At 40.8% G+C, this 144179-nt stretch overlaps 3 protein-coding genes across 14 annotated transcripts in view; all 3 read left to right on the top strand.

Annotated features, from left to right (window-relative positions):
* The first annotated feature begins 2312 nt into the window (after positions 1-2312).
* On the top strand, positions 2313-68835 carry hipk2 (homeodomain interacting protein kinase 2). Of its 6 annotated transcripts, none has more exons than XM_067500253.1 (15): positions 2313-2676; positions 18009-19185; positions 47695-47818; positions 48510-48629; positions 49960-50046; positions 53355-53539; positions 53663-53825; positions 55944-56073; positions 56673-56794; positions 59720-59847; positions 60660-60842; positions 61010-61333; positions 61931-62175; positions 62278-62438; positions 62662-68835. In XM_067500253.1, the coding sequence occupies exons 1-15, from the start codon at positions 2658-2660 to the stop codon at positions 63124-63126; spliced, it is 3633 nt and encodes a 1210-aa protein (XP_067356354.1). In that variant the 5' UTR covers positions 2313-2657; the 3' UTR covers positions 63127-68835. The 6 variants fall into 6 exon arrangements, with proteins under 6 accessions (XP_067356354.1, XP_067356350.1, XP_067356352.1 ...); XM_067500249.1 differs by having other exon boundaries at positions 2314-2676; positions 55848-56073; positions 60660-60860; XM_067500251.1 differs by having other exon boundaries at positions 2314-2676; positions 59717-59847; positions 60660-60860.
* Positions 68836-70223: 1388 nt separating this feature from the next.
* On the top strand, positions 70224-105581 carry si:ch211-1e14.1 (UPF0606 protein KIAA1549). Of its 7 annotated transcripts, none has more exons than XM_067503081.1 (23): positions 70224-70450; positions 71349-71641; positions 83401-85299; positions 85415-85503; positions 86406-86565; positions 86661-86791; positions 88388-88580; positions 88681-88740; positions 88839-88984; positions 91785-91962; positions 92556-92740; positions 93341-93484; positions 95968-96197; positions 97009-97145; positions 98066-98080; positions 98477-98682; positions 99183-99412; positions 99556-99700; positions 99800-100123; positions 101401-101453; positions 102244-102392; positions 102832-102977; positions 103287-105581. In XM_067503081.1, the coding sequence occupies exons 2-23, from the start codon at positions 71476-71478 to the stop codon at positions 103482-103484; spliced, it is 5184 nt and encodes a 1727-aa protein (XP_067359182.1). In that variant the 5' UTR covers positions 70224-70450; positions 71349-71475; the 3' UTR covers positions 103485-105581. The 7 variants fall into 7 exon arrangements, with proteins under 7 accessions (XP_067359182.1, XP_067359179.1, XP_067359180.1 ...); XM_067503078.1 differs by having other exon boundaries at positions 70225-70450; positions 103245-105581; XM_067503079.1 differs by having other exon boundaries at positions 70225-70450; positions 102244-102386; positions 103245-105581.
* Positions 105582-130257: 24676 nt separating this feature from the next.
* Positions 130258-144179, top strand: part of mical3a (microtubule associated monooxygenase, calponin and LIM domain containing 3a) — a 59120-nt gene continuing 45198 nt past the window's right edge. The window contains 1 exon segment of the mRNA XM_067503095.1: positions 130258-130416. The gene's annotated coding sequence lies outside the window, so the exon portion shown is untranslated.

A 144179-nucleotide genomic window follows, 5' to 3' on the forward strand; every position in this document is an offset into this window, starting at 1 on the left:
TTTTTCTGGAGGGTTTTTCAGCTAAAAGTACAGAGATATATAGCGAAGTCAAAGGTGAGTTTAAGTGCATTTAGGTACATGTACTACTCAAACAAGTACCAAAAGAAACAATAAATGAAGGCACCCTTTAATTTTTGGTATTTTTTTGGAGATACAGGTCGAGAAATCCCCATGAACAGCGAGAATAGTTTTACAGTCTACAGTTTAACATAAAACACTTGTCTGAAAATGCAAAATGAAAGTGAACTTTTAAGTTATTCCTAGAATATTGGGAAATTAATTTTTTGAAGGTTACACCCGGGTTCAACTTTTGCCCAGTGTGTACTTTCATATTGCTACTAAGTGACTCAAACCATGTGATCAAACTGTCTCAATCTGTGCGACCTGGTGAGTAAAGAAGAGAAAAAAAACAGAAAAGAAAAATACTTTGTTTTTTTAAATAACTGTATTTTTAGGAAACAAGGGAGAAGAGAGGAAGGATATGCCTGACTGCTCCATTTGTCTGTTTTATGATTGTTTTGAAAGGCCTGAGGGAGGTACAGTGGCTACACTATTTATTTGGTCATAAACAATAAATCCAATGCTTCTTATCAGATTTACATAAACAAGAGAATGACTTGTATAATTTTTATCTTCCAGAATTCTAACATTGTAGGTGCATGTATATAATAAGACAAGACTGGCACCTGGCCATTCCTTGCTGTAGTAAACATTTGCATTACTGTATTACTTATTGCCTAATACTAAACATGAAGTACAGACTTATAATCTCATTATTAAGTATCTCACCTGAGTATTACAGATTTGAAAGAAGTCCCCTTAGAACCATTAGCATGAATAAACAATGCACTGCTAATGAGAAAATTATATTACTTGGTGTTTTCATGCTAATCAAATGTAGGTCTGCACCCCCTTTGGGCCTGGAAGACCTAATTTTATGCCTATCCCTTAGTTACATCAGCACCTACAGTAGAGGTGCAGTGGCGAGCTGTATATGATCTGTTTGCAGGATGCATGGAATATGATATACTTGAGTTATGAGTAATTTTATAACACTGTAAAGCTGGATTGTTTAGGTCAGTGTCTGCTGAAGATGGACCATTGCAGATTTATTTTAAATTTTTTAATTTTAATGAAATAAAGTTACTCTACTTTTGTTTAGTTTTCTTTTTCTTTAACAGAACGAATACCGCTAGAGACCTGTGCTGTTCTAAAATTTATTGTCTGTTTAGTGGACTTTAGTGGCCTATAGTGTGAAATTGCTGTGAATGCTATATTAACAGCCACCCACGTCTAAATGGACATGTTTAATTTAGAGGTTGGTGCCCATGTTACTGCAAGTGCATTTATAGTCGCTGGTAAATGACAGATTACTAACATTTGTGTCTGCCCGAGTAATCCGATTCCGCTCCAGTTCATTCTGTGCAAATCTCATGTCGTCATACTGTAGCCTACAGTAGGAGCGCTTCAGTTGCACGCAGGCGTGACCAAACGCACGCAGAGTCATCCAACCTAGATGCACTTTGCGCAGCTGTGAACAATATTAGCAGCTGTTTGATGACAGTGTAGCAAAGCCTCGAGTCACATTGTGTCCAAATGATAGGTTAGCGTTAATTAGCACATTTCTTTAGATGACACTATTTGATTTTTTTGATTGTTTGCATTAAGCAGTCACAGAATGCCTGAACTTTCGTGAATTGTTGTATTCGTGTAATTACCATACAAGTCACACGCCATTTAAAATCCATATAAAATTAGACTAAATCCAACGGGTGATTGTTTTTATTTCTCTGTGTAACGTTTAAAAATGTAACTCTCACACTGAATTACGCAGTGAACGAGTAACCAAACTTTTCCAAATTAGTAGTAGTTATAATAATAATAATAATAATAATAATAATAATGGGAAATATTTTGTGTGCTTGTATTTGATTCATTTAAGGGTTAAATATTGATAAGTTTCCTTTCAATGAAAAAATTTAAGCCTTTTCGGTTTTAATCATTTATCCTCATATTTATTGGGTTTTAAATGCTGCTTTTATCACCTGAAGCCCACATGCCAAATGTTCCTTGCCTAAGAAAAGTTAAGTTAATGTTCCCTTTTTCTTCACTTTAGGTCCTACAAAGTGTTTGGCACTAATTCTATATCTGTATAAAACCTTTTTTTATTACGAGTATGAATAGAAAATGTTGATGATCTGTATTTGCAGGATGAGTAGGTACTAGAGCACTGAGAGCGATGCATCTCCCGGTTGCCCCAATCGACTCGATCGTCATTCGATTACCGGACTGTACACTAAACTCGCTGTGCTCTGACCACTGCAACTTTTGCAGAGACTCCTCACTCCACAGACATGTCGCACAATAGCTGAAGTAAACCTGTCACCGTGGCTCATCAGTGGAGCCTCCAGAAACACAACGCAGGTTGGATCTGAATTGCACAGCCTCTTCCTCTGTCGCCATCCTCGCATCGGACCCCGCGTTTGAAAACGACTGGATATGAATTATGATCATTTTCCTCACTAATGAACTGGGCCAGTAATGCAGGAGACCGCGGCTACTCTCTCATCAGTGTTTCAAGATGGCAGATTTTTATTGAGTTTTGAACAGAAATCTCGCTTTATTTTTTGCCATGAATAACAGAAATCCTTGCACCGATGGCCCCTGTATACGAAGGTAAGGTTGGCTTGGGAAACGTGCTGTTTTTTCTCGGAACCCACTGTGTCAATTGTGAATACAACTGCGGATGATACGTGGGGGAGAGATGCGTTGCACCCTCTCCTTTTTCTGTCAACATCGTACATAACATATTTATATGATGCTTTATAAACCTACCACAAGTAGTTTGCCAAACCCCCCGCAGCTTTGTGCGTCGGTGCTTTTGGTTCCCAGTAAAAGAAAATGAGTAAATTCTCAGTCAGATTGTGGTGCCAGTCTGAGCTGTGTCCTTTATATAGCGCTGATACGGCTGCAAACCCTCCGAAATAAGGTCAAAGACAAGCTTGTTTTTACACATGCAGTCGTATTCATGTTTACAGACACCAAGAAATGTTGTGATTTGTCCCTCACGTTTGTTCCTGCTAGAAATTATAGCTCTGCCTGAAGAAGGAGAGGGAATGAAAGAAGGTCGGAGACCGATCGGTCAGAGTATCGCCTCTATTCACTCTCCTATCTCCAGTTATTCAACATCAATCATAAAACGGACTGATTCCATACGTTTCTCTTCCTCGCTGCATTGATTCCCATGTTTTATTTTTCTTCTGGAAGCGAAAAGCACGCTTAAATACAACATTTTCGCTATCGCTGCAGCATTGTGCCTGTGACTAATCCAATTGAAAGAATCCTACCCCGCATGCTTCTGTAAATTATTTGCTGTCATAATGTTTTTTTTCCATTCAAAGACGCTAATGCACACATCAACAATGTGTTTGCTTTGCAGTGTGGTTGCGAGGTGGATTATAAATATAAAACAATGCAATCGGCCCATTATAATCCGTGCATGATCGAGGACTGTGATGGTTCAACTGCAACTACACAATTAATACTGATGAGTTAAATAGTATGACCTATAGTGGGGATATTAGTGTGATAGGGTTGCATGCAGTTTTGTGTTACACATTGTGTGTAATTCAGTTCTAAAAATCTATCGTTTAAGAAGTACTGTGCAGCCTCGTGTAGAGATGCTCTTTGGACGTGCAATAGGGCAGAGGACCTTTAACAATATAATTATAAAGGAAACAGAGGTTTACAGGAAACTGTAGCTAATGCAAACTGAATGGTAACACAAAGCAAATAATGACCCTTGATGTTTCCAATATGTGTTTTTTGAACAGCCTCATGTTTAATATCTCTTTCTGCTCTGGAGTCCCTCTGCTGGCATTAGAGGGAACCCCTTATTTTCTGTTCAACATGACCATTAGGAAAACTTTAACACATTTTAAAGTGACATTGGGGAAATATGACAAGCAAAAGTGCATCCATATGGAAATATTTTGGGTTATTTTACAGCCTACTATACGAGATACAGTATCATACAAGTACAATAACAACAAACTCTTCACTAAGTGTATTATGTCCCTGTGGCATTATTGCAGTGATTTTTCATTAGGGTTGTTAAAGCTTAGAGGCATAGCTTTAGACACTGGTATTTCAACATGAAAAGGAAAGTTGAAATGAGACTCCTATGCAAAAGGTAATTAGTGTAAATTACATTCCCTGGCTTTTCCCTTCACCACAGAGAGGAGGAGAAGGGAAAAGAAAGAGGCGGCAGGGGGAATTAATTACCTTGCCTGTCCTCCTCAGTGTTGGAGAGGGCTGTTATGTAGAGCAGTCATGGAAATGACCAAAGTCTCGGGTGGAAAATAGGTTTGGGGGGCCCTTCACATAGAGTGAGACCAGCTATTATGGTGATTACTCACCCTTGTCTAGAGAAACTAATAACTTACATCTATATGGTTAACTACTTCCTTTCATAGTGTAAACTTACGCTTGTTGAGGAAAAACTGTTGCCTGCTGACATAATTTTTGTTTACTAACATAATTTATTATGAACTATTTGTTTAAACAAGTTCCACATTATCAGGTAATCTGATTGTGCTCACTGTGCCTGTATCACCTGTGCCCTTTTCCAGTTGCTTCTTCTTTTTTTTTTTTTTTAATCTTCTTCCTTCATGTTTCTCTTTGGTCCGTCTTGGCCCAGACAGAAGGCCATCAGCAGCCCTGCTGGCAGGCAGGGTAGTGGGCTGATCACCCTGGGAGCCTGGTCTCATAACCTAAACTGACACCTTGATGGATGTCTGATGAACGGAACAGGTCCAGCAGCCCCCAGCTGTGGAAAAGCTAATATTCAGACAAGGCAAAACCCTACCCGCCTGCCCTCATGCCTGGCTAGAAATTGGTGTTGTGGAGTGCTCATGCATGCATGTGCATATGTCTCTATCTGTGTATGAGCCCAATCAAATGTGCCAAAATGCGTGTTGGGAAAGGCCCCACAAAAGGATTAGACAGCTGTCGAACTGAGCACCAGACAGGAAGGCAACTTCATCTGCAGATCTAACTCTCACAGGTTGACCATTACTTGTCCAGAGAAGATTCATTCATGGAAAGATGGACAGAGCATGAGTCAGAGTATGGCTGATGATGTGATGATGGTGACAGGTGCTGCAACATCACTAGCAGATTAATGTTTTATCCATCCACATGGCCATTATGTGTTAATGTAACTTAGAATTACATCATGGTTTCTGGGTATTGGGAATGCTCCATGCTCCTATTGAAGTTACTCCTTGAGGAAAAGAAAAAAGGACACAGAGAGCAAGACTTTCTCAGAAACACCCCTAACTCTTTTTGTCTCCAGCCCTCTTCCTCTCACGCTTGTTTGGAGCTTGATTGATATCTTCCTCGCAGGCCATGACCCAGACTTTGGAGTCTAAGGTTGCAGTTTTTTAAACTTTGATTAGAATTGCAGGAAGGACCCTCAGGGCCTTCGGGGGCCTAGGCTGGGCCACACCTCTTAGTGGAGTCAGGGGAACTAAGGAGGGTCTCTCTCTTCCTGACTGTTATGACAGGCAGGGTGATGTGTTTAGCTCTTTACTGTCCTAAGTGGGGAAGGATAAAGGGCCATAGAGGGAGGATACCTAAACAGCCGGTAAGAGATGGGGTGATGTTAAATAGCTCAGAGGCAGGAACAGTCATCACTCAGTCAGACTCCTTGTAGGTGCCTTTGTGAATGTTTACCTCTTGTTTTTCACTTTCACTCAGTGCCAGTTTTGATCTGTCTGTTGACCCGATGCATCACCTTATGACTTGTTTGGAAGGCTGTTTGCTCAGAAAGGGTTATGAAAATGGATAAGTTAACAAGTATCGCTTTTGCATTATTCAAAGCTTCCTATCTGAAAAGGAAGTGAAATCCAGTGTTTGGGGGATTCTGTGAGCTATTGATTTGTTGAAGCATTTAGTAGAAGAAGCTGAGGATTTGGAGGAAGATAGAATGTGGGTTTTACAACAGCTGAGGTGTGTGTGTGGCTCTCCATTAAAGACAGGGGAATATGTGAGCTCGCTGATGTGGTGAAATAGTTCACAGGTGTGATCTGACGGTTCGGGAAACAGAGGGAGGGAGAGAAGGGGAGCATCAGCCTGAACTGAAATGACAGATTAGTAGAGGCCAGTTGGACACAAGAGGCCCAGCCTTGAGTATGAGCAGAATACTTCTGGCTATTTCAACAGCCTCAACTTTTCATCTTCTCTTTTCAGCAAATTTCTCTGGAGTAAAACTGCCTCCAGTGCTCTAGCACATCATTCCTCTGGCTCTTTTTCTTTTTTGTGTGTGTGCAGCAAATTCAATTGAGATGCAAGGGGACTGTGCAATTCTTATTTTCTCCTCAGTCAGTAAGCCGCTCGTTTTAGTGCTTCTGCCATATGTTTCAGACATCTCTTGGAAACGATCCTGAAAGCTGGGCTCTGAGGTCCTCGAAGCAGGAGACCACATCAGTTGCTGACATTAGTTAGTTTTTATCAGGGGGGAAGAGGGGGGTCGACTGGGATGGAGCCTTAACCCTTGTCAACTGCTTACACAAGGCATTTCCGTGTTGCTTGTCATGCATGTGTGAAGGCCTCTTTCCCCCCTGGACTGTTGATGAAACTGTATATATGTGCTGTATCTACAGTGTCTCACACAATGCAAACACATCACAGAACTCTTGATTGTTGGAATGAATAATAAATGTGTAATATGTTTTCTAAATAGATATGTTGATGAGGAATGTAGATGAATGTCTGTCTTAGACTTAAATAACCTCCTCCTGCTAAAAGTGATGTAGTAACCCTTCTTCAGCACTGATGTTAAGAGTAGCATCTTTTAAAAAGTACAGTGTCTCTACACCTTATGACACATCCATTGCTTTGATCTGCTATGAGAGCCACAGTTCGAACAAAGGATGAGATTGAATAAAGCCTTTTGTTAACTTGTGCCTGTTTAGCAATAATTACACAAGAGTTCCTTGAGCATAAAGGGCATTTTATATGCGGAGAGTGTCAAGACCCTTTTTTTATTTGTGGATAATTTTGCAAAGCGCAGCATGTGCATGATCTGCATTTTGCCCACATGCCATATATTGCATGCTCACTTTGCAGTCTCTCATCATCTGCCAGTGACCCTCACCAACCCCCTCAACAACCACCCAGCATTTCTCGGCCCCACCCCCACCTCCATCTCTTATCTGTCCTTCCATCCCGCTCTGTTTGTTGATAAGCCGAGAGGCCACTGGCCAGCACACATGGTGCCCATGTGACACTTAAGCAACAGCCTGATGGCCAGATTGGAAGCCCCCATGTATTTGTGTGTGCGTGTGCGTGTGTGTGTTTGTAATTGGAGGTTGGTTTGAGAAGAGGGCTGGCTACTGTAGGTTTTTTGTTCCCTCTAATCATGACCCCCACCCAACAGTCCTCAGACTCTCCCCATTGTATCCCGCCTTACTCAGTCCCCCTCTGGCTCGTCTTATTGCCCCATCCCAGCACAAACCCCACAAAACAAACCACCGGCTTGTGTTTGCTCCACATTGTTCAGGTCTTAATCCTATTGTTTGTGATACCGTGCCCATCACACCAATCTCTTCTAGAGAGTGCTATGTTGGTGCTGGCTGTTTTTTTTTTAACCACCGGCTCATTTGGCCTTTCATCTCTCCATGGGAAACTACACATGCACATGTGAGACTCGTAAAAATAAGTTGTGCAAAACATTGAATATGGTGCGGAGACAACAGATAATGATGTAAGGTGCTACAGCTGGATGGCGAGGACAACTTCCAAACTCTCAGCTACTTAATTTTGACAGAAGATTCTAACCATCTCCTTATATTACATGAAACATAGAGTGAAAAATGGTTTGCAGTTTTTAATCAAGGCTTTCATAAAATTCACATTTTTCCTCCTCTTCTAAGGCAGGGTTGGAGTGTGAGCCTAGGGAAAAGGGGTGTTTACAGATAGATATTAAAATGGGCAAAGTAAGAGTAGGGCACTAAGTTGAGGGTTTTAGGGTCCATGCTCTTATATTCAGGGATACAGACACAGCTATGGGCTCTACCACGTATGGCCAGCCAAGGTGGACTAAGTGCCACTGCCAGGCCCTTCTCCACTCCTGGCTCCAGCCTCTCATGGTCATGGAAGGGAAGTGGAGCGATGGGTGGCTGCTGGCGCCCCCTTCACAGATGGCTGCAGGTACAGCTCCACGCTTGGCTGATAACCAAAGGACTTCAAAGCTTAGACAAGCACTCAAGCCCATTTCTGTCCAGAGCCAGGAGGCAAAATGCATATACAGAGAAAGGAGGCAGCAATAGTCAAGGACTGGGGTAGTCAAAAGAGTCAACAGGCATGGAAATGAGCAGCTTTAGCCTTTTCCTTTGCCTCTTCCAGCAACATACCTGCTCTCGTATTCTTTCTTACATACACTCATCCTCCACTGTTCATCTTCTCATTGAATCTTTTGTTGGGTTTTTTTTCATCATGCTGTGTGTTTGTCATTGTTCTATTACAGTGAAATAGTTGTGTTGACACATCTTTTCTCCAGTCAGAAATGGATATATAACGTGACGGTCACTGTTATAGATATTCGCCCCCTCTCTCTCCAGTGATTTCTTTTCTCTTAATTTGCTTCAGATCAGGGCCTCTCTGATGAATCCTGTATTCCCTCTGAAAAATTATTTTCACTAGGCAGTAAACCAAGCAGTTACACATCAAAAGAAGCAGGCGGTGGAAATGACGAAATGAACTCATAGAAATCTCTCAGAGGTTTTAGGAATCAGAGTCATGAAATTTAGTGACATGGCATCTGTATCTATTTAATATTCACATATGCAGAGAAAATGATTTCCTTGTTACTGCAGAAAGCTGAAAACCAAGATTTGATGAGCTTTTAAGGGATAATGTAACAGAGGAAAGATGTTAAAAAGTCATTGATTCAATTAGACAAGCCAGTGGCTCCTCGAATACTGCTTCAGTACGAACATGTGAAATTGCTGAATGTCCCAGATGTAGGAAATATTTCCTCACAGCTAGAGATACTGCTTCATGACAATCTCTGAGGACATTTAGTAACATTTAGTTGCAGCATAAGCGAATAATTGTGGTTGCTTAATGGCACTATGAGCCTTTTTATCTTTTATCTCCACAAAGGTTTTGAAAAAGTATATACTACCTTTCTGTTTCCATTATTTTTTTCTAAATTGTCTAACAAAGTGCTTCCTCACTCATCTTATAATGGGAGATTTATAGTAGAGGGCTGCACTGTTCCTTTAGCTTTGAGGAACTTTTAGGCTTAAAAACAGAAGTCATAGTGACATTTATTGCTAGAAAGATTTCTGATACGGTCCTCATTTAGGTATGGTTTAATATTCTAAAATTTAAGGATGCATTCACGGAACACTAACAGTATTCAGGAAGAGTAATGGCAGTACCTGTTTATGGTTTTGGGCCCAAGTGTGCTGCAGCATAAAAAAGACTGCACACCTTTTAGATCCACTTCTCACTTCAAAGCCTCAGGCACATCATGGCCAGCCTGCAGCTCTGTCTGGCAGCTTTTTGAACTGACCCCCTCCATTCAGCCTGAGAGACAGAGAAGAAGAGGGAAAACGGTGAGTGAGATAGGCAATGACAGAGATTGAAAAAAGTAAGGCAGAAATAGGAGGGAGGCAGGCAGTGAAGCCAGGCTAGAGAGATGAATACCTTCTTCTGGGGGCCCCTGGGCCTCAGGGATATTGGCAGAGGTCAGAGGGGTGCTTCAGGAGGTTTGGTGGTTAGTTCAAGAGGAGGGTCACTGCTCAAAAGGGATTTTAGAGGTGGGGATAGTGGTGGCGGTGGGTGTTGCTGGGGTTCCTAGCCGTGGGATCCTTGTCTCCTTTAACCTATGTCCATCCTACATCTGGGTTAAGTCTTGTCCAGTAAGGTACATGTCTCCCCCTTACAGAGCACAGCAGCTGCTAACACACACAACCCCCCCCCCCCCCCCCCCCCCACACACACACACACACACACACACACACACTTCCCCATCACTTTTAGAGAAGCTGGCCCAGAAAAGGGCCAGACGTTGACCTTTAGGTATGAGGACCAGTTCTCTCTTCCTTACTGCCACAGAGCAGTGCAGACTAGGCCAGTTGTTTTTACCTTTCCATAAGAGCTAGACTTAAAACATTTGGGCATTAACATGACAGCTTTAAGTGGCTTATATTTCATTTAGATCCTAACATATTAATAATCTGGATAAAAAAATACTTCGCTAGGCTAACAGATTAATAGCCTTTCTATCTTGATTCACAGTAAAGCATCTTACAGTATGATGAATCATTATTTATTGACTTTTCCATCTGGTAAAAGTGCTCTCAGCTACTACTGAACTGGATATTTTTGGAAATGTTACAGAGAAATAAACTGACCTACTGTAAAACTAAATGGATCTTGTTGGTCGTAATTTATGAAGTCTGTCATATTTCTGTAACTACAAAACCAACAACTCGTGTGCTACTTTTGAAGGTGTTTACCTTTAAATCAAGCTCATCCAAATGTGTACTTCCCACATGACCACTCAGGGTGTGGGTGTTAAACTGGTGGTCAGAATAGCCATTTCCTCCATGACTTTAGCTGCTATTTGTGACTGTGAAAACACTGTAAATATAATCGGCTAAAGCCATGATTTTCACGCTGAATCAGACGCAGAGGGCTGAGTCGGCTAGCCATATTTATTACCTCAGTTCTGTGGCCAGAAGGACTCAACAGCCATGTTTACGATACACTGCCAGTTGTATTTAGGACACATATGTCTTGTTAAATTGGTATGTGAGCACATGTTTGTCTGTGTGCTATAATCTTTTAAAAGCTGTTTGAATCTATAGCTGGCCTCGTCACATTGTCAAAGAAAAGACGGAATGATATTTGCTACAGAAGGAGCGATGGTTTAAAAAAAGATGAAGGGAGATTAAGAGATTAAAACAATTTATTAGGCATGCATATGGATGAGTCACCTGTACTATGAAAGCAAGAGTGCATGTTGAGGCACTTTAGAGAGAGAAACGGGTATCTGTAGTTTAAATTAGCCTGATCTGTGGCTTTAATAAGCCCCGAGCAGCAGCTTCACACACCCCACTGAAATATCACACACTCTTGTTGCCTGGGGAGGCATGTGCACCATCTCCAACTTGTATTTGATAGCGGAGGAGAAAAAGGCCACCTTCATGTGGGGGTTGTTGTGAAGGAGGGGTATTGGTTGTCTATAAGCCATTAAAAAGTGGATGTCTTGTACTGGCATCGGCACTTATCATTAAGAAAATGTTGACTGGCCTGCATGTCATAGCTTTAAGGACAAAAACACCCTGTGCCATCCTGATTTTTAGGCTGACAACTTGACTGGCAACTGAGAGGTTGCGTTATACCAAGTCTAACAGCTAGTCATTGTAATTGTACATTGTAAAGATTAAATTTAGCCGTCCCTCTCACCCTGACGTTTGAACACAGCTGTGCTTTAGAAATAGCAGGAAGTGATGGCCCTGCCTTTTTTGATTGGTCCCCAGGTGCAGGTTGAACTGGTTCTTCAGTTGTTGGGGTTCATTGCTGGGCTGGTGTGTGGGTTTTGTGCAAGTAAAGTTTGTAGTGTTTGTTTCAAATATGTTGTTATTACATAGCTAAGATGTTAGAGGTTTGAAAATATTGTTGAATAAGTCCTGCAAAGCCCCAACAAACAGAGGTTACATATAAACAAACACACAGTGTTGGAAAGACTAAAGACTACAGATGCATGTTTGTGGGTCTGCATCTTATACATACACAGCTTTTCACAATGGAAAAATGGAGTTGAGCATGTTGCTTGTGCTTGACAGGCGTTATTCCAGCTGTCTCTGTTGGGTATTAATGCAACAGCAGCAGACTTTGACCCCTAAGTCAAGAACACACCCAAAACCAATGTTTATTAGTCTGTTTCATGGGACAGGGCAGGGTGGAGCGATGATGCTGTCTTGTCAAAACACTGTCCAAGACTGTACTCCTTCTAACTGGCATCTTTTCCTTGTGACTGCCTCAGTCTTTGCCTTCAGTTATTAGCGACTCTTGCTGTTTGGCTCACATTCTTACTTTGCACAGGTAAAATAAATAGTTTACCAATGAAAACAGTGTTTATATTCAAAAATGAATTAAAGACTATAAACTAATTTATGTTGATGCAATTTTGAATTTCACAAAGCGTGAACCTGTATAAAATATTCTAGGCCATCCTTGCTCATATAGTAAAAGGCGATCAGACAATTGAAAATTGTGGTCAATTTATAACTTTTTGTTTGTCCAATTTTGAAAAGGTGTTTTACAAACTTTGTTCCGCTCTGGTTCTTTATTCAAATGAACATGCGATCATGGGGGAACATCTGCCTCATTGTATTGTATTTGATGTTTGCATATCACTAGCTTTTGCCTTCCACTTGCTGAAGTGCTATCCTTTCAAAACCTCAGGTTGCAGTTCGTTGCAAGAGCAGCAAAAAAGGGCATCATTTAAACTGACAATAAAATCTCATGCTTCAACCTGTACATAATATCACAACCAAAACAGCACGCAATAAAATCCATTCTGCTCTGGCCCCTCTCAAATCAATTTCCCACTGTAAAGTATTTTCTCCAGCATTATACCCTTGTGCCCCCCAGTTTTTGCGTTGAATTACTAATTCTTGCTTGTCATTCTCGTATGTTGATCTCATTATAGTACATTGAGTCCAGCTGTCATTGTTGATCCTAATGACATAAGGGGAAGTGGGATGTGGTGGGGCGTTTCTTACTGTGTGTAAATGATAAGCATTCTGCAGAGCGGCTGCTTATCAGGTGTGTGTCCCTGCGCTGTGTGCGAGTGATTTCAAAGCTGCACAACTTGATGCATACAGTAAATGTCAGTGGCAATGTCAGGAGTTAAAAGGTGCCATTGGTTTACAGTTGGGCACGTTTTCAGCTCCGCTTTCTCATTTTATGCTGCCAAACAGCAAAACTCCAGCACAGACATAAACATTTTCTTCTTTCTGTTCTACATCAGAATTTACTTTTCCTTTCTGTCTTTCTTTCTGTTTTTCTTTCTGTCTTTCCTTCTTTCTCTCTCTCTCTCTTAGTGGAGAGGAAGTTGGTTTCTGTGTTTTGTACACTCACTAAACTTGTGATTTGATTAATAAGAAATCCAGCTCAAGCAGAGCCTTACTGCCATCCGTTCCTCCTCCTCTTCCTCCCCCCTTAGTGCTCCTCCTCATCTCCTGCTCCTCTCCTACACCCCATGCTTGGTTCAGCGCTTGGCTAGGCTGACCTGGCAATATAAACATGGCAAATGTTTTCTCACACTTGCCTTTTTATGACCACACTTACAACATGAATAGCAGCCTCTTTATCTACTAACAGTTGCCCTGGGCTTAGCTTTATTTTGAATTACAAATTCTAGCACTGAAAGTGTAACTACATAAGTTATGATGGGTTAGGTAGACCCTCAAAGGTAATATTGTAATGAGGATTTCTTTTCAGTTGTTGCAGCTGTATAAACCTCTCTGTACTGGGGCTTCTGTGTGTACCCACATGTGGACATGTGTGCAATAGCTTGAGCGTGTATGTCCTTGCTTACGTAGCTATGCACGCGCATTTGAATGAGTGCTGCCCAAGTGCTTTATCTCACAGCTAACACATGTTATATCTTTGGCTGTTTGCTTTCAGCAATGGGAGAGTTGAGGGAGTGTCACATTTACAGCAGGCATGTTGCTGATTTACAAGCTGAGAAGTCCTGTGTATGTTTGTCAGCCAGTGTTCATTTGTCATTTTATGCTGTCCATATGCTAGCTAGATATTTGTCCATTTGTGTGTATTGGAGGGAAGCAGAGAGAAGTGGTGAGGTAATTCCCACTGTTCATCCATGTGGTCATATTAAGGGTAAAGGCTAATGGAGCAGCAGTCTGCTTGTCTCCCTGAGAGCTTGTCCGATGCATTTTTCTATAAATAAGGAGAGATGAGAGTGCTAAAAAAAGAAGACGGCATGGCCATGACTGGCCAAAGGTGAGAGAGAGACTATGCTTTGTTAAGCTCCAGCTGCCTAAATAAGTGCAGAGAGAAGGCAGGAGGCAGGAACACAAGGTATTGTGTACAGGTACTGCAGGGACAATATGTTCCTCATCGGTAATGCAGTCACCACTTGTGTTTAACCCCAAATTCCCCATTGCTTTTCTCACTAAGGTTTTGGTCATGATGTCTTTGTGAAGATGACATCACTACACAAATTAATAGCCTATACAGAATCACTTTAAAAGAAGTTTGTCTTCTACTGTTATGTGTCAGGGTGTTCAGAAACATGTGTTTAGGGTGCATCAAACAATGCCCCCCAAAAAATGCAAACAGCAGCAAAGGGTGAGATAATGCTTTGTCTAGACAGCCAGAAGTCATTTCATTAGCCATCAATTTGGCCCACTCACCCCCCATGCCCTGCAGCCCTGCAGACACTGCGATGTCTAGTGAATAGACAGGGTCATCATAGTATCTCTGTCTGTAGCCATTAGGCTTCAGGAAGTAGTCCAAATATATCCAGGCCAAGGGACGTCAACCAGACAGACCTGAGTGCTGTCTCTGTACAGTCTCCTAGGTGACGGCCCGGGTCTCTGCACTGTCTATCCACATAAGCTATTTGGTGTAAGCTCAGCATGGCACAGTTGCTCTCTGGATATTGATTATTATATATTGAAACTTAGCTGGATTGTGTGCATTGTTGCCACCATTCTGCAAAGATCTCTGTATCTCCACATTGAATTGTTTTGAAATAACAATTTATGTAAAGCACCACACACTGAACATAAGCATGGATGAGTTTAAAACATCATTTATATGAAAGCAATATCTACATGTATCACAAAGGACTACTTGGGCTAAAAGACTACAAAGGGCTACTAGTTTTGGTGGTGTCCAAAGGCTTCCTCATCAACACTCTGTGTCCAGATGTCAGTAGAGTAAAAATGACAAGTTTAATAAAAAAGAGCAAATAGAAGCAGGTCACAGGCTAGAATGTGAGGCCCACTCGTGGCTTTGCTCCCCACGCTCTATTCTTCTTCCCTTCACAGTCTGTCTCTCACCCTGACATGACACGCAGAAAGGCCCTGATCCTCCCAAAAAGAAGATTAACAAACCCCTGAGAGAGAAGTAATCTCTCTGAAAACATTGACTATTACCATTTCAACATGCTGCCTCTAAACAGTGGAAAATGCCTCTCTGGTATGCTTAATTGCAGTGTTTGGGACACACAGTGTTTCTTTAGGTATGCTAAATGGAAAGCCTTGGCTACTGAAGGCATTCCAACATTGTAAATGTACAACAATGGAGCTTTACAGTTTTGCGCTTGGCATAGAACTAAAAATTCAAATAAACTTCAAGAGGACATTTTCAAGAGAAGGTCTTTTCCACAGTGTTGTTTCTGAAAACATTATAGAGGGCTTCGTTGTTCAGATTCTAGATCATAAATATGTTTGAACGTCAGTTTGGGTAAAGAGTGATTTATGAGGACTAGAGCCGCTTTCCCAGTGAAGTATAATTGGCCACATTGTTGCCTGTGTATGTTGTCATGAGATAACATTCCAACCATTTGACCTCTTACTTTTGGTTCATTTAATTACTTATCTGTGTTCCACACTGGGCTGTAAACAGCGGAACTGTTTGTACAGCTTTTAATTTTGTGGCACAATCAACTTCTCAAGCTCTTCTCAATGAGTTAAAGCTAAATTTGCAGAGTTTCTCATCCATTTCGAAAGATTTTGTAAGATCTGCTTTTGAGCACTTCCACACTTTCTGGAGCATGTGGGTCCTTAAGTTCATAGTTGTGTTAATGGCCACAGTGTTAAAACTGACAGAGAGTCAATGAGGGCCTCAGATCAGGATTGTGGAAGTGGAATTCATGTGATGCATATGCAAAGTGCAACTAGCCTCAATCTGGCCTCAAAAACCCAAAACTATCCATAATCACGCTGGCAGATATATAATACTGGAATTTTCCATAAGAGGAACAGGCCAGCTCTGTGTCCGTTCATCCATCTTTGTCTCCATCAGTCAGCGCTGGTGATTATCCTTTCAGGCACTCAGTCAAACACTGTTGATGCTGCTCTGTGACGCAACCCATCATTCAAATTATTTTTAGCGTAAAGTCCAGGCACAGGCATCGGTAATCCAAGGAGTGACATCTGGCCTTCTGGGTTTATGTGATTAGAAGAGAGCCTTGCCCCTAATAGCCTGGCGGATGTTCTTCATTACCTCTTTGGACCAGCCATACCTGGTCCATAAGTGTGTGCGCAAAAATGATCATCTAGTGCACGTAGACATAATACTTGACCACTAAATAAGCACTACAGCAAATACAGAGATGTTAAGCTACATTAGATATTGTATAACACCCTCCAAACTTGCAGTCCCCATAATGGCCGCTGCAGGTTCAATCCTGCAGTATTAAGGCTAAAACCGGATGACCACAGTGATAACTAGGAAGTGCCAATAAGCAAGGGGGACTAAAAAAATCTAAAAGGTATAAGGAAGACAGGGCAGGGGTGTTAAAAAACAATTGAAGTAAAGTACTGTATTGTGGAAGGCTGCCAGCTTCCTACTGTATTAATCATCATCACCACTCAAAGGGCTAATAATGACAAAGTGATCAGGCATGTCCCCTCCTCACTGCCTTCTGTCCGCAGAATGGAGCTCACATTTTTGAGGGAAATGGTCCTCTAATTATCTTAGAGCAGATCAAAACTTCCCCAGCTTTCAAGATCTCTAATAAACACACAACAGCAGCAGTTTTTTTCCAGCAGCAAATAAAGTTTAAGGGCTTGGGTTTACTCAGTCTTTGTGTATGTGTGTGTGTGTGTGTGTGTGTGTGGCGACCATGACATTCTTTGAATCCTGCATCAGTCGATCAGTGGCTAGGCCTAATTTTGTGTGTGTGGGTGTTGGCACACACAGGTGGAAGCTCTTAGATTGTTAGTAGTAAACTCATTTTGGGTTAACGGGAAACTGTTTAAACGTAGAATTACTATAAGTCTCATATAATCTGCCCTGTGCTGTAATAATCATTTCGATGTTACAAACAAGCCTGTTTGCAAAAAAGTGAGATAAAGAAAGGGACTATTTTTGGGCAGTTGTTTGCTTGGAGAAGCTTTTGCCTATTCTGAAGCAGCTTGTTCCCAGGAGTTTAGAGCACAGCCTCGCTGCAGTTTTGCTTTTGTTTTGTTGTTTTCAGGATCTGTGGTTGAGGGGGAGTTCAGCACCCCTCTCCTGTTTTTATATCTAATTGAACAATATTTCTTCCACCACCTTCCCTGAAGTGAATAATTGTGTAGCAATAAATGCATGGGCTAGGGTGTGTAGGGGGAAAGGAAATTGCAATCATTCTTTAGGACTTTTTGTGGGCCTGTTTTTGTGTACAATATTGTGTTGCTCCTCTGTCTCCGTGGAGTGTCCCATGAAAGGGTATTCTTTTAGTGTACACTCAGCCTATTTACTTTTCTGCAGATGGAGACAGGGGAGAAATGGCATTTCCTCTGCATGAACCAATGGTTTGCATGAGCACAACTCAATCTAAACGTTTATCTTTTTGCTAAACATTTGGGCTTTTATTTATTTGATGTAACAATATTTAAAAAATTGTATTACACTTTATTAAAACATTCCCACCAATTGTAATGATTTGCTGATTTATTACAAAAATTCTAGTTGACAGTGCTACCTAAAACCATTCAATGCCAAAGCAACAAGGTTTAATGACAGTTTGAAGGTTATTTAATACATGCTACTTTACTGTGATGTTGAAGACATCAAAAAGTTAACATGCTGACGCCTCAGTATATATGCTTGGTGTTTTAATGACCTGCTCTGACCCATGCTGTCTTTATTTAAAGCTTGTGGCTACCACTCGTGTTTCAGACACTCTCAAATTCCTAACCTCTCACTTTCATTCCCCTCCTGTCCTCTCTTTCCCCCTCTTCTCACAGGTATGGCCTCGCAAGTGCAAGTGTTCTCCCCTCACACTCTACAGTCAAGTGCCTTCTTTAGCGTGAAGAAACTGAAGGTGGAGCAGAGTTGTAACTGGGATATGACAGGGTACGGCACACACAGCAAAGTCTACAGCCACAACAGCAGCAAGAACGTGTCGGTCACCACTGGCCCCCTAGGAATCAACAGCTCCCTGCAGGTTGCTAGCTCCGCCCTGCCCTACGAGCAGGCGCTCATCTTCCCAGCCAGTGCGAGCCACATTGTGGTCGCCTCAGCCAGCAGCACTTCGGGGGCCGTGGGGTCTCTGTTGGGCAGCGGGGGTGGAGGCAGCAGCAGCAATAGTAGTGGTGGTGGAGGTGGCGGCGGCAGTGGTGTGAATGTTGGGGTCGGTGTTCACAACCTGACACGCCGCAGCACGGTCAGTCTCCTAGATACTTACCAGAGATGTGGGCTTAAACGCAAGAGTGAAGAGCTTGACAACAACAGTAGTGTGCAGATAATTGAGGAGCACGGCCCACCAATGATCCAGAACGGAGCAGCCAGTGGAGCTACGGTGGCCACAGTGGCCACTGCAACCTCTACGGCAACATCCAAGCACAGCGGCTCCAACAATGAGGGCGACTACCAGCTGGTGCAGCATGAAGTGCTCTGCTCCATGACCAACACCTATGAAGTGCTGGAATTTCTGGGGCGGGGAACCTTTGGACAGGTGGTCAAGTGCTGGAAGAGGGGCACCAACGAGATTGTAGCGATCAAGATCTTAAAAAACCATCCGTCTTATGCACGGCAAGGTCAGATTGAAGTCAGCATCCTGGCGCGTCTCAGCACGGAGAGTGCAGATGACTACAACTTTGTGAGGGCCTATGAGTGCTTCCAGCACAAGAACCACACGTGCCTGGTATTTGAGATGCTGGAGCAGAATCTGTACGACTTCCTCAAGCAAAACAAGTTCAGCCCTCTGCCGCTTAAGTACATCAGACCCGTGTTACAGCAGGTGGCCACAGCGCTCATGAAACTGAAGAGCCTGGGGCTGATCCATGCTGACCTGAAGCCAGAGAACATCATGCTCGTGGACCCATCTCGACAGCCCTACAGGGTCAAAGTCATTGACTTTGGATCAGCTAGCCATGTGTCCAAAGCCGTATGCTCTACATATCTACAGTCCAGATACTACAGGTAAGAGCTTCAACTTTGAAATAATAATTTCTTTCTTATAAAATGCATGGGATGTGCTTATTTTAGGTGTTTTATATAACATTGCAGATGCAAAGAGGATATGGCACAAAGAAACAGACACGTCCTTTGTTTGTTCCTGTTTATTCCGTTGGGATGATCATTGTGCTCTCTGCATCTTGTTCAATTTATTGCTGCTTTAATAGGAATGTTTTCATAGTTGAACTGATTATTTGGCCAAACATCCAGATTTGCTGCCAACCATATGTACTGCTGGTAAAGTCCTGTCTATTCACTCCAATATTGCCTTTCCTGTTAGCTTGTTTACCCCCGTAGTTAACCCAACCTTCATTGTGGGATAGGGCAGTAAAACTCAAGAGGCTTGATAACAAGCCAGCTGCCTATTGTGTTTGACATTATTTTAGGACTTATATAGTGTTAGTTTGCCAAATAAAGAAAGTGTGTGTAATCTGCTGAAGCTCTGGTGAAGGTGTGACTGGCCACATGGGAATATTTGAAGCAAAGAAATGCTTTAGTATAATTGAAACGTTCAGAGAAAGAAGGTATTTTTTTCCTGTTTTGAATAGAGGGTTTTGAAAGGATCCCAGAGAAACTCCCACATTGAAGAAGGGCACCAATCATGTGTGGTGGCAGACTGCCCACAGGCTTCTATTCACCCTGCTGCCCCACCAGGCCCCCAGACCCTCAGCCCCCGATCACCATGGCTGGCTCCCATTTCCCCTGGGATAGAGATGAGGGGTCAGCCTGAGTTCTCCTGTAATATGTGCCTGTAATCCACACCAGCGGGCCCTGCATTAGAACCAGATGACTCTCTGGAAAGGCCTTTCTTTCTTCTCCCTGCACTTCTTAAACAGTCTGTTTCGCCCACAGCCAGCAGTGTGTTTAGTTTTCAGCCGATGCAGGGTTGGGGAATCAAGCACCATCCATATCCGTTCACAGAGATGCTTTGTTTGGGGCTCAGCCCTGGCGCTCGGGCTGATGGGAGAACAGGTGTGCATGAGCCACGGCACCACACATGTAAACACACTACCACACACACATACCACACACTTGTATGCCAGGTGGTGGCTCTGCAGCAGTGCATAGAGCAGATACTGTCAGGAGAAGTTTGTTGCCCCAGTTTAGTGGATTGTGTTGATAGAAAAGTTTGGTTTTGTTATCTTTACAGTCAGCGCTAGCTTTTTATATATGCTGCACTGAAATTTCTTGTTGAAAGGAAGTTGGTAAGGCGTACACTAAAAAAGAGCTTAGAGTAAAGAGTAATGAGATTTAAACTGCTCTATTAGGTAATTTTATAACAGCTAACAGGTCTATTATGAATTAGTTTGGGCTTTAGTCTTTATTAAAGTGTATTTTATAAACATTTTCCCTCACTAGTTCCCAAATCTATACAAGTCCCAGTTTGGGAAATGGGTTGTTCATATCAACGGGCCAATGATGTTATATCGGTTTAAGCAGCTCATCCTGAAGTAAACACCACTAGTAGCCTGTTGTTGTTGCTCCTGAGCTGTAGGTCAACAAGCAGGCATAAAAAAAAAATCTTGTTTGTTTTCTCCGGGAGTGACGAGTGGAGGAGAGCAGAGAGATCATCCCTTCATTTCCTCTTGGCAGCATAGGAGGGGAAAGAAAGGCTGACATTGACCAGAAAATTACACACCAGCCACCAAAACTTAGACCAGGGACTTGGTGACCGTGGTTTGAGGTATTTGGGAGAGTGTGTGTGTGTGTGTGTGTGTGTGTGTGTGTGTGTGTGTGTGTGTATGTGTGTGTGTGTGTTTGTGTGTGTGTGTGTGTGTCACAGGGCTTTTTGTATGTCATGCACATACTGAGTGTGTGCTTTACCAGGACTCGTGAGGAATGAGACAAGTCTTTCAATTCGATTCAAAGAATGAGCTCATGGGACATGAGCACTACGGGTGTCTTAACATCACATGCCGTTTTGGGCAACAAATAAACTTTGGCTGCGGGTTGAGTTCATAGTGAGTTCAAAAGCTTAGAGAACATCAAACCATCTTTGATGATTTCAGATGAGAAGATAGCAGGATAGTTTCTGTTGCAGATGGTACCTTTACAGCCTAGAGATTACATACAGGTGTGATTTGCCAGCTCCAAGTGACTGGCTCTGTGTTACTTTATATCCTATGTGCTATTTGGATAACAAGAACATCCCTCACTTGTCTTCTTTGGTTCTCGTTAAACAAAATATTTGTGTCTTCTCTAAGTGCACTTAAGTTTTCCACAGCAGTGTCTGTTTTTGACTGATGAGTTACATGAATGAGAATTGGATAATGATGGTAACGAGCAATTCTGAAACCATGTCTTTCATCTGTCTGACCATCTACATGAAACTAAAGAAAACATAATTTCAAATCCATTGCACCTGCTAAGTTATTGTCACCTGCTGCTGCTTACATCCACAGACCTTTCATGCTCTCCGCATACCATCCTGTTTGTATTTTAGATATGTCATAGATATGCTGTTGATGTTGCATGTGCTGTAATAGCCTTGTGAATGAGTTATGGGTTTTCCACAAGGTTGACTCATGCAAATAAAACACCAGTATTCAAGGTAAACAAGTGATGTGCTATTTGAAAGAACAGCTTTCAGGGTGCTTAGAGTTTCAACTTGGTTCGCTTCAGTGCTTTGTGAATACAGGCTCATGTAGCTGAGCTCATCTATCCTTGTCAAATATGCCTGTCTGTAGCACATGGTGCCACTGTACTTGAAAGCAGCCGGTCTCACTGCAAATATTTAAACATTTACCTTACGGTCACAGTAATCTTGGTTCAGTGTCTCTTTCAGTGCTGTTCTTAATTAAGCAGTAGTGTTTTTGTCCTCATTACATCAACTTGTGACCTAAACCTGGCCCTACTTTTTTTATCCTTATTTCCTCTCCTTTCCTTCTCCCCCTTTTCCCTCTTGCCTACAGCTAATGATGGTGACCGGCCTAGTCAAGCTTACCCCGTGCCAGATAAAGGGATTATGTCTTGTCCCAGCTGGGTATGTTTGTCCTATTTATCTCATTGGTTAAAGGCAATGAGATGAGAAGAATGCAGCAAGACATAGTTTAGGACTATATGATGTTTGTAAGGTATGTGAAAAGACAGGGTAGACAGGTAGCAGTGATGTCACTGAGTATGTTCTCTCAAAGATACTCTGATTTAAGAGTGAGATTTTGATGCTCACACACACAACTTTCCAGTGTTGAAATTCATTGGAATGGGTTTGACTGTTTCCATACGTTTCTGAAATCAACAATATGACATTTTTTGATTACTTTTTAAATGTAAAAGTGAATGGAACACTAACAGTAACAGAAGATATTGGAAATGTGTGCTATTATCCCCATATCTAACTAGTTCATTATTCCACTGCTTTGTTCCACTCCTTTCTTTTCAGCCCACCTTTGAAACAGCTGTTTGGAACCCTTCGATATTTCCATGGTTGTTCAAGTGTACCCCAACCTTTCTGTAGAAATACAGCAAGGCTTTTCTCACAGTGGATGTTTTGGAGTTTTGCTTAAATGCCACAAGACAGTAGGACAGAGAAAGAGACAGTAATTTCAAGAGTAATTTCCCCCAGTAATTAATCTTAATATTAACAACCCAGAAGCCTGAAGCTGTACTAAGCACATGTCGGCACCTGCCAGCCTGTGCCTGTTATTTAACATGTACACATTACACACTTCAGACTTAAACCTGCATTGGCAACATGTACAAGTGTGGTGCAGTACTGCAGTATTAGGGCCCAGAGAATTAGAATATTACACATTGTACTTTAACTGAAATTAAGTAAACTTGTTTATGTCACTAGTAATCTAGAAGTGGCCTGTTTACTCTGTGTAGTCTCAGTACTATCAGTTTGAAACGAAAGCCCCCTGGTAGCAGAGATCTTAATGCATTCAGATGGAAACTTCACAAAAAGCTCATAGTATGGATCTCTCCACGTATTCTTGTTCTACTTTTAGAGCCCATATCTTTATTCATGTTGGCAGTAAAGATGGGTGCAGCTGGCTGATGCTAGCGTAGGATCTCTGACACCCCCGGGCTTATGTCCTAGCCTTAATAACTGATGAAATATGTATCTGTCTCCATCAGGGGTGGTGTAGTCATGGGGCGGGCTGAGTGTAAGATGAGCCCCTGCCCCACCTGTATATCTGTCTCTCTATCTGTTGTTAGCGTCACACTGCCAGCCAGACAGGGCAGGCGTTCCACCACATTTACCCTGCCTCCGTGCGAAACATTAAGAGGTGTTTTAATGAATGAGGTTGCTATTAGTTACTGTTCTGTGAAGCGTGTGTTAATGTGTATGTACCAGAGAGGTAGAGAAAGGGAGCTGAACGCCAGGATCGGGTTGCCACAGAGGAAAGATGGATTTGGAAAAGATGGAAAGGCGCTGCTAAAAGTGCAGTTGTTGTTTATGGGAAGATTCTGAAAAAGTATTTTGTATGGGAAGGAGAAAGGGGGAAAAGAGGGTAGAAGGACAGAGGCAGGGGTGTTCGGAAGGTCGTTGTTTCACATTCCTCACCAGTACCGGAACAACGCTCCCTTTCCCCTAAGCAATGGCAGATTATTACTAATGCAGATGAGCTTTCATTAGGCTCAGCCTGACTGGGTGGCTGTTGTGGTCTGTTGTTACTTTTTTGCTGACTTTTTCATTGGCTTGTCTTATACTAAGCTTTATTTTTCCAGCTTGTGACCACTCAGGGGCATGGCTGTTCTGTTGTTGTTTACTGTAGATGCTGAACTCATTGGCTCTTATCAGGAAATTGCAAATAAAAGAAAGATCCCTAAAATGATAATTACTGCTCCCTGTATTCACTACTGTGCTTTTTATGACAGTCATAACACCTTAGTATGCATGACAGAATCCTAATAACCTGTTTCTCATTTATAATTTGCCTCTGGGCAGCTCTTCCATGTGTCTCCACAGAGCATCCTGCAAGCAGAAGACATGTAGCAGCTAAGCTAATTAACTACCAGTAGTCAAGCATACTCAACATATACACTAGTCAGCCGCACACATTTTGGCAAATAATGAATAAGAATTTCTCAACTGTTATAAAAAAAAGTGAACTTTTTTGCCGAGCTGAAGGATTCACCTGTCAATACACAATGACAGGCTGCCCGCATGTGTGTGGTGCATGTCTGTGTTTGAGCACCTCTGCATCCGGTGTGGGACAGTGTGTTCCTACGATAAGACAGAGCTTTCTGAGTTTCACCACATCGTTTCATCCCGGCTACTTGTCTTTGTTCTCCTTTGCAGTCCAATTTCCATACATTTCCCTCGATATTAAGCTGACGGAAATTAAGCTGCCTTGATAAAACGCAGCGAGCCGCCCACTCAAGCTCACTAAGGCTGCAATCTCTCTCCCTTATATTGATTGGTTTATTTGAAAAACAGGATTTTCCACACAGCAAATGTGGCAGAGGACACACAAGCGGGAACCTCTTCAACGTTACAGATGTTTTGTAGAGTTTACAAGTTACGAGCTCAGAAAAATGGAATTTCTTTTCTCTTAAGTCTTAAAGTCATTAACTGGACAGGTGAGATTTCTCTCCGCAGGATACGTATATTAATTCCCCTGCTTGCTTCATATTTGTCTTTCTTTTCTGGATTTAAGCACCAGTGGGTTGGCAGGGTGATGGCCATCATCGGCTGACTGGCACAGGTGCCCCGAGGTCTAAATAAATCATGAGCCTCCTGCTGATGCTCCCCTCCACCATTCCTGTATGCCCGCTATCCTTCCGCAGGGAGCTCCAGAAAGGGTGTAGCCCCCACCACTGCGAGCTGCCTTGGCTCCTTCGTGCCCTTCTTCTCTTTCTCTTCTCTCCCACCTCCCCTCACCTTCCTCTCGCCCCCCTCACCTCTTCCATTCACTGGCATGAATATTTAAAAGCTAACACCAGGATGGAAAATATGCAGCAAGGGCAGTGAAGACTTGCTAAAGAGAGCGGGAAAAAAGAAATGTTCATTATGGGACCTTGAATTTCCTTATTTAAGGCAGGTCATGGGACTACTGATGAATTCAGATTGGTCCAATTACAGAGGAAGAAAGTCATAAAGACAGTAAAAAACAGAAACTGTCAACAACACATACAGACAGAGGGCAGCCGAGACACTGAGAGAGACTGATCCAAGCTAGAGCTGCCCAGCTGGACAGAGGATTGGGGAGATTGGGGAGGCCCGGCAGGGACCTGCAATTGGCTCCATGCTGACTGGGTCTGTGTTCGGACCAACTGCCACTGTGACAGAGAATGCCTGGTGTGCAGAGGCCCATGCAGGCTCCCATGAAGTTTTCAACAGAACAAAACAGATGCATTTGTTTGTTTGTTTTTTTCAATTTGAGGAATTTGCTAATGTGCATATATGAGGGTAAATAGTTTGGCTAATTTGTGGCAGGCAAGTGGGCAGACCTCTTCACTGCTCAGCCACCCAGTGGGGCCCCTGTATAGACAGAAAAAGAGGCTTTGATAACCCCACACCCTGCTCTCCCTCCCTCTTTTTATTTAAGGCCATGCCTGGTTCCACACAATAAATTGATTTTCCTTTAACTACAATTTTAACAAATTCTTCTCCTTGCTTTTATGCCCCCCCTTTAAATGTGTTCATCATGTTTGATAGAAGATTTTTGACAGCCCAGTTAAACATAGCTCCTATTCATGGTGGCAGTTGTTGCTCTATAAAAATGTTGCTATTTTTCATTGCAGATGGCAGAATTAAATGAGACTCTGTCCTTACCGCACAAGCTATTTTCAGCACCACTCATCAAGTCATAAAGCCACATTGCTATGCGACTTTTTATTCCTATTAACATTACGTTCATTTATGATAGTAAAATTCCGATAGGATCAGAAATATTTTATATATGTCCCTTTAGTTAAAAGTGAAACATATGAAAAAAGTTATAATATGCAACTACAGCATGGCAACAATAAGATATCTTAAAATCAGCATCATCAGTTTAATATTGCTTGCATGTCAGTGAACTCTTCACATATGGACATCTCTCACTGCTTTTTCCAGAGGAGCTTTTTAAAAAAGTTTTTTTTTTTTTTTGTATTTATGGCTGCTCATGATCCTGTTGAAGCTGTCTGCTTGTCATAAAACAGGACTGGAGCAAATCCTAATTCACCCAAGCTTGATAAATAATTTAAAATGACTAATAGTGCCTTGTGACGGAGAATGTATCGCTATGGTGTATCAGATTGCAGTGGTTTTGGCCTGAGGCGTAATTTGTTTGGAAAAATAATTACTCTTGTATTGGATCCTGGTTAAATATTAAAAGGGTTAGGATTAGGAATGGGACAGCATCTAAGGGAGTTTTAGTCGACTTCTGGGCAAAGCTATTGCTTTAGAGATTACTACTGCAGACAGGCTGCATCAAAAGAGGAAAACAGCCATATTTTATTGTTTAAATCAAACTGCCTCACTGCTAAATTTCACAAAAGAAAAGCAAGGCAGACTAATGAACTTTCCCTGTGTGCTTGGTTACCAAGCTTTGAAAACTAATCCCAGTGTTTTATGAGTTACGAGCGTCAGATTGTCTGTTGAGTTCAGCTAGTTATTGAGTGCACAAAGCTGGAAAGCACCAAAAAGCATTAAAATGCTACACACCAGCCTGCAAAGAACACAACAAAAAAGCTATGTTCCAGAAAGATTTTAGATAACAAGAAGAATAAAGGACCCTAAAAAGCATTCAATCATAAAAAAAAAGAAAGCAATAAAACAGAAAGAAGAATATTAATTGTATAAAAGGAGTAGAATCCTACTAGGCAATTTGGCATGTGTATGTGCATAGAGGTTATATCCTGTGTTGCCACACACAGCGTCATCAGTGGTCACCTCCTCAAATCACCTAATGACCCTACAGGAAGATTTGCAGCAAAGGTAATTGCACACATACACAAACATGTGCAGTGAACGCATGTGATGTGGCACCAGGCGTGGCCTGACTGACTGTCACTGAGCTGAGACAACATGGCATCTCAGTGTGTGTTATCAGCATGGACTGGACATAACTCAGATCACTGCTTTAAACACAGCGGGGAAATCAAGGAGCCAGCAACACCACCACACAGTCTTTCATTACAGCCAGAATCTATATATCATCAAACAGATGGCTTGTCTTTAAACAAAGACAGTGTTGTTGTCCTTGTAAGTGAAAGCGAATTACATGCATTTTTCAACACTCTGTGGTCTCTTTTATGATGACATTTCAATATACACACTAACTTCAAGCTCTCTCAACTTTCTGACATTGACATACATACCATTCTTGAAACAAGCTCTGTAATTCATAGGTTATTCACCAACACTATAGTTGCACTTCTCACACTAATCAAAAGCAACTGAAGCTCAAGCAAAAGTGGGTACAGCAGGTTTTCTTTATGTATTCCACTGAAGACTCGTACACACTAAGAAGAAATCAAAGCTCGGTATACTTAGCATAGATTTATTAGGCAGACAGAAATTCATCAGCACACAACTGCGGAGCCAGCACAAGCTGCTTTAAACACACAAATAAAGTACAGAATAATTCTCTCATTAGAACAAGAAATACATTTAACATTGATGACTTAAATAAAACGTCCTTATGCCTTTGAACAGTGTATACAAATCAAGTTTTTGTCCTGTGTTTTCGTTATAATACATGAAGAACATTAACACGCATCATTTCACATTAGTTCTAAAAAGAGTCTTTCTGTTGCGGCCGTTGCCTTAGCAACCGAGGCTCTTGTTCCAAAATTGTCCGTTTGCCTCTGAAGGTGCAACACCTGAACTAAACTGGGGCTTTTTTGATCTGCCTGCCTGCCCCCAACCGACAGCTGTGTACTTGAGGGACAGGGAGGGCCCTTGAGCCACGCTCTCATCTCACAGCTATTGTTTGCCCAGGTGGGCCAGGATGCTGTGTGTTTCACCCTTCCCCCTCTCACTCTCTCACTGTCTGGCTTGCCTTTACCTCTCTCTCTTTCTGTCTCATTCCCTGTCTCACTCTCAATCTCTCCGTTTTTCTCTCGCTTCATTCTGTCTTTTGTTGCACAGGGACCTGTGGTCCAACCGAAGCTCTCGGTTACACAGAGAAATCCAAATTGTCTTTTATCAGTGGCCTGTTACCAGCTGCACACGTTGCGCATTTATGCTCCCTCTCAGCACACAAAATGTATAGATTCTACCCATGGCAGTGTTATCACTGTTGGCTTTGAATACAGGTTTTCATAGCAGTGACAGTTCATAGAAGTCTTGCTTCTCTTACATCTCCACAGTAGGTTTCTAATTTCTTATTAAAGACTTTGGCCTTTCGCTGTTAGCAGCGCTCCTAAATATGCTCACATCTTTCTGGGAGTTAAGCAGCTTCGTAAATGATGTTGCAAATCCCCCATCTTAGGCCAACATGTGTGCCAAGCTCTTGACACAAAGCACAGGTGCTGGAGGAGCTCAATACCCCCCAAAGGCCCAAACTCCCAAACCAAGTCTATTATTCACAGTGTCACCATGGTGACAATGAGGCTTCGAGTCAGACACAAAGATGGGATTTTTTTAGGTGTGTTCATTCACTACTAGTAAGTGTGTGCGATTAACAGCACAACGAAGGCGGGATGGGCTATTAAACATACCCAGAGTTTCTGGCCTTGTACGCAGCATTACTCAGAGCACCAAGAGGAACAGCTGAGAAAACAGCAGGAAACTTTCACCAGTGATCCCTGGCCCTTGTCCCCCTTTTTCCCTCTTTGCTTCTTTTTACATCTTCCCATCCGCCCCATCCTCCCTTAACCTCCCTCTTTCTCTCAGATGTCCTCCTGCTTCCATCCCTCCCTTCCTCTCTCCATTGCCTTTATCCTGACCTCTGACCCTCTCGCAAATCTGCCTAGCATTTCAATCATCACATCTAGAAGCCATATTTATCACAGAGCCTCATACCTTAGAGCGTTTCAGTGCACTCTATATGCGAGAGTACCGCTTTCCTGCATATACAGTAGTTTTTGGGTGTTTTCAGCAGGCGCTTTGCCTGAGCATGTTTGAAAACATTCAACAGGCAGTGGATCTGTGGGACGCAATGAATATCAGCAGTGGAAACGGAAATACACAAAACATGTGTAGGTTGCTTTATATGACGCATATGAGTTGATCTTTCTTTTTGCACGGCAAACAGGTGTTTAACATAAGGAGGTCAGGGGCCTACTGTATTGTTCCTTCCTTTATGCATGTTAGTGTGTGCTACCAGGTGTCATACAGTCAAATGTCCCTACCCACAAGCGTCACAAGCACCCATGCTCCTGACTGTTGCGCTCGAATCAGTCAAACGCAAGCGTTACAGCAGCAGGAGAGAGTTAAACAAACTCATTTGCACGTCTTTGTGCTCCTCTTTTCTCTTTGAATCCTCCCTGCACTCTGCAGCTCAAATTAATCATAAGTACAGCACCTGTTCTACCGATATACCAGCATCATTTAAAAAGGTCCTCTGTTTGTTCGTGTGTTTGTCAATCCCTGTGACTGTCTGTATTCATTGGAAAACTAAGTGCACTGAATCATAAATGACTTGAGGAGTGTGTTGGTACATAGGAGAGGCTCAGTGTGATAGCACCAGCTACCTGACATATTTTCGTCTCCTCTTTGTTTTCAGCCAACAAAAGCTTCTATTCTCTCCTCTCTTCACAAGCCCTCCCAAGTCTAGATTTATGAAAAGAAGCCATTTTGTGGGACTAATTGCATAAAGCCAGCTGCTGAAGGATCTGAGGACAGGCCATAACAGCCCTTTTAGATATACTACAGACGGTTAAAGCAGGGATAACTGTGGACCAGAGCAAATTGTGGGCCATGAATGTTGATCCTGCTTGCAACAGATGATAACCCTCAGTTTGCTCTCACCACATGTGCCCAGTTTTAAAAGGTTTTCTTTACAACAAGCTGCCAGTGTAGTGAAAAACATATAAGAAGTTATAAATTGCTTCTAGGCTAAACACAGAAAAAATACTGTGTTTTTGAAGCAACCACCAAGTAAGGACAGCAACAAACTAAAACACACCTCCTGTCTCCTTTCCTGTTGTTAAGTTGAGGGCGAGGAGGGCTATTTGCATTACAAGGTTCCTGTGGAGCAGAATAAAATGCAGAAAGAGCTGTGAGCAAAACGAACACTCTCAGGGTGGCCCTGCTCTAATTGCAACCGGGGTGCATTTACTGATTATAGTTAAGTGGTCCAAAATGGTCCCCTGCTCTCTGTTACATTGACCCACTCCCTCCCCTGGTGGATGTGGTCAATAGCGGGCCTGTTGAGATGCCTTTCCACTGAGAGAAGAAAACAAGGTCCAATCGTGCCCGTCTCCTCGCTTCATCTGCTGACGCACACGGGAGGGGAGAGTCAGAGGGAGGAAGCGGTGATTCAAAATCAGAGTTTAAAATGAGATGAACAATGAAGTAGGGACAGCAGGAAGCAGACAACTAAATAGCTTGGTGAAATAAATATTGAATTAAAATGCAAATGCCAAATTTGATCCACAGCAATGACTGAAACATACAAGAGAATCAAAAAGATTGTGTGTCTTTTTTGTTAGTGCATATGCAGCTTATGACTATTCATGTCAGCTGCAAAAACATGCAAGTGTGGTCAAATGGAAATAAATGGTAGGCATGTGGAATGTAAATGTAGTTGTAGAAGTGGGAAATTAAATCTTGCCAAACATCCTGGAAGGTTGCACGCACAAACATGACTGGGTCATTGTTTTGTATTTTCTCTCCTCCCTATTGCTTGCACCTTAACAGGAGGCCCATAATGGGAGAGCAGGTTGGGGGTGATATAACAGCCACTGGATCACACAGGCTTTGATCTCCCCTCTGGGTTACTGTGTATCCATGGGATAGTCTTGAGGCCTACTGATGAAGAGGTGGAGATCTCACACCCCCTCTAGTGCCAGTTCTCTAGCAGGTCTCTCTTTTTTAGCACACAGCATATCTTTAGCCTGAGTGTCAAATGTTTATTTTTTTTTTTAGAAGTACTAGTGGGCATGATTGCGGTTTTCTGCAAAAGTTTATATCTGCTTGTCTGTTTTTCTTGATGTCTGTTTGTGACCTGAACACAAAGTGAAGCTGGCCCTCACTTTTTGGCCATCTCTTAAGGAGTGCTTTCCCTCAAATATTTTTCTCAGAGGGGGTTTGACTGTTTCAGCAGGTCTCGTGTTTTACATAAGCTCAATGGAGTGATGTAATTCTTTCTCCCACTGAATGCTGCTGTCAGAAAAAGTGGGCTGTGCCCGTTTAGCCTTCAAATTTGCCCTTGTGACATAATCTTTCTCTCGCCTGGCCTAAACCCGCTCCAATTTATGTAATGAACTGATGTCAGTGCTCTGGATTGCTTGCAGATGGAGCTTGTATCACAAACTATATTCCCCTTAAAGTAACATTTCCTTGAGGACATTAAGGCCATTAAGGCTATTTCTCACATACTGTAGCTTACAGTTAGAAAAGGGGAATATTAAAAGTCAGAAAATAATAAGCCCCATTACATAAACATATTACTAATTTAGGTAGACAAAGTTTTTTATTATAAGAGCTAGCAAAATTACTACATCTAATATGAGTCTAATATGAGTTTGTCTAATGCAGAGGGATTTAAGTTTGTGCATATGTGTACAAATGGGTATAAAGTGAGAATGGGGTTAGCCTTGTGTGATTAATACAGTACACAACCTATGTTTTTTTAGCACAAACACCAACAAGAGCACACAACAGACAGCTTTATGTTCTTTAAAGAAAATCCTCCTGTCATAGCTGGGTGGGACACCTTTTGTTTGTTTACATGTTTGGCTATTTACACTCCTGTATGCACATCTGTGTGTACAAATACGAACAAACATCCAACAGTGCTGCATGATTAGATTTCTAGGGCATGGTCAGTGGCTCGCATGGCTTCCTGAATCCATACAGTGTGAGCAAAGGCAGAGATTTGAGCAAGCCAGCAGGCCTGACCTACAAACAGACAGACGTATAGACAGATTTTAAAACCAGATAGACCAACAGGAAGTCAGACAGACAGGCAGAGTGCAGCAGAGTGGTAAGAACTAGATAGATAGGCCTATAGACAGAGAGATAGCACTGTCTGGCTAAAGGGGGAGACATGCGCTTTAAATGAACATTTAGGTTAGACAGGCTCGGTGAATGTTCCAGACTTTGAAGCTGCCTTCAGACATACATCAAACATAGAACCAGCCATTCAGGACACATTGCATTGCTCAAGGACCAACGTTGGCCCTCCTGACTCGGTCAGGGACTCTGCCTCCCTCCCACGGAGGGGAGGAGATCCAAGGATGTCTCCTGAAGTTTCCATGGTTGCATATCTCAGCTAGATCCAGGCTTGTTTGTTTCACTTGCAACATGCTCCGCTGCACCGACCCACATTAATGAAGTGCTCGCAGACTTAACCCGTAGGTGGCCAGCTAGACAGCCACACTAGCACAAATTTGCACAGAACAGACACATCGTTTGTTCTGTGCTCTCATTTCATCGCTGGCATGACATTTAGGTTAACGTGTGATGGGAAATGAGCTTGGTTTTTGTTTCCCGTGTCCCATGTACCATGCTTGATGATAATGAGGGAGAAAAGGCCAGAGGAGAGGGGTGGGGTCAGTATGCTAATAGTGGGTGTACATTTTAATGCCTCGCTACCAGCATGGAGTGGTTTGAAGAGATGGGCTATCATTCTCCACCTCCTTTCCTCTCATTATACTCCTGCATCTCTCTCCATCTCTGTCTTTCCTCATAGCTTGTATTCCACTATCATCCCTCTCCTTGCTGTTCACTATCTTCTTTCCTCCATCTCTCTCTCTCCCCCCACTCCATCTCCTACCAGGTACCCCCCCCCCCCCCCCCCCCTCCCCCCAACCCCAACTCTTCCAAACACCTCTCTCCCAGAATATGAGATACATTTGTTTTCCTGCACCAGGCTGCGAGAGTGGGACGTGTGGCATGCAAAGTGCTGATGTGTTGGTTTCTGGTTAATTATAATGTCCCTTGGTCTCCAAGAAAACTCTAAACTAATGTTTAATTTGCCTCTCTGCTCAGAGGAAGCCCTCCTTTGTTATTGCCATGGCAATTAGCTGGAGCCAAGGCCCAGGCATTTCCTGTGATTGTTGTGATTTACATAGAAAGCGAATCAGACAGAGTATCGAGACCCTATACCCTTCTTCTCTCCCTGTTATTCCAGCCACCCACTCCTCCCATTCTACCTCCTTTTCTTCATCCCCTGCCTGCATCCCCCTTACTACGCTGAATTAGCAACTAATACTTCAGCCGTGGTGTCTGAAACAGTACTTCTGCAAGTTATGGCAGATTGACAGGCGATTACTTACTAACTGGAGGGCACAACACTGATTTCATGAGCCCATCAGCATGTCATGTGTCCCTATCCACCACAATCTCTAGTTTTAGCCACTAGGTTCGTATTAACTGCTTGTTTCTGACTTAGCAGGTGGCAATTCAGGATGGTGCTAATGAAGTTGTTAACTGAAGGTATAAACATATTGTCTGTACATGAAAAAAATCACAACAGCTATGTGCAAACTGGCCACAGACATACATTCACTAATTTGAATGTGGTACAGCAGCATGTGTAGTTAAAGAGATTATGAGTTACAAAGTAAACTGATAGATGATGGTGAAGGTGCTGGTTCTGGGCCTGAGGGGAAACCATGAACTGGCATTTCTGCATCATGGCCGTTATTGTGTTTTCTGCTCTGGCCAGATAAGAAATTGATCCCCTGTGACTGTTAAATCACAGGCTGAATAAAGCTGCCACATTTTGAAAGCATTGTTGCTATGCACCCAAGTAATTCACAGGCATTTCTCAGGCATTTGTCTTTGTGACAAATTTGCTTTTACTAACTACTTTTGTATCTATGGATTTTAATGCGTTAGACCAATCTCTAATGAACTCTGTATATACTATACAATATCTAATTTTCATAAAAGCCTCTTTTTGCAGCTTTGCAAAGCTTTAGTTTCATTAGAATACCTGAATGAATTTGCATTGCCTTATCAGTTCCTGCCTCTGTGTCTGTGCTTACTATAATAGTACCACTGTGCGATATGATATCCACATTACCTCCACTGCTTCTCTCTCATGCTCTCATCAGATTATTAGAACTGGTATTTTCCCATTTGTGGGTTTTAGTGCTGAGTGCTGTGGCTTCAGGGAGCCTGTTTAGTGGAGAATGGGAGAGAGATAGAAAGTGGGAGAAGGGAGAAAGTAAATGAGAGAAAGAGGACTAGGCAGAGAGCTAATGGTGAAATAGAGGGTAAGCTGCAGGCGCTGTTAAACCTGAGGAGTGGCTAATCCATGAGACAGCACTCTGTGCTCATCTACTTCAGACTGGTATGGCATGGTCAGCGAGTGGCACATCCAGGGCCCCAGCAGTCACACTTAGCCTCCTGATCTATATTTCAAAGCTGAGAGTAGGGAGGAATTCAGTAATGAGCTCCCATCTTCCTTTCGGTAGCGGTAGACTCTCTTTGTGGAACTAATTGAAAGTGGCATGTGGAGCGCCAGGGAGCTCTTTGGGGGTTGTGCCGCGTTTCAAGGGATGTGGCGAGATAAGGCTGCATGCCAGCTTGGCTTTTGTGTCACAGGCCTGAAATAAACAGGTTTCATAGATGAGACTGATGAACTTTACAACTGTGATTGTGCGAGGTGTTAAATTTATTATGTGTGTGTGTCTGTGTATCTGTGTGTGTGTTTGTGTTCCATCTACTACAACCTGTGTCCATTGATGAAATTACACCCCCCACACACATATTCCTCATATTCATCTCTTCTTTTTTACCCTTCCCTTAATAAATCTAGTTTTCTGTGTCAGCTCATCGGAGATGCCGTGAGTATGTGTGCGCACATTTGTGCAGACACACATGTCTTATTTAGGCTCTCTGAGCAATGAGCAATGTGCAGGAGCGGCTCTGATGGGAGATGGGCTTTATTACAGTTATGGAAAAGGTCCAAGGCATATGCTGTTATACTGATATATTGTGTGGCATTTACGGAAATGATGAAACAGAGCCTGGCCTTAACTATTTACACTCACCTGCATTTATGAACACTATTATACCCACATGTATGCACACAAACACGCACACACACACACACACACAAACACACACAGACACCCACAGACACACACATACACTCGGAGACATGTAAATTATCAGTTGGGGGGTTTCACAATGCATGGCAAGAGTGCAGAATCAACCTTTCTGATCAGTTGGCCTGCTGTATATAGCTTTTGAGTCTCTGGAATCAGTGAGAACTGTGTAGACAGGAAGGACACATGCCACTGAGGTTTTTTGATGAATGCAGCTACATACATTCTTTTATGGTTACAGCTGTGGGAAATATTTTTTCCTACAACACATCTGGATGTTAGAGTTGCTTTGGGAACCTTTGGGGCATTCTGATCTATTTACTTTGTGACTCAGCTAGCTGCCAGCTCATTCTCACCTGTGATTGATAGTTTGGTAATTGATATCGTCCACCTTCCTAATGTCATTGCTCAGCTAAAAAGCATATGAACTGATGCAGAGAAGTGTTGGATGCCCAAACGGAAATTTTGATCTAACCAGGTTCCTTTCTCTGTTGGACTTAACAACTTGTCTCATACATTTATTTATTAAATTATGAGGTTGGTTTCATATATCGACTGCTGCTGTTGTTCACTGGCAACGAGATGTATTTTAACACCTATCAACATGACAGACCTTCAAAGAAACTACAAGAGAATAAAACCATATTCACAGCAGAGTTTGAAAAGAACTCATTAACTTTCCGTCAGCTCTCTGTCATCTCGATCCACTGTTGTTTTGGCCTAAGCCACTTCTGTCTAACCTCCTCATGTAAACTGTGAAAGAGCAAGAGCATAGTGATTTGTTCTCTGGAACAATCTGAAACACTGATACTGGGTTGAAAGAAGGATATGTTCTGTTTTGGAATGTGTACGATGGTGAGCGTGGGGGTGAGGGCGGGGGTGATAGCCCAGCACCATGCCCAGCTGTGAAGCTGCCCCTGGGGCTTAGGGAGGCTGTGGAATGTGGTTGATGTGAGTCTAGATTGCAAAGACTCAGGGCATGCAGCTGTGATGTCTGGGAGAAGGGTGTGTGCATGGGCACGTCTATACGTACTTGTTAAATGAAACAAGCGATCATATGAGGATGCATTAATGTGCTGTTGCCTCTGCGAATATTTCTGTTCGTGGGCATGTTTGTATTTGTACATGCAGGGTTTTTTGCGACCCTCGATTGGCCACAGCTGAGACCCTATCCCAGGGAAAGGAACGACATTCAGACTTATTTCCCTTATGAGGGTTCAGGGCACGCTTTTTCACCCTGCTCACCAGAGACATCTGGAATGTAGGGAAAGGACCAGATTACAGCAAGCTACCTCCCTAAAGGATGGTTTAGTTTGCCAGTCAGCTGAGACCAGCTTTGTTCAGCGCAAGCCTGTCAGGAGGAGATGACAGCTAGCTTTTGTTCTGGAGATTTCCTGTCCTGTCCTGGGCAAAGGGTCGATTAAAGTGCATAGAAAGCCTGAGCACCACTCCCTATCCCTTCCCCCTTTTCCCCACTCCCTCCCTGTTTCCCGCCACTCTGAATCCCCACTGGTCATATTTCCCACCCACCAACCAATTATAGTGCTTGTGTGTCGGGGGGAAGTGATCTGATTGGCTGTGTTGGGGGTGTCTGGGAGGTCAGCACTGTGTTCATTTCTCACTGTGTCCTTTTGGACTCCCTCCAGCAGCAGCTTCAGAAAAGCGCTCACACTGACAGAAGAAGGTGAAAAGGCGAGAGAGGGGAAAAGAAAGAGAAAAGGAGACAAATAGATGGAAAAAAGACAATTCGTCTGTACACAGGCTTCAGTGCGATATGATTTCTTGCCTGATAAATCGTAAATATGTCATGTTTAGCACTGGTTTAAAATTTACATTGACTCCAGCAGCCACCTTCTGTGCTGCTGCTCCACAGTTTGTGCTTGTACTGTAAAACTGTCTGTTGCCTTCAACTCCACAACAAAAGAAAATGTTCACAGCCAGTCTGTGTGTGTGTGTGTGTGTGTGTGTGTGTGTGTGTGTGTGTGTGTGTGTGTGTGTGTGTGTGTGTGTGTGTGTGTGTGTTTAGTGAGAAGGGACGATCTTCCCTCTGGGCATAGTAAGGTAAGACAGGAAAACACCTGGTTAAGGAAGACTGTCACAGGACATGCATTTCTGTGTGGAATGTTTTTTTTTTTATCACATACACATGATGAAAGCATATTTGCTTTCCGTTACTTACGTCTCATCATTGACAAAAAATCCATTGGCATCTATGAAAGAACTGAACAATGTTGTCTGTCATTAGACTCCCAAAAGCACCAGTCTCTAATATCAGGTGATGCGATCAGGTTTTTTTTTTTACACTTTATCATTTGGTTCATAAACATGACCTTTCCTTCTGTCTCTATCTGTATTTATACATTTTTATTTACCTATTTTGTTTATTGAAAGACGGAAATAGAAACCCCAGACTATCACGTTTAAGGGCCGCTCGCTATTCATTATGTTTAGGTTTTTGGGTTGAACAGACAACAGAAGTGATTTTAAGATGCCACATTGGGTTCAGAGAAATTGTGACAAGCTCATTGTACCATGTTCTGACATTCTCTAGACCAAACAATTGATGGCTCCATGAATGAATGGTAGTTGTTAGTTTCAGCCCTAGATCTTTACCAGCTTGACCCAGAACCCAGCCTTTTTGATCAGAGGTAATAAATGCATGTACATCTTCTGCCATATTACCCACAAGTCCACAGTATAGTCTATCCCACGTTGAATACCCCCTCTTGGTGACAGTGATACTGACAAAGCAAAACCCAAGTAAGATAATAGATTTATCAGAAACTCAAATATCCCTAAGCTTCCCCTTTTACAATTACATGGTGGGCATAGCAATGTGATAGCCAGAATAGATTTCATTTTGTCCAGATTACTATGTTGATGAAATGTGTGCCGGCTCATTGAGTGAGGCCACAGCAGAAGAAATGTCATTTTGTCCTTATCAATTTTATTCTCAACTAAAGCCACATAAAAAATGTTAATGTCATATTGACTGTTGCTGTACAATAATGGTTTTCTCTAAGTAGACAATGTATGGCATGTTAAATGCTGAGCATGCCTTCATTCTTTGTCACATTAGACCTTATAGGAGGTGGGAAAGAATGATCTCTCTCTATGACAGAGGAAGGAAAAACAATACAGGGGCATTGTCATTGAGAGGTGATTAGCTGTGACCATACTCCAAATGACTGCAGGCCACTGTTGCTTGGCCAATTAATTACCTGTCATTGTGAGTGATGTTTTTTAAGACATTTCTTATCGTTATAAGGGGTTTCACTCCGTATTCCACCAACTAAATACAAATGAGCAGTGATTAAAGGGTAAATTACAAATTTTGTTTCTGTTTCAGATTCATATGTGGTTCACATAGAAAATGACTTTCAGTTTCAGGAAAAACCATAAATGTATTTGCTGTTTTTTTAATGGAAATGTATGTGTGCTATATCCCTGTACTTATGAATGTGTATGAAAAATATGTAATTACCAGTAGTATTGCACAAAAGCATGTATTAAGTGGTTTAAGCTTTCTGAAACAAAAAGGCAAAAACCTGTCCACTTCATGACAAGGCTTTGTCACTTGCAAGACTGATCTTTACATGAGAATCCTAAGCTCTTATTTACAAGTTGAACAACACACAAAACTCTGCTCCCTCACTTTGTCTTAGCAAGTTGGCCAGCTAGTGAGGCTATGAAGGAATTGCGTATTTGTCCAAATTCCCCATAAAGCCTTAATAATCCTGCTGTTGTTTCTCTACGTGATGACATTTCTAATTCTTGTCAGGGAAAAATTGCAGCGTAGCTAACAGTGTTAAGAGTATTTTTTGGCACAGCAGGCAGGTGGCATGCAGGGGCAGATAGAGGGACACGGGTCTGAGGAGGGAAGACTCAGGGGCTTTGCCTTTCCCAAAGGACATGTGTATGTCTATTTTCTGCATCCTTATGTGATAGCTGTCATGGAACATGCAAGGGGGGGGGGGGGGGGGGGGGGCAGTCATTGTGTTAGATTAAGATCACACCACATCTGGTTGACAATGTGGATCAGCCATGTTTAGTCTGTCTTATCCACTCTCTAATTAACCATGAGGTTGCTGCACTCCAGAGACTCACTGAAACACACACACATACTGTACACCACAAAGCAGAGAGCAGCACTGTACACAGACAGTCAGACAAACACGGAGGCAAACAGAGAAGCAGGCGAGATAAAAAGAAGCCATATCCAGGAGGTCTCTCTGTGTTGCGTTTTAGAGCGAGATGGGGAGCTGCTCTATAGGACCTGTGTGAGGTTTAGTTACAGCTCTCTGCAGTCCTGTAGCTCTTGGTGAGGCAGCACAGCCTTGGGCACCAAGAATTCATGTCACACACAGCAGAATTTGATTAGGCAGGAGATGGTATTACTGCCCGACCGGGTGGGAGGAAGGAAGAGGGTAGTCAAACAAGGGATAGTGATAGAAGGAGGGAGGGAGGGTTTGAGGTAGAGAACTGTAGCTCATGTACTGTATGTCAGCGCATGTTGATGTTCGGGTAAGTTTGAGGGGGGATTTTTCAGTCTGCCTTGCAAATGTCTCCCCCATGTGCTCTTTCACTTGCCCCAGAAATAAGGAACTAGTCAACCAGAGCGGCATTCGTGATTGAAACTGTGTATGTGCATGTGTGTTTTGTATGTGTGTTTGTGTGTATTGAATGGCATGGAGACGTTTGGAAGCGAGACTATATCATTACGACGTTTGGATGGTGCCCCTGTGGCTCCTAGCTATATGTTCTCAGGCGCCACATTTCAAATGGATTTGCAGCATCTGTTGTTTTACCACATATCAGGTACATATGGCTCCACTAGCCAGCAATGTTGACTCCCCTTCTCTCCCCCAATCAATCGATCTTCGTCTGCGTCACCCTAAATCAACAGAATGGGACATATCGATGCAGAGCCTTGCAGTTTCTTTCTGTGGACTGTAAAGCAGCTGCTGGAGGAAACTAGACAATAAAACAGCAATAATGCCGATCAACGAGACATAAGAAAAGACAGACAAGCCATAAGAGAAGGAAGGAGACAGCCAGTCACTCAGTCAGTGAAGCAAGTATATGAGATTGTGATTGGTTTGGCCAGCAGTTTACATAACTGTCATGCTGTGCTTTTCGACTGAAAGACTGAGAAAAAATACTGTGGTATGATTTACAGTACATTGGAGTTTTGGTCTGGCTGTGGGTTGCCCTTTTCAGGCGTGCACTACTCTGGATGGATTGGCAGTTTTTTGTTTTTTTTTTTCTTTTGGTTTTGTGTCAACTTCAGACGAAGTTGAGTGAAATCTTTAAATCTAGCTCGCTCAATCCCTCGTAAGTTGCCAAAGTAATCTCAGCTGCGAGAAGACGCAATCTCGTCTGCCTGACTGACCGCTTGCGCCCGTCTGCACAGTGTGTCTTGCTGCCCGTGTGTCTGTCCTTTCTTGTCTGTCTGTTTTGGTTAAGCGGGTTAAGCTGGTTGACTGATTGACTGCATGTTTGAATGTGTTATTGTCTGTCTCCATTTCTGTCTCTAGCTTGGCTTTACCCATTCCAAGCGTGTGACCCACATATTGCCTCTGGGCTTGTTGACAGTGGAGAGTAGTGACTAACAGAATATGAGTGTGCAATAACATCATTCGAGGGTTCGGCAGCAGTGAATAAAATACTTTCCAGGAAACTTGTTTTATTTGTTCCTTTGAGATCTGTGTGTAATGCCATATTGTGATATATATTATCTATTATTATGATTAAGAGACTCTGCTGAAGTCAGCTTTTCAAGGAGACTGAAGTCTCAAAGAGCAGGGCAGCACATGCCACAGGATTGGGTCGTTGTCTGGCCAGGGGCTTGTAGACTGGCCTCATACTGTCTGACTATGAGACGATCACCATATTTGGGTTGGAGAGACTTTAGGCTCCTTCTCAATGTCCCCTATATCGTCTCTCAAGGCTGTCTGTGCAGAGACCATCACTGTATGACAGATATCCATCATTTACCAATTGCAATTCCTTCCCGACACAATTCCCTTTTGACAAGAGAGGCAGAAGGGACAGTTAATGTGTGTGTGTGTGTGTGTGTGTGTGTGTGTGCATGTGTGTGGGTGTGTGTGCATGTGTGTGTTTCCCTCTCCTCTCTGTCATTTCTTCCTCCACCTCCACTCAGTTGAAGGAGGGCTGTCCCTTTGACCCCTCCACCAGGCACTGGGGGTTGGTGGTATAGAGGGTCCATCAGGCAGCCTGTGGATAGGAGATGTATTACTGATAGAATCAGCCACACACAGGAGAATAATAAGAACCACAGGAAAGAGGTATTCACCAACAAGGAATGAACAACAACAAGTGCTGCATACGTATCTAAAGGAACAACTGAAGCTGTAGCTGTAGAGGAGAAAAGGTCTCAATAGCAGCAAATGTGAGGCCACCACAGTAAAATATGTGTTTGATGTCCTTTGTTGCCTAACAGCTAATCTGATATGTTATCTAATGCTGCTGTGAACACAGTCATTTAAAAAACAGACTGTGTAATGACATATGGAGGATGACATGTGAGAGAATGTGGCTTATCCTGTGTGTTAATATTGACCATGTCACGATGCAGCGACAGGGCTCCATGCGCCATGTGTGAGACGGTGACGGGGCGTCTCTCGGCCCACTGAATATTTTATTATATAAAATGCCTCAAAGGGGAGGTGGGAGTTAGATCTGAGATGGAGAGACTAGCAGAGGGAATAGGGAGGACCTTTAAATGTACAGATACTATCTATGTTAGCGTTCAGTTACACTTTAGTCCCTTCGAGGCTGCTGAGCTGAGCTGTACTTCAGGTTGTGTTGAATCAGCATGAACATGCAGTACACACAGCTGTCGGCCATATTTTAAATTAGCTGACAATGGTGCATTTGAGTTACTGTAATCAAAACTTTTGTTTTGTGACTAATATGTAGTTGCAACTTTCTCATTGATTTTGTATTATTATGTATGTTGACCCTATGTATGAAACATCCTCTCTTGTTTCATTTGCCGTATTGCAATGAATTGCTAAAAGCATGGGGGGATGCTAATAAGTAAAGCTGTGACAGCCTCATCAGCGCTTTTACTGTCTTTTTCTGAGTGGGAGCAAAAGAAAAAATAGAGGGTAAGGCCTGTTTTCAGGTGCTTGAACACCAGGAATGTCGCCCCTGCATAGGGAGTGGGACAAGTTTCTCAAGGACTCTGTGAAAAAGTTTGCCTTGTCCAGATCTCCCTCCTCCCCTCCCCTTTCCACCCCTCAACCACCTGGAACACCCAGGACCCGACATTTAAATGCCATCTACAGTCTCTGCGTACATAAATGTGCATTTACATGAGTATTGCATCCTGTGCCTGCTTATGCACTATGGAGTCATTTCAAAACTGATGAGAGCAGGCAGAGAGCAGGATGTATGTGACTGGGTGTGTGTGCATTTTGGGTTGGGACAGATTCCTGCGAGCCACAGGTGCACAGCAGGGGATGCAACCAAGCACATTGATTTCACAGTCAGTGATCACCATGCAAAATATCTAGAAATGTGTTTCTCCATGGTGCATCTTGAAGCGATGGAGGAAAGTTTGAGGGTATGAATATGTAGATGGAGATGCCAGCACAGGAGGAGAGCCATTCACAGCGCCATCCCGAGCCTTTTACAATAGGCGATGGCAAAGTCTGGGATAGACAGAGAGGAAGAGGCAGGGAGCAGGGAGAAAAGGGGAAAGAATAGAAGGAAGTAGAGGGGAGAGAAATTATTATCAGGCTAATTTCTCATAAAATGATTGCTCCTGTTAGCATCTGACAGCTCTCACTGACCCTAACCAGCACTAACAGTGCTTTCAACATGGCCATTTTAAAAACTTTACCTCGAGTATACATGTTGCTTTTTACCTATGAATGTCTGCCTAGTGAACACAACATAGTTGCAAGAGTGCTGATCATGAAGCCTTTGAAATGGAAAGGAAAGAGATCAAATCCATTAGCATAGAGCGGCTGACCTGTGTGTGTGGTGCATTCATGTGTGCTTAAATGCTGCAGGGTTCCAGGGATCCATCAGCCTCCCGTCTGGGGCAAACCTAAGGGAAGGTCAATCTGATGGATACATCTTGACATCCACACAGCCAATGATGTCTGCTGTTTTTGTGTGTGTTTGTGTGTGTGTGTGTGTGTGTGTGTGTGTGTGTGTGTGTGTGTGTGTGTGTGTGTGTGTGTGTGTGTGTGTGTGGGTGTGTTTGTGTGGGTGTGGGTGTGTGTGTGGGCTGGCAGGGTACCCAAGCAAAGGCATGGCTCAACAGAGCAGAGTGTGGACAGGGGAGTGCTAGCCCTGCCCTTGGTGCCCTACTTTATGAGTTTAAAAGGGGTTTTGCTGGCACAGGGGTCATAAGGAGGGGGTGGGTGGGGTGAAGAAGAAGGATGAGGTGTAGGGGTTGGCTGTGCTGGCAGAGGGTGTGGGTGAACAGGCTGAGGTGTAGGGGTGGGCTAAAAGAGGCAGAAGAAAAGCTCCATTCATGAGCCGTGCCATCTCTGGCTCCCAAGGGGGCTGAGGCTCATCAATGACCAGGCCAGCTGGGAGGATGTCACTATGCACACACACACACACAGACACACACACTCTCTTTTTTCCCTCCCTCTCTCTCCATCTCACTCCCCCCCTCTTTCTTTTGTCAAGGGCCAATGCTGTCAGAGTCACTGGCCTGAACACTGAGGTTTCTCATGCAGTTCGGTCCCCATTGAAATCCAGAGAAAGCCTCTGGCTATCCTGTGTTTTGCACACCGTCTCTACTGGATGTGACACCTTAGGTCTGCAGCGAGAAGCTCCTAACCAGTCTTTAAGAGGCACTGTCTGTGGTATCCATGCCAACTGGAGATAAGCTAGGTGGGGTGCAGCTTAAAGGGTATAAATTGGCAATGTCAGTTTTATCTAGCAAGCTTAAATGGTGTATTCATGCACCCCAAATCTGGAGTGTATAGACTAACATGAGGGTATAAGTGTTTAAGTGAGTCCTTTCTGCTCTAAATGTTATGTGTAACTGTTTTGAATTTAAATGCTTCACATTCGGTTTCAAAACCAACTGAACTTTGCCTGATATTGTGCTGCTCTTTCCTACATAGATGCAGCAGTAATGGTATATGTGTATGCATTGTCACTCTACTAGTTTAGGAAGGAAAAGGGGACAGGAAAGGAGCGAGGTTTGTGAGCTGCACAAATGTGTGTGCTATTTATTGCTGCCAGTGTAGGGCCTGCATCAGCTGCAGCTGTGGGGCGCTTCACATGCATTGGCAATGATGCACTGGTAGGGGCAGATTTGCATTTGTGGTTTCATCATATGAGCAACAATGTTACTCCCTCACTCTTCCTTCCTCCCGTCATTTGCTCTCTCTCTCGCTCTCTTTCACTGTCTTTCACTGAACCAAAGGAACCTTGTGTGAGAGGCAGAGGAGCCATGTGAACAGCTTAAGTAGAGCATTGAAGCATAACCCAGGAAGGTTCAGACTGAAATGGATCCAAGCATAACATCAACACTGGCAAATCTCTCCATCAGATTCAAGGTCAAAGTCCATGTGGCCGTGACACACAGCCACACACACATGCATGGATAAAGCTAAACACCTAGCACTAATTCCACTCTAATGAAAGTGGGCTTTGTTGAAGTTGGCTGTTATAAAAGTCACTTTCAACTGACATCGACTTGTGTCGGCTGCTCTTACAGCTCAGCTTTTCTTGTTTCTCAGCTTGTATAAATTAGTTACTAGGATCGAGTGATTGGTGCTGGAAGTTGTCTTAGTGAATAAAAGGGGGGAAAGTTGAAGGTCCTGGGGTCTGCATGTGTTCTAGAGGAGTGATCTGATGAAATGGCTTCCTGAGGCGTTTATCTCCTCAATGTCTTCTGATGGGGAGGATTTCCTTGTATCATAAACAAACAACAGCCCCCTCATTTTTGTAGCTTTTTTATAATTCATACATCATTTTTGTTTCTTCAGTCGTTTTTGAACTACTCCTGCAAATAAGAGGCTATATGTTTTGTGTTTTTTTTTTTTTTGTAAATCCTAATCAGATGACATATGCATTACAGGGCTGCTACACTATCTTTGTTTCGTTACAGTGTAAAAACATTGCTTAGGCAAGAAACAAGGCAGCCTATCGTGAAAGTTTTTAATAGTGTACTTAATGCTGAATATTGGAATAGTTAAGTGTGCGATCTTATGGATTTCTCATCAATGTGCTTGTCTCTCTGTGGTGGTGCAGCTGCTATTATTCCCTTTCTCTGATGTTCACAGTGAACCTCCAGCCCATCTAATAGGCCTTTAGAAGCGGTCATACTGACCCTGGACCTGGTGTCCATCTCTTCTCCCTCATATCTACATAAAATGTTGCCATTTCCTCTGAATTTGCCCCATAGACAGGTCCTTTAGGCTTCTTTGGCAGCCCCTTGATAGGTGTCTCGGCTCATAGTGTGTGAAGGTGTCTTTGTCTCAGTGTGTAATGGTGCCCCAACATACTGTTGCTAAAGTCTCGTCTTGGATTTTCTGTTCCATTGGTGCCCTTGAGACCCCACTAACCATTCTTTATGATAGAAGTTTTTCACTGAGCACTTCTCCCTGTCATTTGCTTCATCTGTTTCAAGTCTTTCTCCCCCTCCTATCAGAGTTTTGTTTTTCCTCAGTATCAACTTTCCTTGGGATTTCTTCTGGCTTTGTATATTAGCCATATGTCCGTGTGCAATAGAATAAAATCACCTGTGCCTTATTATTGATTCATTGAACATGAGTGAGCAGAGAAAAGAAGGCAGAGGCCTACAGTTTGCTCTTAAATGTATGAGGTGTATTCATTTATTGTCCTCCAAAACCTCCAGCTGTTCTCAGATCGCTCACCCATCAGCCCCCTGCAGGTCTATAAATCCTACAGTGTCCCCCCATGTTATTTTTCACTTTCTCTGTTTACCCGGGACCTACTGTTCCAGCAGGCCCATGGCCAGACCCCTTCAGCTCTTTGCTCTGCGACCGAAACACTAAGCCTAAGCTTGGGGGGAGAGCTAGCCTAGTTACCATGGTCACAGCAATCAGCATTGTGAACTGGGTTTCAAAACGTTTCAAGATTGCCCAAAACCTTCTGTGATCAGTGTGTCATGTGTCATAGAGAGGGATTTCAGTTTCATTAGTTTGGTGTAGATTAAAGTTAAATTTAAAATAAGAGCCCTGCTGGATTCTCTTAGTGAAGAGGATTTTGGGAGCTACAGTAAGTAACTTATTTTCACCAATAGGTAACATGTTAGACGATCCTCCCTATAGTGATGACAGCCTGAGAACCTCTTGAACGTTCTTTGGATTGTTAGCGAGCAGAATAACTGTGTTCATGGTTATTTTAAGCCCCATCAGAGACATGAGCTCACAGGACGTGTATTAGTCTTTCTGACAGGACATAAAACGTGTTGAATGAAATTTGGGAATTGTTTTGGACTGTAGTGATGCTCAAATAACTGAAACAATATTTTGTCTTTTTCATCAAATCATAGATATTTATGTTTTCTACCACGGAAATGGTCTCCTGTGTAACACTATGTGTTTGCGCTACTGGGAAAAGCCAGTGTCTGGGAATTAAGCACTGTCATTATTAACTCAAATGTATCCTACTAAAAGCCTGGATGAAGCTCATTGTATGCTCTAGAGAATATTTGTGTTGGTTTTATTTTTCATGTAATTGCTTCCACATTGCTTTGTGGCCGTGGACCATGAAACTCCATAAACATACCCTACTACCCCTAACCATTTTTCTTGTCTGACTGCCAGGGACAGTGCACAGTGATTGGTGCTTCTGCATGGTTATCACACAGTTGTCTGCAAGGTACCATCTTGGAAACCTGCCTAAACAAGTGATACCAAAAAACACACACACAAAAAAAAAACACCCAGCTGACTTCAACTTAACAAAATAAATTAGAAGCATTTTCAAAAGGCTACATTCAGTGATCCACCAAAATAAAAGCTTTAAGACAAAGCGGATTAATTAAATTGTTTGTCTTTGTGTGGAACTGTGTGAAAAAAGTTTTCTCAATTTGTGCGCTGCCTGTCAGCTTTGAGAGTGTTGCTAAAATCTGTGGACCATCTCCAGTTTACTCCTACTTATTCAGAATAGATTATTTCCTTTCCTGAGTTGTGTGTACTACACTGGGCTGCTCTCCATGATCTCAAAGGCAGTGAAAACAAGCTGCTCACAAGACATTTGTAGATATATAATGTGCAGTCATGTCGCATGTACAATATGTCTCAGTGTCTCTGTTGTTCACGATAGAATTCCAATATAGCACCAACTGTCCTTCTGACATACACATTTAACAAAACGCCTGATTTTCTCTGTCTACAGGGCTCCAGAGATCATCCTGGGCTTGCCGTTCTGTGAGGCCATAGACATGTGGTCCCTGGGCTGTGTGATAGCTGAGCTCTTCCTGGGATGGCCCCTCTACCCTGGAGCCTCAGAGTACGATCAGGTAACAACTGATGGTCACCTGCACCTTCCAATTGTCTCCTGAACTCTATGGTATTCATGATTGTGTGTGTGTGTGTGTGTGTGTGTGTGTGTGTGTGTGTGTGTGTGTGTGTGTGCGTGTGTGTTCAAGTGCCTGGATACCCATCATTCTCTGTTCATATGCAGTTATGTTTAAGTGTGTGTGTGTTCTCTTTTACTGTGAGTGAGTGCTTCTGAGTGTGTTTGGGAGGGTGGGATGCTTCTACATTCCCCCTGACAGCCCACGATGATTCTTGCGCAGCCTCCCTGTTTATCTGAACAGATGCCACAGAGCCACTTGTCCAATTAGCGCAGCCCCTGTGCTCCAGAGCAAGACATTGCCGTGTTCCCCTCTCTCTATCAGAGATGAGACGAGGCTCAGTGGGAAAACCTTGAGCAAGTTGTGCTCCATCACAGAACAAGCTCGCCTGATTTTTCAAAGGCCTCCAAAACGTAGAAGTCTCTCTTTAAAAAAATCTCTAATCAGTCTTGAGCTAAGGTCATGTTTATGGTGCTATGTATATTTTAGAAATTTAATCTGCAAAAGTTTTTGCATTTTTTTCATAGCAGGACATACTCACAGTTCTTTCTAATTAAGAGAAACTAATGGTTCATCAATGCATGTGAAATTCTCAATTACCCCCCCTCTTTTTTTTTAAATCTTCTGTTTTCAGATCCGGTACATCTCACAGACACAGGGTCTACCTGCAGAGTACCTGTTAAGTGCAGGGACAAAGACCACTAGGTTCTTCAACAGAGACCCTGACTCCACCTATCCTCTCTGGAGACTTAAGGTACAGCAGAAATTATAAAGATGCATCCACACACACACACAAATTCCAAGCTGATAACGTAAAGAACATTCTTCTAGAAGCAGGTGAACTTTAACTAGCAAAAGGAAAAGCTGTTTTTAATATTCCAGCAACTTTAGCACTATGTGAGGCACTGACACCCTGTTGATGGCTACAGATGTTAATGTGTAAAATCTGTGTGAGTGGATTTGGCAAATGGAAACCCAGCCAGGTAAATCCATCTCTGAGGGTGTGCTGCTCTAACCCCCTTCTGCTGACCATCTATAAGCCACTCACTAAAGGGTGTCTATCATTTTTATTATCATTAATTCGCTTGTGCTGTGGCACACCACACACAGAGTGCTTGACTGGATCCAATACTTAGGATATGGACATTTTTTACCAGGTCACATACTATACTGAAAACAACTATTGATGATGGTTGGCTATTAAATGCAGTCATGTAGTAACAGAGTGTATGATGGTGCAGCTTTTAGCAGTTGTCAGGCAAGATTTGCACAACTTTCTTGTTTTGTTTTGTGTTTTCAAATGCAAATTTTTTTACTGTATGAAAGATGTATGCTCTTAAGAGGCCTTTTTATAAGACATTGTTGTCAATTCAAAAAAGGGGCTTCCATCATTCCTGAAGATAACAGTTGATAGCAGCATTGTAGGAAAGACAAAATGATAGATCATTAGTTTGTATTTGGCACCAGTAATTGTGATTTTCTTGTGTCTTTGGTATGTAGAATATCAAGCATCACAACACCCTGACCTTTCTATTCCCACTCTTATAAACACAGAGATGCAAAATGAATGTCAGTCTGTTAGAGTGATTGCTCAGCTTTATTTTGACCTTGCCTTGTTTCTGTGCAAAAGCAGCTGTGTTCCTTTCACAAGTGTACTTAAAAATATCACAAGTTCGGTCAGGAGGTTTTAATAGTCAACACAGATTAGTTTAGTGTAAATGTTTTAGCTTTGTGGGAGGATCATTACTTGTATGCAGTTTTAGTTGTCTTCGCATTCTCATATAGTTTACAAAAATTTGTGTGTTTGTGTGTGTTTGCGTGGTGCAGTATGCACTCTTTACAGTATGTTATCAAACTGTTTGTGTGATATGCTGTGGTGTGTGCGCCACCACATGCAGTCTCCCCCACCTTCCCTGGCTGTTATAGATGAGTGTTTGTGTGCTATCCCAGGGTTGCTCAGAGGGCAAGCTGAGTCCTGCTGCACATCAACAACAAGAGGCTGTAATGAGTCAAATGTAAATAATCCGCTTCCAGAGGGGAAGTGTGATGAGATTTGAGACGAACATCTGCTTCTTGTCTTGCAGACTCCAGAGGACCACGAGGGTGAAACGGGGATCAAGTCCAAGGAGGCTCGCAAGTATATCTTCAACTGCTTGGATGATATGGCACAGGTATGGTGATAGAGTATCGTAAAGCATGTCTCTACTCTTGCTATGAACCACACATCAGAAGCATCACTGTCTTTTGCCTCAATCTCAGTCACCTGTGTCACATTTGAAACTTCCCCTGATGGAGCTACTCGAGTCCCAGGCCAGTTTGATACATCACATCCCAAGAATTATCTATCAAATACTTGAAATCCCTTAAAATATTTATCCTGCCATTGCCTGATATCCAGATGTGGTTTAGCTCTGCCCTATATAGAATTTTACATTGCGAAATGAAAGCAGATGTTCACTGAAACCCTCAACTCTGCCTCTGCTCCTCATTTTGCTTAACCGCCAGCTAATAAGTTACAGACATTTAAGCTGAACATGTGGTGAAGCTGGTTAATGTGTTTGATATCTACAGTTTACTTTCTTATTAAAACTGGACTAAGTGTTGTGGCTATATCTTCACTTTGTACATCTGCAGGACTTCTACACATATATCCTTCTTCTTCTCTTACTGAGATGCACACACACACATGCACACATTTTCAGACCATCTCAGTGGGATCAGCACCATGTTATCTCTGCATGACACAGCTGGTTAGCCCCTCTCTCTCTCTCTCTCTCTCTCAGCTCTTTATGTCACCTCTGAGAATCTATTTGTTTAGGAGATTGTACGCAACGACAGGAAGTCACTTATATAACGGACATAAAAAGAAAAGTTTGTCCATTGAACTCAGCTACATGTAATGTCACTTTCCCGTGTAACTCGGAGTGAATTTATCTCTCCACAGTGGGAAAGTTCACATGTAGCCATGACATTTTGATAGTATGTGCCTGATAGTGAGTGTTTTGTCCATTCTCGCTTGGCCAAAAACTGGTTCTGCTGGCAGATATGGCAGTGCTGATGGAAAATTACAATGTTTTTCCCAGGGCCCATCGAATCTCTGACACTACTCCCTTTTCATCGTGCTCCTCTTCATTGCCTCTGATAATGATTAGCCAAGAGATAAGACATAAGCAGGTAAATTATTCTTTTGGAATATGGTCATGTCAGTACACAACCAGCAGCAGCCTCGGGTTACAATTCATGTGGATACGCAACACATGTAGCTACTTAAGTGATGGAGACAATTATGGTTGTCCAGCAGCGCCCAGGGCCGCTGTCAGGCCTGTCTGGAATAACATGGTGTCGGCTGGGACAAGCTAGTATCGCTGCCTGGGCTTGTAGAATTTAACTGTTACCACACACACGCATGCACACATGCACGCACACATACATGCAGCTCACAGTGTAATGAAACCTATCTGCACTGGTATGATATCCCCTGGGTCATCTCTTACGCTTCAAGCTCTGTGTCCCATCTTCCCCTCAATGTTGCAACCAGACTCAGCTTACTACAAAAACACAGAGGGGATACAGCAGAGCTCCACAAGCTTAATGTGGGAGAAAACTGCCTATTTTGCCCCATCTCACGATCCCAACCATATAAACAAGTCAACATTGTGGACATCTGTGTCCGCGTGTATAATGGATGATATAGCTGAAGGCCCTGCAAGAAAGAGGGGCTGGGTGCCAGGAAGAGATAATGAACCTTATTTCAGCCATGGGAAAAGTGGGAAGGCTTAAGTCACAACTATATCTAATTTAAGTATATCAGAGAACAACTTATAGCAAATAGAGAATCCCGCTAGAGGCCTGATGTAAATGGAAGGAAGGCTAGAAAATCCAGAAAATTGATTCAGTTTGATCTGCAATGTTTCAGTATCTCTGTTGAAAGTCCAAGCAAGGGGTTTGGACTATCTTTCAATTCTATTTCTATTATTACGTTCATTAAGTTCAATGCACTCTTTTTTACTTTTACTAGCCTTTTTACTGAGAAATAACAATTTATGTGGGATATCTGTATATGTTATAAGGCTGTTTAGAAGACAGACCTGCATCCTGCATGCCTAGCTCCACATCTCCTGAGGCGTAGCCCAATCTGTCCCACAGCTTGACATCTGCCATCCTTGCCTCATCCTTGCTTTACTCCAGAGTGGCATGTCAGTGCTCTTCACGACACAGATGTGGCTCCATAAACAGCAGTTGACAGGCAAGACACGCAAGGCTGACCATCTTAGCTTAAGCCGCTTTAGGTTTTTTACTTTCATTCAAGGTTTGGAAATATCAACAGTTCACTTTTGCTGCTGTTTAAGAAAATGAAGCATGAGAATATATTTTCAGTTTTGCTTTAATAATTACTTTAATTACTTTGTATATGGATAATAAAAAAATTTAGAACTGTAGAATAAAACTATAGACATTTCCCAAAGTCATCTCTTCTGCTACCTGAGGACAGTGTGATTATTCCTCACCTTATTCTGCAGATCATTGCTTTATCACAGCCAGTGGAGATGGCAAACAGAAAGAAATGGTTAGAGTGTGAATAACCTGCACAGAGAAAGAGAACTGAATCAGATTTGCGGTGTTGACTGGCAGCACATCTGATAGCCCCTGGAGCAGGCCTACAGATAAGCGCTGCGTCTTTATGAAAAACAACCCTGCTACCTCTGCATGGCAGTCACAATAAACAAAGCTGCCTGTCTGTTGCAACTGTCCTTTTCTTCACACTGCCTGACAATCAGCTTGTTCATTTAAGCCTAGACTGGCTGTATTATGACCTTGTTCCACTTGCTTCATTCCTCAGCCCTCGTGACAACCCTAAAAGTAAACCCACACCCCTGCATGAGTCCTGTGCCTGACAAATCAATTCGTCTTTGTTATATAGATTTACATTAAAGCAGAGTGCTGCTACTCTCCCAGTATTTATCCACAACCTAAGCCACAGTGTTTAATGCAGATGAAGCTACATAATGGCAGCCTCAAAGAACTGCCTCAGAATCTATTTACCCTAAGTTGTCCCGTGTCAGCCTTTTTTAGAGGGGCAAAATTGTGTCCTTTTTGAAGGTTTTTTTTTAAAAAAACAACTAGGCAATGGCAGCATTTATTGGGTTCATGTTTTTTGTTTGTTTTCACATCTCAGGAATAGATAAAAATCTCAATGAAGGCGCCAGGAGATATTTCAAGTGGTGCTATGAATACCAGTGCAAATGTTTATAATGTCACTAAGGTGCAAGGTTATCACTGGTTTCCGTGACACACAAACTGCCACCCTAACTGATGAGGTCTTGTGAGTATTAATAGGTCTCTCTGTGGGAATTCACGGTAGGAGAGATTTTTCTCTGTCATTGGCAGAAGCATTGGAGACCTTGAATACTCAACCTCTGAAGAAGTATTTTTAAATGATGGTTGATAAGAAGATTGTGTGTTTGTTTCCTTTTCCCAGGTGAACATGACATCTGATCTGGAGGGTAGCGACATGCTGGCGGAGAAGGCTGACAGGAGGGAGTTCATCGACTTGTTAACCAAGATGCTGACCATTGACGCAGACAAGAGGATCACTCCTATCGAAACCCTCAACCACCCCTTTGTCACTATGTCACATCTCCTCGATTTCCCGCACAGCACACAGTACGAGCTTAACAAGCCCTGTTGTTTACTTGATTATTATTTCGGACAGTAAAGCAACATCTGCCACTGTCACAAAATTCTGTACTCATTCCCCCTGTGTTACCTCACTCTCTGTCCTGGCAGCGTGAAGTCGTGCTTCCAAAACATGGAGATCTGTAAGCGCCGTGTCAACATGTATGACACAGTCAACCAGAGCAAGACGCCCTTTATCACCCACGTGGCCCCCAGCACCTCCACCAACCTCACCATGACCTTCAACAACCAGCTGAACACTGTGCACAGCCAGGTGAAACAAAAACAAAAAAAATTGTCTGTGATGAAATAAAACTTCATTATCAGTGGTTGCGTGACCTTCTTGAGTCCACAATCACATGTAATTATACAAATTATTTTAGCTATAGTTTACAGAACTTTCATGATATCACATGCTGTATATACAAAGAAATGCAGCTGAATAGGTCAAAGTACAGGTAAAAAGTGGCCTCCAAAATAGTAGCATAATATTAATAATAATATAGCAGTAGTTCCAAATATAAGTGTAGAATGTGTCAAAATAGATAATGACGGTTCAAAATAATAAATGATGCATTTTGCTAACGCAGCCTTTTCCAAAAACTGTATGTTAAACAGCCAACTGTCAGTGGTTGAACAGCTTATCAGCCTTTGAGCATCTGTTTATGTCTTTGTTCTATTTTTTTCTGTCCATTCTTCCTGCCTATCTGCACGTTTCCATGCTTACTGGCCTGCCTTTCTGCCATGGTGCACGTATATCTGTCTGCCTGCATTTTCTGTCTTTGCCCCAGGTCCTGTGGGATTGTCACAAAGTGCTGATTACACACATGACAAGCCCTACTTCCTGCTTGCCTTGCATTCTGGGGCTTTCAGGCCTTAAGAATCCCTTTACCAGGCTTCCTCTCTTTTCCCCACTTCTTACTCCTGTCCTCCTCTGTCTTCTCCTCATTCTTCCCATTTTGCTGGGTTGAGCCTGCAGTGCTTTACCACTTTGTTCCCATACAGACTGTGAATCGAAACTGCTGACTTTTGGCTTCTGCCGAGCATCGGGTTTCAATGTTTTCCAGATTGTGCCTAGTTTCAACTCTCGTCCTCTCCCCCACCCCTCTCTTTAGTAAACAGAGTTCTTTATCACCAACTATATCGAGCCAGCTCACACTGTGTAGCATACGACAAAAACTCCATCTTGCTGTGATTTAAATGGATTAACATTCCCTTAGCTTGTCTTTTCTGCTCCTGGGTTTCAGGGTATATAGAAAGACTTAGGTTAGTGATTTATTCAGCCTTATTCATTTGCGAGGCAGGAATGCATCTTTGGCTTGTATTTTGCTGCTTCCGTGCTTGTTTATGATGAATGCCACAGTGCCATATTGATTATGTTTCCTCCCCTGGTGTTCATCGAACACGCTAAACAGAGCAAATGAAAAATGAAGGCACTGTCTCTGTATTTCCCTCCACCCTTATGTACGCTTAATGAAAGGCTAAAATTAGACAGTGTCTCGTGGAGCAAATACTACTTACAAGCTGAGCAAACGTTGTCTCTTAAAAGCATTTGTTTGTATCTAGGATGCTCCCAGGCGGTCTTAGTATTCCACATGTCTTATTAATGGTCAAAGCATGCTGGCGCTACCTAAGCTTACATAATTATAGAATGACTATGAAATATTACTTCTGCCAGCCATATTGATTTGGAGGTTAGATAGTGAAGCTGTGACATGAAATGTCAAATGCTACTGCAGCTTTCAATATTGACTTATTATGGTTATGTAACAGTTGCAATATCATCTCTTCATGACTTTTAACACTTTTAACTTTACACATATAAATTTAGACGCAAAGGAGTAAATTCATAGCTAGTTTTTTGTATTTATAGACTGTGTTCAGCAGGCTGTAAATAATACACAGTGTTAAAAATACCAGTCTAAATTTCCTCTGGCATAATTTTGCTCATTGATGGTTGATTATTCTAAGAATTGTCTCATTGATTGCATTGCTCCTCGCATTCTTTCTCTCTTTAATTAATCATTTGTGCACACATTTTGTGGCACCTTCAAATCAGTCATCCAATCTCCTCATTCTTCCATCAGCTTTTGTCAGTGATGGATGACCTGCTATCCATCTTTCCCTGATATGAGTTTGCATTGTTTTTTTTGTTTGTTTTTTTTGAGAGTTATATTTCTGTATTTGCCAGGCATGTTGTTTGTCCTTCCCTTCCTTGGAGCACTTTCACTTCCCTGTCATTCCCATCAGTACCTCCACTCTCATGATTTTTATTTTGGTCCCATCATTCCTTTAGGCCACCAACCTGGCTCCCTCCTCCACCAACAATGCCACCCTTTCCTTTGCAAGTCCTGATGTCTCCATACTAAACTACCAATCTGCACTCTACCAGCCCTCCGCTGCCTCCATGGCAGCTGTGGCCCAGAGAAGCATGCCCCTGCAGCCGGGGGCTCCTCAGCTCTGCGCTGCCCGGCCCGACCCCTTCCAGCAGGCGCTCATAGTCTGCCCACCTGGCTTCCAAGGTAAGGAGGACTAATCACTCAGTATGCATAAGTAGGAATGGAGCAAGTAGGATTTGTTTTCAAGACCTTGGTCATACTGTAGCTACTAGAACAAGCATGTAATTTGTATTGTAAATGTAATATGTAATATGATCAGCAACACTGGTTTTACGGTAGAAATTTATTTATGTCTCTGTTAACAGACCTAACCTTTTTTTTTTTTATTAGCTTTTAGTCTCGTATTGCAGCATTAACCTAACACAATACAGACAGTGTCAATCACACCATAAAAATTGTTATCAATGATAATTATTGAGGCAATTAATCATTTGAAAGTCTTTGTACTTCGAAGTCAGAAGTTCTTTATTTTATTAGTTTATTTATTACTTTCTTAGGAATGGACAGGACAAAAGTGTATTTATACTATTGCTAGGACTCCTGTTTTTTCTAAAAAGCCATACTTTAGACAGGATTTTTAAAATCTGTTATATTCAGATTATTTATCTTATCTATCATTCTTAATTTTGCAGATAGCATGATATTGTTTAAAAGTGACACATTTGGAGAGTATTGCTGTATTTGTTGTCATCCACCTGTGCATATGTTTTATTTGCACACAGGGCTGCAGGCATCCCCTTCCAAGCACGCAAGTTACTCCGTGCGGATGGAGAATGCTGTTCCCATAGTGACGCAAGCCCCGGGTGCCCAGCCTCTCCAGATCCAGCCTGGCCTCCTTACACAAGTAGGAAAAGATTCAAGTCTCACTATAAATGAACTTATAGAGTTTTTTGGGTCTTGACAACTGCAGTGCCTGTCAGACTTGGAACCGCTCACATTCAAATAATGCTCACTGCATCCCTACTGCAGAAGCCTTTCACACAGAGAGAAGGCCTTCACTGGAGCCTGCACAGTGGAGCCGGAGCTTTAGCTGCTAATATACAGTTGTTGGAAGTAACAGAGAGTGACTGTGCATTACTCTCTCTGCACACACACACACACTCTGTAGACTATGTCTATCACCACACCACCTCTTTCCCTATGGAAATTTCCATGAAGGCTTTAAATATCCTTGAGAATCCAGGGAGTTTGAAGCGTTCCCTTATCACCAGTTAATCATGTAGTAGGCAAGAAGGCAGGCAGCAAGTTGTGTGAGTATGTGTGAGTATGTGCGTGTGTGCTTGTGAGTGTGCCAAGCCTGTATTTCTATGGTGGGTTAATCTGTCAGATACCAAATGGTTAGCTCCAGGGCTGCTTCCAAGTCAGGCGCTCCAAATTACAGGCCTCAAAGGATCCTGGGAGGTCAGGCGAAGCTGGGATGAGGCTCTACATAACCATAGAACTTACAGCATCATCAGATTTGTGGATATAGTGGATCTATGTAAGGACGAGTATAAAATATCGGTGTTGAGAAAAACATACATTAAAATAATTGATATTTTAAGTGTCACACACTTCTCTCATGCTCTGCAAGTGTTTGCCTACACACATGTCAAACAAAGACAGGCAATAGTTAATGTAAGCAGATGTTTTATATAGGCCAGCATTCAGCACACCTAATAGCTGGGTGTGTGGTGTGTCTGTTTCTGTTTATTCCTATACTGTGGGAGGTCTAACCAGCTTGGCTTGGTTTTTGTTTGCATCTTGGCTGCAGTTTCCCTACCTGTCTCTTTACGCACCCGCCGCTCGCTGTCGCCCCTAACGCTATCCCATTCCCCTTCACCCTTTTCCTACATTAGGCCCATGTAGGTTTACTCCCGAGCTCCCTGGGTGTGCAGAGAGGGGGCTGAGTGAAGGACATTCCAAGCAGGGAGGCAGGGAAACCAGCAGGACCTTTATCTGGAGCAGGAATGCAGAAAATGTGGAAACAATTGGGGAGTAAGAGCTGGGACTTTCAAAGCCCCGAGGTGACAAAGGGTTTTCACCCAGGGAGTGTAGGTCGAGGTGGGAGGCGGTGGGCCACTGATAGTGATGGTAGGCTCTGAGAAAAAATAAAACTGCCTCTTAACTGGGTTACCATTTCAGGGCAGACAAGCTGGTTACACAACGCAGACGCCTGATGAGAGAGAGACATGTGGAGTGCCGGGAATGGAGATAGAGCAAGCAGGAGCAGGAGATGGATGGATGTATTAGAGTCTGTTAATGGCATGTTGATAAAAGGCCTTGGATGTGGTCTTAGATGTAAAGACCATCTCCAGCTCCAGAATGTTCCATTAGAGATGTCAGTCATCAGTGCACAGACAAGGCAGCCCTGCTGGCCTCCAGATGCCCCCTGCAGCCCTTCAGCTATAGGCTGGTTGGTTCGGACTTTGCAACCTAGCTGAGACAAAAACAATTTAAATTCCACAAGCCTGCAGCCAGAATACAGAACTGCTTTGTGTCGAAATATAATGAGAACAGACAGAGCAAAGCAAATATGGGAATTTAAAGATAAAGGTTAAGATAAAGGTAAAAATATAGTTACTTATAAGGCATGCACAGAATTTCTTTTTTCTGATTTGCATTTTGTATGGTGCCTCTGTCTCCCTTGTCTTTGTTTCTCTCACTCTCTGTGAAATTGCGTGTGCTTCATAGCACATACTAATGCCATTGTAAATAGATGTGCAACGGTATTAAAGGAACAATTCATTAGCTCTGACATTAAAGTGCTAATCAATAGAACTGCATTAAACTATTAGTTTTATACACAGTAACGCACAAACACACTCAGGCATGCATGCACACACACTCATCTTGGCACATCTTGGGGAATATTATGGCAGATACTCCCACTGCTCTGCAGCAGAAAGGAAGAGTAGCCTCTTTCTCATCAGCTTGAACATGGCTACCTATTTAAGTGGGCGACTGTGGTCACACATGGTCACAAGTGTCCTTAAGACACTGAACCCCAACTTAGTTGCTCCTGGTGAGTGTTGGCCAGCTGCATAGCAGCTCCCCACCAGTGTATGAGTGTGTGTGATTGTGAGTGTGAATGGGTGAATAAGAAGCAGTGTAAAGCGCTTTGAGTGCCAATAGGTAGAAAAAGTGCTATATAAGTGCAGACCATTTACCATTTAACATAGTTTGGTTTGAATAGAGCATATAATCATACTAGTTTACAAACAAACACACTCAGGCATGGATGCACACACACTCATCTTGGGGCATATTATGGCAGATACTCCCCCTGCTCTGCAGCAGAAAGGAAGAGTAGCCTCATTCTCATCAGCTTGATACCATATCATACTAGTTTACAAAGAAACATATACACATAAGCATAGTCACAAATACACAAAAAGAATGGAGCTACTGTACATCTTTATTAAGTCCTGGTCTTATCTCTTCTGTCTCCTTGAAACTGGTGGAGTTAATTTTGCATGCCCACTAGCTAGTTTAAGCCAGCAGTTATGCACTTTCAGAAGATAATGTAATTTATCACAACACCCTCAAACTAATCGGCCAGGTTCAGTGAGTTTCCCTTGTTCATGCATTTATAATGCTTGAATTAAAAGATGCCAACAACTGACTCTTGGGCAGCTTTGCTGTACAATGGCTGACTGCATAAATGAAATGCACTGTTTTATCAGCTGACTGTTTTTATGCATCTTCTCTGTCTGTCCTTTCATTTTCGACACTTTGTCTTCTACTCCTCTTTGTTTACCCCCCACTCCGTGTTCTCCTTCCTCAGCAGGCCTGGCCCAGCGGCACCCAGCAGATCCTGCTGCCTCCGGCCTGGCAGCAGCTCACCCACACCTCAGTCCAGCATGCCACTGTCATCCCCGACTCCATGAGCAGCACACAGCCTCTTGCCAACTGGAGGTGAACAACACTGCTGTCCTATTTTGACAGCTTTTTAACATTTACTGATTTTAGAGAGCACCTTGATGTGTGAATGTCAAAATTAAAGCACTTTGTAAAATCGATCTGCACATAATGCCAGGGGTAAGTCTGACTTCAAAGCCCAGCAGTGGTTTTATGGCTTTCATAGGGCAAAATGTGCTATAAGAAGATAGTGTGCTTGATTGACTGAAGAGCCTGTACCTCCCTGACAGCTTGTCCCTTATTTTCGATGAATCACAGCCCCCATGCGAACACAGGTGCCTTTATAAAAGCAGATTTACCTTGGGGAGATGGGATATATGTACATGTTAAGACATCATGTCGAGTATAGCTTGTCACTGCGATGGCTCTGTAAATGGATGGATAGATGGGAGAAGGCAATCTGCAGTGAAATACAGGTATATAATGAGAGTGTGTAGGGGGCTGCTGCATGGGGCCACGTATGCTCAGATACATTCAGAGCTGTCCATCTATGACCAGACATCACCCTCCCTGGATGGTGGCAGCCCTGTTGTCCTCTGAGAGATGACTGGGGAAAGTGTCGCACTTCCTCTGCAGAGCTATCGCTCCACAGCTGCTGGTGTCAGCTCCTCTGCCCTCCCTTTTTGCTCTCTTGTTCCATCTCCTACCTTCTATAGAACAGTTAGCTGCTGCCACCCACTGGCTGGTGTGAGAAATAGCCCATTGTTCTTATTCTTACCAACGTTGGATTTGTTGTTTGGGTATATACATCTCAGCATGTCGTGCTTTTCTTATTCTGTTGTTAATGTGAGATTATTTTTTTTTTGCAGGAGCTCCCACCCTCATGGCAGCCATTACAATCCCATCATGCAGCAGCCAGCCTTATTGGCTGGCGCTGTCACACTCCCATCCAACCAGACGCTCAATGTGGGAGTGGCACATGTTATGAGGCAGCCTTCAACCAATAACAACTCTTCTTCCAAAAAGAACAAACAGCACCAGATGTCTGCCAGGTACTTCACATCCCTCAGGTGACTTCAGATTTACTGTAAATCCTCATCCTGACAACTGAAGATAATCTCAACTATGTATTATGTCTGTTAGCATTTGATTTTGAGTCATTGAATCTTTAGCATTTGTGCATTTTGCATAACATTCACCCCTCCCCTCTTCCTATTAGGAACATGTCAGCCTATGAGGTGTCATCCTCCCAGACGGTGCTGTCCCCACAGCGCTCCAAGAGGGTGAAGGAGAACACGCCCCCACGCTGTGCTGTGCTACAGAATGGCTCAACCTCGAACTGTCTGCCCCCGCAGGGCTGTGGGGGCAGTGGGTGGGGTGCTAGCGAAGCAGAGCAGGCTTCCAGCACCACCCGCGACCATCAGTACCAGCACCATGTCCCCAGACAGACCATCATCATCCCCGACACGCCCAGCCCTGCAGTCAGCATCATCACCATCAGCAGTGACACAGATGAGGAAGATGACCATAAACAAAACAAAAGGTCAGCCCTGGGAGTGTTAAATGGGCCTTTTCAAAAGGATGACATGCATCTGCTTTGAATTAGAAGGAGAGTTCCCATCAGTGCCAGCAAACTAAGAAGCCAAACTTCTGTCACCTTATGCTCTTTCATCAATTAGTGCTCAACATATTTCAGGCATTCTGAATGACATATGTGTGACACATTTGTTTTTTGTTAGCAGATGACTCTGTAACTGTAAAACATGTAATATGATCAAAAAATATAAAATAAGTTACTCAAGGCCAGTAGCAACCTCTAAGGTTTTAATCACATTAGTTTCACACCAATAGGACCACTTGTTTAGAAAAATGATGCCCTATGCTGTAACACAAAGCAAGTGGTCACAAGGAGGAAGTGGCAGAAAGTCAACAAGCTAGCAACAAGCTCAACAAGCTGGTAAATATTGGCATTTATCCCTGCAAAAACATTTAGATGTACAGTATTTTTGCACAATAAAGTAACATATATATTTACAGGCTTAGTACTAAAAATATAGTACACACAGCATCTTTTTCCAATCACTGGAATAGATTTGGCATACTCAGTACAATCTCAGTTATTGCTTACTATTTCTTCCAGCTCATCTTCGAAGCAGAGGAAGAATGTCATCAGTTGCGTTACTGTCCATGATTCACCTGACTCTGACTGTTCCAGCAACAACAGTCCCTACACCGTGGAGTCCAGACCCCCAAACAACAACAGCTACGACACAAAGACAACCATCCTGGACAACTACAACAACGGGAACCCCCGCACCATCATCATCCCCCCTCTCAAAACCCAGAACAACGAGGTCCAGAATGAGTGTGAGCGCCTGATCCCAGGTAAAGGACTTTGACAGACTCTAGCTTGCAACATTCCGTATGATTCTAGTTATCAAGTTTTCTTTTCACCAATTAACCAAACCTGTATCCCCTCGTATGCAGAAACAATGAACCATCAGAATTCAGCTTACAAGTACAAATCCTCCAACGGAGTGGTGTCAGGCAATAATCATGTACCAGCGAGTGTGACTGGAGGTGGGTCCTACCGACAGCAGCGCTCAGGGCCACACCACCTTCAGCAGCAGCCTCTCAATCTCAGCCAGGTTTGGAGAGCCGTTGATAATCACTATTCAATTTCACATGCCCAAATGTCACGTTTTTTAGAAATAATATAACATTTTTGTGAAACAGGTATATTCACTGTCTTCCTTTGAGTTTGACGAGATATGTGTATCATTCTCATGCAGCTGATTAGCTTAGCTTAGCACAGAGTTGTTCACAAAATGGCTACCATTATATCTAAATCTCTATTATCTCCTCTTTCAGGCCCAGCAGCACATGGTAACTGAGCGAAATGGAGGTCATCGGCGTCAGCAGGCATACATTACCCCCACCATTGCCACTCAGGCCCCCTACTCCTTCCATCACAACAGCCCTCCTCACACAGGCAATGTCCACCCACACTTGGCAGCCACACATCTGCCTAGCCAGCCCCACCTCTACACATATACAGCCCCCACGGCTTTGGGCTCTACCGGCACTGTGGCCCACCTGGTGGCGTCACAAGGCTCGGCACGTCACGCCGTCCAGCACGGAAGCTACCCACAAAGCCTCGTCCACCAGGTCCCAGTCAGCATGGGCCACCGTGTGCTGCCCTCGCCCACCCTGCACCACAGTCAGTACCAAGCCCAGTTTGCTCATCAGGCCTACATCAGCGCCTCGCCTGCCTCCACTGTCTACACTGGATACCCGCTGAGCCCCACCAAGGTCAACCAGTACCCTTACCTCTAGAGAACACACTGACTGACACTGGAGAGCCTGACCCAGCGCTGCTGCTTCCCCTCTGAACCCGCCCACCCTGAGCCCCATCGACATCCTAAACATCCTCTCCTCAACCTCAGACATAAACTGAGACAGAGGAACATGCAATCCTCATGAAACTGTCACGTATAACTTGAAGATATTAATGATAGGGAGACAAGAAAAAAAAGATTCACAACCTCTCTCGAAGGGAATGATGGGGTTGAATTTCAGAGGGGTATAATTCCACATGTTTTCTTTCGAAAGTATTTTTTTTTTGGTTGTTGTTGTTTTTTCCCCTTGAAGGGCCAGTTTTTGCTTTTATTTGATTTTTCTTTTTTATTATATTTTGCTTTACTTTATGAGGAAGGTAATGTCTCATTACTTTTGCAGGAAATCTTGAAACAGGCCTTTTGGGACAGTGGAGGTTTTCTGGTTTGTTTTCCTTTACTTTCCCCTCTTAAATTTGGAAAGTGACTGTTGAACAGAGGTTACTGACTGGAAGTTGGAAATCCCTAGAGAATTGGGAGAAGGTGAAATACGGAAACCTGCTGCTCTTCAAAGAAAAAAATATTGATGGCCTTGAACTGTCTTAATATTTCCAAATCATTCATGGTGTGGGGAGAAAAGAGAGGCAACTCCCCCCACTCCACCTTCTCCAGTCGAGGAGGCTTCTGGAAATATAACCAACAGAAGACAACAAACTTTTTAGTGTATTTATAGGTATTTTTTCCTTTTTGTTTCACCTTTCTGATGACATTTCAGTTTTAGCTAGGTGTCTTAGCTGGGCCCCGTTCTTAGAATGTAGCAGTCTACACCTGTTTGTTTCGAAATGACAACTTTTTCCCTCTGATACCGATAGATTTATTTCTTCTTTTTTTTCAATGTGATTGCACAAAGTGGTTATAATAACATAGGCATGTACAACGTGATTGTCTGTGTGTGCTACTGTCAGCCATGCGTGTGTAATCCACCTCCTCAAAACCCTGTTAAGTCTTTATGTTTTGACCATTGTTCCCTCGTAGTGCCTTACAGATATTACTACACAGTTTACTTGGCTTGGATCCTGAAAGCCACAAGAGACTATAGTTATACTTAGAAAGACATGTTTCCCTGGTTTGACATCCTAGTTGGGGCAGTTGTAACTCTCTTCCAGGTGTAGGGTCAGCCCTTCCTGTTTCTGGTCCTTAATGACAGCATGGTATAGACGATGAAGATTAATGTCAGTGTTGAGTGCTGAGCTCTTTTATTATGTGTGCATGAGATAACTTGCCTGAGGTACTTACCAAAGTCAGATAAATTCTTGTTACACTTGCTCTGGATATTAATGTAAATATGAAAATGTACAGTATAGCTGTAGCTGTAAACCTTTATCACAGTGACACCCAAAATGTGGTTTTAGATTGGACTATATCAGTTTTTTTCTTTAATCACACAAGGGACTTTATGCATCGTGACTACAGAGCAGAACATAAGCTCAGTTTTTATGTACAAGGAAAGAGTTACAGTAGAATGTACAAAAGACACAGTCGAGGTCTTTTTTTAAAGGTTAAAAGCTAGTCTGAGAGAAGGGCCTGACAGAAAGTGATTGTTGCCATGAGGGGGATTCTGTGAGGCTAGAGATAGCCTGGCTTCAGCGAAGACACAGAGCATAGAAAGAGGGAGAGAGAGAGTTATTTGAGAGGAATAGGCACGAGTGAGGGGGCTGGTTGAAAGCATAGGGTCAGTTTAGGTAGGGACTGTCGAGGGCAGGGTGACACTCTATCTTAAATTGGACTAAAATGGTAGCAAGTTGGCACTGAGCAGGTTGATAGTAACACTGAGCCTGGGTGGTTGGTAGGAGTTGCAGCAGCACTACCTTGCCTGAATGCACACTCATAAATCTGACATGGATACTTTTGTTGTTGTCATTTGTTGCTGCTGCCACTCGTTTTTCCAGTAAAGATAATTGGAAGTTATTTGTTGCGCTTGAGGTTTGAGTAGCATCTCAGAGCTGCAAGAACAGAACAGAAGGGAAATGCAACAGCATACACCTGGAAGGGCACCTTGTGGATGATTTGTTGCCACTGTCCATTTGTCTTCGAACCAGGTACACCACGGACACACCACAGACGGGACACCTGAACACTTAGTTAACCAATAGGGCTGTCGCTTTGTGTTTTTGCTGTTTAATTTCTTTTGTAGCCAGTGATACAAATAATATCCTCTGTTCACTTCACCTCTTGAACGTGGGCACATTCAAACTGCTGGTGGTTTAGTGGAAGCCTTCCCCTCTCCTTCATGTTATGCCATAGTACTTGCATTTGAAGTGGTTTTATTTTAACTTAACATTATCTTGAACTCTTTTGACATGGCTGTAGTACATGTTGTGTTTATTTTTAGAGATTGTTGCAATAATTCTCGTGGATGTTTTATCAGAGTGTGGGTGTGTGTTTTTATTATTCCTAAGGCTCATTTCTATTTTGTAACCTGGGGGTTGATGTACAGTAATATTAAGTATTCCATGGAGGTGGGTGCACCTGTGTAAAGTGATGCAACACTGCTGATGATAATGTGGAGTTACAGATAATCCAATGGGGTAAATAATAATAGGTAAATAATTGGCTTGAGGGTGCCACACCCCAGAGTGGTCTTTCATTCTGGTTCTTGTTTCCCCCCAAAACGCCTCACTCCTCATCAGGTCCAGCATGCAAGCATTGGGTCCGGACTCTTAAAGATGTGATTACATAGTACGTTGCTGGTTACATCATTTGTCTTTGTTCTGTTGTTTTCTTTTTAATTTATGTTATCTACTTAATTTCTTCATGGTCACTGGGGCCTAAGCACACATGCAAATAGGGAGATGATTTTCTGTTGAAATATGTGGCTCCTCTGTTAACGAGACAGACTACTGAAACATTCCACTGTTTGAGGGAATTTGGCATTACCCATGCTACACTGCTGTCTTGTCCCCAATCTTGAGATAGCGTTGTCATGCTCAGAATTTTTTGCTTTTCCTCCCACCAAAGAATTCAACAGATTGAACATGTACAGCACAGCACACAGTACAGTATAAGCAATCCTCCACAGCGTAGCTAGAGTAGATTGGCAATAACTTCTGGTCTCCTGTTTTTAACACTTTACAATTGCTTTTAAGGATGTTATGTGTTTTGCCCTAGAAAATGCATGCCTGCAATGTAAACAAGGAGGATTTAACATTTTTAAAGGAAACAGCACAGTCTTTAATTTGGTTAGAATTTAGACATTCAACTACGAGATAAGAGCTGCAGTCTGTTACGGAGATGCTTCTGTTTTACTTTTCCTTATTCTTCATACTTGGCTCCTGCTTAGACCGAATAATTATTTAACCTCTCTTTAAATTGTTTTATAATTTGGTTGTTTTTTTATGTTGTTGTAGCTTTATTGCTGTTGTAAGAAAATGAATTTGCATAAAATAGGCTTGTTTTACATTAGCGTGCCATGGAATAGAATGACCTGTCAAAATAAATTAATCAAAACAAACAAAAAAAGATATACCAACTATACCTTTAAAACCATGGTCACCTGAACAAAATGAATGTAATATGTGACCTGCAACATCTGAAATGGCTTTAGATCTTTCTCAGTGGGTGACAATTAATTACTTTCTCTACCATTTGTGGCCGTGCATGATGCAATAATTAAACATCTGATCTCCAGCAAAACCCCATATGAGACAAATAATGTAAAATTACCACTGTCCTCATGATTAGGGGTTATAGAATAAGAATTATTTTCTCAAAGGAACCATTCAATTAAGAGAAGCCCTATGTGTGCAACGTTGTAGAAAATAACTTGATGTGTATGATACCTTTGTCTACCACTCTGTTTCTCATAACCAATGTTTTGTGTTTTATAAAAAAAAAAAAAAAAGGGGAATCAGAAATGCGAGCATTGATGTAGATTGAGTGACCTTACAATTACCAAAATGTACTTAAGTAGAGTGTAAAATGTTTTGTGCATAGCCTTCTCAGCTAGTGACTTTAATGTTAGAGTACTGCCTTCCAAATAACCAACAAAACCTCGAAAGCTTTAAGGAGACAAAAAAATTGAGAAAACGAAATAAGGCAGTGACTCCCTCTATATAAAGCCGGGCATTTTACTAGGCAATACACTTAAGATTCCATCTGTGCTCATGGATTTACACTAAATAGTCCTCCTGGAGCTTTGGAAAGGCGGAAAAACATTCCTGAGGTCATAGCACACAGTGCTTTAAATTAGTCTACTTTGGACAAACTCCTATAATGTAACTTGAAGCTTGGCAAGAAATGAACAGACAACTCGCAGCATCAACCCACATCAGCGATAAATAATTTGGCAAAGTTGCAACCCAAAGTACAAGTGTTAGGTGGAATAATGATGTGCTGATTTACTATCTTTCACCAGGAAATTCATAATCAAGCTACATAAGCATTCTTAAAGCCCTTTTGGATGAGTGTATGTTTTTGTTTTTTAAACTTTGTTGAGGAGTTGTGCTCCTTTTGCTGGCTATTCCTTGGTGGAATTCAGGGTCAGGTGGTCAAGGTTTGATGCCGTCACTGATCCATGCTGTCACATGTTTCTAGTGCATAACATTTAGAAACCAAAAGTGAGTTGGTTATTGTTGTTTTCCGACCATATTCATTTATTGAAATGTGTGTGATACCAGACAAGGATATGGGATAATGTCTAGCATTTTAAACCCCCGATTTTTGGTCTCAGTTTACCTGAATGGAAAAATGTTGATCTCCAGTTGTCTTTGTAGTCTTAATAAGGAAATCGAGAAGTGGTAGACCAAAGCTACGGTCAAATTTGCCTGTTTATACTACAGAAATACCTTTAACTAGAGGTCAAAGTCACATTCCCTTTGGATATATTCTCACAAATAGAACAGTGATTTAGTGTAGTTCAACTTGCACAACAACATTTATGCAAGTGATTTAATTTAAATCTCCTTAAAACCTAAGAGTGCATCAAACCATGACCCCCTTTTGTGTCCATTGCTGTATGGTTTCTCATCGGTGTAAAATCTCATTCTTTGTCGATAAAGATAATGCGTGCTGCAGTATTTCTTAGAATTCTTTTCTGTTATTTGTCATTTCCTTTTTACTTTTCTTTATCTGGGTTTGATGTCTCATTATTTCAATCTGTTGATGTAGCATTATATGTATACCCTGTTCCTTAGCCTAATAATATTAAGTATGTTATGAGAATGGATATTTTACTGGCTTTATAGAATGTTTAAATAAATATAATAATGACAATAAGAAGGATTAATTAAACCTCCTAACAGGTTGAGTACTTGCTACTAAGCGCTTGTGTTACCATTATGATGTTGTGTGCTTCTCTTAATAATTTTCGTTGTAGAAAAATGGAGTGAATTTATATTAGGCTTCGAAAAAACTAATGATAGCATACATGTAAATTTTACAGGAGGATTTTAACAGACAAACAGCTTTGTCAAATAGAAGAATATAGTTATTTTAATTGTCCTCTTTACTAACTGTAGGATGAGAAGGGGCTCGCGTTGTGGTGAACTATGTTATAGCTTGTTATTCACTGTTACTTTTGATCATTTTTTCGGTCTCCGAGGTGAATCGAGTTATTAATGAGAATTTGTATGCTCACATATGCATATTGTATATGTGTAGAAATGTAATCACACTTTGTCTTGGATTTACATTAAACTGTCAAGTCACGGCACCAGTGTCCTGTTTTCTACTGTGTGTGCATGAGATTTTTTTGTGCAACTAAAGTATTTTAATACACTATAAAGAAAATCAAACACAATATTCCACAGACATACTACATGCAATTACTTCAAAATGTTCAACCTGTTTGATATCAGTTAACAATTACTTTACTATTTTTGGTTTCAGTGGTGCCAGTACTGAATTTCTGTAGCATAGTGGAATTATTTAATTTCATTAGCTTTTTGAAGTATTTCTGCCTTGTGGCCTAATTGTTGAAGAACTAATTCCATAATGGGAAGAATACACCCTTTTAAAGGGACCTTTGTCAAGGCATTGAATCCATTAATGAAAGGTGTATTCTCTACAAATAGCAAAAGTAAGTAAAAGTACAGATACTGCTATATAATGCTATAAATATTATTATATATAACTCAAAATTACCAGTATCCTGCATCTACATTACACAGGTATTACTAGCAATTTGTACTTGTTATGTTCAAAGTCCTCTCACACAACATATATAATGTGATCCAAAAATGTTCTGGAATAATGTGTTATTAATAGCAAGGACAATTTATTTATATAGCACAATTTTAAAAATTTTTTTTTAAATATATATATATATATATGGGATTTTCAAAGTGCTGTACAGATAAATGTTGAATTGACCAGCGACATCTGAAATATTTAAGGAAGCAAATATAAACGATGTATTAGAAGTTTAATGCATTTTAGGAGCAACAGAGCCAAACACACGGCCACCTACTTAATGGCCACTAGGTGGCTGTGTGCACCAAGTGTACACACTGTAATCTAGCACGGACGTGATCAGGGTTTGATGAGCTCCATTTATTTTCAACCACAAAAGCTTGCTATGCACGATGCTTTGAGCATGCACCAGCAGGCCATATCTGGGACAGTCCAAGCTCTTTGTAAATTGAAGCATTTACTTTCTGACAAAAATCCTGTTACCGAATATAGAAAGTATGCATTATTGTTCTGCCTTGTCAGGTTTTACACACACTCCGTTTAAATGGTGATGGGGTTGTACATGAAAACGCATAGTAATACTAACCAGTAGGGAGAGCTATACTAAAAAATGACTCTTTAGAGAAAAACATTCACTTTCATAGTTAACGCCAAAATTGATAAGAAGATATCTCTATCCAGCCAACAAACGGGCCGACAGTGACATACCCAGCAGTGGATATACCTCGTTAAGCGCATCATCGCATGAGGCAACGTTGCCGTGGAAGCCGCAGACGCCAGTCGAAAAGGACCAACCTAGTTTTTAAAAACTTCACTTTGACAGAAAGGCGCTGCAGCCAATGAGAACAGTTTTGAGAATTCATAGACAAATCAAATCCTCCGGAGGCGGGACTAAACCAACCCTCATGACGAGAGAAGGTAACAGTTACCAAAAGAGTGTCAGATGAAACCCAGCTATCCGCTCCTGCATAGTCCAGCTACACGGAGATAACTTCAGACGCAGACAGGCGGATTCACGAAGGTTAATGACGAAGCTTCAGGCAGCATTTCTATTCATTTTAAACGATATTGTCTCGTAACCCAGACAAAGGAATTGACAGATTTTGGAGCTCCCCATTTTTTTTTATTTTTTTTTGGTAAGTGTGAATGCGCAGCTATAACGGGAAAGGCTGGGGGAAAAGAAACGAGTCGTGATGTGTGAACACTTTTAGCTAGCTTTGCGAGATATGACCAAAGTATGGTAGCTAGCCCGCTGTTAGCATTTCACTGTGGCACTCAGACGAGGGATGTAACCTGCTTTGTCCAGGCTGTATAGCCACATGAGCGTGAAAGTAACGGGATGGGACGTAGGACAAGAGACTGTAGTGTTAATGTATCATCTTGCCACCCGTCATGAGGGCGACTGAAAGCTTAGCCACACGGCCGGGGGATAAAGTGTCTTCGTCTCCTTTATTTACCACGTTTAGTCGTCCATGTAACGTTAGAATAAGTTAACGTTGGGGTCTGATCCGATTTAAAAACGCCCCATGTAGGTTTGGACTGCCTTATTCTAACCCATGTGGCCGTGTGCATGAATTATGTCAGGTTTCTTTCACAGTGTTCAAACACAGGGCAAATCTCTGTGCAGGGTAGCCCCATATTTATTTTACACTTTAATGTATTGGGCTGTTTCTAGGAGAGATGCATCTTTTGTGTTTATTAGCGTGAGAGCAATGAAACAAAACATACAACTGCCAAGAAAATAATTAATTTAAGTGGCTAATTTGCCCTGAAATATTGTAAATATTCTGAAATATCTGTTCCAGCAAGCCTCTCTGTTATTAATGCTTTATTTATCATCTTTATTGTGAGCTAGGAGAATACAAACATAAATAATAAACGTTTTTAATAATTTAAATAGAGCATGTGTTTATGTGTCCATAAGTTTAGCTGAGGTTGTTTTAAGTTAATGATGAGCATTAATGGAGTAATGCTTAAATGGCACTGGTAAATGTGGCTGCTTTGTTTTGAATGTTGCTGTTTTGTTCTCAACAGTCATTCCCAGCTGTGAAAACGTGTAATGGAAGGAGGGGCCTCAAACTAAAGGAGACCAAACCAGGCAACCCACAATAGCCCAGACCTTGATAGTTGTGTTCGACATGAATTTTCTCGTCTCAGCTGGATGAAATGTCTTGACCTTTACCCCCGCCATACCATGGCAGGTTTAGTCTCCTCTTTAGGTTTGGTGGTGATGCTCAAGGCACTTATGCAAGCCCATGGCCAACGGGCTGCGTTTCTGGGAATGACAGTGTTGGTAACAGTGATCGCAGCTGACTCATCTGTTGCAGGTAAGAGAACACCTTTCCCTGACATGCACAACATGATCCATTAAGTTGTGTTTTGTGTTATGTAACACATGTATCTTGTAAAACATTCACTTAGCTTGGAAGAAAAGCATTAACTTCTTATAGCTGAAAGTGTACTCGATTGTGAAAAAAAAACATTTTTGTGTTTGGTATTTTATAATACCAGGTAGCAAATAAACAGATATTAATGTAGGGTCCACATTGTAAGGAAAACTATTACTTAGTCAAAGAGAATGTCTGCATAAATTGCACTATTAATATTTAATATTTATTAAGGTTCCTTTGTTTTAACTTTTATTGTTGACTTGGGGGCATGCTTGCAGAGCATGTATGCATATTTTCAGCACACAGCCAAGTTTTAGGATTGTTTGTGGTCCACTGAGCAAGTTGGGGTTGTTGGAGCTGGCGTTATTACAGTGTCCTGCTGAAGGCATATGAGATGATAACCAGCCATCTTCTAGGGTTACGATTACGACCTGATTGATGACATATTAGTGCGCTCAGTTTGCTTTGGTTTATAGTTTAATATGACAAGTTCTGTCTTACAAAATACTTTGATTTCTAACAGAATCAGAACTGTTACATGACTTTGGACATTCGCAATAAGGTCACACATTCAGGTCTTTTACTCAGGGCTTTTACAAGAGGTAAAGAGGCAACACAGACCAACCAGTTAAACCAATTTCCAGTAATTAGTGTAAGGAAAAGTGTCCAAATCCATTTACTCGATGTTTTCATCAAGCTTACTTTTAGAAATAGTGACATGATCCTTCCAACATCCCTCCCCCTACACATTGCCCAGTGAAAGGAACCCATTTTAAGGGCAGCCATAAATTCATGTTATTACATGGTAATAGGATTATGTAGTAAATGCCTGGGTAAAAGCCTTGTGCAGAAATTCAGGAATTAGTGAATCTCACACTCAGTAACACCTCCCTTGATAGTTAATTAAATACTGTCAGGCATGCTGTAAACAATTGCAGTGTGTAAGTTTTTTTTCTCCTTTTTTTTGTTTTGTTTTGTCTGTTTCTGGTATTCTACATTACCTATCTACACCCAACTGGTTTTTTGTTTGGTTTCTACATTGTATATAGTCCTCATGTGATGCCCAGGATGTGTTTGTACTGGGTGATGCAGCTTGATGTTTTGGACTGTAATGGTAGAACTTTTCCTAAGAACTAAACAGTTTTTTAAAAGTACAAATTCATTTTAATTAAATATTTAAAGGATTATGAGTCCCACTTTTGCTTGGTGCTGTACAGCAGAGTTTGTGGTAGATAGTTTGCTGTTTTATCATGCAGAACCCCCATGGGGATAACTGCTTTCCTGTGTCATTCCTTTCCTAGTCTTTGTGGGCTGGTGTCACATACTGTATAATTTACTGAATGTTGCCTTATTCAGATAGCAAGAAGCTAAGTCTGGTAGAGATTGAAAGTTAGCCCACATTTGCCATGGTCTGTATTTTTATAGGTAGACTTCATTCGACAAGGTGTTTACAAGTTTTATTCTTCTCTTATGTAAAGATAAGAGAAAATAGATAGAATCTTCTGCCAATGCAGAGATGCTGGCTTTGGTTGATACACTATATTCTCAACAATTTTATGATAACACCAAGCTACATACAGTTCTTTGAGGAGCATCTACCAAACTGTCAGGATCACCAACTTCACTTTCCCCTTCAAGACTTTTATTTTGCAGTCACTTCCTGTTCCTGTTGCCGTCACATTTTTCCCCGCTTTACTAAAGACAAGCAATTAGTTTCACCTGCTCTCACCACTCTGCTTATATACCTCCTCAGTTCCCTCACCAAGCTGTCAGATCGTCTGCTTTCTCACCACAGCTTTCCAGTGATCATCTAATTCATCTTTGCTATCTACGGTTCAGACCATGCTACCTTTTTTTGGTCTGACTCTGCCTGCTACTTTGGTTATATGAGTAACTGCTCCCTATTGACTCCCTGTTCCCAACTTAATGAATGACTAGGATTATAAGTACTGTTATCTGCCCATGAGGGATCAAGTTCTTCACAAGCCCTTGTAACCACGTGATTATAAGGAGAAGATTTACCACGTCATGTCTACGTTTTGATCATGCCATGTTACGTTTTTACCAAGCTACGTGATTATCTCCTACTACTCTTATGCGGAACTCAGACGAGTTCATTTCATCTTGTCCCACACGCTAACTACCAGGCTTGCCTCTGTGTTACGGATCCAGACCACTACATCTTCCCATTTCCCTACCCTATCTTCAAGTTACTCAACCTCGCTGCATCTCAAGATTTATTGACGAATCAAATCAAATTTGTCCCTTGCCTACAAGCTTTAGAAAACAAGTGGTTAAGTTGAGAGTCCTTAGCTGACAACAAAGTCAGTGTCAGGCTCCCTGGGGCATCCTTATTTACACAAAGTCTCCTACCTGTTGCAGAATACTGTGAATACAGATACTCAATGAGGCAAAATAAAGCTGCAGAAAGTAGAGATTATGCTTTTGTAAGACAGAAGGGGCTCTCCATCTTTACCTTTATTCATGCACAGGATGACAACAGTGTTTTCATGGTTTGTTTCAACAGTGAAATTACCAGTCAAGTTTCTTTTTCCAGGGTCAGAGAAGCACACTTTCAGTTTCTAGGTCAAATAGAGCATAGCGAGCTACGTATAATTGTTCCCCCAGATCCAGCATCCTGCTGTAGCTTCCCTCTTTCTTATTTCACTGCCCTCTTCCTACTACTTTTGGGAAAGAAAATAGTTATCTATGATATGTAAAATGATGCACAGCTTTACAAATACTGTATGTGGGGTATAAGTATAATTCTAATACCATAAAGTGCCCTTCCACTTTTGCCTCAGCAGTCTCTCTTGCTGTACTACGGTGAGTGGCGAGTTCAACACAGTAAAAGCTGCAGGCTAGTAAAGTCCTGGCTCATTACCAGTGCTGTCCATCCATTGCCATGTGAAAAGTGATCTGTGTGAGATGACAATATGGCCATTCATTATTCATTAGAGCTGGGAGCCAGTTGCACATCAATGGGTAAAACCTATCAAAAGCCAAACACTGGGTACTTTTGCATTCACCATGCCTGCAGCCTAACTACAAACATCTATTGGAAAGCATCCAGTGACTGACCCTGACAGTCTACTAACTGGCCTGTCCTAGCATTATTTAGCTGTATGGAGAGCAGTAAGAGAGAGTCAGCTGCTCAAGGATGTGTCTATAACAGCACACAGACACATTAAAGACAGTCCTGTTATGTTATCCTTCTACTTGACAATCGGTTTACTTTATAATGTTTTCAGTTACATTCACATATCAAAGTTACTATCCTGCTATCCTGAGTGTGGGTTAAATCTAATTTTTTTCATTTTTTCCAGTTGTCTGCTTTTATCTGCATCATACTAGTAGGTTGTGATCTGAAGTTACCATTGTGGGGGCATAGTGAATGTACATCTGTTAGTGATTTTTGTCTGCCCCTTTTAGGTTTTCACCAAGGCAATTTTCCACTACAGTTTCAGCCCCCTACAAGTGGCCAAACGTAGTAGTAGTAACATTTGAATTGTTTGGTGGTTGCTTGTTCATTTTGTTTTTGTTTGTTTGTTTTGTTTCTTAAATGTTGTTGGTTGGTTTTATCCAAACACATGACGTGTGTTTACAGTTTTTCATTTTACAAAAGTATATCTAACTTAAAGGTAATGTTTTAGAATGGTTTGCTTTTCTAGAATTATTTGCTTTAAGCCATATCAGCTATGGCAAAAGATTTAATGCAAAGATATAATACTTACAAATAACATTACTTCTTTAGCTCCATATTCTTCATCTTAAGCTCATAAAGCTCATGTTATTTGTGGAAAATTTATTTTGGAAAAAACAAAAGTTAGTCCTAACAATGATAGACTAATTTAGCAGTGTCTTGTTAGAGAATTACCAGAACAAGCATTTTTCATTGAAATGATTTTGTCTGTGTCTATAATCACACTTGTAAAACTGAGAAGTCTACTGTCTCTCACTAGTAACAGTTCCCTTGGCATAAGCTGTTGGTACACATGCCTTTTGTAAATAAATTGGCCTGACTGTGCTTACAGTTTCTCATACTAATTGCCTGTCAGTGTTGGGAGCTTCAAATGTGCAATGCAAAGTTTGTGATTTGACAGAAGGCAACATTGAGGCCATATTGTGCTCAACCCAAATCACTATGTGCTCTGATGAACTGCAGCTGATTTTTTATATATTTATCAGCGCAGATGGTGTTGTTCAGACCGCCTTGTTTTATGCCACTTTGGGCTAAATCACTTTCTTATAGGCCTCTGAAGAAATCTGTACCTACAGTAAATACTGTATTTACCCAAACCCTGGGCAGATTATTCCCTTTGTCTGCTCTCATATTGACTTCAAGGCGGGTTAGAAAATTGTTTTTTTCCACTAGAGCTTAACCTAACTCATTTGATAGTGTTTGTTCTCCCTGGACTTACAGCCTGAGGAAAGTGGCCTGCTTTGGGAGGATTGAGGCTACGTTGAGGAGGGTACTGAATGACACAATCCTCTGGGCCTCTCTGGTTTCAAGTCTTTGCTTTCCTGTCTTTCAAAAAAAAGAAAAAACTTTCTGCAAAAAGTGTGAGCGAACCCAAATTTTGTGTGCTTGTCATTGTCCTTGACATAAGCATTGCACCTTCATAATCCACACTTTGAATTTGACAACATTTTCATAGCTACATATTCTTTGTATCTGTGAGTTTGTGTATCTCGAGCTTAATGATCTTAACTTCTTCAGTATGTTAAAGTGTAACCTAATGCACTACAATTCCCTTACATGTTATTGCAAATGTTTAGTTAAGTCAACTTTACCTTTATTCCCATTCCATTCCCATTTCCATTACTTCTCTTCCTCCCTCTCGTTTGGACTCATACAACTCCCTTCCCTCCCCCCTAATCCTGCTCCCCCTCTTTTTGCAATTCCCTTTCTCTTATCTGAAAAGTATTCCTTCAGGAAAACAAAACAAGTCTCATATTTGATGAAGTGCAGGCATGACCTCAGTCATGTCATGCTCATTTTTCGGCCAAATCAGATCTGTGAAAAACTTTACAGTAGATGTTAGCAACCTCCCAAACTATAAGTTTTTGTTGTCATTTGTCTTTATTGACCTGTTATATCATAAGTTAGTTTTGCATTCTGCATTATTTATAACCTCTGCTTTATTCCTTTTTACATTGTTTTAACTTTTGACGTAGGCTACACAACAAGTACAGTCAGTGCATTGAAACACAGCTTGTGTAGATTTTCTAATGAATGGGGGACAGATTGAGTTTTGCGACAGAGCTTGATTTAATTGCACTCCACTGATAAAAACAATAGAATCTTTCCCATCTTAAAAGCTTCCTCGATAAACCAAACTTCAGCACAGTCATATCTTAATTGTTCAACTGCACTCAGTATATGCTGCTCCTGCCAACTGCGAAGAGCCAGTCACGCAAGGGGCTCAGTTGAAAACAGATCCATGTGTGGGGTTGGAGTTAGCTAGCATTAATACCAAAAGACTCTTTCTTCTCTCTGTTCTTTTTTTTTTTTTTTTTTTTCAAATTACACAACCATTAAATTACTTTTGGCAATAAGGATTCTCACAAACATAGGAAATGATATAATTAGAGGGCTCTGTAATTGGAATCTCAGATTTTTTTGAGACACATAGGAATATACGTGTGCATGTGTGTTTCACAGCTGCTTGACTGATACCTTCCATCCGTAGTAGTGTAGTAGAGTATTAAAGTTATTCTGGTAATTAAAAGTTGGTTGGTTTTCAAACAATGCCCTGAAATTTCACTATATAAAACAACCCAATTGGACTTCATCTTGTGTGTTTTATCTGTTTGTGTTACAGATTTTCTCCTTTGTGCTAAAAATGGAGATGCTTATTCTTTCAGCATAGAAATTATTTTTCGGCTTCACCCAACCCCAGTAACACATTTGTTGTCATTTTCATTGTCTGCAAATGCTGCTGCCAATGCAATTGTTTTGTCTGTCATCACCCATGTGCCCAAATATTTCCCTATGTTAAAGGACACTGATTCAGTTAAGAGTATTGCCTTATTCCTTTGTCTGGCTGAATAAAGGAAGCCGGGGCACACTATTTATATTATTCAATTCCAGACATCAGAAAAGTGCTGTCTGTGCACAAGTAATATCAGGTTAGCTCTTTTTCAGCCTTGGGATCAGTAGTCATGCGTAGATGGTAAAGCCAAAATCTTTCTGTCTCACTTGTAGAATATATATCTTCTTGTGTTCATTGGTGCTGGCTCCATCCAAGTCACTGTTATATGGAGAAATCATTTTTGTTTTTATACGCTTTAGTTTTCTGTGTTTATATAGTTAACATTTTTGCAGGTTAGGCTAATTTGATAATCATAGAAAAATGAGAAAGAGCTGCATTGCAGCAAATTCAACATCCAGAGTCAAATAAAGGGATGTTTCTACAGCAGTCCTGGTTTTCATGTCTAATTGCCCATTTGTTCAGACAGCGTTGTGTATAAAACAGCTAGACACATACTGTATATAGGTTAGTAAAGCTGTGATGATCTAATTTATAATCTCATAAGATGTCATTGTCCATCCAGGCAAAATGGGTTAGTGTTATTAGTGTCATAGGCCTAAAGTTGTGTCTGCCTGCAGCACTATCTATCCCATTCGCTCTCTTTTTATTCCATTGTTGGGATTGTATAAAGGAACATCAGATCAACAGATCAACTTCCAGCAGCAATAACCCGTCTCTTGTCAGAATCCTTTTAACATGATATCTGGCAGCTATTGAAAAACAAACCAAACACAACTTATTTTGAGCTGTTGCAGGTAGCAGGTGAAGGTAATTTATTAAGCAAAGACACAAAGGTATTTTACTAGGTTCTTCCACCTATTTGACTATTTTGAATCCCACCCAACCAGGTGTGGCCACACTCAGCCACCTTGGTGCTGTTCCCGATCCCAGATAAAATGGGAGGATTGCAGCAGGAAGGTTATACAGCATAAAAACTCATGTCACATCAACATGTGGAACACTTTCCGATGTGGCGGTCCCTGAAGGGAAAAGCAGAAAGCCGTTGATCCTTGAATTTATACAATGCACTTAATCAATAACTGACTGTTTGTTTGTTTTCTTTTTTGTTTTTTTGTATATATAGCCCAAAGTAAATGACTAGGATGTTGCAGGATTTGCTATCTTATGAAAAATTTTGTTCAGTGCATGTACAAGGCAGCTACTCATTAGACACATCAAGACCTGATGAACAGAAATGAAATCTCATTAGCGTGGGATTTTTCAATGTGATGAATAAGTAAAAATCTCCCAGCATTAATTCTTTAGCATTGTCAGAGTAATGAGACTGTCATATATTTTCATTAACGAGGACATGACACAGGTTTCCGTAACTTTTTGGAAGGAAGCAAGGTAATGTTTTAAAGCTAAATTAAAAGTGTATTGGCTTCAAATACGGCTAATGCAATGCAAGACATATTTAGGTAACAAGTTAATTAGTAGTTAAATGAGGATCTGTTTTGCAATGACTGACTTGGTAGAAAAGCTACTGCAACCCTCAGTCAGTTTGATATTTGAAGGTGTTGCTGTGCTTGGGTCTCAGTGCTTAGTTTCACAATCAGGCCCAACAATGACTGACCAGCGAAGCATGACACACTCATGTTTCAAGGGACAGGTGGCAGTGCTGGTCAGTCTTCATGGCCTTTTGTCAATTTACTTTGCATACTGTATTGTAAACCCCAGTTCATGCTGGTCTCAGTTGCTCTGTCCATGGCTGCTGTCTGTTGTACTGAGCTCTAAATATCATTATCTAAGATTAGCCTTTAAGTATTAAGAGCATGCCTGCTTAATTATTAAGAATAATAAGACAGGTCTTTCTACAAACAATTTATCTTGTGTTTAGCACAATTACATTATTTTATTTCATAGGTTATGGATTTTATCTGTTATGAATGTATTATTAAACCATCATCATCGTTCTTATCATTTTTACCATTGTCACTAACACTACAATTAGTACTATCAGTATTATCATTGAACACCTGACAAAATAATCTTTGTCTAAATCAGCTAGATGTTTTTTCACCCATTCATGCATGTTTAATTGTCCTAAATATGACTGTAGGGGTGTGATGAGAGGATGTGACATTTTGGTGTCATGTAGTATCACAAAATAACCTCAACATCAGCTTGTTCTTCTGATAAGCATGGTCTTAAGCTCTTTGTTCCTTCATGTCTGTAGTCCAAATGTATTGGTGTTTGCAGCCAAATAAAATTACTTGCAGAAACGATCAGCATAATGTACTGAATGTTTAAGTGAACAGTGTACCTTAAACACATTCAAACTGACTGGTTACCATTTGTCCCATAGTGTTCATGCTGCCTAGCTGAGATTATTGTTTCCAGCTTATACTGTGTATTATCTTTCTCACAGTCAAAGTGACTGAGCAGTTAAAACACTGTGACCTCTTCTTTCCATATGCTCTTCTTGTGGCCATAGTATTTAAACCTTCCTCACAAACCAGATTGATAATGTCATTAATTAAGTGCCTTGATATAGCAGATATAACATGCTGCTAGTCCTCCATTATTTTGTGTGTTTATAGAGTGTGGGTGGGTTGGTGTTTGCATCTGGCCAGCTGTGCTTCGCATTCAAAGACTTGGCACAGCAAACAAGGAGCTGTGTGGCAGTTTAGAGAGGCAGCACAAAGTAGTCTCTATCTAGAAAACGAGGTTTTGGTTTTTCAAGTCCTTTCTTAAGGGCTTTGTTATAATAGCATGTTAGCTCAATTAAAGAAGCAGTAGGTTATAATTAAGTTGGGAGTTTTCTCCTGGACTAAGTCAGAAGCAGTTCACTTGAATGAAGCCACTTGTTACATTAAAGATGATGTATATTCTTTTTTGTTGTTGTTGTTGTTGTTGTTGTTGATGCAACTTTTTATTTGTGATCTGTTTTGCGCTGTGTTAAAAATAGATTTCTCCCTCAGCTGATTCTGTGGCTATTTTCAAGTGTGTATGATTCTTCAGAGCCCCTGTACACTACAAAGAGCAGCGGCATTACGAGCTGCTGCTGAATCACTATTTAGAGGCTCATCATGTCTTGCTTCTGGCAATGGAAGCAGTTGGTGCCTTTAAAGTCTTGGTCTGATCAAGACTTATTCTTTCAAGGACAAAGTCAAGATGTTCAGCGTGCATTTAATGTGTTTAAAAAAGCCATTGTGTAACTTTCCTTGATATGGATTGTTTATGCTTTCATTATGCAGCATTTTGATATTACTAACCCCCAAGTACCCCTAAGATAGTCTTTAAAGAAGTTTAACCTGGCACCTGTCTTGGTAAATGGCTGCTTATATAATGCATTTATCCAATGCTTTTCATACACACACACACAACGCTGGTGCCACGGAGGGTGCTTACCTGACCCACCTGAAGCAACTTGGGGTTCAGTGTCTTTCCTAATGACCCTTCAACAAATAGCCAGTGTGAGCTACAGCCACCCCTGCAGGTCGGCTGTCAATCCCTGTGTCATAGTAATATCCAGCCAACCATGTAATAAGGTTTCTTTCAAAACCTTGAAACATCTGTTTGGCCTTTGAATACTATTTTTAGGGAAAAGTTATGAAACACAAGGACAATACAAGGAACTGTTAAGGTCTATGATATGTATTATTTAAGAATTATTCAGTGTCTTTCCCCTCAGCTCAGATAGCAGTTGGACATTGGACCATGAACTGTAATCAAGGTACTACCAAGTCATGCATGATCCACTATGCAATGCAATTTAAACAGTCAGACAAAGATTAATTGCAAATTCAGTGCACAAGTCACATTTTCCAGTACTATATTTTGGCTGTTCTAGTGTTAACCATAAAGTTGTGTGCAAGAGGTACAGTTGCCTTCTGATGAGCTGAAAATTGCACCATTCATCACTCCAAGGTCAAGTTCATTAAAAAAAGAATCGGAGATGTTGAGCGCATGCTTACCAGTGCCAGGCCACTGAGGTGCATGAACAACCACACATGATGTTTGTACACATGGCGAGTGTATGTGTGTCAGCGTATTGCCTTATTTTAAAACTGAAAATGAGGAAAAGGGTTTCTTGCGATGCTGACGTTGTAGGTAAGAACATGTTTTTCATCATGTATGGTTATTAGTCTCCATTTTGTTGCCACTTAAACAAATTAGGCATTGGTTAGACAAGTGATCAGGTCTGATAATTTTTCTCAGAAAGTGAAGTAAGTGACAGTGAGAAAGAATGAAGAGCAAATTCCAAGTGGCTAATTTTTACATGCTTCAGTAATAGTTGATGTTATCATGCTTATTGATTCATTATGTCAAATTTAAAGGTCCATGTTAAAAGTTAGAATTTCCTTTTTCCGAATAATTTGCAAATCATAACAATTTAATCTAAATATAATATATTATGTTTCTTCTTCAAAAATCTATATATACATATAGATATAGATAGTTTGGTTTCCCCTGCATGTAGGGGTATGCAATCGTCCATCGACTGTTATGTTGATGGAAGAAAAAACTCTGTAACCTGCTTCAAAATAAGGGGGTTCTAACCTTTGCACATGACTGCAGCTTACTCATAACATCTGAAACACACTGCAACTTTATCCTACTGATTCATCTGAGTGTTACTTTACTACACACAATGTAGAACAATTTATCATTGTACAAAATTTGCCCAAGAGGTGTCAAGTGTTACTCATTTCATTATAAATCAATATTTGGGTATACTATATGGAATTTCATGTTGGTCATTTAGGGCCAGGGCAGCTTAACTCAGTTATTTCAAACTAAAGCTACCCCACTGATGTAATGTCATAGTTGTTCATGCCCAGATAACATAGCTTATAGTAGGGTGCCTGCCTGTCTGCTATGCAAAGTCATGTTTGATCTCATTCTTTTTCTCTGTTGAACAATTTAGCCCTGTTTAGGCAAATGTTAATGGTTATTGTTAGCCACAATAGAGTATAGTGTGAATGTTCGTAGATTTTGTAATTTTACTAAAGTAGACAGCAGAACCCCAGGCTGTGCTGTACAACAGAAACAAATTCTTCCTATTTACGAGCAGAGGTTGCTGAAGTTCTCATAAAATATTATTAAGTAAAACTACAAATGCACTGACAAAATTGTATTCAAATAAAAGTAAATGCACCACATTCACATTTCTAGGCAGGTAAGTAAGAACATAATTTAAGTTAATAAGTTAATAGAAAGTCCCTGTCTATGGAGAAGTTCTGCTTTGTTATTAAGGATCCTTATGCCAAATCAGCATGCGGACAATGATCCACTATGGCGACTCTGAACTCACGGGATAAGCCGAAAGGACAAAAATAAATAAATACATTTTCATTATATTCCCTACAATCTTTTCCCCCAAACTATGCTTATTCTGTAAAATAAACACTAAAAACTGAACTAAGTAAAAACATTGCTATGTTGTGAAATAGGAAAAGCAATGTGATGTAATGTTTAACTAAGTACGTGTACTTTTTGGTAATTTCCATTTTTGTTTACTAGAAAAGAGATTTAAAACTACTGAAATACTTTCAGTTAAAGTTAAGCTGTGTTCTGCCACATAAGAAATTAAATTGGGTGTGTGAATAATTACAGTTGCAAGAATTTTAAGTGGTCTATTTCTGTAACAGTCCAGTGTTTGAAATCAGTGATGAGTCTGGACTAAACTGACAAAATATTTTTTTTCTTCTGCAGAGGAGTCTCTCTTGGACCAACCTGTGGAAATTTTGGGACGTGTTTCAAGGTCAACTAGGTCATCACCTTCTGCATTGCCAGCCATACTTTACACTGCCTTTAAAAGCCTAGATTCACCTGGTTCCCTGCAATCTATTCCTGAACCAAACCACGATAATAGGACTGCTAACATCACACTTTTCGAGTCGGGAAATGTTCCTTTGAAAAACTCCAAATTAATCCCCTCTGAACCTGTACTGGCAAATAAATCGTCATCAAGTCCCTCTGCCTCTAATACATCAACACCTCTGCTTTTACTTAATTTTGAGCAGGATGGAGCATCAGAACAAACACCAACAATCACAACTTCACAAACTGGTCAGCCTCTTGACCCCCCAATACTGGCTGTCACTGACCATCTGGGAGATGAACCTTATAGTAAAATTCTGGAAGTGAACCAGCTGAGCCCGAGCCTTGCTCCCTTGTGGGAGAACAAACCAGCAGATGACATAAACATTTTAGCCAACTCAAATGAGATTCTGGCTCCTAGTTACAATGTGCCTTTCATTGCCCCCCACCATACTTCACCTTCATCTGAACCCACTGAGGCCTCTTCAGAGGACTTCTACCCCACCAACTCCATGGAATTAGACTGGGGATCTGGGGACTACTTGGAAACAATGTCATTTTTAAATTCAGATGGAGATGACAATTCTTTGGTCAGCAAGGTGCCCGCTGACTCATATGATTTGGAGGACTACACAGAAACCTATGACACATCTTTCCCTTCAAGAGTGGGCATATCCCCTTCATCCTCGCATCCTTTTCATGTGTCTCCTTCTCCTAGCCTCATGACATTGAACAGCACCGGTCTTCCTCTTATGTCTGTCCATCCTTACTCCTTTTTCCCCACAATTCGTTATACACTGGAGCCTACTCCTACAGCTGACAGTGATATTGCTGAAGCATCAGATTTAGATTGGCCGGATGATTTCACAATCCAACCAACAGATGTTCTTTTACCTGACATGAACAGCTTGGAGTATTACACCAATCAGTTGAACAAAATGAACAGTTCAGACACTGGTGCTGAACACAGGGGGAATGTTACAGTGGTGTCCATTGATGCTACAGACATCACACCCACTAACAGCTTTACCAATGATTCTAAATTGATTGAGGAGGAGTCCTCCAGTGATCTTTCAGGAGCTGAGCCTCATGATGAATCAACCACAGTAATAACCACAGAGCCTTTCCTGGATCCGTCAATAGTCCCAAGTGTCTTCTTTGATCCTTCTTCTTCCATCTGGAGTGGTCAGGTTTCCACCACAGATGTGAATACTGTATTAACAGATGCTACACTACCCCATGCCACACCTTTGTTACCAGATGATATAATATCTTCCTCCTCTATAGCGGATGTTCATTGGTTTATTACAGAGCCGTTCCTAGAAAGTAACATACACACCACTCCTGTCTTAACTCAAACCATAACTTTCTCCCCTGTTCCCACTGAACCTTCTGGCAACACAATTGATGGCATAACAGAAATAACTCCCCAAGACTCTACTTTTCCAACTAAATCAAGTCCGAATATCACTTTAGATTCAACTGAAGCCATATTGAATGTCACTTTTGGGCCCCCAGTTGTTTTGGGTGATCAGGGGGTGACTGAAGATGGAGGTGACATCTTAGCCACAGTGAACTTGATCCCAACTAGCAGAGAAGCTAATACCATCCCTGCCGTACCCACAACTACAAATGCCACTACTATTTCTTATCCAGCAACAACTAGAATCACTGCCACCACTGAAGCCTCAACTAGTGTAGACGTCATCTCTTCCAGCAGTGAAAAGACAACTACAGCACCAAGATTGTATCTGTGCAGTCTTGACAGACATGCTCATCTAGTACAAATAGGTAAAATTTAAATCTAATTTTCTAAATTATATTTAATGTAATCTTTAAAACTGTAATTTGCAATATTTAGTACATACAGTACACTATAACTATTACCTTATGCTCTCTTCTGGAGATTTTCCTTCTGCGGCCACTGTTGGATATGCCAAATCGCAAATTAGAGACATACTGAAAGCAGAATTCAACAAGTCAGTGGAGCTACAGGTACATTTCTTTCTTTGGTGGAGTAGGAAAACCTATAATGACAACATAGACCATTAAGGTGTAAAAGGCAGCCTGTCAATATATTATGTTATTCTGGGGGGGATGGACTGTCATCTAATGACCCTCACACAAATAGTGTGTATGTGTGTAAGAGGGAGATGCAAAGGGGGATGCAAACTTATGCACTCATTTAATTTTCATTGTTTTACTAACTTTTTATACACTCCTTCACCATTTTTGCTACTTCTGATGATGGAAGAACATCTGTACTACATAAATATATGGTAACATTTCGTTATGTTTAGGCTTAAGTTTTCATCCCCCCACATGGAATGTTAGTGTAGAGAGTGTGACCTAAACTTAACAATAACATTGCACATTTAGCTGGTAGAAATGTTCTTAATCATCAGAAGAAACTGAAATGGTCAATGTATAAAAAGTTATGGTTAAATAATGAAAATTATCTTGGTACAAAAGTTTTCATCCCGATTGATAAATTTATTTTATATGTATTTAATGTGTGAAGAAGGAACACTTGTACTAGCTACTTGTTCATTGAATATCATGTTGATTAAAAATAAATCATTGTTTTAGTCTTTCTAAAGACCTTTCTGGTCTTTTAGTCTTTAGTCTTTCTTTCAAAATAAAGGATGCAAACATTTGCACGCAACTGTATATACTACTTGAGTTTATGTACATTACAGTGGTGCAGATGAACTATGAAGACCAGACATCTTCCTGAGGTTTTTTTTACTTTGTTGTACAATAAAGAAATGGCATGAGAGCCACAGTGACCTATCAAATACATCCACTGCTTGTTTAACACCTAAAAGTAATTGAGGAGTAAATATGTGATATTGTGTGATTTGTTTTGGTCATTTTTCATTTCTTTATCTTTGAAGGTTGTGGAACCCCCACCCAAGTTTGTGTTTCGAGTGGTGTCTGGCCCAATTATATACACAGCCATATCTGTCATCAATGCTCTGCAAAGGTCTCGGCGCCGCTTCCTGTCTGTGTCTCCCATCTGGACACCACCAGACAGTAAATATAAAGTCCACACAGGTACATGACCTTTCAAGTGTTGTTTGAATTTGAATTGATTTTGATGAGCCTTTGTTTTTAAACTCTAAAACTCTTTTTGCCTTCACTCTATGCAGTGCTACAGTTTGTTCCCAGTTCTATAGACGTGCGCTTCTGCAACTTCAGTGAGAACATTGAGAAAGGTTTGACTATGGCCTTTGCAGAAGTGTGCAGACGTTCAAAGGAATCAACCGACTTCACAGTCCATGTGAGTGGGACCTGGAAGGATAAGTAGCCTCACATGTGCACTCCACTTAGAAGGTTACCTCACATTTCAGTGTCTCTTTGAATGCTATTGTTTTGAAATGTTCTGAAATATAGGTGCTGCTTACTTTCAGTGCAGGGCATAGCTTTACTATACACATTGTATTGTATCTATTTTCCTGAAAATTAGAAGAATTAGATTATCTTGTTATGAAAATAGTTTTTAGTTTTTTGCAGAATTGTAAGCAACTCTCCAAAACTTATTGTGTCAACTCCACCAAAACTTAAAAACTACAAATGTTAAAAAACATCCATGAAGTCTAGGATAACACTATTTTGATCAATGCCTGAAAATCTTGTAACTGTTAAAATTTGACTATGAAGTATCTGTGCACCCGCTGGTGCATCAATTAAGGGAGCATTTGCCGTTTACTGAAGCAATAGTCAAAACTAAAATCCCTTAGTCACAGTTATACTTTTTTATGACCCTGAAATAGTTGATGACTCTTTTTACCAGCTGCATAATCGATGTACATTTTCTGTTTTGGAAAGTTTGCCTACTGGGCAACTAAATCATCTCAGCTACTAGCCTGAAGGGCAAAGGATCTTAAAATGTACACGTCAAGCTATGCACTGTAAGACCTATATTTCTAAATTGCTTTAAATAAAATGGAGTCATGTGCAATCTATTCTGTCATTCCTTCTCCATGACTGATTAAGTCTGGGTGACAATTTCTAATAGGCTTTAGGGCGCAGAAAAAAGTTTTCCCATCCAGGGATGGCGAATTAAATTTAAGGTATTGTGAGATTAAACAAGTATGAAGGAAATCTGTTTAGGAAGATATATGTAGTTAGAAGCACCTGAAAGTCTAATCTAAGGTATTGGGAGCCATTGAAGGGAAGCGAAAATGGTTGTAATATCGTCACATTTTCTTACTGAGTGTTGTTTTATTGTACCAATACTAAGTCTCAACTATCTCCCATTAAAAAGGGAATTACTTCAGATTTCTTTTGAATGTCTGAACACCCTGTGAGCACAGACAGTGAGCAAAGAAAGTGATTTTGGCCAACTGTATGCACAATATCAGTAATTACAAAAGGGTTAAGGGAATTACAAATTCACTTTTTTCCTTGCATTCACTGTAGATGCTTTGCTGTAGCAAACATCCTCCACACTTCACTCTCCATGTCCTGAACACAAACTCAGGGTACTTTACTTTAAGGAGTTCATGCTTAAATTGTTGAGTATTAAAGAAGCTTACTGTTTGTTAATAAAGAGCTTATTTGGCTATGTGGTTAGTTGGCTTCAGTAGAACTTTGCGTAATCCTATTACACTGATGCCTGTATTATAGTCTCTTAGCTATAATAAAAGTAGGATTTATAAGCAACTTACACACTGTGTCCTGAGCCACACTGCCCAGTTGTGTTTCCGATCACTGAAACCAACAACATATTTGTAACTTTACTGTAACTGATAAAGAGACAAACCAACTATCCCAGAACTACTTCAGCAGCAAAATGGAAAATGTTTTGTTCGTTTACTTATGTAATCATTGGTCTGCTGAATATCACATCTTCAATCGTGTAACTTTGTTTCAGATTGTGAACATTACCATGGATGCTCCAAAATATCAGGAACAACGGCTAGTGAGGCAGCCAGTTGACATCATCTTTACTGTGAACGGTTCTGCTGGTCATTTGACTGGGTCAGAGATCAGCAACGCTTTGATGAAGCTCACCATGGTGGAATTTAGCTATTACATGGGCTTTCCTGTGCTGCAGATTGCTGAGCGTGGGTCCAATAGGGTTCTCTCTCTATTGTCTAGAAATTTCAATTTATTTGTGTATTACATTCATAGTAAACATTATTCTGCTTAAACTTTTTTTAACAGCTTTCGATTATCCAGAGTTGAACACCAGCCAGCTGCTTCGCTCCACCTGGGTTAGAACAGGTATCATCCTCATAGCTTTTTGTAGCATGCTGCAAATCTGCTAAAACTACTTAAAGCCAATACTAGATTATTATCTTATTTATTTTTATGTCTTATAGTGCTCCTAGGTGTGCTTGACGAAAAGGTGGGGGAGAGGACCTTTCAAGCTAGCATGGAACGTCGGGTGGCCATGTTACTTGGGGAAGCTACTGGATTAGTCAGACGTGTTAAGAGAGCCACCACCGTAGGCAACAGCACTGTTCAGGTAATGTCTTTTAAGCTGAGGTTCCATGCGTCCATTATCTGTTACCGCTTATCCTATTTAGGTCATGGGGAGGCTGGAGCCTATCCCTGCTGTCATCGGGCAAGAGGCGGGGGTACACCCTGGACAGGTCATCAGTCTATCTGAGGGACACAGCGAGACGTACACAGACAACTCTTTGCACTCACATTCACACCTGCGGGAAATTTTATATTCACCAATTAACCTAAAATGCATTTCTTTGGACTGTGGGAAACCAGAGTACCGGGAAGAAACCCACACAAGCACGGAGGGAACATTCAAGCGCCACACAGAAAGTGTAGCCAGCCGGGGTGTGAACCCACCACCTTCTAGCTGTGATGCGGCAGCGTTATCCACTCCACACTAATCAGTCATGCTGTCTTAAGTTGGGCTTTTAAGACTCAATTCTAAACTGCTGTAAAGACATGGAATTGTTTTTCCTAAACTGACTCCAAATGTGTATTTTGCCGTATAAAATAATAGCATTTTCTTGTTTATTAGATAACAAAACTTGCACAACCCTTAAACTGACCGTTTGTTAATGGATTACTCTCTAAATCTTAAGAAAAAGCATACTCCCTCTTGCCATTTCTACTATTATTCCCTGATGCAAGCTCTCTCTACTAACTTGCCTGAGTACTGAGGAGTCATGTGAGTGTTGCAGTGTTTGTCAACATTGAAAGCCTTACTGCTTTACTAATCAGGCTCTAGCTTTTGTGAGTTTGCTCCGCACCTGCTCAGCCCATCTCTAAGGGGATAGAATTGGGCTCTGTCTCTATAGTAACAGCATCCCATTCAGCCCAGGGGCGAGCCACTCAAAGACCAGAACCTCCTTGTTCTTTCTCCTCTTCCTCATTTCTCCAGTCCTGTTATTTGATGGTTTCTGAAAGCTGCTAAGAGCAGATCAATTATTAATTGTTTCCCTTTTTCTGTCTGTATCCCACAGCTGGGATCATTAAGTGTTAGGTCTGTTGTTGAGAGGGTAGGCATTAAGGGGGAGATATAAGGAGACAGAGGCATGTAAAACATTTAGAAATCAGAGGAACAGAAAGAGCAAAACACTCAGATAAAAGAGACTTATTATGGAGACGAGAGATGCATATTTGATCTAACATCATGAAGTCTGAGTGCCTTTGCTGGTCTTTAAAAAAACAATGCTGTCAGTGTGATAAATATCATGCTTGCCTGAGTAGCAGGCTCAATGATTCTGACCTTTTTGCCTCCTGCATTGTTGTCTCCATAAAACATACAGTTTAGGAAAACAGTGGACCATAGCAGACTGTAGCTGCTGTGAACCTTCAGTGTTTCTGTGCTATGATTGGGTTGGTAATTTAAGTCTTAATCCTTTTCTGCATTTCAAAAAGATATTTTTAAAGCCAATAATATAAATGTCTAAAACATAGAAGCCATATCTGTGTGCTTGTTCCTTATTTGACAGGATGTTGTCACTAAGGAAGCCAGGTGTCTGCTGGTTCTAATGAATGATGCAGTGACTCAGGCGAAATTTCAGAACAATCCTGTCTTCCTCTCTTGCATGCGCACACATACACACACACATACTGTGAACACAGATTCTCTTAAATGCCAGGATGCCTTATGAGTCCGCTTGATAGATAAAAGAGGAGGTTGAATTGAGGTTGTGCTATAAGACTCACATTCACTGTGCCGTCTTTCCACTCTAATAACCATGCATGAACTAGATTAGACCCTGAATGAGGGAGGCTGCCCAGCTCTTTTTCTGTGTCAGCCCAGGCATAACCTGCACTCTTTCTAGTAATGTAGACAGCAGACTGCACTGTGCCTCAGGGCACACAGAGGGTGACTGCACACACACGATGTATTAGGCAACATGGGGAAATATTTAAACAATGATAACTGAATGGGAATACAGAATGTGCGTATGGTGTAGTGTAAAATATGACAAAATATGAAAACACCTGATATTTAAAGATCTTGCAGCATTTGAAAGTATAACTTACTCTTTGATTGAATGTAAATGTTCAGTACTGTTTAAAAAAATGTGACAGATCAGAGTAAGAATTAGGTGGGTTCTTAATTTTAGTTTTTAATCACAAAACTCAAAATATGATTAATGTTACAGAGCTCCATAGAAAATGGGCACCACGCTAGCCATTAAAAAGTAATTTTTAATAATGAAATTGTGACACTTTGCTCATTAGGGTCTTCAACAGATAATCTATTTTTTAATATACTATATAGGCTGCAGTGCCTCATCTTCCATAGAGCCTGTATTTATTTTTGGAGGCCATTACCAGTGGCTTTAGTATCTACTTTAAGCCACAAACATTAATGTTAAAAACATCTGTAAGTTATGTTAACAAATGGGAGCATTAAAATGTTAACACGTTGTAGAACTATATTTTTTTTAACGGATATGAAGTGATGCTAGCATTAGTCTCAACCTTTCTTTGTGGTTTTCTCAAAGTTAGAAACAAAGAAAAGAGGAAAAGTGATCTCATTTTAAAAGTGTATCGACTGAAATTCAAAGGTTTCACAGTATGATTGCTAAATTTCACAAAACTGTAATGTTTGAAAGCACTCAATAGACTCTTGGTTTACACTCTGTATATGAATAAAAACAAATGAGCAGGACCTGGCATCCATTCTATAAACAAGGCAGTGTTCTCTGTAAGAAAAGTGCTTCTTTCATATTCTATCGTATTAATGCCAAAAAACACATTATAATACGTACCACATTATTTCATACAGATATTTGGGCAAGTTTGAAATTGTGCACGTTTTTTTTTGTTACATCTCAAAGGTTGTAAGTGCAACCCGGCTGCCAGGAGTGGACAACCCCTTGGAGATTGTGTACTTTGTGGAAGGTCCCAGCGGTCAGAGGGTGCCTGCAGTTGAAACAGCCAAGCTACTCAATCGCCTGGATGTTCAAAGGGCTGCCATTGTCTTGGGATATCGTGTCCAGGGCATTTTAGCACAGCGTGAGTACCTCTTATATATCAAATAACTGAAATAATGGTGTTGTTGATGTTGTTGTCGGTGTCATTATTTTGTTGGTATAAGACTTAAAAGTACTACAAAGACTTTTTTACACTACTCTAGAACCTTTGAAGGTCTAGTAACAGTGTGACTATATTCTGAAAAAAATAGGAGATAGAAGCTGAGTTAATTATTTCCCCTTGTACAAACTGTACCAAAAGCCTGTCGTCGTCATTAAGAATCTAAAAAGGCAGAGAGTCCTAGTGGGAGCCCCTCAAGGAAGTTCTGGCCCTGTACTGACTGTTTTCTCTTACAGACCTTTCCCATGGGATGGAATGAGTGTTGATTAAAACTAATGAAGGTTTGCATTCAAGATTACAGCAGTAAGACAAGAGCCAACATGCCAGCCATAAAGCAAGTTTAGCTTACCTTCTGTCAAATGCTTGTAAATTGGCTTAAAGAGAATTAAAGGGTGTTTTTGGAATATTGAACCACATGAACTATTGAAAAAAATGGCTCTTGCCAAAATAAATGACTATATGAACCATATTTGTATTTGATGCTCAAATAAAACTTTCAATTTCTTTGTTTAAAGCTATAGAGAAGGGGACATCTTCATCCTCTGACACAGAGAACACCAACATGTGGATCGTAATCGGGGTGGTGATTCCCCTCCTTGTGGTCATTGTCATCATCTCCATCTTGTACTGGAAACTCTGTCGAACAGACAAGTTGGAGTTTCAGCCGGATGCCATGACCTCTATGCAGCAAAGGCAGAAGGTAGTGGCCAGTTCTTGTTGTACAGTGTCTTTCGGCCTTGTCCCTTGAGATTTCTCCTGATTCTCAGAATCTTTTGATGATATTATATACTGTAGATGGTGGAATCTTCAAAGTCTTTGCACTTTTACATTGAGGAACACTTTTCTGAGGGTGTCAAAGTAATTGCCACCGTGGTAACAGAAAGTTTAAGCTAGCTGTTCTGGACCGCCAGAAAGCTGAACCCTCTTTTAAAATCAAATGAACTAATTAATTCTGTCTTTGCTGTGTATGTTCTGTAGGAGTGCACAGAAGCTGGACCTCATTTTTTATTTTACAATAGTTTACTAAAACTTTACGATCCCAGTAGACATATACGAAAGGGACAAGGATTAGAAGTAAAGATGATGCTGGTAAAAGGAGCCAAGGCTGCCCTTCATTCAAAATAATGTTTAAATCCTCGCTCTTTTTGAAGAGCAAGAAACTGGTTTGGTTTTATATGTGTGGCTGATCTTTGTGTGTCTGCTTTTCCTTCTCCTCGCTTTGTATTTTTGATTGAGCTAAGCTGAACTAATACTCTAACATTCAACACATCTTCATTTTACACCACTCCTCTTCTCCTAGTCTACTACGTCATTTAGAGAATCAAGGACATCCTTTTATCCTCCAAGCGAAAAGGATATAGCATTAATTGAAGAAGAGGAGGGGGAATCTGATGAAGAAGAGGAGTATGAAGAAGAAGAGGAGGAGGAGTTTAAAAGAGGGAAGGTACAGAGTAGTGTCTGGTGGTTTATAGAGGAAATGTAGTTTGAGTATGTGTTGGCTTTATGAGTAGTAATTACTTGCCGGTAGTCTTTCTTATCCTTCACAGTTAAGAAAGAAAGTAGAGCTTGTTAGTAAGAAGGTAATAGGGCAGCTCTCAAGTTTTGGGATGTAAAGCATTGCCAATGAAAAATATTTACAGTATTCCACTATTGCTTCTGCATAGAAACAAATAGTCAGGAGCAAACACAATATGTGCAGAGAGGAGGAAGAAGATAAAGCGGAGGAAGATGAAGAAGAAGAAGAAGAAGAAGAGGAGGAGGAGGAAGAAGAACTAGAGGATAAAGAAGAAGAAGAAGAAGAAGAGGATAAAGATGGGGAAAAGGAGAATATAAAAAAGAAAGGAATTACCACAGAAGAGGAAAGAAAACATGAGAGCAGAGCAGTGCCAAAGAGAACAGGGGGGAGGAAGAAAGAAGAGAAAGTAAAAGTGTTTTCTAAAGAGAGGAGAGCCAAAGAGGAGGTATTTGTGTAGTAGTCATAGAGACAAGTGCCTGTTTGCATTGGTGGACAGAAAATCCAGTGTGTTATAAATTGTTTAAGTTGACTGTGGACTTGTATTGCTGTGTTTGACTATAGATCCTAAAGAATATCAAGGTGTTGTGAAGTTGTAGATGCATTATGTATCAACTGCTTGTTATGTGATTTCCCAATTTATCATTAAACTAGGCTAAGTAGTACAACCAAAATGCAAATAAAGCTGGGATGATGTGTAAAAACAAAATAAAAACAGAATGCAATGATTTGCAAATCTCACGAACCCATATTTTATTCACAATAGAACATAAACAACATATCAGATGTTATTACAATTTCATGGAAAATATTATCTTATATAATTTGATTCCAACAACACACCTCAAAAAAGTTGGAACAGGGTGATGTTTGTTAAGCATTTCCTCTTCTTTTAACAACTGTGTGTAAACATCTGAGAAGTGAGTAGAACAGTTGCTGGAGTGTGGGCGAGGAATGTTGTCCCATTCTTGTCTGATGTAGGATTCTAGCTGATCAACAGTCCTGGGCCTTTGTTGCCAGATTTAATGCTTTATGATGTTTTCTATTGGTGAAAGATCTGGACTGCAGGGAGGCCAGTTCAGCGCCTGAGCTCTTCTCCTGTGAAGCCATGCTGTTGTGATGGATGCAGTATGTGGTTTAGCACTGTCTTGCTGAAATATGAAAGGCCTTCACTGAAAGACACTTTGTCTGGATGGGATATGTTGCTCTAAAACATACATGTACTTTTCAGCATTGATAGTGCCTTTGTAGATGTGGGAGCTGCCCACACCATTGACCTTTTGACTTTCGGCCTTGTCCCTTGAAATTTCTCCTGATTCTCAGAATATTTTGATCATATTATACCTAGATGGTGGGATCTTCAAAGTCTTTGCACTTTTACATTGAGGAACACTTTTCTGAATTTGTTAGTTTTAGTATCATTTTGTCACAGATTGGTGAATCTCTGCCCATCTTTACATTTGAGAGGCTCTGCCTCTCTGAAATACCCAGTCATGTTACTGACCTGCTGCCAATTAACCTAATCAGTTTTTTTATGACAACTACTTTTCCAGCTTTTTGTTGCCCCTGTTCCAAATTTTTTGAGATGTGTTGCTGCCATCAAATTCAAAATGCGGTAATATTTTCCATGAAATGGTGAAATGTCTCCGTTTTAACATCTGATATGTGGTTTATGTTCTATTGTGAATAAAATAGCATAGAAAATATGAGATTAGCAAATCATTGCAATATGTTTTCATTTACATTTTACACATCGTCCCAACTTTTTTTGAATTGATGTTGTAATTAGTAATTGTAATGTGTGGGCAATCTCACTAGCTGTGTGTTTGCTTTTATTCGGCCTCAGTGTTAATTATAATGAAACAGCTTTTACTGTTTCAGCTGCAGCATGTTTTTCCTTACAATGACTGGCCTTGTTTCTAAAAGCAGTACACACATCCTCTATTTGGATTAGGAGATTCATACCAGCAAGCATCACACCGGATTAGATTCTCATTTTGCTTCAGTAAGCTCGATTTACATATAATTAACAGGAACATGTAATGACACCTCTCCTGTAGTTGCATTTTAATGTCACAGAACCAGAGTTACTCAGAGTGCAGACACACATGCCACATATGCAAGCATTTGCCTCTTTGCTGTTGGAAAGTCCTGAGGGCTTTACACTCCATCCACCTCAGCCTCCATCCCCCACCATCTTAAAAGATAGTAAGCAGCTCAGTGTTCCCCCACATCTCTCACCCCTATCATGCTTTCTCATAGACTCCTTAATAGTTATAGTCATTAATGTTTAAGTCTCCCTCCCAGACATCCAGTAATCAGTTGTTGAGTGTAATTGTGTACTAAAGTAAAAATCCCTCTTTCTTAAAATAGTGTTTTCGCCCTCTCCTTCCTTCTGCTTTGCCCATTCTCAGTTGCAGGCTCCCAGTGTGAAAGGATTCGACTTTGCCAAACTGCACCTTGGCCAGCACGCTAAGGATGACATCATGGTTATCCAGGAAGCTGTCCCACCAGAACCTGGTCCTGGGCCCCTTTCCATTAAAGACGGCCTTAGTGCATCTGAGAATGGGGAGATACCCACACCCATATCTAAAACATCAGCTTCCTCCACCAAGGCCTCCCGCAGTGGCCGAAGACGAGAAAGGTCAGTGCTGATGGGAGTACAGTATAAGGCTAGAAGAGAAACTATTGCTGGTGGTTCACAATAATGCTGAAGAACGCAAAGTACTAAATTACACTATTGTAAGTTTATATTGACTATGTTGTCAGAGATTACATAATAGCAGAAAGAGAAAATAAATCCTGAATTACCAATAGCAGTCCATTTCACTGTGTTTGAAGCTTTAGTCTGGGTTTTGTTGGCACCAGATAACATAAGTTTAGGTGAATGTTTTTCTCTCTTTTTATGCAACATCTGGTCAAACTTGAGATATTTAACCAAGCTTGTGTTTTTAACTATAGCCAACCACTGAGTTCAGTTGGGACACTCAGTCAAGCAGACTTTTTAAAAAAAATTTTAAAGATCCTTTGATCAATTATTGATGTACTAGACACTGCATTTTCATTTGCTCTTCCGTATCAGTGTATAACTTACATTTTATGTTACAGTATTTTTTATTTATTTATTACATTGTCCGCGTATCTTCACATCTTTTGACATTTACGGATATTTCTGAATTGTTTAAATTGATTCACTCAATGTTGGTTTTCATTGTATTGATAACTTAATTGAATATTTGGACCATTACCAATGTCTCCTATAGCACTAACTACCCTCATTAGAATTAAGCTGTTAATGAAAATTCTCATCAGAATAATATTATTATATATATTAGAAGACATTGCTCGAGAGTTTGCCTTTCTGAAAAGCACATTTTCCATTATGTATGGCATTTCAGCATATGTGTTCTTGGGCTTCCATTATTCATTACTCAGTACGCGTGTTTTCCTAACAGGATCTCTCCGTCAGACGGTGACTCGGTGGTCAGTGAGCATTCCAGTGAGAGAGAATCAACTGAGGAGAACCTGAGAGCCCACACCACGCCATGTGACAGCAAGCAGACCCGTAAAGTCCCCATCAATGTTTTAAATGGCAAGTGGCCTCGGCAACACTCGCATTACTCCCCCAAACACAGGGAGTGAATTTGAGAGGGGGAGGGTAAGGAAGACACTGAAGGCACTGAGCAGACCTTAAAAGAGATAAAGCAAGAGCAGCTCAGGCCGGTATGATTTGATTGGCAGGAGTTCCAGATAAAGGGCAGGGAGGTCTATGCAGTGATAAAAACAGACAAAGCAGAGAAAGTGAGGTAAAGCGCAGCGTCAACCCAAGCAATGACATTAAGATTACATAGCGGAACAGTGGAAGGAAGAGAAACACCTCGCAAGACCTAAATTGGGTGGTCAAAAGAAGTCCATAGAGAGGAGAGGGCAAGGAATAGGATGGAAAAAAAATACCTGGAGTTACTGTATCTGACAGTTTGTTGATAGATTCAATGCCACTAAGAGACTATGTGCTGGAGCTGGAGGCAGCCAGGCACAGAGATTCCAGAGTGAGTCACCCACAGTGGAATGGGCTCTGAATGTTTTGTTACTGATATATCTCCTCCTGTTCTGTATCTACTCTGCCAGAGTGTTTATAAGCTGTGTATGAGACACTCTAATTATTATATAATGTACCATGTCTCTTTTTTCCTGAGGTCTGTGTTTTGATCTAAGTGTTTTGTACTAAAAGGAAGCAGTTATTTTCTTTCATTGTCGAACAAATGAACTTCAAATGGCCAGAAGCTTTTGTTATATATTTCATAAACAACTCACTATCACTCTGTGTGCCTCTCTTATATATTTTCTTTGTATTTCTAATAATATAAGCAACACTTATAGGGACTGTAGCGCAATTCTTGGCATTTTTATATATTTGTTGACAACAAACAGTAACTACTTCCAGCTTAGGTGCCTTAATTTTATGTCCTTCGCTTTAATAAAACTTGCTTTCCTTTCTGTTGTGGTTTGCAGGCAAGAATAGAATTGGTAAGAGTTTGTTCTCTTTCTGGCTGTGTCCCTGTAGACTTCAGTCTTGGCCTTCAGCAACCCTGTGTATTGTCTGCTTATTTTTGTGGTAGTTTTGTGCTCTGCCTGTTCTCACCATCCCTCAATGTCGCAAAGCTGTCATTCACAGTATAGTAACAATCAACTTCAAAATCAAAGGCAGAGACCATTGTTTGAAATAACGTTTAATTTTTGCAAAAAAAAAAATTCAGTGTTCATTCAGTGTTCATTTATTCTTGCTAGTTCATAACAACACTTTGTTATAATTTATATGAAAATATAGTGATGGAGATTTAGTAGTAGCTGTCAATGATTTGTCTTTTAGTTAAAATCAAAAGCATTTAGACCTTTCTCTTCTTTTTTTGCATACTTCCTCAGGTCCCCCACCTATAAATGGTACCAATGAACATCTGTCATCAGCCTCCATTTTTGAACATGTTGACCGAATGTCTCGCAACACAGATGCAAGCAGGAGACTCCCCAACAAAGTCCAGCTTATTGCCATGCAGCCCATGCCTGTCCCACCACTTCACAGCCCACCTATTAATGGCAAACTGCCTGACAACAACCAAATCAATAAAGAGGTTTGCTTTTTTGACTTTCCTGCTTTGCAAAAGCAGTTTTCTTCACTCAAGTGAGTTTTTATTGATATTTATGCAGAATGATTTAGCTGTCATGAAATGTTTTCTTAGTAAATATCACAGTACTGGATAAAAAACACACATTTTGCACAGGTACTGAGTCAAAAATAATGTGTATCTGAGTTTTCTCCCAAAGGACTAGCAAAACTGTTATCTGCTCCTGTTAAAATGCTCATTATTACACAAGATTATTACAATATTTAGTAATAAGTACAGTACAGTGTATTTAAATATTCCTATTACCTTTACAAATATAAAAAAAAGAATAACTGAAGAGAACTACAAGCCTTACAAGAAGATTCAACTCCTTAATCACCTTATTATATATTGTTTTGTCTGTAATGCTGTATCTCTTAATTCTGAAAGAATTATTCTACAGTAACTTCACATTCATCTAAGTTGTATATTGGCCATGTTTTGAAATGAGGTCATTTTCTGCTCAGATTCAGGTCGCATTAAGGCACAAGTCAGAAATTGAGCATCATCGTAATAAGATACGTCTGCGTGCCAAGAGGAAGGGCCACTACGACTTCCCTGCCATGGATGACTTGAGCAGTGACCTCAGAGATGTAAAGGACCAGGACTGTGTCTATCAGAAAGCACAGTTACAGATTGATAAGATCCTGGACCCTGATGCTCAAATGCCCTCCATCTTCATGGAGTCCAAGAAAAGGTTAGGATTCAGATTTGGTGTCTGTGAGTTTTGTTGTGAAAAAGTTGACTTTCTGATAGGGTGTTTCCAGCCAGGCTAGAAAATAAGGTAATACAATCCAAAAATACATTCCATAAAGAAACTTAAAACGAAACGTTTCTCAGTTGCCGAGGGAGACGCTCTCCAAGACAGAGGATGAAGGAGCAGCTTAATGGAGGCATGATGGAAGCAGACAAAGACCAACTCATCACTGAAGACAGTGATGCTGCATACAGAAAGTGTCCTGGGGTCAACAATGTGGCCTATGTGGTAAATAGCCCAGTAGCATCATGACATTACTTTATGTCTACATCTATTGTATAACGTACCTGTCTAACTTCCTCTAAATGTGTCTGGCTTTTTTCCCAGTCTGACCCTGATCAATGTCCGGGATCCCCTCACAGGAGCCCCTCCCCAATTGAAGATGTCTTCATGGGTCCCACATCTTCTCCTCCTGGCCATGCCCCTCCCCCACCTCCCTACATGCCCCCACAGCCCTCCATTGAGGAGGCGCGGCAGCAGATGCACTCTTTACTAGATGATGCCTTTGCCCTTGTATCACCCACCTCTCAGGGCCCCACGGCAGGGATAACTCTCCCAGGGGTTAATAGCAACCCCCCTGACTCCAGCCCCCTTAACCATGGCCCTAGACCTTGGGGTTCCTCCTACCAAGCTCTTAACAGTTTTCCTGGGGTAAGAAACCACTAACAAATCCGTAAACATCCAGTCAATTTTATTTTGCACAACAACAAGGGTTTGCAGCAAATAGTTCTCTATTACATCAAATGTGTTGCTAGTTTAAGTTCCTGGAAACTGTGGGGATCAACAGAACCCTTGTTTAAATGTATAAAAGCCTAAAGAATAAACAAGAAAATCTAAAGTCCTTAATATTCACTATCTCTACTCTCTACACTATCTTTAATTCCCAGCATGAAGTCTATCGCTCCTAGCAAAGTAATCGGTTAGGTATTGCTCCATCTGTCACTCCAATGTAGCTGTGATCTTACATCCCTTACCTACCAACAACTCCTTAGACTCTACAGTAATGTGATCTACCTGTGCTTGATCTGCATTAGTTACTGTCAGTGGAAGCTGGTTTCACAGATCATATAGTCATTCTGTTGCTCTGAAACCCAAGCGGGTTTCTAATAGGCTCCATGTCTGATGTTGTTTATATGTTGTAGTGAATCACTTTCTTACACTGTAAGGTGGGCGTGCATATTCCGTGTATTTATGACATTGTGCCAAGAGACAGATGAAATGTTTTGTATACAATATCATTAGCTTTAACATTCATATTAAACAGAGAGATGAGCTAAAATTAAATAAGTTTTTTGTATTCTTGAGCATTATATAAAAGAAAAATGATGAGTTATTCAGATATGGTGTAGTATTAATTTAGTGGTACTGTCCAGACTTATAGTAGATTAACAGTCAGACCTACAGTACATGCTAAATGCTGTCAGCATTATCACAATCAGAATGAAAAATCTGTAGCACAATATTTCATAATTCAGTTTTTTGGTTCTAACTAAATATGTTACTATCTTGACCATAGCTAAATTCTCACTATGCTAATTGAATGTTTTACTTATATTCTTGAAACTCATGCTTAAACGCATTTTATAGCTATAAAGACATATTAATTACCACTCTGTGCCTGATAAGTCTGGAACCAGTGTTCACCTCAGGTGACAAATATGGAGAGAGACTTAACACTAAGCAGGGAGGGAATAAAAATCTATTAGTTCTGCTTTTGCAGGTTCAGTGCTTTAATACACTGTAAAAAGAGAGGTATACAAAAAAGCCATGCATGGTAAAAACCTCTCTATTTACATTTAAAAAGTGAAGGCAAATGGTGCTGTTCCATATTGTTAAAAAAATATATATTTTATTAGTTGATTAATTCAATAACCTTGTGAATGTTTCTTACTCACTAAGCACTGAGTGTCTTTCTTTGTCTTTTTCAGAGGTTCACAGAGCTGCGCCTGTCCCCTCCTTCAGTCCAAGGCTTGACACCGAGGTTAGTATAGCTGTTGATGAAAATTGAGCATTCGTCTATACATTAATAAATAATATGCTCATTTGACATCCACTGCTTCCTCCACCAAAAGGATTTCATATTGATCAGTACAGCGTTATTTCCACCACTTTACCAGAGGGAATTTTTTTCCTTTAGGTGCATACAGGGATTTAGGCCTCATAAATATTTAAAGTGAAAAGAGTCATTTTTAATTTATTGGATTCATGTATCAGGTCCAAGCAGTGGTTTCTTAACTGGGCCCAAAAAGATGAAAGCACCCATAGCCACATGCACATTTGTAACAGTGATACAAACTGTAAAAGCTGCTTTTTCATAAAGTCTGTTCATTTTCTACAGCGCTGAGCAGCCAAAAGGAGCCAAACTGATTTGAAACAATTTATTGCCTGCAGACATTTCAGCCCAGTGAAAATGAAAAAGTGAAAAAGTCAGCAGTAGCTTCATTGATGTAAACTGTTTGAACTGCATGATCTAAGATTAACTAATAGAATATTCCAAAGATGTATTTTGAAGAAGACATTGTAGAACTATTGTTTCTGATGAGAGTTGAACAGGTTTCATTAATTTGCTTCAACACAAAGGTGTGAATGCCCTTCTGCTGAGATAAAATTTTCACCCGAGTGTCACTGCCTACATATTTCTTATGTACTTAGACTACAACATCCTCATTTAAAAGGCTCTGTTGGTGATGTCAAAAATTGTGACAATTATTCTTTTATGTTTTCATTACCTCACACTTTGGTGAATGCAAATAAATGTCTTTGGGTTTCAGACAGGGCCTTGGCTCCAGTTACCTGTCACCAGAAGAAACAGCAGGACACGGTGAGCAGCTCCAGCCAGACAGCCTGTACTCCAGCAGGTCCCGCTATGCTGATGAGCTCCCCTCATCTGCCAGACCGCGACCAGTAGGGGGAAGTACGGGTACAAGTGGAAACTTCACACACACATGCACACGGGCAAAATGCTATAAACTACTAATTAAAGATAAAACTAAGATAGAATTTATTCTCTTTATACAGAGTGATTGTCTCTGAACAGTTAATTTTAGATCACTTCAGGATGTGGCCCAGCATCATTCCTTTTAAGAGACACACACATCCGGCCCATAAGCCTGCCAAACTGAAAAAGCCTTGTCTTTGTTGTAAATTATTCAAAAAGCTGGTGTGACGCTGGTGTGACGCTGCTAGTCATGTGACTTGCACTAATAGAAATGGAATATGGCCATTACCATATTCAGAGCAGAACAGTAGAGACAGAGTGCTTCACTGTAATGATTGTATCAAAGTATATTACCGGCTAGCTGTGAATTGCCTTGAAAGGTTCTGTGGGTCTTATGTGATATGTGTGTTTGTGTGAGTAGGAGCCCAGCTCCATCACCTCACACAGGTGGGATTGTCCAGCCGGATGAATGGGTACCCAGCAGGGGCCAGGCCTGCTCCAGGCCACAACGGAGGGATTGGCTGGAACCAGTACTATGATAGCAGGGCAGAGGCTGAAAAAGATGCAGTGAGTGACTCACAAATGTTTTCATTTTGGATTTATTACACCTAGATGGATCCTAGATTGAGTTGTAAAACTTAGATTTAATTCAGCCACAAAATTATGTCTTTACAAGTTTCTTATTGATTTTTAATAACAGTTTTCTGAATAACCTCCTTCTAGTTCTCTCCTGTTGTCTAGTTTTGTCACTTGTGTCCTTACCTTTGTTTTCGTCATTTCTTTCCTCCTCATCTCCCTCTTTTTCTTCTCTTTCCCCATCTGTCCTGCCTTCAGTTCCTGGACTGCCCTGACTACTCATCCTCCTCTATCTTCCAGATGCCCAGAAGTGGTATCAGGGAACCTTCGGTACCCCCCAACCACCTAGACCCCTCTGTGGTGGGCTATATGTCAGCTCCACCGCCCCTTAATACTTCTCCTCCAAACCACTCCTCTGCCTCTCTAATCAAGGCCATCAGGGAGGAGCTGTTGCGTCTTTCCCAGAAACAGGCAGCTGTGCCCAGCTACCACAGCTGAAGGCCCGGCCTCCATCCTAACCAGTCATGCCACTGACCCTGCCTGCTCGCTTCACCTAATCTGACAATGCTTCCCGTGGAAGTCCCTGAGGGTGTACAGCAGAGAGCCAGTCCTGCTAAAGTAAAGTAAAGAGGTGGCTCTACATGATTTCTAACAGAAGAGACTGCCCCTTCGAGAAACTGGATGATTGGGTGGTTGATACAGAATCCATTCAACAGGAGTATGTCAAACCTGAGACAGTGTTATAAAATGAAGAATGAACAATTTGAGCAATGTTTGCTGGACCTTTTCAGATGAGGTGTAACGATGTGCCTGTACCCGTCTTGCTAATGTTGTGGTCCTGCATTTCATTGTGGATGAGGGAAGGATCGTGCCAAGTTCTTGGTATTGTGGATCCACATTCTAGACTTCTCTGATTTTGTTACAGTTCTTCAGACTTCTTTCCTAATTGTTTCATTCTCATGCTGCCTTCACAACATGCAACATTTTTTTTTTTTTTTTTTTTTACATTAACTATTATACAGAAAGTAGTTGTTTTCCAATGCAGGCTCTAAACCCCTTTATCACCATCAGGTGCTACTGCATGTTTTCTGCCATGATGAGCCATGCTATGCCTTGACACTGTGATGTAGTTCACCTGACCCAGTCTACTGTACGAGCCTACAGTAAGGTCACAGTTCACAGCCAGCGAGCCAGTTCAAACAGTAGACACAAAGGGGCATCAATGGAAACTCAACACTCAAGACACTACCTAATGTTTCCCTCCTTAGTGCAGTAGCACAGAGTAGTTTTGTGACCTCTTGGTGTATACAACATAAATGTATTCTTTTTTCAACATGTCTTTTTTATTTACATTTTAGCTGCGACAGCTAGACAAAGATGGCCTTGAAACAAGCTTATTCAAATAAGGCTTCAGAGGCAGGTTTCAGAGACGCAGACACACATGTATGAGTTTGACACTTTGTATAGTTGTACTCAGTATTTGGTTGTACGTTTATGAACTGTATGCAGACTACTTGGTACAGCTCAGGTTTTTCAAGAAGAGATTTGTAAGAGAAAAATCAGTAAATCTGACACTTGATAGGTCATGGATAACCTTTTATTAAGAGAAAGTCAAAGACAAAGTATTTTGTTGAGCCTCTATCCTGATTAGAATTCTGATTCACCACCTTTGTTTCATGCAGTATTTTAGGTTTGCTTTGCCTTTTTATTAGCACAGGATATAGAAATGTGTATTGTATTCATTGTCATTTATGGTTTACTTCAACCTGTCATGTTCATGTGCTTTTGAAATCTACCAGGATTTACCTGGTCTCATGCAATTACGTCGAATGTCTCTTAGAAATCATGCTAGGTTCCTGGGGGGGATTTGTTTGTTTGTTTTTTGTTTGTGACCTCGTTACTCCTGACATGTTGTGATGTTTCGGGACCTGAAGTGATATGTTATTTAAATTCAAATAAACTCGCGAAAAAAACAAAAAAACAAACTGATTTTAAAAGTAGAGTTTGCTTTAGAGTGTGTTACCAGTATTATGTAGCAGATAAATATTTCCCTACACAGTACTTTCATGCCTCAATATGTTGGTTGTGTGATGTGCCTTGTGGACTCACCTGAGCAGATTAAGTACTGCAGCTGACAGGGATTGTCTGCCAGTATTGTATTATCATATTATTCTCTCTTAATCACGCAAAGAAGAAACGTAGTTCTATACAAAAGCATAAATATGGCCTGTTGTTTCTCTCAATAATATGACTGTTTGTACTTTGAAATGAAGCAGCATTGAAATGAAGCAGTATTGAGGTGATGAAACATTGTTGTATGAAGTTTAATTTCCCATTTCACCTCTTACCTTGTTGTCATGTTAATAATCTGACACTGTATGCCTCCATCTACTGGTTCTGTACTGTAACAACGGTTGTGCTCATCTTTAGTTACTTTTGTTTGGATTTTCCTGTGTTTTCATTTGTGCAAATGATTTGTTGGCTGGCCCAACTTTACTTTTGAGTGATTGCATGTATTATTGCATTTCTTTTGTTTTGTGTTTTGCAAATGCTGGTTTAAGCTTCTAAGAAATACAAATCAAAGTGTCCCCCCTCCCTAATGTGTCTTTGAATTTTACGTGCATTACCAACATCCGACTTGCAGTATTTTTAGATTTACTTAGTCATTATCAGTCTTGTTAGAATATTTTAAACACGTTCTAATCATCTCAGGTCAGGTGTTGTACTACCACAAATAGACAGAGGATGGCAGCACTTTACAAGAAAAGCAAATTTTCTTTACTCGCATAAACAACTCTCTTGATGCAGCTGATGTAACAAATTGCCAAGGATGTTTGTAGGACTCTACAAAGATGGTTGATTCTCTTTTGAAGATTCTCTTCAATCATTTGCAAAGCAGGGTTTCAGAAGGACATTTTTAAATTAGATTATTTTATATATGTTAATATTCACTTGCACTGTCGCTATAAAAGGGCAGCATTTAATCATTTATATCATTGTACTGTGATTAGCTAGTCCTACATCTGTGTCTCATCCCATCAGACGCTTCTCACCCTTAATCCCATGACAGATTCCAAAACCACCTAGTGATGCATCTAAATGCTCAGCAAATCTCTTGAACTTGCTCTACAAGGGGTGGACGTCACAAGACAGCAAGTGTTTGTGTGCACACACTTAAATAGTCAGGTAATATCTTCCACAGGAGCAAATAATCTGGTCCATCTAAACTGACAAAATGATGGTTATCACTTGCTGCTTTGTCTAATTAGCTCTGAACAAGCATTTGTGTCCAGGTACAAAACATTACCCTGCATCTAGGGATGCATTTTATGTACTTTATTACAGTTTTATTTCACCCTATACTCTGTTCTAGTGGCCAAACATGTCTGCGTTCTGGAGAAATGCCTGTGTGTTTCTATCCTTCTAGGTGCATTTTCGTAGTAAAGGTTTAGTGTAAGATGGAGAGTTGTGTCCCCATGCAGAGTTTAGGACTGTTCCATCACACCCTGAATGGTTGCCCCTGGCCCTGCTCCCTACAGTAATCCTGTCTGTCTGTGTGCTGCCCCGTCTTAGCTCAGCCTGCTGAGTCTAGCTCAGCCCAGTGTAGCACAACAAGAGCACACCCAGGAGTTAATCTGGATCATGATGATAATTAATGCCTGGATGTCCACCCTGTAGGAAGGTATGAGGAGGGAAGCACTTGTACAGTAAGGGAGGAGTCAAATAAGCAGTTCTACCCACTGACCTTGGAAAAAACCGTGAGGGAGGGGAGGAGGGAGGGACAGTGTAAGGGAGGAAGAGCAGATCCAAGCATTAGCAGACTGACTGAGTTCCAGCACTGCAGATCCCTCTACTTGTCTTTCACGTCCTCTCTGTCTTCAACTGCTCTCACTTTGTAGTCAACCGCTGAATGATAGGAAAGCAAGCAAAGCAGGGTGGAGGACACAAGTCTTTTGACCAAAAAGAGGATATCTCGCCTTTACACTGCACAGAATCCCAGCACAGAATCAGCAGCACTTGTGAGTAGACTGCCACCGTGTGTGTGTGTGTGTGTGTGTGTGTGTGTGTGTGTGTGTGTGTATGCCCCAACATGGGAGTAACATCTTAGGAATTTTTGGATGCACTAGGAAGAGTTTCTCAATCAGACTAGACAGGATGCCTTTCCTCTCACAGCATTTGTGTGCTACATGTGCAGTATGTGTCTGTGTTACCATAACACGTGTTGTCCCTCCAGCTGCCTGTCATACACAGAGAAGCCCGTGGTTTGATGATGACGAACGAGCAAGTAATTTTTGCATCAGCCTATGACGTCGTCAGTTACAGCCGTATATATTGTTGCAGCGGTGTTGCTGTGAGAGGAGGTAGCCCTCACGCTTCTTGTTACCACCATGGCTTTTTTCTAACTATGCAACACTCTGCATGGCATAGGAAATGCTGCCTTTGAATCACTAGCATGCAGGACGGGTTGGCTAATAGACACACTGCAGCAATCACTCAATCTTCTGCAGTATCCAGATAAGGGCCACTTGGCACTGCTGTAACCAAAGGATGTTACTTTGCATGTTACTTTCAGAATCTCACTTGTTTGTAGAACATTTACAGGGCAACTAATTGGTTTTACTGTGACCAAACTCCGCTGTTTCTTTAATACTCTCTTCTCTTTTTTTTGTTGACCAGTCCAGCACTAATGATGTCATTGCAGCTCCTCTCTGTTTACTAAATGCTGACCACCGCCTCCTTCTTCCCCTTACTCTCTCCCCATCATTTCTCTTCCCAACTCTCCATCAGCCCACCCAGTGTCAATGTGGTACAGCGGCTTGTTATCCTGTAATTCAATCATTTCCTCATTTTTCTGTGTGATGTCAGTGTCAGCAAATACAAGGGAGCAAGAAAGCAGGGTTGTGAGAGGAGGATTATCAAGTCAGAGCTGGAGAAAGTAACACAGTGTGAAGAGGTTTGTGCCATGAGCAGACTAAACTGACATAACAGAAAAGAGGCGCGGACCCACAGCATCATCTGTAAGTGATGAATGAGCAGCTGTGGGAAAGAGATGTGAGGGTTAGAGAAAGCTTTTTTATGGCAAAAGCTGGTGCTGTCCCACTTCCAGGTACATAACATATAATCGTATGTTTGACCAGGTTAGCACCAACAGTAGCTGTTTTAAATGCACCATCTCACTGTGCTACGTCAGGTCAGGTAAATCTTGCTTACACAAACTTTTCACCTGTTGTTGCCAATGGACAATCACTGTCCTGAAAGGTCAAAGTACAGTTTATCTGTCTCCCTGTGTCCCTCCCTCCCCACCAGCCTCTACTGTATCAGAAGACACAGTGTGATATTGTCTGGCACTGTACTGAGTAGGAGGCAGCGCTCATGTGATGTTCAAGGGGGATGTGAATGGCTGTCATTCATAAGAGTGTGGCCGTTTGCTCATCAGCTGCCCTCTGCTGTGACTGGAGACACTGATCCTGCCTGTCAGCTACTGCTAGGTCTCTTCTACAGTCAACACCATTACCACTACTACTGGAAATGAGGTGACCGTAATGTACAATATGCTTTGTTTTATTTAAAATCAGTGCTCCGTTCACAGCACAGTGGCAGAGGTATTTTTTTAAGCTACCTAGTGTGTCACAAATGAATCTCTGACAGTGTTAATCCCTGTCAGCAGACACTGGATCTGTCTGCACTGCTGTCCTGCAGGCCACAGCCTTCAGGGCAGTCAATCAACAGCAGCAGCGGAATGAGCCTCTGGCAGCTTTGGACAGATTATGTTTAGTGCAAGTGTGTACATGAGCAAGGAGGCTTGTTCAGGATGTTCACCGAAAACCACTGAAAACCTAACAAATCCGCAGACTAAGGGTGTTCAGGGGAAGTATCAACAATCAGACTGAGAATGAAACGGGGGTAAAAAATTGATTAAAAAAAAGAGTAGGAGTGTTTTGTTTTGTAGGCTTTTTTTCTATGCATGTGTGCGAACCCCTGTTCCTCACGGACAATTATCAGCACATAATCCTATCAAGCTATTATTTCTCTAATAGCTTTGTTGGCTTCAGCAGAGGGACACTGCAGGGTAGTATTTTGTCTGGTCTGGCTGTTCTTTTGTAGATCAGGGTTGTCTGATGTGCAACTAACTAGCTCATGTCTTTAACACACGTGCAATTAAATGACTTCTACTCCACGTCCTAAAAATGTTGCTTTTATTGATGATGGCTTTAATTGGGTCACTTGTGGAAGTAGATAGAAGGAATGTATACTGTTGGATCCCAAATGATCATGCGATCCCATTAGACCTTTAGAAATGATCACAGGACCTGAATCTCTCTGAGATGCAACCCTCAGAGCCCCTAAAACCCTCAGAGCACCATTTGTCATGGACTTCATTTAGTCTTTTCACTAGCTTCACTTCCTGTCTCTGACTCTTATTTTATAGCCACTCTTCCCCTCTTCCTGTTCCATAGTTCATTCTGGCTAATGGTTTAACCAGCTCTCTCCCCACAGTTCCCTTCCAGATCCTTATATATAGTTCTGTTTGTTCCTGTCTTCTGGTTTTTCTTGACTTGTTATTGAACTCTGTTGTCGTATTCATTGCTTAGCTCTAGTTTAGGTTGTTGTCATTATTAGCTGTTCTTGATCTTTCCTGGAAGTCCTCCCACATCTGTTTCTGACATGCTCTGTAGCTCAGTTGGTAAGGCAGTTGTCCACGGACCAAAGGGTTGGTGGTTTGATCCCCGTTCCAGGGTATATGTCGAAGTGTCTATGGGCAAGACTCTGAACCCCTAACAGCCCATTCCTATCCCCAGCTGTGCAGTGTCGGTCCAAGCCCAGTAGAAATTGGGGAGGGTTGTGTCAGAAAGGGCATCTGGTGTAAAAATGGTGCTAAATCAACATGCGGACAATGATCCGCTGTGGCGACCCAGAACTCACAGGATAAGCCGAAAGGACAAAAAAAAAATTTATTTAGTTTTTTCTCTAAGGTCAAGTCAGCCTTTGTCCTCCTACCTGGTGTGTTTTTTTCTTTACCTCTTTGATATCTTGTGCTCTTTAATAAATCTGTTTAGATCTCACATTCCCTATTTTAATGTACTGTGCTCACACTCGATTTCTTAATGTTTCACTTTGCCTAGTTAGTGTTATTTCCCCTAATCATGTCTGAATTCTTAGTTTTACTGACCCCGGTTGACATTCTCTGAAGTCAGGTTTTGATAAGTTAGTCCTACTGCCCTAGTTTTGTTTATTTTCTATAGTCCTGTAACATGTTCTTGTTTTCTCATTCTACAGCCTGTCATTTTAGCCCCTGTAAAGTTCCTTCATAACTGTTTCTAGATTCCAGTTTAGTCCCTTAATCAGATGTGAGGTTCATTTCAGAATAAAGTTCTTACTTTATCACATTCCTTCTCACTGTGTTTACTCTTGGCTCTGTTCTCATGCACAAATCGTGACACCATTGCTGTGAGAACAAATCTCAGAGCAAATCTGAACAAAATCTGAACGTTCTCGTTTATCCAGGTCATGGTTATTGTAAAGGGGCTGTTCACTGCCAACTTTTTGGTACACACTGTCCTCCCTTCACAGGTAGAAAAGATGATGTCCCACTCTCACTGCAACCTTCTAAGATTATCAGCAGCTCTAGACCAGTTTCACCTGTGCAATATACTAACCACCGATATGTAAATGCCACCTCTCCCCCAGTAAATTGCTTTTGTTTTAGTTTTTGTTTCTTTTTTTAGTTCTCTTTAGTTCTTTAGCTCTCATTCTTTCTCACATTCCCTTATGGCCCAACTAGACTTGGAGGAACTTTTTAGGTGAGAGGAGGACCATTGTGGGTCTTTTACATTTGCAGATTGGTGATGTGAGGCGTATTTTTGTCTTCTATGTTGTACTCATAGAGAATAGGCTGTTTGGAGTTAGCTCTCCCAGCACAAAGCTGTCATTTACACTGGGTGTGGTGATTTCACAGACATGTCTCCCATCAAGGGAGGGGTTAAGGACTTGTAGGTTGCAGGACCTGAGTAAGGTGTGACACTTTCATCTCTTAGCCCAGATGAATGTTGTTAGTCTTTGGGGATTGAACACTTGATAAGGACATGCTGAAAGAAAACAAAAATTGACACAATTTGGTCACTGATTCCAAGATAAATACCAAAAACCAACAAATAACTACTAGAAACATTTGGAAACCATGGTTTCATTTCTTACAGTAATTCTCAAACATAATGGCCAAACTTTTAGAGGCCATATTACATTAAAACATTGCTGACTTCTTTATCAACTCTCCACAGAACCAGTTGTGATGTGGCACGGAATTGATTTGTTTTTACATAAAAAGTTAGAGCGCCTTATTTATTGGCTTGTGTGAGAACAATTGTCAGAAAAAACAGTCAACAAAGACCAACTCAATCTCAGAGGCTGTGATGTTTCTAATAGACAATGACACATCTGTTGTCGTTTAAATCCCAGACCTTTTACTGTGGATCTCTCTATTTAAATGTGATGTCTGCTCCCCACATGCCCCTTAGTTAACACCTTCTAACATTAACCTGTTTCAAATGATGGTGACCCTAAAGACATTAAAGAAGTCAGAGAATCGCCTGAAAATGTGGCCTCCTTGTTACACTATGTTATGTACAGGGGACAGGGGATGAAGACATTGGTAAAATCTCCAAACCTGCTTGGCAAATCAAATCAAGTTTCTCAAGTTTTATGATAAATCACAGATGAAGGGGCAACTTCCAGACCAAACCCTACTGAGGCACTGCTACTGTAACTGAATTTGATCCTCTGGGTTGACCCGAGTGTGGTGTTGAAATGTGTTTTGTGTGATCATAACCTAACCTTAAACCTTGTCCCAACCATTGATGTCAGCACTAAATGAAACACATGGGGAAACAGGCATAGACACAAGACCAGCTGGTGCCAGAACAAAGGCGGCTAGACCAGCTTTCAGCCGGACCAAATCCGCTAGCTTGGTTATTTAAATTCCAGGAAATACTTAGTTTTGCTTTGACTTGCTTTTCTGCTTTATTTACAAAGTAATTTTGGTTCACAGTGAACAAAGACGTGTGGATCTATGGTTGCTCACCAGACATTGGCAAATTTTTCAGGTTATGCTGAGATAAACAATAGACCAGTGCTAATTGGAGTAACACACCTATAGATTTATCATTACAGTAGCATTCATCCTAAAACAGAGCTAAAAAGAGGTTATGTTCTGTACTTCTACTTGAATGGTCCTTAAACTCCAGATGAGTGCTAAATGGGCGTGCTAACCATTTGCTGTTTATTAGTGCATTTAAAACACATACCAACTTTACAAGAATATGTCAGTATTGTGCTTACAGCTCATTGCACTGCCCCCAAGTTACCAAATTAATAACTAAATAATTAAAACATTGTTCGCTTGTAAATGTTTATTGGCAATACTTGTTACCATTAAGTACCATGTGTTACTGTTTATTTTACTTTGTGTCCTGTACATTTATGTGCATAAAAATGACACAGATGCCAGTGGGGGCTGGTCCAAGACAGGGTCAGGCATTCATAAATAGAGCCAACACACATTCAGATGTATAACTCATGGCCATACACACACATGCAGAGAGAGGCTGGGGTTAGAACGCAAACTGCACTCAGGTCTTTATTGCACCTGTCTCCATGGTTGTTCCTCCCAATCCCACCAGGATCAAATTTCAGGTGGGTGGCATTTCAGTCACCCAAAATAATACTTCTTATGAGGGAGACATTAATAATATTTGACAATTTGAAACAGTGTATTAACATTTTTTTATTTTGTAATTGGCAAACAAAATATAGAGAGAAATAAGTAATTTTGACATACACCACTTAAATACTGTATTTAAAGACTTTCTTCATATGCAGAATGTCCAGAAAATGACAGAAATTAAACAGGAATACACTTTATTTCCAATATAAATCAGTCCCTTCTTTCACTACTGTCTTTTTTTGTCCCATGAGAACTACTTTTTGGACTGGCTTTCTTAGTCACTATAGTACTAAACAAAGTTTTAACGTAAAGACAAAGACTCTTGTATCCAAAATAACACAATAAACTGGTGGACTTGTACATACGTGTGCAGGGGACAGTGTTTCTGTGAAAATGTCGACTGTACAGATCAAGAGCCGCAACTGAATGCAAGATTAAAGACAGGCTAGCCTGTCTGACAGGGTGGGGATTCCAGCTGGGCACTCATGCAGGCTCAACACCCGAGGGACAGACAGTGGGCTGAGCATGAGCAGTGCTTGGTGGGAGAACAGCAGGGATTATGTGTTGAAATACCCAGTTCTGTATTTCATTAAACCATCGTGCCACATGGACTGTGGGAATCCTTTTTGCCCAACATTTGTGTTTTTACACTCTTTTTTTCCCTTTAAAATGGACTATGACTAATTAGTGTGCAGTTTTCATATGTGAACACTCCAAATGATTCTCAGACACCTAAGGCTCCATTTCATGTATTTCTTAACTAATTTACTGGGAGAAAGTTTGCGTACGGTGAAAACTACTACACCCATAATCCAAAGCAGTAAAAGTCTTAAAGATCCACAGTAACACAGTAAATGAACACGCTGAAAACAAAAAGTAATGGATGTTTCTCTGCAAGTTCACTTTCTGGTTCACTTGGTTTGTCTAAAGAGAACAAAATGTGTAAACACCCTCAATAAATCAGTTTGGTGCCTGACAGTAGAAAATGCAAAGTTGTCTTCATGCATTGCTGAATTTTTGTTTACATGCACCATGTTGTGAGGGTCCCCTGCCTTTCCAATGGTGTCACCATCACATGATTTTCTCATTTTCTTCCTGCTGTGGTGTCACGGTTCAGGGGAGATACCCTTCAATCATGACACTATCATAGGATTCAAATGATGCCATCTTTGTGCTTAAGGGGAACACGCTGCCTGAACCTAGGACCTTTTGTGGCCTCAGCCCAGTTGTTTCTTGTGGTTTCTTGATGTTCTCCCGTGTACTTCAGTTTCCTCCACATGCAAAAAGACATCTGACAATGACAATTTGAATGTACCTTTCTACAAAGAAAATAAAACTTCCCAATTCACTGGATTTACAACCAGTTTCCAGCTGATTAATGTTTTATAAGTGTCAGAAATGTATTTCTGATACAATATGGTTTAATAGAAAATGTAGAATTTCATATCAGAACACTTTTCTAGATGATAATAGTGCTTAAAATACTCTGTACTTACTCTGTACTAAATACTTTGTATTTAGTAACCTGTGTTCATTTATAATATTGCATTTTGACATATTTTGCTAATTATGGACACTTGTTTTATATGCATGCATTGACAGTAGATGGAAGTTGAGAGCCAAATGTTTTATTTTTTGTTGTTTCACTCAGTGTGTAAAATAGGCAAAATAGGATTGGATCAGTTGATGAGGATCAACAATTTACTTGAAAATTGTCACAGATTTCAGCATTTTAATTTCCACAGTCTAAAACTACAAGGCCCGCACGACTGGCCTTGGTGGTGGCCTTGCTATTATATACTGTAGCAACATATAAATATCCCCTCTGTCTATCCCTAGCTTCTGCACTTTTGAAAGTCTGGTTTATTAAATGTAAATATCGATTTTCCACAACAATAGTTCCTGGTCATTACTGATTCCATCCCAGTTATAAACCTCCATGTTTACAACATGGGTGTCTCGGACCACCATGCCGTTACCATGACACATCCCTGCCATCTCCTCTCACCAAGCCATAACGCCACATTATCTTCAGAAATATCCAGAACATTTGCTATGCCTCCCATTGCCTGCATCTTCAGAACCTCTGAAGTCTGAAGTAGCTGTAAAGGCGATCTTACTCGAATCTGACATTCCAGCAAATACTTCACTCCGGAGATCATTGTATGATGAGCATTGAACATTTATTGTATTTGCTTTTCAACTTAGCCGATGATGGATCAATTGTACATAAATGTTTAAGTACAGTAATCTCACAAGCACGTTCATAAACAGCTTCATCAAACAAGTATCTAAAAGTATGGCTGAACTCACTGAACTCGGTAAGAAACTGTGTGCCTCCACAGCTACTCACTGACCCTTTCTCCTCTACCTTGTTGGGGTCCAACATATATAATATATTTTGACATATTTTATGTTATTTATTTATGGAAATTTGTTTTATATGCATGCATTGACAGTAGATTGAGAGCCAAATGTTTTATTTTTTCTTGTGTCACTCAGTGTGTAAAATAGGCAAAATAGGATTGGATCAGGTGATGAGGATCAACAATTTACTTAAAAATTGTAGCTGAGTAGCTGAGTTGAACAGCATCTCTTTGCAACCCTTTGCATTGCATTGTTTCCTTGACCACTGGACAATAAACTACAAAGGCTACCATCAAAGTCAACATCAAAGCTATACGGTGTCACTAATGACATCATCAGTACACATAAACATAACACAACACACATTACAGTATGGTTCACAATACATAATACATAAAACAAAAAGCAGAGCAATCCCTGGATGGTTCATATATACCCGGGCCCTAATTGTGCTCCAATAGTAGAAACATTCATAAACTTAATGTTGGAAACACAAAACACAAAACAAATCATGCAACAACCCACAAACATCATGACTATTCTTCTATGGCATTCTATCTTCTTTCTTTTGGTGTCAGAAACCAGTCTTGAGACAGTGGTGGACAGTCTACCACTATCTCACTCTGAATCCTGGAAGACAGACTTTGGTTATGGGTCTATCGAACTCGTTGATCCTGGTCCTGATAGGAACCTGACAGACTAGACCTCGCGAGGCGCTGACTCGTCAACAATCAACACAGTGTCCCCAGTAACAAAATTGCAGTTTCCACGCTCAGGTAGATACTCATTAGCCCAACGTTTTCAAAAGAGATCTGCCATATACTGGACTTGTCTACATCTACGGCGGGCATAAAGATCATCTTTCTGGATAACTCCCAGAGGTAATGAAAGATGGGTTTTTAAGAAAAGAAGGTGAATTGGTGTCAAAACCTCCAAGTCATGTGGATCGTTGGAAGGTGTAGGTATTGGCCGACTATTTAAAATAGCTTCCACCTAATGTCTGCAGACCCTCTTCATCCAAATGTTGATCTTTCAATGTAGCGCAGAGTACCTTTCTAACAGATCGAATTTAACGGTCCCATACCCCTCCATAATGAGAAGCAGATGGAGGATTAAACATCCACCTGATGCCACGCTGATTCAGCGTATTTTCTGTTTTGGACGTGGTCCATTCTTCGAGAGACCTTTTCAGCTCTCGCTTAGCACCAACGACGCTTGTTCCATTATCTGAGCGTTTCTAAAACCCGACCTCTTCTTGCAATAAAGCGTCGAGGTGCATTAATAAACAAATCTGTGTCCAATGATGCTGCCACCTCTATGTGGACAGGTCGGGTAGCTATACCTGTGAATATGACACCATACCTTTTTGCGGTTGTTCTTCTCCGGGAGCGAAGGGAGCGAAGCAATTGACACCTGCTCTAGTAAATGGTGGTTCATCAGTTAAGACTCTACTATGTGGGAGGTTCGACACCTGGATAGAATCTTGCTGATTGCTGAGTTTCCATTTGTAATCCAGTATCTTTGATGCAAGGTAGACAGGACATGGTTACAACTTCCATGGCCTATCCGTTGAACCTCAGAATCTACGCTACAGCACACTTTAAGAGTGTCCATGATGAGTAGTACCTTTGCATTATAACCCTTTGCCTTAACTCCATTTTGGATTTCCATGCCCCATTAAAACCCCGCACAGTGGCGTTTGCATAGTCTGTCCCTTGTTTCACGAAAGAACTTAGGCAGAAAAAAATATCTGGTTGAGTCTTAGAGCGGGCTTTTAAAGCCTTTAACTTGACCATGCATGAATTGGCCTACCAGGAACATCAAAGGGCATATTCAAAGGCACGTTCTAAGGCTACATCAGTCTACTATATGAATCTCATTCAAAATAGCCCCAGAAACCCCTAAAAACTCCTCTCAACCATCAACTACTCTTCTCAAACTTCTCAAACCACAAACCTCCCCCTTTAATAACTCAGTAGCTCACTGCAATAGTTTAATTGACTTCTTCACATCCAAAATAGACAATAGCTGTCTGCCATGCCCATTCCAATAAATGATAACCCTACTGAGGTCATATCACAGTACCTATCACACTTCTCCCTCACTAAGCAGCAGGAGGTTCAGAACATCATCTGGAGTCTACCATCCACTTGCCCCCTGGACCTCTTTCCCTGCCCTTTGCTCAAAGTTTTATTCCATTAGTCATCTAATAACAAAAAAATTTATCTCTACAAACTGGTCATGTCCCATCCTCCCTAAAAACAGCTCTCATCAGGCCTCATCTCAAGAAACCTACCCTAGATCCTTAAGTCCTGAACAATTACAGCCTCCCATTCATTTCCAAGGTTTTAGAAAAAGTAGTCTCTGCCCCACACCACAGCCACCTCAAATTATAGTCTTTACAAAGAAATTCCAGTCTGGATTCTGAGCCTCACATAACGCTGAAACAGCTCTCATCAGAGTCACCAGTGACTTACTTATGGCCTCTGGCTCTGGCTCCCCATCTGTTCTCATCCTTCTCTACCTCACTGCTGTGTTTGACACTGTGAATCATCACATCCTCCTTCATCATCTTCAGCACTATATGGGACTCACCAAAACTGTCCTCCTCTGGTTCCACTCATATCTCACGGGATGGACTGAGTTTGTAGCTTTGGGGGATGCTAAATCCCAGCCCCGCTCCATCACCTGAGAGCTCCCCCAATGCTCAGTGCTCGGTCCAACCCTCTCCACCCTCTACATGCTCCCTCTCCATATTATAATCAGCATGCATGAAATTATTCCACTGCTATGCTGATGACACACAATTATACATTAAGGTTACCCCATCCGCCACCCCTTCTGCCACTGTCACACATCTCACCTCCTGTCTGGAGGAGTATAGAGAATGGATGAGGCAAAACTTCCTGCAGCTTAAAATTTCTAAAACTGAAGCCCTCCAGGTCGGCACCCCCCACCTGCTCCACTCTTTTCCCATCATCTCCATATCAGTTTCCGACCACAACATTCCCCTCTGCCCCTCAGTTACAGACTTAGGGGTCAAATTCGAATCCTAGCTCAGCTTTGAGAATCATATTAATCACATCTGCAAAATCTCCCTTTTTCATCTCCTTAATATTGCTAAACTCTGCCCTTCCCTCTCTATCCCTGCTGCAGAATGCTCATCCATGCCTTTGTCACCTCCAGACTAGACTACTGTAATGTGCTCCTCATCGGGATTCCAGGCACGACTCTCTAAAAGCTCCAATACGTACAAAACAGTCCTGCCAGGATTCTGTTGAGAGTGTAGAAATATGAGCATATCACCTCTATCCTCCGCACAATCCATTGGCTCCCTGTTCACCTCCATATAGAGCACAAACTTTTTCACACCCATCTCTGTCTGTACGTTGATGCCCCCACATACCTCAAAGAACTTCTCACTCTGCAGACCATCTCTAAAACCTGGACAGGCCAAATTAATTGTCTTTACTCACCCTGGACAAAATTCAGAACAATGGGGGACAGGGCGTTTGAGGCTGGTTCTCCCCGTTTGTGGAATGCCCTGCCAGTCCACCTTAGGGCTCCACAGATGGTGGATGCTTTCAATTAATGGTATTAACACCATGAGCTTCTTACTTGCTTTTAAAGCCTCACAACAATGTTTAGTATTTATTAATACAGGCACCCAATTGCAATGCAAGTCTGTTACGGGAGCCTCCAATCAAAGTATTATGTCATACCTTTAAGCCTTAGGAACTGAGACTGTGGAGCATCATGGGGCCAAGAAAAAAAAACACACACACCATACAAAGTCTCTTTTTTCTGTTTTTTCAGTCTCTTTAGCCCTAATAATCCTAACTGATGATCATATTAACCATCCAGAGAATGTTTCTATTATTTAGCCCCAGATAATCTCTCTGGGTCTCATTATGAGTTGTAGATGATGCAGATGTCTGACTCAATCTTATGAATGCTAAAGTGTTGTCCACTTAATCCGATCCATGTATGTGATAGAGTCTGCAAAGTGCGCAGAATCCAGTAGCAGCAGGAATATACAGTAAAAGATTGAACAAAGCAGTGGAAATACAGAGTCCTCAGATTTCCTCATTGCCATGTTTGTTTAACATGATTGTGGGTGGTAACGTAACAACGGCAGCAGCCAGACGCTCAGGGTTTGTGTGTGTTTCTGCATGTGAGGACCTTTCCCGACTGCAGAGACAACTGCCCTACAAGAAATGTTGCATGATGCACAATAAATACAATGCTGTGTGTCTGGGTCAGGAGGTGGGTACAGACCCAAGAGATGAGCTCCTTGTTGTCCCAGTCTTTTTGTCCCAGGCGCTTATTACAAGCTCTCTTTGTGCCAGCCAGGGATCTCATGTCACAATATTTGAACAGCTGCAGACAGTAGTTGAGTGTTTGTTCTTTTCCACCAACAAACACGATGAAGATTTGGTTCAGTAAGATCGAGTGTGAGAATATGGAGAGCTGAGCAGCGGGGCAAGTGCCTGAATGAAAGAAAGAGAAATGATGCATTTTTGTCCTCTGCTGGTTTACTGACTAAAAAGACATTGTTTTATTTTAACCATCCACATTACAGTGCCCTATCACCACATACAGACAGTGGCAGGACAGTTAGCTGCAAACTTTTATGTGATCACAAAAGAAAACTTTGTTTTAACACAGGCTGACATTTGTTGAACAACCCTGGAAATTAATTGACAGCTTCCACTGTCACTTCTCAAATGATCTAATAGCCTAAACCTGTCCAAATTAGGGCTAGGAACTTGGCACCTATTTTCCTATTCTCTGGATATTCAGGAGAAAAGCTTCAATACACAGTATTCCCAAATCAGAGAAATATTGTGTTTTTCCTCTGCGTGTATGTGTATTTATTGGTTTATTGGACATCTTCTCACACTCCCTTTGTAAACTACAAGACAGGAGCTGCTTTTGTTTAAGAGTCAGTTCCTGTAACAACAGAAAATAGTGGATCTAAATGTCTATATCCGTGTTTGTGTTTGTGTGTGTGTGCGTGTGTTGGTGTGTGTGTGTGTGTGTGTGTGTGTGTGTGTGTGTCTGTATTTGTCTATGATCTCAGTGTAAAAACAGAGAGGTGTTTGGTTTCTGTCCTTGGGCTACGTTTCTACACAGACTGTCGGCGAAAGCTGCAGAACGTGACCATCATGGCCTCTTTGTGTTACCTTGACCTAAGCCTATTGTGACTACTGATCCACCATCTGCCCAAAGGAGTTACAATTAAAGTGAGAGCTCAAAAACAAAGCTGTAGAGTACAATAATGACTACAGTTTGAATTTTGGGTTCATATTTCAGCTTTGGTGCAGAGAAAATGAGCTTATGTTGTCTTATGTATTAAAGATGTAAAGATGGAGATACAGTGTATCCTCCTGCCCTTATCTCAATCTGGATCTGTCTTCTGATTTGTACTAATGCTTGAGGTCATTGTGCAAACTGCTCTGCGTTGTCCTGTACTGTAATAAAAAAAGCTATGCTCAGGACTGTGTTTCTGTGTTTACTGAGCACTAATTGCACCTGCTGGGAAATTGAAAAATAACTGATCAGACTCATGTGTAGCAGTTTAATAGTAAGTTTGGTAAAAGAACAGTGCAGACGACTAGGAAAAAGACAGATGGAAAGAAGACATCGTGACAGTGCAATTCCAGCTGGTAACAAGGACTCTCTTTATAGTCCTTGTATTTAAAAAGAGAAATACACTGCCTTGTTGGTAAGTGTGGAAAATATTGCTGAACAGGGTGATCTGAACTTGGACAGATATGTTGTGTAGTACTACTGATATAGTTAAATGGGTAAATGTCTATTTAAATGAAGTAACACTATTGTCCCAAAGAGATTTCACTTTTAGATGTTTAACACATTTTTCGAAAGATTCTAAAATCATGTTTTTAGGTTGTCTTTGTCAATGAGCAATGTGAAAATTTGCCTTTATATTCCACACTTGGGTCACTGAAACCATGTGTGGGTTGCTGTTCCACTCGCCCATCGTGTGTGTCATTACGGTCACATGACTCCACATGACTGAACTGGTCTGGCAGGGATGAGAGGACTGCCTGCGTCTGGGTGTTTTATCTTTAGGATGAGTCAGCCTCTGCCTCAGTATGTTACTGAGTTTGAAATAGACCAGGAGTGGTAGGTCTTCTTCAGTCCAGCAACATGTGGGATGACAACGGTCTGTCTTGGAAGTGTCCTTACTGGATCTTTATGTGGATTTGATGAAAGCTTTGTTTGGGTAGCCATATATTGGTTATATATGTTGAGCGCTTCCTTTCTCTGTATGTTTACTTTCTGCACTTGTGTGCGGGTGCTCTGCCCTGCACACAAGTGCTCAAATTGTATGTGGTTAACATTGTATTTAGAGGAATATCATCAGACAGCTATTCTCTCAGCTGATGGCTGATGACAATATAGCTTGAAGATATTATTTGTATTTTCACTCAACGTTTTAACAATACATAAATAGTTTATATTTCAAGCATTACAACAGAATATGCAGATTGACTTTTATGTGTCCTCATGACACTGTCTGTCCTCTTGTTGTGCCAGTCTTTCTGTATGAGACAAATGTGTGGCAGTAATGTATTTGGGGTTGTTAAAGGAATTTAACTTGAACCATTGAGTAAAAATTCATGTCTCATTAGAGAATAAACTCATAGTAAGATGTAATTCAGTTTATGAAACCATTCATGTACACCACAGATTTAGGAGCGTACTTTGTTATACCTGGCATGATTTCAGTCTGCCGACATACTTTAGGCCAGAAGATCTTGGCTGTATATTAGGATTAATGCTTGTATCAGAGTAAAATACAGTCGAAATTCAGTCCTTGTTTGCCATCAGAGTGGATATGGCTCATGTTTGATAGGGGCTAAATGAGACAAGCTAACTCGTTTACTGATTTAGGCCCTGTACAAACAAAAGCTGTCTTCATAATCAATGTTGGCTGTTTGTTTGGATATTTGAGGGTGTGTATGTATATGTATAATATAGTTGTTTTCCCACCGAGCTGTGCAGGTCATTGAGTGATATGACCAGGTCAGGAAGAGAATCTGGTTGCCAGGGTAACTGATCATTTTCATATTTGTGCCTGCACATGGGTAGATGAAGTGATCCAAAACAGGTTGCTAGTGACTGGTTAGTTAAGATTTTTGATTATATGAACACTGACTTACATTTTTCAGAAAGCACACTCAGAATTGCTTACTGGCATCTCTGTTCCTTAAGCTGGTTTTGAATTGATTTATTGAAGCTGAGTGGTCTTTGCTGTTACACAGTGAATGGCATTAACCTGATGTTTAGCTTTCTGTGTGCTGTGTGTATGTAGAGCTACAGAGAGAGTGCATCAGAAGTCCTGGTATGACCACTTAAGGTTGCCCTGCCCTTAATGTTCACTGTGGGATTCAATAAGTGAATTACTGTCTGTACATCCTGTTTATCTTCCAGCTGACCAATGGAAATGTCCATTGTCCTGATTAGCACATTATAATGACTGAGAGATTTATTTTCATTTACATTTATTGGTAGCAATGTAGATTTTAATTTAACGTGTCTTTATTTTATACTATTTGCTAATTTAATTTAGTTTGCAGATGATGTCTCTGAGGTTTCTGCTTTCTTCTTTTTTTCCATGCTTGCAGGAATGATTGTGGTCAGTTGTCTGTCTGCCACTGGACCAGACCCAGACTGGAGTATCTTAACAGTTAATGGATGGCTGATTGACATACTCTGATCTGTCCTCTGGCGCCACCAACTATTTAATGCAATGCAATGTATTCTTCTATAATAATAACCTCATAAACATTCTAAGCATGTTAGCATCAAAGAACACTTGTACCTATGCTACAGGTGGCTGCATGAAGACTCCCACTCTTGTAAAAATGTACATTCTATGTGATGTGCGTAACAAAAAACAAAATTATATTCATGATTATTGAATTGATGTGAAAACACAAAGCTGACAGATATCCCAAGCACATGGAAAATAAATCATAATAACCATTTGCATGGATCCCACAAGAGGTAAATAACAAATGTGTCTAATAAACTGACTCATGACTTCTATTTTTTATTTTAGGAATGGAGAAAAAAAATTATATTTCTTCTTTATTTGGGACACTTCCTCTGTCCATCGTGGCCACCACTCAGAGCCAACTGAATACAGACATCCACAGCAGTTTATCTTTAACCCCTAAACAAACAGCTCACTACAGCTTGACTTACAGTACGTCATTGTTTCTAATAAATCCATGTGTGCTAAGGATCAGATAGGGGTCGGGGACAGATGGTCACAGTCATGACTTTTGATCCTTTTTACTTTTAGCAATGGCTCAGTGTATAGCCTGCCATTGTAGCAGTTCGTGGAGGCAGTGTGAGAAATAGGCCCCAGTGTGGCCGCACCCAGACCACTGGTGCTGTTTCAGTCCTCATTCACTCCTAGTCTGAGGTCTCCTAAACACATAACAGTTAAATTTAGACTGGTTCAGTTTGACCACAGACTCGACCAGAACTCCTGAAATCTGACTTTTTTGTCTGATCTTTCCTTCTCTTCTGCCTCATTTGGTGGGTGTGTTTTCACCCTGAAGCTTTTGTTCACTGACTTTGACTCTTCTTTTGGACCCCCTACCACCAGACATGCACACAAACCCCTTAGTCTCTCTTTATTTCTCTCTCTCTCTCTCTCTCTCATGCTCAGGGACAGCTGACTGAAGCTGATTTGCATTGTGTTTGCAACAGTCATCATTCTGGAGGAAATGAAATGTTCAAATTACAGCTGAATCCATTATACCTAAACTACTGTGACTCTGCGAAGACTTTTTTTCTTTAATATAATTTGTTTGGACTGTGAAGGTTCACATTTTGTTTATCTGAAGGTTTGGGGTGTTACCTTCTATATAAACATTGCACGCATCCTGGCCTCAGTCTATGTAAAAAAAATGTAATTCATGATAAATATTTGTCCTTTAATTTTTGCACTTTTTTGCTCAGCTGAGTGTGCATTGCACTACAGCACTCCTCCTGCTCTCTGTATCCTTTCCTCTGTAGCCCAGTGCTCAATGGTCCGTAACATGATCCTGATGGCAAGCCAGGAACATTGTAAGGTCACCTATTAGTATCACAGCTTTCATAATCTACTTCATCCATTGATGTCCATAAAATGAGAAAGGGCAGAAATGAAATCATTACGTCTTGATGATGGTGGCAAAAGCCTGTGACAGCCTCAACACAGATACTCATTGATGTCAGGTTCTTTACATCAGGGACTCATCAGATGTACTAAAATATGCTGTCATGTTGTATCTGTACGGTTAGTTTAATGTGCTGGAGCCTAGTGTCTGTTATTACTGTAACTGCATGCACTGTAATTTTAAGTAATTGCTTTCATTGTGTAATCCTTCACTCTGTTTGTTGCATGACAATGATGCTTAATATTGTTTCTTACACAAAAGATTGCCATGCTTTGATTTATATGGGAAGATATGAAGCATTGGGGAAAGCAACTTGTGGCCTGAGAAAGTCATCACTGAAATCAAAGAAAATATGTTTTATGGGAGGTAACAACACCTCTGCTGGGTGCAGAGAAACAGACGGCTTTGGAGACAGTAGCACATGTTTTATTAATAAAGCTCACTGCCCTACTAGAATATAAGTAGAAAAAATGATTGCATAATTCATAGTCCTGGTTGCCTTTGGAGCATGATGATTGAGCTTATTGGTTTAGACAGCCTCTGCATAGATAAAGGTGATTAGTTAACAATCAACAGCAAATCAATGTACATTTCAGATTAAAAGTAGCAGAAATAGTTACAGAATTTTAAAAACACTTGTGAACACAATTTGGATTACATGTAATCGGTAGTTTTCTTTTTAATGTTGCACTTTATTTTATGCAATTTTACTAACACATATATTCTTCACATAGTGAATAAAGATATTTGGTCATAGCTATAAGCCATATAGGTCTTTTTTTTTGCTAATAATGTTTTTATGACTTAATTAACAAACCCAAAGATAACAGGAGCCTGAACGCCTGTCGCAAACAACAGAGCAAAGCATTTAAATGTCACTATGTCTTAATGTATTTTATCCAGAAGCAAATGAAGGATAATCACACAATACTGCCTCCGTACATCTGTTCTGGAAAACAAAGCAGTACCTTCCCAATTCTGAGATTTTTGTCTACTTAGGTTTAGTAAGACATAGTTTTGAGTTGCTCAATATCTTACAAAGGCAACACATGACATCAGCTTAGACAACACAGCAGCAGATTCTCAAAGAAAAAGAACATTTCTCATTTGTGGCAGAACTGGAATAATCCCAGACCATTACACAACAGACCACTGGACAACAAGCCTGGACCACGATTACTCATCGTCTTCATTATGAGTGTGAAATTGACAGAGACCTTCTTTGCCTCAACAACCTTCTTAAATCATTTACTGCAACTATGAACTCAGAACATATCTTTTCTTTTTCCCTGAACAGCCTCTCTCAAATGCTGCTCTCATTGCAGCTAAGCAAGTGCCAAGTTTTTCCTCAGCTATCAACTCTGTAAAACACTTGTAAACTGTATGACAGCAGGAAGCTCATTATTATGCAATTATGGCACTTGGGCTGTTCTGTTTGTGCCCATGGTTCTCTGTAAGTTTATTTTTATCACTGAATAGGCTACACATGAAGCTAAACTGTACCTATGTAATCTTGTAATTCAGGGAAAACATTTAGGTAATTTTCTTGTTATCAGCAGGAGCAGGAACAGCGGTCTGCCTGTGCATTGTATGTGTTAGTGACCAAATTGTTTAATTGTTGTAATATTTGCCTTTGCAGGCAGTAGGAGTATACAGATGAATAGCAGTACTCATACCCCTGTGCGGTTTCTGCAGTGCTATAAATAGCCCCCTGCAGATGAAATGGCAGGCCAACGGGTCAAGCTGCCACACATGGATGCTCTTTTGCCATGTAACACTTGTGTTATTTCTGCTTTAGAGTGCTGGAGCACATATTTGTGGCAGAAGCAGCATCACAAATGAGAGCAATCAGTTAGGGGGCAGCTGAGCCAGAGTCAAGCTCGACATCTCAGATCAAAAAGCCAGATGTTTTGGAAAGCGGTCAGCATGCCACTGTTACAGTCAGTGGAGTCATCCTTGACTGTGTAACACTTCCACTTCAGCTTAACCCCACCTTAAAAAGGCACCCATTGTGTCTGTGCTTGCAGGCAGCCTGACTGAGGATCCACCACATTTGTGAACCTGTGAGCATGTGACATCACCTCCCCACCCTCCCTCTCTACTTCAATGCATCCGACCAATCGGTGCCCAAGAGGATCTCGTCATGTGAGAACCTCCTTAGTCTTGGTTACCATGACAACGAGCACTGGTCCAGGCAGCATCTTGCTGTGGTGAGAAAAGTGGTGGAGGGAGGGGAGGCAGAAGGAGAGACAGAGACAGAAAGGGAAAGGGAAAGGGAGGGAAGAAAATAGAAGGAGAACAGATCCCAGCCAGAGGAATACCTTTTTGGATGTTTAGCTTCCGCTTGTCTGCCCACAGTGCTGTAAGTACCATCATTATGCTATTAGCTTTCATCAGCTTCATCATGAGTGAACAAATGGACGTTTGATCCAGTAAATTGACATCTGTATTTGTGAATGTCTATTAGAGCAGATACACTTGAAGATATCTGGGATGACATCATGTGTAATTCCTTTGTTGTGTTGAGAATGTGTGCAGCCGGCCTCACCTTATGTAGATAACCCTTTGTGTTCATTCATCGGTTAGCTTCCACTGATCCTCAGTGAATGGCTGATGACAAAGCTCAGCGGTGAACACAGGTGTGGTGGGAACTAAGGTGCTCTAAGCAATTAGAGGCGGTGTCATAATGTGGCCAAGCTTAGTCTGATGTTTTGTGTTCTGGCAGCAAAAAATTCAGCTCCCAGCTTATGACTTTGTCCTTTATTTCCTGCCCAAGATTGTCTTCCTTTCCCTCTCTCTCTCTGTCATTTTCACACAAGCAGATCCGGTTGACATCCTGTCCCCCTGTGGTTTGTTAAATTAGCAAATCCAACTAGGGCAGCTTGTTCTGATTGGAAACCTCAATTGTGGAATGTCCTTGTGGAGGTGCATACAGTAATGTTTCCTGGCTGCGAGCCCTCTCATATTCAACATTTTTCTGTTTTGAATTAGCATAGCTTTAAAACTCACATTCGAATCTCAGATTGTGGTGCAATACTTCTGTTTTCAATTACATGTGCTGGAGCTACATGTTATCATCTACATAACCCTAACTCACACTCACTCACAAATGCCTTTGTTATTTGGCTATGAAAATTTGCATTGTAAATACAAAGGTAAAAAAAAAATCCTTGTTTTTAGGATGACTTGTAGTGCTATCAAGCATTTGCACAGGTATGCAGCAGTACTGACCTCAATTCCCCTACACTAGGAATTGGGGAGTTTATTGCTTTTTCTACCACTCTGAAACAGAGCATTATGTAATACTCAAAATGAGAAAGTACAGAGGATCTCCTATGATTATTTAATTTTCTACCAAACACAGACATTGCTTATTTGAGGCTATTAAGGCAACTAATGCAGTTTAAATGTATCTATAATAATCAGGGCCACATGTTGAACCTAATTTTATACTTGCCCCTGTATATCTAATCTATAAATCCATTAAACATCCATTTGTATATTTTTCTCCGAACTCTTGAACACAAAACCTGGACAGATCTTGTGCTAAAGACTTTTTAAGTCACTTGTCACTTGATAGCACAGTCTGCTGAATAGATAAACAAAATATAAAAGTGTTTATTTCTCCATCTGGCTGTTTTTAAGTTGACATTTACACTGGAACTTTGTGAGTAATTACAAGTGCACTGTCACTCTGTGAGCTGTCAAAAACCAGGTACATAAGCCGGTCTATTCAAAGACAGGAAGGTGTCTGCCTTGCTAGGTGCTCAAGAGCCAGGGACAAACTTGGCAGAGAGGTGATAGTGGCTGAGGAGTTCCTCCTTCTCAACAGTCTCAAAATGGCTATTCATTGCATTCAATGAAAAAAAAAAAAAAACAGACAAAAGCCAAAGTGGGTGAATCTATAGCCATAGACTGCACTGCTTTTGCAAGCCTGTAATCTGGTTGTTGGCAGGGTGCATCTGTCACAGCAGTGACTTTGATATTTGAGTGGGTTTTACAAAGGGCCTGTGTGTCATTGACCTTTCTTTTGAATCAGCCAAGACACTTAAGATAATCATAGCATCTTATAATAGGTTATTTGGATTTGCAGCTTGGCTTACTGGGTCTCTCTCATCTGCAATATATTTTCTGTTTTACTGTATGGGGAAAAGTGTTGGATTGTGTTGTGTGGATTCTTATTGCAAAAAACAAAGCCATGTATCAGTAACACATAGTTCTGTCTGTGGGAACCAGCCAAAGCCTCACTATACAGTATTTTGCTCAATGTCTTACCATGTGAAAGCGATTGTTTGAAACTTATAATTTTCCCAAGTTGTAATCTTAAATGTTTTTCCACTAAGGGAAGCTTCAGCCCCTGTAAAACCACAGCACAGTCCATGTCTATGCTTTGTTAGAAAACAAACAAATGAGCTTTGGAATTTAGGGGGAATTATAATTTTGAAGATTCCATATGGGAAAAAGACACTGGCAGACAGACACAACAGAATGACTGAAACTGAGCAGTTACATTCATTCCTTTATGGCACACAACCATTTAGAACAATTATTCTTTCAGCACTTCCTACTTCTGTAACAAAGATCATTAAAACTCTGGGGGGTACAACACTGTGCTCAGCGAATAGCTCTGACAATTAGATCGGCAAATCAGAAATTATAAAGTCTTAATTTCAATCCCTACTTAACTGATACATAAATCAAACCCCAGTTTTCGGCACATTGCAATTAATGATTAAGCTTTTTTTATGGCCCTTTGTCATTTGCAGTAAATTTTCTAAACACCTCATTTTGGGAAATGTAAGCGCCTAGTTTTGGGAACCAGTGATGTGTCGTTCGCGAACGAGCCGACTCTAAGAGCCGATTCCTTGCAGCGAACTCCCGTCAGGGTGGGCCCAAAGGGGCGGGACTTCATTTTGATGGGTACACCATGCGGCCAATCACATGTGAAAACAGACTAGTATCATACTATTACGTGAAAGAAGGAAGTGCGGCCGACGTCATAATGTTAAGACTTTGGCCTTTGTTTATTTGATTTGTTTGCTGTGGTTCTGTGTTCAGTTGTTCATTTACAGCTTTGATTTAAATGTTGAACAATAGTAACTGAGCATTTATTGAGTTCCATGTTCCCATTGAGCAGAGAACAAAGTAATTCCACAGAAAATGTTTCTTAAAATAATTCCACAGAACCAGGTAAGAAACCATGTACTGTGTAACTACACACGTAACTTTCCACTACTACCTTGTTGCTCTCCACCTCTACCTTTGTAGTCTCCAATAACTGTAAACAAACATTGTTCCCTTGACAACTGGTTAGGAAAACTGTCACCAGTACACTTATACATACACTTCTTAATCCACCTAACCTTTCAAGACACAGCGACCACAGAAAAAATTAAAACAAACGCAGATAAAACCCCTGTTGGCTCATAAATAAGGCTTTTATGTAAACACTGAATTACAAATTGCTTACAAAACACAAACTATTCATACTTGCTAAATTATGCTAAAACCTAAGGCTCCAAGTGATAATAAATGAAGAGTCATTTTGGAACCGTAAGATCCGGCTCTTTTAATGTAGCCGCGCCAAAAGAGCCAAATCTTTAAAAAGAGACTGAACTCCCATCACTAGTGTAAACCACTAATGTTTCTGACACCATGCGAAGGCAGCAGCACTGCTGCGTCACGTTGGGAGAGACCAATCGGATTAAACTGGGCTTCAACACGCACGCTTCTTCCAATGAGATTTGGGGGGTTTGAGGTTTCCAGTAAAAAACAAATGTCCATACACGAAAACATAACAGGATTTTCCCAAAAATGGTCGACGTAAAATTGTATTCTGAAGTTATTTTCATATAAACGTGGGTCCAAATGGTAAGAATTAAAGTTTCAGTAGCATGTTGTTAATTATTCATTTGCTAACTCCCCTCCATGTAGTTGTAATGGTTTCTACCGATCCCTCTCCGTCAGTTTCAAGTTGCGCCTTCTGGTCTTCTGTGTAGCTCCCCGCTCTGCATTTTGCAGGCAACGCACGCTAGATGAGAGACTAATGTTGTGGATTTTACGGGAGTTTGGATCTGTACGCGGCCATGGACTCGTCCCCGTGATATCTGAGTGGATTATAAACACACTGGATTCAAAGGTAAGAAGAAGACGTTCCTCCCGATCGCTTGGCAAATGCGGTGCATTTTTAACACCACCCTGGGATCCGAGCACACCTCAGCACGTTCGGGACTGATACGGTCTGGTGGTTTTATGAGAGCAACCAACGATTTAACTACACCGTCCTGTAATAAATCTGACATTTATATTCACTTAGTACCCGCACGTAGCCGTAATGGTGAATTGACGGTCATCTGGTTAGTAGTTTGTGGAATGTGGTGGATGGTGGGGGGCAATTAATTATTCAGCACAGATCATGTAAAGTGAAATGTCCTCCTCTTGAAACAATCTTGTCGTAAATCGTTTCTTCTCCAAGTGTATCTTTTTTTTTTTAAAAGTAGCGTTACTTCTATGGGGATAATTAGTTCTCTCAGAGCATATAATAATACCACTACGCCATGTCCAACAGTGCGACACCTGAGTACGTGACGTTTCTGGTTGTGTTTGTGTTGTAGCCTTAAATACACCTACTTGATTATTCCTCTCAAGGGAGAAAACCTGTTTATATACACGTACCACCGTCAACAAGGACATTTTTAGTAGTATAAACATTTCTTACTTAGGTTGTTCCAACAGCCACTCACCAATAAATGACAAGGCACGTTTAACTGCTCTGATTGAATGCTTTGTTACAGTTTATCTGTTGAAGCCATACAGTGTAAGGTGTATTTTTAACCATTTGGGAGTTTTTTTCTATCTTAAATAAGCAGTTTGTTTTTTAGATTCTCCAGAAAATGAGTTTAGCATACACTAAGTCCTAAGTGGGGATTTGGAAAACTTGATGTTTCTGCTCAAAACAGTCAGAGGGGCTTTTGAAGCATAACACTACATTTATATCTCCGTAATTCAGACCATTTGTACCCATAAGACTTTTGTGTTATATCTCAACATAGTTTGATTCCTATTCACTTAAATTCTCTTTATCTATGCAGATTAATGCATTTAGTTGAAGGGTTACTGAAGGACTGCACACTGCCTCATTTCTTCAGCTGACCTAGGTTTTCCCATACAGGTCAATGTGTGGACCAAAATTGACAGGCATTTGCCTCTCTGACAAAGACTCTTATCTTGTCTAGGTTGAGTGTTGTAGGATTGGTTCTGTCATTCAGTGGTATTGAACTTTGTTTCACCCACCTCCTTTTTGGGCTGCAGCAACTCTAGCTATGCTAGACTTTGGACATCCTTAGAGGAGTTGCAAGAGGTTGCTGGGCAGGCACAAGTGAATTGGGATGTACTGCCTGTGCTGAGCTGCGTGCATTATCATAACTCACAGATTCACTCTCAAGAGATCAGGATGTGGAGCCGCGGAGGAGGAGGATGTTTGCTTGATTGCAGACTCCGGGCAGGAGAATGAGAAGCCTACAGTCTGGCTTTCTGGAGAGGGGCTGGGTCAGACTACTGTATATAGTTAGAAGTAATCTATACTCTGCAGTGTCTTCTGCAACAAATAATGTAGAGGAAAGGACCGTGCCACTTTAATCTTGATGTTTTGCACCTTTGTAGAACTGGTCAGATGCTTTGAATTATTTGAATTACAATTGTCATCAGTTGATATTGATATTTATTGAAGATTTCTGATATTCAATACAGTATGGAACAGCATTACTTTGCATATTTTTAAATTTTCCAAAGTCTCTGTTTGAAAGTGAAATTACTTCTATATATCAATAACAGCAACAAGACAATCGAGTTTAGAACTTAAGGATAACAATATATTATTGGTATCGTTTTTATACCTAAATAACCATGCTTTTAATATCTCTGCACCATGTTGCAAATAATTTGGAAGGACTGTGTTATAAGACTGTTGGAATTCTGGGACTTGGGCATCAATGTAAAGATGTACCTACATTTTAGAGGTATTAAATTACCATCTAAGAATTCACTTTCCACAAATTGCCCCATATTGAAAATACAGTATATACTGATATTGTGATTAATACCAGTTGAACTTGTGGATTGTGTTGCTGCCTGTCTTGGCCAGGACACTACTGATAAGAGATTTTTAATCTCAATGGGGTTTTTCCTGGTAAAATAAAGTCTGAATAAAAAAATACAGTGATAATTTGTCTGTGATTTAGCGTACATATTTTGTGGAATTTTATGTTAAATAAATTTAAATGCAGCTCTGTAAGCTTCAGCACACTCTTGTTTTAGAAAGTACCTCTTTGTCCTGTTTGAAGGGAAGTTAAATTACAGAGGCCAAAACAAGTCATGCACTAACCTACATACCTTGAAACTACTCAGCATAAATGAGTCAGGATTGACGTTGCATGTTTTCTCACTACTCTCTTGCATCATTGGCTGGTATGTGAACATGGATGGGCCTCTGTGACCTCTCACTTAGTGAGTTCCTGTCTGGCTCTGGCAACCCCATGACCCTATATAGTAGCATGGATTTGGTAACTGTACCAAAGGACAGGAGGCAGGAAGTCCAATCTAGGCAGCTCCTGCTGTGTCATAAATTTCTGGATGTATCCCAATTGCCAGGAGGTCCGTTGCTGTGGTTGAGGGATGTTGTTGGCCCCTGTTGATGTCCAACCATCGTGGATACTGGAAGCGGTCCAGTGTTCAGCATATCCTTAAAAGGAGAGACATCTGTAGCTAGATGCTATTTGCTTGGTGTTAACTGTTTAAAGGTTTGGTTCTGCAGCAGGCACTCACTATTGGAGAAATCAGTGTGCTGCCGGACAGTTGGTGTGTTATCATTTCAACTCTGTCCTTTACTGAATGAGGTCACAATGTTAATTAGTGTATTCCTCACTGTTGAGTCAGACATTGTAAAACTAAACAGCCTGCTAGAAGCAATCAACTAACTGTATTATGTTACCATTTTTAGAACTAAATATATAAAAGCTCTAATGTAAAAACTCAAGAATGTTGTGTCACATTTTTCTTTCCATTATATGTGTCTAGTTCCCACAGGACACGAAATATTGTAGATGATATGTATCTTTCACCATCCTTCTTCACAGCCAATACGATTTCTTTTCAATTCTGCACAATATGGCCATAGCCAATAGCATTATGTTTTCAGGTTGTACGCCTGTCCTATTTTTGCATTCAATAGGAATGCATTAAGGGAACTTCTTCAAATTTTGGAACTTGGAAAGGGTAAACACTTATTTATTAGTTATTTGTGAATGCTATATCACTAGTGCACCTTGAGGAAATTTCATCAGATTTGGCACAAATGTTTACCAAAATTCAGTTATGTAGTGATTAGTTTTATTAACCAAAGGTCAGGAAATGCCTGGAGGGAATTTCGTTGTATCTGGAGCAAACACTCACTTAGACTCATGCATGAACCGATTAAAATAAGATTCTGGATAGAATTTGCAACTTTGGTTTGGAGAATCATTCAACCACAAGGTGATATTTCTACTTAAATCTGATGCATTATGCACATTAGATTTTGCAGAGTAAATGTAAGTTTTTTTTTTTTTTTTTAAATATGATTTATAGGTATGTGCCATGTTTGCTTCTGTGATCTCTTATAGCATACTCAATACTTCTTGGTCAGTTCTTCTACATTTCAGTTCAGGGGCAGGTCAGTATTACAAAACATTCTTAAGGCCACGCCAGTGAGATTTTATTTTGACCTCTGAACGTTACTACCTCTACTACTATGTTTCTGTTATTGAAAGTTAAAATGACCACTTATTATAAACTAACCAATAATCTGTCTATTGTGCTTCCACCTGTATTTGGCAGACAGTAGACACCTAAATGTTCCTCTGTATACCGATATATAGCCGAAAGTCAGCTATAATGTACTAGCTCACCAGTAAGATAAAGGCCCCCCCCCCAATCCATCTGAACCTGTTAAATTACAAACTTTGCAGCCTGTTCAGGCTTGGATTCACTCAATCAATAAACTAACATGTTGTAGGCTGATAGATTAAATCCATGTTGATACTAACCAGGTCTTGTCCTTTTCAGTGATAAGGCTTGTAAATGCACAGAACCTATAGCCGCTAACTTTCTTTCAAAGTCAAATCCTTTCACTTCAGTCTACCACATCATATTTCACATTCACTCTCTGCTTGTATGTGGAGGAATCCCTGGGCCTTTTTATCTGCCTATCTGGACAAGAGACAAATTCTTCTTTGGCAGACGTGATAACTAAATCTTCTTTCCCAGATGAATGTGAACATTTTTTTTTTTTTTTTTTTAACATGAAGGTGGGGACTGGAGATGTCCACAAGTTGCCAAAACCAGGCTTTTAACCTTTTAAAGGTAACAAACTATGAATTTAATTTAAGCATACACCCAAGGGTGACAAATAGCTGAGCCTATGAAGGGGCTTTTATTTGTGCCCCCAAAAGGCTGTACCTGCTCAACTGTAATCGTTTACTGCACTGTACAGATTTACTACATAATTATTACAGCATCATAACTGACCAAAATGATGTTTATGGTTAGAATAGTGTTACTGTCAGTAGAAATTGATGCAAAGTTTTCTTAGGGCGTGGAAGTTTTGAAGTGAGGAATAGAAAAGTAACTATAGTCATTTATTTAATGTAGCCCCACTTTCTTCTTAGTAATTCTACAACAGGGCTGCCACATTTTCCGAAACTCCTGTTAGAACAATATTCAAACCAACCCACAAATCATTTGAGTTACTTTAATGCCACATAGTTTAATGCACTGCTCCTAACAGGTCCTATTTTACAGTCGTACACTTCCTACTTTGAATCAAACTGGAATCTGTTTATAGTCTGTCTAAGCCCCCCCTTTTTTTCTAATCCTCTCCACTTGTTTTTTTAATCCATCTGCTCACCCATAATTTCTATGCATTTATTGAAACATGGTTTGAAGTCAAGGTCTCAGGTTTTCATCTGTTGTTTAAGTATGATTTTTGCAGAACCTGTTAAAACTTGGTTCGACTATCTTGTAATACACGACAGGGAATAAATTGTAATTTAGGAGGAATCTGTTTTCATGATTTCTTCTATAAAGCTATCAGCACATTTCACATTGTGTGGGTGTTCAGTTACCTTCCTACTGGATGAGTCTGTAGCTCTGCACAGTTCACACAGGAAGGCCGACCTTCCTCTGGTCTTGGGTGTGCTGGACTTTTTTAGTGGAATTGGCACGAGGGAGATGAAGTGATTGAGCAATGTGAGGTTTGGAAGAAGGCCTGTCTTGCATTTTCTTACATTGCTGTCTTTTTTAATGTGCATATGTGTTTAATTCACATAGATAATCTCTAAAGGGAAATTAGATGGATTTAATTTATCATAATGGAAACGGTGAATGAAAGAGTGAGTCAAAATGCAGCATTAATCTAATTGTGCAAATGGGAGATTTCAATACAGGCACAATGATCACCAACACCAAAAGAGTTTATTAGTATGCACTCACTGGCTAAACCTCATACCAGAGAGGGCATGACTTGCCCAGCTGATATTTGAATACCTGCTTTCCACAGTCCTCAGTTTACAGTCATCCTATTAGGTATCCTGGCCTTCACTTTACTATTGAGTTCAGTGTAAATATAAACTATTTCCCCAGTCTGTTGGAGTTCTCAGAGCTGTTAGTGGTTTACTTGATTCTGACAAGCCCCCAAATTTGAGGAATGTTAACCTGTAAGATGGATCAAAGCATCTGCAGGCCTGTACAAAGGTGCTGGTCGTTCAGATAGAAAAAAATGACTGCTGGTAGCACATTCCACTGATTCCCCTCATCTCACAGTTCCCACACATCCCTGACTTGTTTACCGAATGAACTGCTTGCAGCCGTGTCCATGTAGATTAGATGAAACAAGCGTGGATGTGACAGGATTATGGCTTGTGCTGACTGTGTGTCACTGTTGCATCCCGTATTATGGCTTAGCTAAACAGTCGATTGAATCTTTGGCCCTGGCAGCTAATATTGATCATGAAATTATTTCCAATGAGGCACGAAATATTCAAAGATTTAATACCTAAAATGAACAATGAAAGGCCAAGTCAACATGTATTTGTGAAATACTCTTGGGTTTTCAGTGTTTTTTAATGCATTTTCCTCAGTAATGTACAGATTTGTCTAGCTCTTGCTTATTTATCATCTTATATAAGTCGTTTCTATCTTTTCTGCATGTTGCTATCTGATAAAAGCTTACGTGTGTGTGTATATCGGATTACTGTAAAAAGGATTTCTAAAATGAACAGACACAGTTGCTCACTCATACACCAATTAGTCACAACATTAACAATGATGGCATAAATAATGTCATTGAGGTCAAGGGTGATCATTAAACAGTAAAATGCCATACACTGTGTATGTATGTAGAAGTACACAAACTCAATACTTAAGCGTAAGTGCAGTTATTGGTCTAAAAAAAATAACCATTTCAAATCTTTTACAGAAATAAAAAGTAAGTACTAAAGTAAGAAGATTTGTCCACATGTTTTTTAAAAAAAATGTGCATTATGGTAATTATATCAAATCCTATTCAGTAATTAATAAAAAAATACCATTGTTGGTAAAAGTGGAGCTGATTTTAACTACTCTATGTGCTGACAGGCCGTTAACCGATAATGACACATCAGCATTAATTATGACTTTTTTTCTTATCTTATAGGGATGTCCCGATATCAATTTTTCTTACTAGAGTGTGTACAAGTATTTACTCTAGCAGAGCTGGCATTACGCTTTACTTTTGTCACCATCAGTTATCTTAACACAACTGTAAACCTAAGAACATATACCCGCAGAGGCTAACATGGCATCAAGTGCAATATTGGAGAGGACAAGTACAGAAAACAATTACACAAAGGCAGGAGTGGGGCCAATGCCCACTACTGGTATCGGCATTCGGCACTGACACTGGGACATCCATAATCCCATAACCTCTGGGTCGCAACAGCGGAATTCTGTTCTGTTTGCTGAAGCTCTAAACATTGGCTTTGTAATTAAGATTGGGGGAAAAGAGCAAAGCTGAAACAGTGAACAGAGTTGCACTGCAGTTTCCCATTGCCTGCCAGAATCACATGTATACTGTGGGTTAGCCTTTGTGTGTTAAATGTGTGATCTAGTTAGATGCCTAACGTTATAATTTTATTTTCAAGGCTCCACTATTTATATTCCTGTCCATCATTTAATGTACACACACAAATGAGTGAAATATGTTTGGTTTGTCATGACAAAGTAAATCCACTTTGAATGATTTGAATGTTAGATGATGTTAGAGATACCACATTCCTAATTCTGTCTACATTCATCCTTTATTATATAAAAAGACTCATACATAGATGAAATGGTTCTGTTCCCGGTCTGATATATCATCTTCTTCTGTACTGCATGGTTCCATTCCAGACCGGTCACGACTAAGCTTCTGAGGCTTGTCTGTGTTGACTCTGTAACCTTCTGGCTTCAGATTGCACTTCCTAGTTTCCTGGGACGGCTGGATCAGAGTATTTGAATAATTGGATTCATGCCTTAATCTTACTGCACACTCTAGTGTGAAGTATGCAAACGAACAACACAGATAACCAAATGTGTAAACCCATGAAGATTTTTATGAGTAGTGTTGATATTTGATAGCGCTAAGGTATGAATAGCTGTGCTTTACAGTGCTTTTTTTCTTTATTGTTGTCATATTTGTTGCTTTTGAGGTTAACTCTTCATAGCTGCATTGTTGTAATGCTCGTGTAATTAAAAGGTGGGAAAAGTGCCATTCAAGTTGGGATTAGAGAGTTTTCTTAAATCAGCTGCAACAAGTGCTGGCAGGCAGGTTTGATCGACCATGCCTGACACTAGCAAGCAGTTTGGACACAGGCCACAGGAAGCTGTTACCAACATAAATTTTATAAGAGAATGTTTTGTCAGTAGCCAATATTCCCGAGTGATTTGAGGCAAAAGACTTTGAGTACATTGAGCTATTTATTTGCTTTGAAACCAATCCCTTTGAAATTCCCTCTCATGGTTGGAATTGGTCCGATACTGGCCTGTGGTTCACAAATGTAATTGGGCACAGGCTGAGTTAAAGCCCCTTTTTGGGCATAATTGAAAGGCAGCTTAGACCAGAATCAGATGCATACAGCATCAGTAATATTCTTGAGGTAGGACTTCTGAAATATATTTACTTTATCCCTTTAATATTACATAATTTGACAAGGGCAAGCCGAGCTAGGCTTTTGCTACAATGTACAGCATAATAAAGCACATATTTCTTTATTATGCTGTACATTGTTCATATACATACCTGGGGCTTTGTCAGAAGGAGCATAGTACTTGTCTTGTTAGGTTTAAAAAAAAAATAAAAAATAAAAAAAATAAAAGCACCCTAAAAATTCCTAAAATGCATACTGAAATAACTGGGATTAATTGGAGGGGATCCAGCATAATTTATTGATAGTGTGATGTATAGTGATCAGACAGGAATGAAAAAAAGATGACACATGGTACCAGTAATCAGGTTGGCAAAAAGTCAAAGGACATCGCAGAAGTGATGAATGTAAATGTTTTCCAGTGCTCCAACTGGAGTATTAATTTGTCACTCTGTTTAGTGATAAGACAACATTAGGGTTTTATTTTTACTGGCTCAGAAGCTGATAGTTTGCTTGGAGCTGGAGTAAATGTCTAACATTTTTAGCACTCAGCTGCACAATTGCAGCCTGCCTGTCAGCTTCAGAAGTAATTCAAAAGCCTGAAGCTTTGGATGCAGCCTGTGCTAGAAGCAAGTTGAGTTTCAGTCAAATGCTCTGAGGCTTTGTCTGCATATGTGAATAGACACACAACCCTCTCCACTCCTGTGAATGTGAATAAAGCTCTAGGGCTGAGTCTGTAGCTGAGATCTGTGTGCAGACATATGCAATCTATTATTTAGTTGATAATATTTCTGCATCTTCCAGTTTTGACAGACATACTTTCTACACTGGATTTTATAGACTTGTTTTTTTTTTTTTAATCTAATACAAAAAAAAAAAAAAAAAAATCTTATATACACCTTTTTATCTGATACTGCTGTTCGAAAAGACTTTGGCTGCAGTGTTTGACTTCAGGCTTTCACATTCCTGTGTTATGTTTACAGCGACGATTCGCAAGCAGAAACAGAAATTGTGAACAACCGTGGAAACTTTCTAAAATTTGAATTTAAAAAAATACATTTGAATTTAATGCATTTAAATATGTGTTAAAACTATGGTTATACCAATATCGTGATGATGTGTTTACATCTGCACCTGTACTTGGGCATCTCATATGTGCATCTCAGAAGGCTAAACTCTCACATTGTAAGAGTCTAAGAAAGATATCAGGATTTGTCATTGGTGTTGGTTTTTGTACCCCCCCGCCCAAAAAAAAAAGAATTGAAAAAAATTCTATTTGATTGTCATTAATAGTATTGCCCTACAACTTTGTATTGTCCACCATAGGTGAAACACCTAAGGAGCAATAGCCAATTGATGTTCGATTAGTTTGCTTTAGGTTAGCTTCTTGTAGTTTATAGCTTAGCTTAATGAGCGAAGGGGTAGCAGCTAGCTCAGACAGACACACTTATGCAGGTTTTGTATGGATTAAAGAAGCTATTTGTGGGTTTTTGATTTCAATTTATTTTTGTTGTTGTCTTTTAAAATCAGCTAGCCAGGCTACCTTTTCCAAAGTTCTTCCAGTTTTTATTGAAACATAAAATGAATATGTCTTCGTTGAGATTCAGATGTGACAGACAGACTCTAAGCCAAAAAAGCTAATAAATGCATTTCCCAAAATAGTTATTCAATGAAACCTTTTCCCTAGCATTTTCATTTAAATTTCTGATCCCCAAATTGTACACATTCATCACCAACAAATGATGCAGTTAGAGGAGAAAACTAGATTCCTGTTGCTGTTTACGATCCATTTGCAGCCTACATGCGACCCATGAATAGATCACACTTGTTTTTGCACTGCTCTGTAATTGACATTAATGCAGCCATCTCTAGTGGATCATAATCCAAAGGGAATTATCTCTGAAGAACAAAGATACACATTCTTGAGGTAAACAGGAAGAGGAGCACACAGGCATACAATTACAATCTAAGTGTTATTACAGGTTTTTACAGGTAAATTGTATGTATGTATGCTGCAATTCTGATTGATGATTGTGTGGATACTTACCCCTCAGTAGAAACATCACAAGAGGAGAAGAGTAGACACATTACTTTTATCTCCCATGGTGTTTTTGAGCATCACTTATCCTCGCGCTGAAGATAAAGAAAAAAATACTATTAAAGGACACACTCAGGAAGACATATGCCTGCTATTCTGTGCTGCTATGGCAGATAAGCAGTTTACTTAACTTTTCTACTGTGAATACTTCAAGTTTGTTATTCTAATTGTTGTTGTAGTTGTTGTGTTATTATTCTTTTTTTTTTTCCATCTCCCATAGGTTTTTGGCACCTAACTTTCAGCTACAAACTTCAAAATTAAAAAGGACATTAATGCATGTATACTGCTTTTTAAATATCTTTTATACTTTTTAAAGTATCGTACATTTCGTTTCGTTTTCGTGCAAAAAACGGTTGAGCTTGTTTCATCTTATATCTGGTACTTTGACAGGCTAAGAATTTAACTTTGACCATTTCAAAACATCATGTTATAGTAGTTTATAAATTCTTCTTTTCTTCAGGTGTTTAACTTAAACTTTTCACTCAGCTATTACATTTCTACAGTTTCCAGGTTTTTTTTTTATACTTCTACTTCATGTTACATCTACTCGAGGCAAAAAAGTTAACCTTCAATTCTGCTTATTTTCTACTTTTCAGCAAAAATTGTTTTTGCAGCTTTGCTTAGAAAATCCTTTCAGGGCTACGGCATTCACAGAGCATTTTCTTTTTGGAAATGCCTTTTAGTTTTTTATCTTAAAGCTTTTAGATTGTGTTTGCTCACCATGTTTACATTTGGGGAGTGGCTGCCTAAAACTCATTTGATTCCTTTTAGTTATGTTTGTTCTATTTTTGAAATTAGGTGTTTTGTAAAGCACATTGTTCTTTATTCTGTAATGATTTTAGTTATATTCTTGACGTAAGTGAAATTAGTAGATAACAAACACAAATTTGGCACACCTAAAGGATCTCCACTGTAAATGCCAAAGACATGCATGTTAATGGTGACTCAAAATTGCCAGTAGTTGTGAGTGCGAATGTTTGTCTTTCTGTGTATGTCTGTCTGGGCTGGCTCTGAGGTAAACTGGTGACATGTCCAAGGTGGGCCGTTCCCCAATGACCGCTAGGAAAGGCTCAAGCAGCCGATGACCCAGAAAAGCATAAGCAGTTAAAGATAGATGGAGGTATGTTGTTGTTTTTTTTTTTTTTTTTTTTTAATTTTTTATTATTACTAGAACTGTAGTGTCAGTTTACAGTACATAAAAGCCATGCTCTCAGATGTTTACTGTACCTTAGTGGCTTACTGTCTGGTACTATTTTTAGCTCAAGGTGTGATGTAATATAGCCATTTAGCTGCATAGGCTTGCTTGTGTGGGTATGTGTAGTTGGGGAGGAGGCTTGAAAACATTTGCGTAATTTTTGTGTGAATTCCATGAAGGTATAGTCTGAGATCCTGCATGCCATCCATGGGGAGGTTTTGAATGCATGCTTAACTATTTTTTTTCTTTTTCCTATGCACTTCAAAGTTGGCTGGAATTTTAGTTGGTTAGGTCATAAAGTATAACGCAGATCTAAGGGTCCTTCAGTCACCGTTTATATAGGGGACGATGACTCCTGTTGTGGGCATATGGGACAGGCAGGAGACTATTATTCAATTAGGCCAGGCAGGTTTATTGTTGTTACAATGGTCATAGAAGAGCCTGGCTGAGCTTTTGACAGCTCACCTCCACATATATGGTGACACAGCATCTTAAGCCTGTTTCACATATGAACTCCGGACAATATCGGGAAAAATCTCTCCCAGACATTGTCCTGTGTTGTCAGAAGTCATCAGAGTTATAATTGTCCTCATGGGAGGAACTCCCCTAGCACACATTTCAGTGTATGGTCAGCGCACACAGGAGGCGCAACATGATTTAAAACTTTTGTTTATAGCACATCAGAGCAATGTATTTTAATAAACAAACAAACATCATGCTTGGTCTCAACCACATAATACAGGCTTTGGATGAGGGGGCTAATAGGATAAAGTCTTTATAATGTCAGGAGCGAGTGTCAGTCGCATTCACACATACACCCCCCCCTGAAGAATTTTAGGATTTCAGTGGATGTGTGTTAGTAAGTAAATAGTCAGGCATAGTCAGTAATGTCACCCTGTCTTCTCCTATAGACCTGAAAGTGTTGGATGTTTATAGCTAACTTTCTCAGAAGTGTCATTAAGGTTATACAATCTCATTCCTTACCTTTCTGATGTCTTAAAAGCACACATTGGAGTTGTCCATATACCATTTTCTTCCAGAGTGCAAGTACTTGCGTTTTAAAAGCTAACAAAGCACAATTATGGGATGAGATCCGAAGGAAACATGGTCTATAGAGTCTGCAGAGAAATATGGAGGTAAAAAAAACTTGTGAAGCAAAGTGAACTTCAGGATACTAGTTACTGTAGAACTCACTCAGTTGTTCCTGTTTCAGTTGACAATATTAAACCTGTTTAAATAATCTCTGAGAATGACCGTTAACAACTAGGTCTTAAGACTTTAGCAGAGCAAAACTTCTGTCGATATCACTTAGACATAGACTGTTCCACCTCAGCCTACCTGCTTAACTAACATAAGGTAACAGTATTGGGAGGGGTATCTGTGAAGTTGTCTGAGTACAAGTACATAAGAGCAGGTATACCTGACGCCGGTATCATTATTGGGACATCTGTTACCCACATGTCTTAAGTCGTAAACAAACAACTCACAGAGGGACTCACTTTTGTTCCTGGTTAGAACAGAAAGTTAGTGCTCACAAAAAAGAGAAAATAGCTGGATTGTTCCTTCTTCCAAACTCTTTTTTTAAGTGCAGTATAATTTTTACAAGGCTTTGAGTTTGAGATGACCTGCTTTCCTATTCTGATACATTGTGATTTCATTTCTTGCATTTAATGATTGAGTTAAAAAAATTATGGAGGATTGTGGGGCTTATTTTGCTTAGGGTCCCCTTGACCGGCCTTTAAGTGTTGATCAGTTTATACTTCCATCACCGGATGTGGTATAGATTGCGGACTAACATGCAACTGTAGTTACTAATGCAATTACCTATCCATCAAACATCTGAGGCTGTACTTGTCACACATAAATAATTATGGCTTGTTGCCACGTGCCAGGAAACTGGCACAGTTTAGCCGTGCCTCAGAAGTTTAACTTGGAATAACCTCAAAACTCTACCCTCTTTTCTTTGCTCACTTACAGCATCCAAGCTTTTGCCAGACACTATAGAAAGTGGGACCTTGACTGCAGCTCAATATGCTCTGCTCTGCAGTAAACCACAGCATCTCAAGTCCTTGTAGAAATAAAGGGGAGCAGTCTTAGGATTCCTGAAAAGCTGTTTCAGTGACATTTATTATATTTGTGACTTTCAGTCACAAAGCTAATATTGACAAGGGAGTTTAGGACTATTGATTGAATCATTAATGAATAGTGGCTGAATTATACTGATACAGTCAGTCAGAACCTCCCTACCCTGTTTATTATTTCAGTGTTGATGCTATCTGCTCTTTATTGCCTCAGAAACCCAGATCCTGCTATTTTGACTACAGTAAGGACTTTGCAGAGTCTGAAAAGGAGGACAGCTGACGTCTGTTCCTGCCTTCCTTTCATCATGTTTTGCTACTGGGATGGGGACTACA

The sequence above is a fragment of the Channa argus genome, chromosome 4 (genome assembly GCF_033026475.1).
Source record: "Channa argus isolate prfri chromosome 4, Channa argus male v1.0, whole genome shotgun sequence".
Lineage (NCBI taxonomy): Eukaryota > Metazoa > Chordata > Actinopteri > Anabantiformes > Channidae > Channa > Channa argus.

Coding starts and splice junctions, on each gene's coding strand:
- hipk2 (XM_067500248.1), top strand. Junction 48,630..49,959: donor ATCCTCTCTGGAGACTTAAG/GTACAGCAGAAA, acceptor CTTGTCTTGCAG/ACTCCAGAGGACCACGAGGG. Junction 59,848..60,659: donor CAGCCTCTTGCCAACTGGAG/GTGAACAACACT, acceptor TTTTTTTTGCAG/GAGCTCCCACCCTCATGGCA.
- si:ch211-1e14.1 (XM_067503078.1), top strand. CDS start 71,476: ATGAAATGTCTTGACCTTTACCCCCGCCATACCATGGCAGGTTTAGTC. Junction 85,300..85,414: donor TGCTCATCTAGTACAAATAG/GTAAAATTTAAA, acceptor TCTCTTCTGGAG/ATTTTCCTTCTGCGGCCACT. Junction 88,581..88,680: donor TGTGCTGCAGATTGCTGAGC/GTGGGTCCAATA, acceptor TTTTTTTAACAG/CTTTCGATTATCCAGAGTTG.